Raw genomic sequence first — 144,179 nt, 5'->3', positions numbered from 1 at the left:
CTACAATGGGCTTCCTAAATTACCTCATTAGACAAATTTTAGGGAGTTATTTGAAAAATACAACTCCAACCATTCTCCCTATCCACCTCCTAAAATAGGGTGACTTATAGGAGAACCATTCATTATATCTTGTATTTTATTTAGTCAAGTTTCTGATGTGGGACTTATATTCTTCAACACTTTTGGCACTTCAAGATCAACCTGAGCTTTATATTCATCATGTGCGTTCAAGTAGTGATTTCTGTCACTTGCAAGGGATTAGTGATTTTGCAAAAAAAAAAAAAAAAAAAAAAAGAAGAAAAAAGATGGAGACAAGGATGCATCTAGCATTCAATTATGTGTACTTGCATATTACATTGGCTTTAGTTTTACCGGTTGCAATAGCTTTAGTGGAGATGACATTTTCCGTCATGTTTATTATTAAGGGTCCATTTCGAAACAAAATGGAAGATCAATCGTTGAATGATAGCTTGTTGGTTTACATTGAGAGAGATGTTCTCTCTTGTATTGAAAATGAAGCAATAATGCTACGTTTTTAAAATATAAAACCTCGTTGTGGACAATTGTAGCTTGTAATATTATTTTTAACATGAATGACAGTGCTATCATTTCATTTTCAATGTTTTTTTCATCCTCAAGTTTTTTGGAAGTTTTACACTATGACTCTTTGATGTAAGATTCCTGAATCCACCACTAAGAACTAGTTGAAGAACTCTAATATTAGTCATGCATTAGCAGTAGTGGTTTCCTGAGGATGAATATGTGCCGATTCAATATTGTTTTTGTTGGAATTTCTGAATTAAAATGAATCATAGATTCATAGCATACACAAAAAAATAAAAAAAAAATAATAATTAGTACATGTTTTTTTTATCATTGCTCATCAATGTTGGTAATTTAAGAATACTAGCACTTAATTTGAACACTTAAAAATGTATTGGCTTATACACAATAATAACAACATACAATGTTCAGCATAACATGACAGAGCCTAGAGAATACGTTGCAAAGGCCTCTTAAAACCTTTAAAAAGAAAAAAAATAATTTTGCCACAAATAAAATTGCAAAATTGCAAAATAAATAATTACGGAGTCTCGCGCATTATATAAAGTTTAGAGGAGACCTTGTTAAGAGCTCTTTAGAACTAAAATATTTTCATCATTCGCTACAATGTTTCTGAATTTCATTATGCTATTGAAAATGAATTGCCTTAGCTTCTACTCGAATTTTAATAGACCAGCCTTTCTACGCATGCAGGAGGCCTTTTTTAATCACTCAACTTACAAAGGTTTTTATTTTATTTTTGCAATTGTATTTTACTACATAACCATCTCAACAATTTCTTTTTCTTCTTTTATATTTAATACGCACAATTAAAATCAAGAAATTGTTGAAATGGGCATCTAGCAAAATAAAATTGCAATATATATATATATATATATCTTTGTAAGTCTCGCGTACCGCGCGTGATAAAAAAATGGTCGCTGGCACGATCGGAAGTGCATGAGGAGAGACTAGTCAAAATAAAAATAAAAGGAGCGAAACTTCTCATTCAATTTTGCCATGTCAAATTAGGTGAACATTGGCAAACCAATCATTAATTTTGCCTTGTTTTTAGGACTCAAAATTAGAGTTCAAAAAGTAGAAGAAAAAAAAAAGAGAAAAATATTTTATTTGGCAGAAAATAATTACAATTTGATAATTTTCGAAACTTATTGAAAAGATAAAGAAACTTGAAATTGTCAAGACTACCATGGTAGAAATAGAAAAGAAAAAGGAAGGAGAATAGATATGGGCAGTGGAAACATAGAAACTATGGATGGAAATAACGATACCCACCAATGTTAAAAAGAAAAAGTAACCCAGAAGAAGTGAGAGATCGTGTGAGAATAATTTTGAAATGGAGTGGAAAGTGTGAGGAAGTTGGAGTGTAACTTATGAACATAAAAGTCACTAAAAACTATATGAAAAAGGTTTATGAAAGTCTGTCATTTACTCTACAAGAGTGAATAAAAATTTGTGAAGCCTAAGTCTCATTGCATAGACCCCCCTAAGTCTCCCTATTGAGGCACATTGTCAGACAAATAATATGTGTTTTAGTAACCGTCTCAACAATTTCTTTTTCTTCTTTTACATTTAATACGCGCAATTAAAATAAAGAAATTGTTGAAACGGGCATCTAGCAAAATACAATTGCAATCTTTATAAGTTTCGTATACCGTGCATTATAAAAAAAGGTCGCTTGCACGATTGGAAGTGTATGCGGAGAGACTAGTCAAAATAAAAATAAAGAAACTTCTCATTCAATTTTGCCATGTCAAAATAGGTGAACATTGGCAAACCAATCATTAATTTTCCTTTTTTATAGGACTCAAAATTAGAGAGAAAAAAGAGAGAAAAAAAAAGGGAAAAAAAATTTTATTTGGCAGAAAATAATTACAATTAGATATTTTTCAAAACGTACTAAAAAGATAAAGAAACTTGAAATTGTCAAGACTACCATGGTAGAAATAGAAAAGAAACTGGAAGGAGAATAGATATGGGCAGTGGAAACATAGAAACTATGGATGAAAATAACACTACCCACTGATGTTAAAAGGAAAAAGTAATCCAGAAAAAGTGAGAGATTGTGTGAGAAGAATTGAGAAAAGGAGTGGAAAAGGTGAGGAAGTTGGGGTGCAACTTATGAACGTAAAAGTCACTAAAAACTATATGAAAAATGTTAATGAAAGTTTGTCATTAACTCTACAAGAGCCAATAAATATTTGTAAAGTCTAAGAGTCATTGCATACACCCCCCTAAGTCTCCCTATTAAGGCACTCCGAATTACGGCTACAGTGCGCCATGGTATGATTGTATCTGTAGAAGATGAATCAAATGACTAAAAACAATTAAACATCTGACTTTGAAAATTAAAACATAACTATATAGAAAACATGAATATCATTGCTTCTTACCTAACTGACTACTCAGTTCTTCAACAGCCTGTTACTTCTCCTTTGTCTTCTGTAACTCAGTTTGTCATGCCTCTATAGTTTGTTTTGCTTCATCATTTGTAAAAGTTCACTAATTGCAGTAAGGAAACGACCCACGTGTTGTGCGAGTCTCTTACATGATCGGCATGCATCATGTTGGTCGGTAGGGAGACAACACGTATATCCTTGAAAGAGTCTCCTACAAGAACAACATGCGTCCTGCCTATCAGTAAGGAGATGACGTGTACGTCGCGAGAAAGAGTATCCTACTCGATCGACGTGCATCCTGTAGACCAACACGGGTAAGAGTCTCCTACACGATCGACTTGCATCTAGTGGATTAGTAGGGATATGCGCGTGTCGCGCCAGAGATTTTCCTACACAATCAACATGCGTCCTTCAAGTCAGTAGGGATGAAGCGCATATCATGCGAAATAGTCTCCTACACGATCGGCATATGTCCTTCCGATTGGTAGGGACACACATATCGCATGAAAAGGTCTTCTACATGGTTGATATGCGTCCTACCAATCGATAAGCAAACTACGCGCGTGTCGACAAAAAAATAAAAATAAAAATTATGCACGTGTAGCGCGAGAATCCTACACGATCGGCATGCATTATGCTGATCAGTAGGGAGACAATGTGCATGCGTTCGGCCAATCGGTAGGGAGAGGATGCGTGTATCGCGTGAGAGAAAAAGTGAGAGATCGTGTGAGAAAAATTGAGAAAAGGAGTGGAAAGGGTGATGAAGTTGGGGTGCAACTTATCAACGTAAAAGTCACTAAAAACTCCTGGCATGTTGAATTTCGGCCACCTTGACACGCTAACAGTAGCCTTATTAAAACCTGAAAGCAAATTTTTGCCTCATTGGCACGCTGATCAGCCTCCTTGGCTAATACGTCTTCTTTTACATCTAGCAACACGAGGGAGTATCCAGAAAAGCATAACAATGGTGAAGGAGAAGGTGAGAAGGAGACAGGCGGTGAGTAGAGGGATGAAACTTGCATCCATGAGTTGGGGTCTGGATCACTTGAGAAAGGAAAAATGCTTAAGGTTTAGGGAAATCTTGTTATTATGCTGAAACTAAAACACCAGACTTCCATGTTTTTCTTTGGTACTCATATCTATTAAAATACATAAAAAATATTTTTCTCAGAAAAAGATTTCATTCATAAACCAAAAAGGCATATAAAGACCGACACACTAACAATAGCCTAGGGCGCGTTAATGGGCCGGGCCGGGCTAGCCCGGCCCAAATTTAATGGGCTTGGACCGGGTCTGGCCGGATTATTTTAAAAAATTCAAAGCCCAAGCGACCTATGAGCCGGGCTTGAGAAAGCCCATTAGGCCGGGCCTAAACAAGCCCTACTTCATTAAAAGAAAATCATAAACTTAATCATAAGGGCATTTTAGTCCAAATTTGAGATTAAACTCACTTAATTTCAATATTTTCACTTCAAACCAAATTCATAAAACACCCAATAAAGTCACACAACTTATAAGATTTTCCACAAAAATAATAAAATCAAGTATTATTTTTGAGGTTATTACATAATTAGATCGTAATACGTTTGAAGAAATAATTTTTAAAAATAATAAGTATCAAAAAAATATTTTTTATAAAGGATGATATGAATAAATATACAAATATTTGGTGATGTGTTCAAGAAAAGCATGATTATATTTGGTGGTACGATTATGTTTCGTGATATGATTATATTTGGTGATGTGATATGTTGTTCATCTTATATATATAATTGTTGAATTAATAATTGACACAAATTAATGTGCTAATCATCCAATTATAAACTAGGAATGAGTAAAGAAAAGTAAATGAAATGAAACACATTATATATGTGATTTAAGTGATATAATCCTAAACTTAAACTCTTATTTATACATAATTATATATGTATGCGGGCCTAACGGGCCGGGCTTTTGTGGGTGGGTCGGGCGGGCCCCCATCGGCCATGAGCCCGCGGGCCAAATGATGAGGCCTACAATAGCCTAATTAAAAGCTTCCTAAGAAAACCACAAGGGACAAACCTTAGGGTAGGAAAGAGTGACATACATGCCATAATTTTTGAGGTAGGGAGATGACATGTATGTCGTAGAAAGAGTATCCTACACGATCGGCATGCATCATGCTGACCAACATGCATGTCAGTCTTCTACACGATCGACATGGGTCTCGTGGATTAGTAGGATAATGATGTGCGTGTTGCATGAGAGATTTTCCTACACAATCGGCACGCGTGTGCGCAATAGAATGCGCTACATGATCGACATGCGTCTTGCAGATCAGTACAGAGACGACGCATCTGTCGCGCGAGAGATTTTCCTACACGATCGACATGTGTCCTGCTAATTGGTATGGAGACGACGTACATAATCTGCTAAATAGTCTCTTACATGATCGGCATGCGTTCTTCCAATTTGTAGGGAGACAATGCGTATATCGAGTGAAACGGTATCCTACATGGTCAACATGCGTCTTGCCAATCAATAAGAAAACTATGCGGTTTTAACAAAAAAAAATAATAAAAAATCCTACATGAATGTCGTGCGAGAGTCTCCTACACGATCGGTAAGTGTCCTGCTGATCAGTAGGGAGATGATGCACGTGTAGCGCAAAAGAGTCTCCTACACGATCAGCATACGCCTTGCCAGTCTGCAAGGGCACTCACGTGTTGTGCAAGATTCTCCTACACAATCGTCGTGTGTTCTGCCAATCGGTAGGAAGACGACACTCGTGTCCTATAATGGTATACATTACAAGATAATAATATTTTACTTCCAAACTTGCTTTTGGGACTGATTATACCAAAAGTTTTAGTATCGATTCTTTCAGAATTGATGGTTATGCTTAAAAAAGTTTAGTATCAAAAGGCTTAAGTTTGACCTTGCAAGTGGTTAAATGCCTTGAATTATGCCTTCATTATGGGAAACACTGATCTTATACTGAATTTTCAACTTATATTCATCAACCATCTGAAACTTCTCTTGCAATCTCTCTTGTCAATTATGTGAGTGAGATGTTAAAAAGAAAAAGTAACCTAGAAAAAGGAGAGATTGTGTGAGTAGAATTGAGAAAATGAGTGGAAACGGTAAGGAAGTTGAAAAGGCACTAAAAACTCATGGCACGTTGAATTTCGGCTACATTGGTACGCTAACAGTAGCCTCATTAAAACCTGAACATGAATTTTGCCTCCTTAACATGCTGATCAGCTTCCTTGGGGAGAAGGCGAGAAGGAAACAGGTGGTCAGTAGAGGGATGAAACTTGCACCCATGAGTTGGGGCTACTTTAACATGAGTGTTTTAGTTTGGGGTTTAGGGAAATCTTGTTACTATGCTGAAACTAAAACACTAGACTTCCAAAGTGAAAGTTCCTTCCTGAATTTTTTTTTTGTTCTCCTATCTACTAAAGTACATAAAAGGTGTTTTTTTTAAGAAGAATATTTCATTCATATGCCAAAAAGGCATATAGAGACCGACACGCTAATAGTAGCCTAATTAAAACCTTCCTAGGAAAACCACATGGACAAACCATAAGGTAGGAAATAGTGTTACGCATGCCGTGGACTAACAAGAGAGTGCAATGCAAAACAACAAAAGACCATTACAAATCAGGAAAAGAGAACCTCAACTAGAGACCAACACAGTAGACCTACATGAGAGGACCGCAGAACATCCAATTGTTAAAAGAAGCCTTCTATGAGCAAACTCATAGTCCTCTAACACCGACACAAAGTACTAGTAATACCAAGAGCTTAAACTAGGAGAGAGCACAAAGGGGGTGTTAGATATATGCCCTAGAAGCTAATATAAAATAGAAATTTTAAGGAAATAATATATAATAATCACAGGGGCAAGAACGTTGCTTTAGATACATAACATACACAAAGTAACAAGTCCATGAATTAAGGTATAAATAGAAAGTGGTCTAAAGAAGTTAGATGCATGAGACCTTTCCATACATATAAATATCGTAACCTAATATGCTCCTGGTCATAGGATCACCAATTGGACAATGGTGACCAGCAAAGATTGGTACATATTATGTCTGCTCAATTAGGAGGATGACTAGTCTCAAGTCATTCATGTAGAGACACTGAGACAGATGTGTAGGTGCTCTATAGAAGATGAAGTCCACTGAACGCAATCAACTCTAGAATTCTTGTATGGAAGCCTTACTCACAAGTGTCAAACAAAGAATTCTAAGTTGTGATAATGCAAATTAATCCTTAGACCTGAGATATCATAGTTTTCTTGTGTATATGTTGTTTATCTTTGAGAGCACTATACACTCGTATCAAAATTATGTGACTTAAAGGTGTTCCTCAGGATTCTCAGTGTGTACGCAGAGACAGGTGAATGTACAACAACGAATCTCTGCTCTTAGTAAGAAGAGAGAATACTCTAAAAATATGATTCATGAATCTTTGGCCAAAGTATTGGATGAAAATTGAAACTAGAACGTTTGCAATTTCATCAAACTGAATCATATAATCTAGATATGTCATATGAGGAATTTTGACACAAGTTTACCATATCCTGAGAGTATACCACAAACTATTGAATTAGAGAAGGATCGAATTGCATTGTAATCACAAACTAACTAGGTTCTCTAAATGAATTCTTTTTAGCTTGGGTAGCCATGACATACTGCTAGGTATCACTCATGGCTTGTGGAAGCCTTGTAAGGACGAATTATAATTAGCCTTCGCCAATAGGGAGAATTGTATGGAGGGATACAATTCACACTTGATTCATAGTGAATCATTCATACCCACTGCCTCGCTAATTAGAACCTATAAGATTGCACACCGAAAAGGAATCAATTAGAAAATTATGAAGAGAATGAATGATTTTGTGACTTGGTCAAAGGCAATGTGAAAGTCATAGGTCAAAGGTCAACCGGCTGACCGAACAGTTGACACGGTCAACTAAGGATGACCGGGACCAACACTCGTTAGACAATTGAGTGATTGAATTAGTCAAGTCACTAGAGTAATTAAATTGATTAGATTAATTTAATTATTCAATTAAAGTTATGAAACTTTAATTAAAGGTCCCATATGACTTGGAAATTCAAAATGGATTTGACCATATGGTCTTAGGCATATATGTGACACATTATAGGATTACTGTGTTGGACCAAGATAGAAAAAGATGACACACAAACGGGGGAAGGAGTGTGGCTACACTAGGGTTTGGGGTCATTTTTGTCACTCTTGTGACATTTTTGATCCTATAAGTGTGTAGCTATGAAATCCTATCATCCTAGGGTTTTCAAGTTGGTGAAATTGGAAGAGAGAAAACATCAAGCTCTCTCTCCCTAACCCCTTCAATCTATCACATCAAGTGAGGGTGCTAGCACCACTCTTCACTTGTTGGCTACTCATTCTCTCATCCCATTCAATCCTTGGTGAAGAGCTTTAGGGAGGTGTATATCTTTGTACCTATTTGGAGAGCTACAAGTGGAGAATCAACATCAAAGGGAGAGTCAACAACAAAGGGACCACTCCCTATACTTAAACACCATTCTTGGTTTCAAGATTCACTCAAAGGGTATAAACATCTTATTTTCCTCTCAAATATGATTTAGAGAGTCTTTGGTGCACACTTTCATAGACTTATAAAGATTTGGACCAAATGAGACTTGCATAAATCTCTAGTTTATTTCATGCTACCGCTCTTACTTTGATTTCATATTAGGTATGGCTTGCTAGGTGATTTGTACTCTCAAAGTTTGGTTCTAGAGTTTTTAGAAATCTCTACACAACATCATTCCCACAATATTCCCTTCATGGGGAACACAAAAACAATAGTAAAAAGGACACCTGAAAAAAACCTCACTTCAACTCAGAACTTGGCAAAGAAAACCTCCTATAACCAAACATAGTTCTTCCGTCCACGCAGAGTAGAGAAGAATTGCAAGAGATCAAAACAACAAGGGAAAAAACAAAAGGATAGCAAAATATAAACTAAAAAGAACAAAACTCCGCTAAGAACCGACACACAAACAAGACCCCACACTAGCAACTTAACCTAAAATAAGGATTTCAATGCAAAGAGCACTTGCCGGATGCCAAGCCCAGGAACACTCCAATTGCACACTAAGGTGAATCCCTAGGAGACCTCACAAGAGCAGTCTCCTTGGCCTTATCAGAACGAGGGTCATGACAGAAATGTTTAGGACCAACATAACCTGCAACAGGCACCTATAAATTACCATATACTACCTTCTTCTTTGGTTGCTTACGCTTAGCACTTGTTTTATAGGATGCACTCTGAGAACCCTACCCCTTTTTATGGGTCGACCCCGACCCTTCCTCTTCAATAAACCCGCAGAGACCTGGATGATAGGCATGAGAGCAAAAGGTTGAGAAAGGTCTAGGCTCACACAATCCCGAGTGGTGGCCCCCGAGCCAGGTGACACAACAGAGTTAGACAATGCTCCTACAACCTGTAAAAGAGGCACATCCCCCAGCAGTGCAAGAGGGATGTGAGATGGTACTATCCCAGAAAGGATATCCATGGGAAGATGTCTCAACTTCAACACAGGTAGAATCGGTAGATGTGGTACCGGGGGACTAGTGTCATCCTCGGTGAGACCAGCCTGTTGACGGAGAGAGTCAATAGCCTCCAAACCCCAATGACAACAAGATAAAGTAGGAGGCAAGATAGAGTCTGTAAACTCATCCCTATCACGAGAGCGAGAGCACCATGAATGATCATGATTACCCAAAGCACATGAACCATCCTGTGAAAATTGTCATGTCCCTTGAAGGAGTGGGAAACAACCGCGGATTAGTAGTACCTTCCAAATCAGCAAATACGTAGCTCAATTGTTCATGCAAACTCGGAGTGAGAGGCCCATGCGTAGTTTCATATTTCTTTATGCACACATGGGTGGAATGGCCTAGTCGCCCGCAAGCAAAGCAATAATCAGGAAGATACTCATATTTGAACTCTACCATCTTCTCCCCAACAATAAAAAAAGTGACCAGTGTTCGACCAATAAAAGGTAAAGTGGCATCAAAGCGTACACGGAGACGGATAAAGCAACCCACACAATCGGACCCATCTCGATTATCCACCCGAATGACATCCCCAAACATAGCATCAATGGCCTGAGCAACTGCAAATGTCATATAGAAACCAGGAACACCATGTAACTGGACCCAAAATGAGCTATGCGTCAAAGGCATAGAATGCATAAGACCTTATTAGTACATTTCCAAAGATTTGAAAAAGTCTTGATAAAGCCATCACTGTTGACAGGATGATACACAAGAACCGTGGCCACAAGGCTATAGATAATGCCAATAAAACCAGCAGTGACATCCGAGGAACCAATAACCACACCGCCCTATGCCTACGGGGTGAGAACCAAACAACTCCCAAAGGATCACTCAAGCTCATCAACAACATCCCGATCATGATCCAGGAGGGACATGATGTATATTTTTACTACCTGAAAATTAGATAGTTAGATTCAAGAAATAAACTTGCAAGCGCACAAGGTTAATGCAATATAACCAGGGCAAATACAAGTCGTTCCCACAGAGACTGAATTAATTCTCAAGTTGTTGTGAATTATAAACCAATTTAAATCCTAAATTACTCTAGACACCCTAACTAATAAACTTAAAACTAATGACTCAACTAAAACTTAATAAAGGAGTTTTGAAAGTTGGTTTTGAAAGATTTTCTTTAAAAGAATGTTGAAAACAAGAAAATTAGAAGACAAGATAACGAAGAAAAACGTGAACTATATAAGTTTGTGAAAGACTGTAAAGAAGCTTTCCAAGACAACAATTTCACAACAATTCCTCTTATCCAAACCTTAGCATGCATACTATCAAAATTCCCAAGTTATGTTAATGATCAGTTCTCCAAAATTATGATCAACTCTTTTCACAGCAATTAACCACTTCTTCTTACACGAAATTTATCCTTGACGTGAGGCATAAACATAAACATATAAAAATACCTTAGGTTCAATGAGAACTTCACACAATCACACAAACCCCTATGAGTATGGTGTTTACCTTAGGTGCATTCATGAATTTAATCACAAGAAGCAAAACTCATATTAGGCATGGCGTATACCCTAACATGCATCAAATTACTTAACCAAAAACCTAGATGGTAGCTAAGCATCAAGATCATTAGTTAAGAAAATAAGCATAGTGATTAAATTTTAACAACATGGAAATTCTAATAGCATGACATAACTAAGCTTTGAATAATTAGAAAAGGGTTACATTGTGTCTTACTAAAAGAAAATTAGTTACTCATAATCATGGTGACAAACCAAAAATAAAACATGGAGAAAGAGAAAAGAAAAACCCTTAGAGTTTAGAGGCACGGTCGCTCTTCCTTGCTCCATAGTTGAATTCCCCAGATTTCTGGTATCTCCTCCCCTCCTTTGAGCAACACGACCTCCCCTCTAAAAAAGAACCTAAAACCTAGTTAGATTGGGCCTAAACAAGTGGCCTTACATGAAGACTTGATTTCCAAGTCAGTTCCTGTTGTGAAATTATTGCAAGCGCACAATTCGTACAAGTAATATAGAAATAAGTAGGGTGTCATTCCTACGAAAACTGTAATTTCCTATTAATTACCAATTATGATTAATTTAGAAGTTTATTTGAACAGTTGATTAAGAAGATTGATTGATTTAAGAAAACTAAAATAATTATAAAAAACAACAATTTAATTAACGATAGAAAATCAAGATGATGAGACACTAGAGCATCCGATTTCACCATAACCAATTCTACTTAATTCTTATAGCCAATTAACCCTAAATACTATTCATGTTGATAGTTGGTTTCTCCTAATTCATTCAATATCCCCTCGGGCTCAACTAAAAGTATTCTCGATTAACAACCCATTCTCTCTCGAGCAACGGATTTAGAAAACCAAGAACCCATTAAGTTCCATGAGAACCTACAAGAAAACTGCATGAGTCATGTTAGTCCCCTTGGGCACTCATTCAAGTCATGGTATTTGTTACAAGAAGCAAACACCAAACATCTCCTCTCGGTCTCTACTTGGATCATCAATTAAATATTAGCTAGATATTTAAATCATTAAGAACAGTAACAAATACTCAACATGGGATAATAATAAGAAATTAATATAACTATAAAAATTAAGTATTCATGGTTAGGCTACATCATAGCCCTAGTGATGGGTATATTTCATATTATATATTTAACCTCATTCTTGGTATATTTTGGTTAATATTTTGGAAGAATTTTGATACTTTGAATTATATTTCCAGTATAGGACTTTAGAATTCCTCTGGAGCAAAACATAATCATATGGATGAATTTTGGAGTAATTCCAGTTGGAGGACGTATGTGAGTCACTTATCTTGATCGTATCAAAATTTCAGATTTTTTTACCAGGCAGTTATTTTCTGGCAATAAAATAAAAGAGCAGTACTCGGTGCTAGAGTAGTGAGGTTCGTGGCCTTCTGGAGAAGTGTTCAGAATATTTTTATCTTTAAAACAAGCTATCTTGGGCCACATTTGGAGGAGATTTGAGGCCAAAACATGGTTGGGCAGATTTTGGGTAGATTCTCCTAATCCAATTCGGACTTTATTTCATTATATTATTTTATTTAATTAGTGTCCTTGTAGGGATAGAAAAGCTGTACATTGGCAGCTAGGTTTTAAGGGGTATTTAAGCTCTTTCTCACAGCAATTTTGGGGGACTTCTTTTTGGCTTTTGGAGCAATTGCTAGGGTTTTGGTTTTTTGCGACTTTCAGGTGTTTTCATTCTTATTCATTCGAATGATATTTTCCATGATTTCAGTTATGAATATGCGTAACTAATTTCCTTTCGCTAGGGTGAAGCCTTGAACCTTAGCATGAATATGTAATTTTTATTTAATGCCTGATCACCATTATGATCTTTAGAAAAGTAATTGGATGCAATTTTGGTCGGAAGGTTCCCTGAAATTGATGCTAGCTTCTTGTACTTAATAATTGTAATTTCACTTAAGATGAACACCACGTCTTAAGGGTTGCATGGTTTTTCAAAGGATTTTCACAACACTTAATGAGTCTTTCAAGTTCAGATTTGATCCGAACGTTTGGACGGGTTGCATGTTGGATATATGTTTTATGTTGGAGGTTCCAAGTAGAATATAAATTAGGAAAACCTAACCTTCAAAGTGGCATGTGCAAATCATAAGTAATTGGTAAAAATTCGTAGGATTGCTAGGTAATGGTGGAACCCTAGTGCTTTTATAAATTGGTATTTAAAACTTTTTCCTTCAGTCCTAATTGTTTTTGTTTAAAATTAGTTTTTAGCTAAGAAGTACGGATATGCACGAAGACCAGCGTATCCCATGTCTGATATGCACAGAGACACGATACCCAGAGGATACGCCGAGATACGCACGGGATACATATCCGAGTCAACGGATATGGTCAATCACAAAAGGATACTGTATCTGACAAAACAGATAAAGGTATCCTAATTTGAAGATACGATTTAGGAAATTTTTTTGGAAAACAATTAGAATTTGACACAACTAGGAAGTCTTGAACAACACGGGATACCTGTGTTGTTTTGGAACTTTGAAGACCTTTTCCTAATTCCTACATATCTTCATCTTCTTTATATAAATAAAGAAGGAAAACCATACTGCCACCCATCAATTCATCTTCTTCTTATTCTTCTTCTTCATCAAATCTTCTTCATCTTCTTCACCCAAATAAAAGAAGCCTGGTTCTTCAATTCATCTGGTTTTCGTGGTGGTTAGATTATTTGCAAATTTTCGTTCTGTCAATTTCTCAACTCGCTCTTTCTAATTTGTGTTTTTGGAGGCCGTCGGTATGTTCACCTCTCTCTCTCTCTCTCTCTCTCTAATAGTGTTCTCTGGTCCAGCTTTTTATTTTGCCCTTATACACATATATTATTATATTATATGTACCAAGTTGGTATACCTGCAAGTTCACGTGCCGAGATTTCATATTATTAGTATTATTAATGGCACAACTGATCTGTCAGTTGGGTTCTCTTATTGTTATTATTACATTTCATATATATAGCCATCACATGGTATACCTGCAAGTTCACATGTATGTCTTAGCTATTATATTACATAATCAAACCACCTCCCTCCCTTCCACGTGACAACCAATTTGATTGTTATAAAAAAAAAAAAATTGTGGTTAGGTAATTTAATAATATTATATTTAATATGTTGAATTTTTTTTATATTCAGGAACATGAGTCATCTAGATAATAATGCAAGTGCTAATATTAATCCTACTGAGAATAATGAAATCGAGATAGATGATCATGCGCCATTATGGAAGTATGTTAAAAGGCTTGACAAGTTAGGAAAAGGAGGAGGAAATACTATGTTTGAATGCAATTATTGTCATAATACTTACAAAGGCTCCTACTCTAAAGTCAAGTTTCATTTGTTGAAAATGTCGGGCAACGGTATTGCACCTTGCAAAAAGGTTACTGATTAATTTTTGCATAAATGAAAAAAATTATGAGAGAATGTGAACATCGGTTGAAAAATGCAGCTCCAAGACAAGTGTCTTTGCCTAATACTGGTTCTTTACTTTGTTCTTCTGTGTCTAATATTGAGCAAAAGAAGAGAAAGGGAATGAATGGGCCCCTTGATAGAGCTTTTCAAAATGAGGCTAGAGAACAATGTGATGCTGAAGTTGCAAGGATGTTTTATACAGGTGGATTGTCCTCCCACTTGGCAAGGAATCCACATTATCGAAACTCCTATTTTCGTGCTTCTACGCTACCAGGATATGTTCCACCAGGTTACAATGCACTAAGAACTACTCTTTTGCAATAAGAGAAGAAGCACATTGAGCGATGTTTACAACCAATCAAGAGTACATGGAGCACTAAAGGTGTAAGTGTGTGTAGTGATGGGTGGACATATTCACAAAGAAGACCACTTATTAACATTATGGCAACTTGTGAGAGCGAGCCTATGTTCTTGAAGGGAATTAATTGTGACGGAGAGTACAAGGACAAACATTGTAATGCCAACTTTCTTATCGACGCCATTAAGGAAATTGGTTATCAAAATGTGGTTCAAGTAATCACTGACAATGCGCCAGTTCGTAGAGCTGCTGGATTACTTGTTGAGGCTAGATATCCCAATATCTTTTGGACACCATGTGTGGTTCACACTCTTAATCTTGCTTTGAAGAGCATATGTTCACCAAAACAAAATGACGATTGGTATGATAAATGTAGTTGGATTTCAGAGATTACTGTTGATGTTGGGTTCATAATTTTTTTTATTGTGAAGCATAATATGAGATTGACTATGTATAAGGACCACTGCAAATTGAAGCTGCTCTCCATTGCTGAAACAAGGTTTGCGTCTACACTTGTGATGATTAGAAGATTTAAGAAAGTAAATGAAGGTCTAGAACAAATGGTGATTAGTCCAAACTGGTCTTTATATAAAGAGGATGATGTTGGCAAAGCAAGAGCAGTGAAGGAAAAGATATTGGATGAATACTTTTGGGATGAGATTGATTATATACTTTCCTTTACAGCTTCTATATATGAGATGATTAGGATGGCTGACATAGATAAACCTTCTCTTCATTTGGTTTATGAGTGGTGGGATACCATGATAGAGAAGGTGAAGGCAGCTATCTATAGGAAAGTGCACAAGCAACTGCATGAACAAAGCGACTTTTTTGATGTGGTGTATCAAATTATACTGGAGTGATGGACTAAGAGTAGCACACCACTCTATTGTTTGGCACATTCTTTAAATCCTAAGTAAGTATTATGTGCTTATTTCCTTTTAAAGTATTTAATCTACTTTTCATACTGTGATAATTTTATAAAATAATATCACACTTTACTTTTAGGTTTTATAGTCCAGAATGGCTGCAAGAGGATCCTAGTAGTGTTGCTCCACACCAAGATGCCGAGATTACAAGGGAAAGAAAAAAATTGTCTTGAGAAATACTTTTTAGATGACCGGGCTAGAAGAGATATCAATGTGGAGTATGCCTCTTTTTCGATGTGCTTAGATGACTTTAGAGCTATTGATGCTATGAATGATAGGTTTCACATAGAACCAATGGTGTGGTGGATTGTTCATGGATCTTCAACACCAAATCTCCATTCCATAGCTTTGAAGCTACTTGGACAACCTTGTTCCTCCTCGTGTTGTCAAAGAAATTGGAGTACATATAGTTTCATTCACTCTTTAAGAAGAAATAAGTAACACCCCAAAGAGCTGAAGACTTGGTATTTGTGCATAATAATTTTCGTCTTTTATCAAGGAAGAGCCCAAGCTACAAAGAAGGTGTTACTCAAATGTGGGATATTGGAGGAGATGGATTTGATAACTTGGGTGAAGAAGGTGTTGGGATGCTTGAAATTGCTAACCTTTCTCTAGATGAACCATCATTGGAGGTTGCTTTATTTACCGGAGAAGACATTACAAATATTGTAGTTGATTGAAACTTTTGTTTTGTTTTTTTTTTTATTTTTCTAGAGTTTAAATTTGAATTTGGTTGATGAATTTGAATTTTTATGTTAATTAAAATATGTTTTAAATTATATATATTGTTATTATTATATTTTAATATAAATTTTTAATTACCATATTCATGACGTATCGTATCCTAGTTTTTGGAGATTTGCCGTATTCCCGTGTCGTGTCGTATCGTATCGCCGTATCCGTCTCCGTGCTTCTTAGGTTTTTAGTATCAAACAATCTCATAATCATCTTTCTCAACTTTTAATATTAGGTAGTTAATTAGAAGTTATTTTTACATAAATTGCTAAATAGTCCTTGAAGAGAACGACCTTGCATGAGCATCTATACTACAATAGCTTTGTATTCTTGCAAGTATTTTATGTGATTTTAACCCTATTTGCATAGATATTAATTAAAAATCCTATCACTGAGCATTAGTTCATGATAGAAGAAAATGCAAACAAGAGAATTATTGTCATAAAACTAATTTGGCCGATGGACTTGATCTTCAGAATCTCCACAAGAACACATTCGAAAGCTCCTCAAATAGTGCAGCAGCAAATTCTTGGCTCTCTCTTATATTTCTCTGGTTGTATTGAAGTTGGTGGAAAAATATGGTAGAGAAGATGATAAAAAAGATGATCACGGTATGTGGTCAAAGCTGAATATTTATAGGCCAAGGAAAATCCTCCAAAAATAAGGAAAGGCAATAATTCAATAGAAAGTATAGGAATAATAGGAATATTGGGTAAGCCAAAACCCAATCGATAAAGGATAAAATGCAAGTGCGGCTGGTCTCTTCTAATTATATTACTCGTCCTTGGCTGCACTTGTTCTATTGGCTATGAGAAAAAGTAAAGTGTGTTATAAAAATAACCTGGGATATGTGCGATAATTCTGAGCTGCACGTAAAGTAGATGAGACACAGCATTTAACGAGGTTCGGCTATGCCTACGTCCTCGGAGAGCAGCAGCAGTAACTTTTCCACTATGTAAAAGGATAGAGCTACAAGTTTAGTGTTTACAATATATGTGGCTCACTGAATTTTCTCTCTAGGAGAATTTCTCTCTGCTCTCTCTTTCCTCTTTCTTCCTTCTCTTCCTTTCTCCTTTTTTTCTTCCCCTTCTTCTTTCCGTTTCTCTTCTTATTTATAGGCTGAAATAATCACTATTCATCACTATTCATCACTGTTCACCCGTGACAGACAAACTCTATCAAAGCCGCCAAATGAACAGTAATGAACAGTAATGTACAGTAATGAACAGTATGTGTGGGCTCCATTTCAAGACTTTTATAACACTCCCCCTTGGAGACCACATGACCCTAGATTGGTTGCCTCATTAAAACCTTGCTTGGAAAAACCCAGTGGGAAAATCTAAGCAAAGGAAAAAGAGTACAACGTGCATATGTCCTATGTTAGAGGACTCTTGAATGCTCCCCCTGATTTTGCATGCTCCAACTTGATTGCTTGCAGAGTTGTCGTAATCCGATGCCATGTACTAACTTTTGGAATGTATATTTCGGCAATGATTTAGTGAAGAGATCTGCCAGGTTATCACTTGAGCGGATTTGTCTGACTTTGATTTCTTGACTCTTCTGGAGCTCATGTGTATAGAAAAACTTTGGTGATATGTGTTTGGTCCTGTCACCCTTGATATATCCTCCTGTAATCTGAGCAATACAAGCGGCATTGTCCTCATTCAGAATTGTTGGAGTGTCTGTTATTGAGGGTAGGGCACATGTGCTTCGGATGTGATGGATTACCGATCTTAACCAAACGCATTCACGACTGGCTTCATGGAGGGCAAGTATTTCCGAGTGATTGGAAGATGTGGCCACTAATGTTTGTTTTGTTGAACGCCATGAGATCGCAGTTCCTCCACATGTAAATACATACCCAGTCTGTGATCGTCCTTGATGTGGATCAGAGAGATATCCTGCATCAGCATAACCAATAATACTCTGGGCGTTGGTCGATTCACTGGAATAGAATAACCCCATGTCTGTTGTCCCACGAAGGTATCGTAGAACATGTTTGATGCCGGTCCAGTGTCGCCTTGTTGGAGCAGAACTGTACCTTGCTAACAGATTTACTGAGAATGATATGTCTGGTCTGGTACATTGTGCGAGGTACAATAAAGCACCTATTGCACTAAGATATGGTACTTCTGGACCAAGGACCATTTCATCATTCCCTTTTGGACGATATGGGTCTTTCTTAGTGTCAAGCGATCGAACGACCATTGGAGTGCTAAGTGGATGGGCTTTATCCATGCCAAACCGTTTCAATACTTTCTCAGTATAAGTTGATTGATGCACCAAAATTCCATTAGCACTGTGCTCAATCTGCAAGCCAAGACAATATTTTGTCTTTCCAAGATCCTTCATCTCAAACTCACGTTTGAGATAATCAACAGTCTTTTGAAGCTCTGCAGAAGTTCCAATTAGATTCATGTCGTCGACATATACTGCCACTATCGCAAATCCAGACTTTGATTTCTTAATAAACACACATGGGCAAACAGGATCATTTGTGTATCCTTCCTTCAGTAAATACTTACTGAGACGATTGTACCACATTCGTCCAGATTGTTTTAGCCCATATAATGATCTTCTCAATTTAACTGAGAACATGCCCCGTGGTGTGTTTCTGGCTGCTTCAGGCAACCTGAATCCTTCTGGAACTTTCATGTATATATCTGTATCCAATTCTCCATACAAATATGCGGTAATAACATCCATGAGTCTCATTTCAAGTTTTTCTGAAACCGCCAAACTTATTAGGTAGCGGAATGTAATTGTGTCCATTACTGGAGAGTACGTTTCCACATAATCAATTCCAGGCCTTTGTGAAAAACCTTGCGCAACGAGTCGCGCTTTATACCTTGAGATCTCATTTTTCTCATTGCGCTTTCTTGTAAATACCCACTTGTAACCTACAGGGTTCACATTGGGTGGAGTTGGACTAATATGTCCAAAAACACTCCTTTTTTCCAAAGAATTTAATTCTGCCTGGATTGCATCCTTCCACTTGGGCCAATCTTGCCTCTGTGTACATTCATTAATAGAGCGTGGTTCAATATCATCATCTTTTATTATTTCAGCAGCCACTGAGAATGCAAATATATCATCGATGATCATCTCATTTCTACTCCACAATTCATCAGTGGACGTATAATTTATGGAGATTTCTTGACTTTCAGGTACGGTTGCCACTTTAGGGGCACTTGTCTCACCAATGACGTTTTCCTTGTCAAGAAGTACATGTCCCTCTTTAGGGGCATTTGAATTATGAATTGTGGGCTCTCTATTTATTTCATTTGGATTCATTTTGTCCATCAACTTCCTCTTTCGAGGAACTGAATCCTTTGAGCCTAGTGGTCTGCCACGTTTTAGGCGTGCAGCAGATGAACCATTTGCTGGCACATTGCTTTGTCCATTATGGACATCAATCCGTGCGGGTGCATTTGCAGCTGGGATATGAGATTTTGTCACCTTTGCTGCATCATTAAATGCATCTGGCATCTGATTTGCAATACTTTGGAGGTGAACAATCCTTCTTACTTCGTTTTCGCATTGAGCAGTATGAGGATCGAGATGAGACAATGTGGATACATTCCATGATAATTCACATCGTTTTTCAGGAATGAGTTTGCCTTGTTCTTTAGACACAGATTTTTCTCCCCCTAATGGTGGGAAGATTGTCTCATCAAAATCACAATCCGCAAATCGTGCGGTAAAAATATCACCCGTCAGGGGTTCTAAGTATTTGATGATAGATGGTGAATCAAAACCAACATAAATTCCCAATCTGCGTTGAGGGCCCATCTTAGTACGTTGTGGTGGTGCAATGGGCACATATACTGTACACCCAAAAATTCTTAAATGTGAAATGTTTGGTTGATTTCCTAATACGAGTTGTATGGGAGAACATTGATTGTTGGCAACGGGCCTTAATCGCACAAGTGATGCTGCATGTAAAATGGCATATCCCCAAGCAGAAACTGGCAACTTTGTTTTCATTAGCAAAGTGCGTGCTATCAATTGAAGGCGTTTAATTAAAGCTTCTGCCAAGCCATTTTGAGTATGCACATGGGGAACAGGATGTTCAATATCTATGCCTAGTGACATGCAGTAGTCATCAAAAGTCTGAGATGTAAATTCACCAGCATTATCGAGTCTGATTGACTTAATGGGATAATCTGGGAATTGAGCTCGTAATTTAATTATCTGAGCCAAAAGCCTAGCAAATGCCATGTTCCGAGTAGATAAAAGACAAACATGTGACCATCGGGTAGATGCGTCCACCAAGACCATAAAGTACCGAAATGGTCCACAAGGGGGGTGAATAGGTCCACAAATGTCCCCTTGAATTCTTTGCAAAAATGATGGAGACTCAACATCAACCTTTGGTTGTGATGGTCTGATCACCAACTTCCCTTGTGAACAAGCTTGGCAAAAGATGTCACTTGATAACATAATGTGTTTAGTTAATAAGGGATGTCCTTTAGAGTTGGTGATGATCCTGCGCATCATGGTGGATCCAGGATGACCCAACCTGTCATGCCAAAGCTTAAAAGCATTTGAGCCAGTGGACTCTTGGTCCATGACACTATGTGCCTCAATTGTCCGTATGGTTGTGTAATACAACCCTGATGAGAGCTCACAAAGCTTCTCCAGTATACGCTTTTGGGTATCACTGGAGGTAATACAAAGATATTCCATGTTTTCCTCTATCTTTGTTTCAACATGGTAGCCATTCAAACGTATATCTTTGAAACTCAACAGATTCCTTCTGGAGTTAGATGAATACAAAGCATCTGGAATGGACAGTATTGTTCCATTTGGTAACATAATTTGGGCTCTTCCTGAACCTTCAATCAGATTTGCAGGACCTGATATGGTTGTTACCTTTGCTTTTGTAAGCATTAAGTTTGAGAAATACTTCCGATCTTGAAGGATCGTATGAGTAGTTGCGCTGTCTGCGAGACAAATATCTCTGCTATAGCCTTTGTTTTGAGGGCATCCATAATTTACATCCATGCCACCAAATAAGTAAAATAAGCTGGGATCAAAAAGAAGACAACATTACAACTTTTATTGGATTGAAATTTAAACAACACTTCAGCTAATACAAATAGTACAGCTAATACAAATAGTACATTAAGGGATTTAATCTAATTCGGACTCATAACCTTCATTCCCTCTTTTAGTAACAAAATCAGAAACATCTAGATGCGTCTTGTTTTGCTGACGTGATATTTCTGATGAGCCATCTGTGGCTGGCGGAGCATGATCAATGTAATTTATCTCCACTTTCCTGTTCTTAAGTGAAGCTTGATAGAGATCCGCCAAATGCCTGGGCGTACGACAAGTGCGCACCCAATGTCCCTTTGCTCCACATCTGTGGCAAGGGCTTTCAACATTTCTAGGCACATGACTCATCTGTGCCTTTCCCTTATTACGGGATGCATATTTGCCATTCGTGGATGGACCACTCCTTGGTCCTAAACCCTCTAAACGAGCACCATGATTTTTTCTACTTCCTTGCCAGTGGCCACGCTTGCCCCATCGCCCACGTTTATGGATATTACCACGAGATGAAGTGGCATTCACTTCCTGAGATGCAGCATTTATTTCAGGAAGTGGTGCTGAGCCCGTTGGGCGAGATTGGTGATTCTTTAATAAGAGCTCATTATTCTGCTCAGCTAGCAAGAGGCAAGATACAAGTTCCGAGTATCTCTTGAAACCGCTATGTCTGTATTGCTGTTGAAGGAGGACATTTGAAGCATGAAAAGTGCTCAGAGTTTTTTCGAGCATATCCTCCTCAGATATATTTTCCCCACATAGCCTCATTAATGAGGTAATTCTATGCATAGCAGAGTTATACTCGGACACTGACTTGTAATCTTGAAATCTCAAGTGGGTCCATTCGTATCTAGCTCTTGGGAGAGTCATCGTCTTCTGGTGATCGTATCTTTCACCTAGAGCTTTCCACAGAACCAACGGTTCATCAACCACCACATATTCGCTTTTCAGCGCTTCATGGATGTGGCGGCGAAGAAAGATCATGGCCTTCGCATTCTCTTCAGGCGAAGCATCATTCTCATCTACAATTGTTTGTCCGAGGCCATTGGCTCGTAGATGAATTTTGGCATCCAGGACCCATGATAAAAAGTTGTCCCCGGAAAGGTCCAAGGCAGCAAACTCCAGTTTTGCCAAATTTGCCATCTGAAACTTTAGGCTCGAGATCTGGAACATTAAGCCACTTATTAATAGGAATTTCATTATTCAGGTATATTAATTGATGATAAAGTGTCATGAATTTGCTGTCCAAAATTTTAGGTTCGAGATCTGAGATATTAAGCCACTTATTAATAGGAATTTCATTATTCAGGTATATTAATTGATGATAAAAATAAAATCATGAATTAAATTGCTTGCTGTATGGACGTTAATTCCGCACCATACCTTAAATGTGCGGTAAAGTAAGTGTGCTTGTATGGGCACTAATTCTGCTCCATACATTTAAATAAAAGCAAAGGCGTGGACGATAAACCCGCACCACCCTTTAAAATAAATGTAAATGTGCGGTAAAATAAATTCATAAAGTAAAGTGTTAGTATTAGTAACGGTCTCCCACTGATAATATGTTTAGTATTACCAAGGGTCCATTTTTGTTAATGGTTAGTAATTACATAAAGTAAAGTGTTAGTATTAGTAACGGTCTCCCACTGATAATATGTTTAGTATTACCAAGGGTCCATTTTTGTTAATGGTTAGTAATTACATAAAGTAAAGTGTTAGTTGAAAATTTTCAGAAATAAAAGGAGAGACTATCGTGCTGATAACGTGTTATAAAAATAACCTGGGATATGTGCGATAATTCTGAGCTGCACGTAAAGTAGATGAGACACAGCATTTAACGAGGTTCGGCTATGCCTACGTCCTCGGAGAGCAGCAGCAGTAACTTTTCCACTATGTAAAAGGATAGAGCTACAAGTTTAGTGTTTACAATATATGTGGCTCACTGAATTTTCTCTCTAGGAGAATTTCTCTCTGCTCTCTCTTTCCTCTTTCTTCCTTCTCTTCCTTTCTCCTTTTTTTCTTCCCCTTCTTCTTTCCGTTTCTCTTCTTATTTATAGGCTGAAATAATCACTATTCATCACTATTCATCACTGTTCACCCGTGACAGACAAACTCTATCAAAGCCGCCAAATGAACAGTAATGAACAGTAATGTACAGTAATGAACAGTATGTGTGGGCTCCATTTCAAGACTTTTATAACAAAGTGGCAATTGCAGAAAGTAATTGAAAAATTAGGTAGAATATTAAAGAAATTGGGCCATGGTAGTATTGGATCTCAACATGATTAATAGAGCCCAGCCACCTTTAAACGTTGTGCCACTTTCCTCTTTAGATGCATCCCATCAATTAGACTTCTATTTCCATTACTATTCCCCATCTGCAAATGTTGCGACCTCTGTAAAGCAACACTAAATTCCTTCTTCAATATCAATTTCATTTTGCTCAGCCATCAGCATATGTGAATGGGTCTTGACACCAAAGCTTGACAGATGCACAAAGCAAAAGCTAGCATCTCCATCAACTTCATACATTTCAGCTCCACAAAATGATGGTAAGTTTCTTTAACTCTATCTTTTTGGCGCTGTTCATTGGGACCTGTTGTGGGTATAAATTGATACTTGTCCAGATGCACTCCAGATGTTTGATGAAATGACAGAGTGAGTTCTTGATATTTTGTTGAGATGATAATTCCACTCATTTTGATCCCTTAAGCTTCCAAAATTATAGTTTTTGCTCCAAAGCGTTGCTAAGTATGATTTCCTACAAAATCTTCACCAAATACATTAAACTAATAACCAATTTCACATGAAAATACTGCAAATAGAGATAGATTATATATGCAAAATATGAATCTATCAGCTTCTAACTAGAAAAGGTAATTAAAACTAAGTTTCCAAAAACTTCTAGGAAACTGCAGGTAATCTTCTTTGTGAATGCAATTTTAACACCTTCCAGACCTCCAAAAATTGAGTACGACCACTCTTTTGAAAGCTCTGGATGTCTTATTTTCAGCCATATATTGCGTGCCTCAATTTGATGTCGTATGAGTGCGTTATGACCAAAAATTAGTTTAGACTGAGATTTCTAATTAAAAAGGGGGACCTTAGCAGCTTCAAAAATTATGAAACTATTCATGGACAAACTTCAAGATGCTATCTTCCATGTCTAATTGGAATAATGTCAAACTCTATTATGAGGAATATTTTGCAAATTTTTACATTTCGTGACTCATAAGCTGAAAAACTAGAAAATAACTAAAATCAGCATCTTTAGTCCAAATTAATTCACAAAACTAAGTAAAAAGGACATAAAATCATGTGAAATTATGAACATATCAGGACATGACAGCAAAATATGAACACGTAGGAGGACACCCAAAAAAGAACGACACAAGTAAGAGAGGCCAACCCCAAAGCGTGGTTGCAAAGCTAGGGTAGAAATACTGGTAACCCTAGCCGTCACTCCCCATTGCTGCCAATAAGAGACAAACAACCCTACTGACAGGACCCAACCCAAATTCCACTTTGGAATTCGTGTCGAATCCTATGCATGTCCAACACCTGCCAGGTGTCGGGCATAAATTTCTAAAATACACACTTAAGGGTTTAACTTCTGCCAGAAAACCAGCAGAGTCTCTCTTGAAAAACGGACATTTCCCAATAAATTTCCACTGTTAAAATATACAATTAAAATTGAAAAATCCCAATCGTTCAGCATGCATCAGACATATAAATTTGAATGGCCTTAGGCCTCTTTATACCACATAAATATACCACATAAATCGTTCAACCATCTGAATCTAGTCTTAACTCTTAGAACAACATGGATACGTTATCAATTTCCAATATGACCTAACTGTACAAATTTTCAGCACTTCATCTTGTGGCTACACCTAGTAACTCTAGGTTGTCTAAGTACCCTTACCAAGAGATCAAGCCACACATAATTCTTTATACAAGAAAACAAAGTTCAACCCATATGTAAGCATATGACTTAAATGTTCCTTCACACTTCCCTAACCACAAGCTTCAACTCTAATCAATCCTCTAAAACTTAAGCAAAAGATATTGATTTCAGAACAATCTTCCACCAATCACATATGTGCATATACAAATACAGATATATAATAGCTCGTTGCAAATAAGTATGAAAACGAGAAAGTTATTAAAATAACATTGGTCACGCGAAACCTTAATATCGATATCAACGGTTTGAATAGAATATGCTTCCATCTTTCACATGTAAAAACAAACTCATCATTTAAGAAAATAGTTGTGAATTGTATAAAATTCTTAAAATTTACAAAACCCTCAATCATTGTCGTATAAATCGGAAAACATGTATTAAAACTTTTACCAATAAGTACTAAGATAAAATCCTAAATTTTAGTTTTAAAAAAACATATCAAAACTCAAATACTCTCCACCTAGGCGTACCCCCATTCATAATCCGTCAATTCTACTAATATTCCATCAATTCCAAGTACCCTATATGTTACATCCTTGCACAACTCGGGGAACATATGGTCAACCCGAGAATGCATATCCTCGCAGAACTCTGGGGACACGTAGTCAGCCCAAGAACGGATATCTGTCAAATCCCCTTGCAGGACCTAGGAAGATATAATCAACCTGAGTACGCAATTCCTCAAACCACACAATTCAGGCATCCCCGAGACTCGTGGGGCATTATCATAAATAACAAGATTGTTCCAAAGGCAACTGTGGTGGGGGAGGGGAGGGGAGGGGAGGGGGGGTTGGGGGGGGAGAGGGGGTACTACTCTGGTGGGTTTCAAAACCATATTCCGAAACTTATCATAAAATTCCTCTTATTCCACAAATTCACTTACACAAATCCCTTTTTAAAACGAGATCAATCCCTTTTGAAAACCATATTCCGAAACTTATCATAAATAATCTTTCAAAGTATAATATCATTATAAAACAACCCTCCAATTACATTTACATTTACTAATGGCCTCAACTGAGCCGACAAAGCCCACAATCTAAATCGACTGTACTCGTAGGGCTCATGACCTAAATTTGTTATATGCCAATTCCTATTGGTCCATAACCATAAGTTCAGCCCATTAAAAAAGTCTTGTCATGATCCAACGATCGGTTTGACCTCGATCGCGAGATTGACCAATTAGGCCCGCGGGGCCCACAACCTCCGATTTCTGATAAGAACGTTCCTATAAGCCAACAAGGTCTCCTTACACAAATTTCAAGAGTTTGATCTCGATCGAGTGGTTGGATCGCTCTCGATTGCACAATCGGACGGTCACTATTTTACGTAAACTTTGAATCATTGATACGGAGTAGTCGGGACTCCGATTCTCAATCCGTGAGTTCCAACGCGATCCTAGAGGTACCTAGATCAACATACTTGGAAATGGAGCCGATTCAATGATTCGAACATATCAAACCCTAATACCGCCTAATATGCGTAAATCCGTTCGACCGCCAAACGATAATCAAATTCGAATCCGAGCATACCGTCATGCTCGGGACGACATGAGGAACATTTTAGGCCAAAATGGGCCACCACACAATGACCCACGCACCGCCACACGTGCTGGTAGCGCATGGGTGTCTTGAGAAAATTCCAGCGATCAAAAAATTCTCAAAACCTATACCTACGTGATGAAGACAACTAGGGAAGCAACTTTTGTTCTTACACAACAGCCAAAAGCTAACCAAAAGTAGTGGGAACGAAGCTGAAACCGTCGGCCAAAAATAGGTTTAAGAATCGATCCGTAAAACCTTAAAATTAACCCAAACCAAGCACATAAACAGGTAGAGCACGAAGGGTAGATGAAGTTTCATACCTAGTTCGACAATTTTGGTAGCCAGAATCACCGAAAATTGCACAAATAATTCCAGCCATGAATGAGGTTTTCGGCTCGATTTCAGTCAAAAATCGTGGCCAATCTTGAAGTTTCGAAAGTGGAAATGTCTGTGGATGCGTAGAGGAGGAAGAGACGAAGATTTTGCAACTTGTCCAGTCTGATTTGGTGGCTAGACGACGACAAAATCACCATATGAAATGGTGGTGTCGCGACAGCGCGCCAGGAGGAGAGAGAGAGAGAGAGAGAGAGAGAGAGAGAGAGAGAGAGAGAGAGAGAGAGAGAGAGAGAGACTCCGCTAGGTTTTGAAAATTCTACCTTTGAAATATTTATGATTGTGCCACTGCACTTCCGTTGACCTTAACTTCTGCTTTAAAACTCCGATTTGAGCCCACTATTTGTCTACAAACTCGTATCGATGAGCTCTATGCAGCAGTATCATTCAATTTCCCAAAATCCTACTGGATTAAAAAGTGACCAAAATGACCCTACCGAAAGGGCAAAATTGTAATTTCACAATTAAATAATTTAAATGAATAGTTAAAATTGGGTCGAAGTGTCACACATACAACCACAAACCAGAGATAAAAACCAGATCTAACAGGAAACAAAACAATTACAGAAGGTAACGTGAGGCGAAGTCGGAGAAGAAGGAGAACCCAAAACCCGAGTGGCACCAAAGCTCGCATGAAGAGAGAGACACCACCACACAGACCAATTGCCAAAGCAAGGTCCAAAGACACCATAAGCCGAAGCCGACTAGGAACCAAAGATGAATGGAGAACAGAAGCAGACATTGAGGGCGACGGGAAGAGAGAGCCAAACACCCTAGTGGCGAAGAGTCACTGCCATCGTCAAGTTCTTGAGCATCGTCACAATCCATAAGTTTATTTTATGTTTTCTAGTTTTTCAATTATGTTTTCTTTGAACATGAGTAACTTTCTGTTTTCTTTATGTAGTTATTTTTATTTTCTTTCTACTCCTAACACATTTGATTCAATGCAGGACAACAATCAGTAGCAACAAGTATCAAAAGCAGAAAAATCCTACACTGGAATCATGCACCCAGCAGCAATCCTATACTGGAATCCTACACCCGGTAGCAACTGGAATCATGCACCCAGTAGCAAGTCTACATTAACATCACCACATCTACACTATGCTGGAAGTTACGACACTTAACAAGAGCTCACGCAAAGATTCAAGTTTTGGGGTTGTTGTGTAGATCGAGCTCAGACATAATTTTGAGCAATTAAAACACAGAGCCCTACACCACAACATTGAATACAGCTTTTACTACCGGATCCACAACCACAAAATTTGCAGGAATTCGAAATTATACACAGTGCGCACTAATATGAGTACATACAGGGACATAGAACCAACATCTCTACAGATCAAGACCCAAAACAAATTTTGGAATTAATCTTACCTACATATGGATATCGGATCTTGAAATCATCCTTACAAGATTATTGGTCAAGTGGTTCTTGGGTGGCTCGGTGTTCTTTTTGGACGAAAAACCATTAAACAACGTCTTCTCAATATTGCTGAGAGTAAAGGTCTCTCCTCTAAGACCAGTTTTGGAAGCCTTGGGAATTGTGTAGTTATGGTTTTGATCCTGTGACACACACGAGTGACCAGCAGCTTTTTAAAGTCACCAATCTCAACTTCAAGCTTGGCCACATGGGATTCCAATTCATTGACAATTCAAGTGGAGCATCCAATAACTGGTGTCCTTTCAAATTTGGGTTAGGAATCAAGCAGATGGCATAATTCCAATTTATAAAAATAAAAAATAGAGGGGAAAGTAGAAGTCAGAAGACGCAACAGCCAAGCAAAAAAAAAGCAACCCACAACCAACCAAATCTCCACAAATTGGAAAGCAATTCCAATTAGAGTTGGGTTTGGTCTTTCAGAAACTCTACGCCAGCTACTTCCAGCAATTGATTGGCGAATTGCACTTCAAGCATTCACGCCACCGCTCCAGGCACTCCAATTGGAAACTCCTTTTTCCAATTGGAGAACTCCAACCCATCCAAATCAGGCTTTTGTGTTGCCTTTTTTTTTTTTTTTTTTCTCCTTTCAATTTTATTCCCCTAATCCTGTTTGTGTTGCCATTTAAAATCCTTTTTTTTTTCTTCAGGTGCAGCTAATAACATCAAAAGAGGAAACCAACAAAAATTGGGGCTACCCAACAAAAAGATACAGGATAACCCATCATGCTCAGCTCTCATCTCCAATTCAATTTGGGGTTTGTTGATTTCCTACTCTAATTGTATTATCATTCTCTTATTTAAACAACTCTTTGCCATTGTTACAGGTACAAAAATCCAATTTCTGAAAATTGTATGCAAGGGAGGCGTTCTCTCAAGTTGGAGTTAATTCCCATTGATCAAGAACTTGAGCGTACGATATGAAAACATCGAAGGGAGAATTTTTCACCAAGACCAGCCATGGCTAATCTAGTCAACAATGATGGAGATAACCCACCACCACAACAAAGGCTTTTAAGGGATTACACTGCACTAGCGGAGTACAATGCACCGTCGTGCATCGTCTTGGCTCTAATCACACAACATTTCGAAATTCGCCCAACAACTATTCAACTTCTACCTAGTTTTCATGGAAAGAGGAGGAAAATCCCTACCATCATCTCAAGACATTCTTCACCATCTGCTCAACATTCAATTATGGCAATGTTAGTGAAGAGCAAATTCGACTCCGATTGTTTCCATTTTCTCTAAGGGATAAAGGGACAAATTGGTTAGACTCTCTTCCAGAAGCATCTATAAATTCTTGGACTGATTTATCTAAGAAATTTCTTTCAAATTTTTCCTTGCTTGTAAAACCAATACTTTGATAGCAAATATTATGAGTTTTCATCAACAAGAGCGTGAACAATTTCATGAATGTTGGGAGAGATATAAGGATTTGTTTCTTCAATGCCCTCATCATGGTTTCGACATATGGCAAGAAGTTCACTACTTTTATAGAGGATTGAACCCGCAAAGCAGGAGCATGGTAGATTCAACAGTTGGTGGAAGCTTAATGGACAAGACTGCAGATGAAGCTATCAGCGCATTTGAAACAATTTGTGACAACTTTGAGCATTGGGACTTTCCTACAAAAGATTCAAGAGTTGCACCTACATCATCGACATAGAAAGGAGGCATCTATGAAGTTAGTGCCAGCATGGGTTTAGAAGCACAAGTTGCAGCTCTCACCAAACTTCTCACGCCACTGGTACAGAAGGTAACTGCACAACCATGTAATCTATGTGCCAGCATCGCTGACGACACTGCAAATTGCCCATTGAATCCTATCCTAAAAGATGTGCAAGAGGTTAATGCGTTCAATGGAAGGCCCCGAAATGATCCTTATTCCAATACCTATAATCCAAGATGGAGATAACACCCGAACTTCTCTTAGAGCAATTCACAGAATACAATGGGACCTTCCAATTCCTCAAAGCCGTACCAACAGCCCTATCAAGCTCCTCCCACACAACACGAAGATCCTTCTATTAAGGAGATGCTATCTCAACTTTGAAGAAATTAGACAGATATGAACAAGAGGTTGCATCACTTAAACAAAGTCAATCGGTGTTGGAAAAGAGTCAATCCAAATTCAAAGTTCAGCTGGGACAAATAGCCACTACTCTAAACAGATTAGAGAGAACACAAGGTCAATTTCCAAGCCAAATAGAAGCCAATCCTAGAAATCATGATCAAGTCCAAGTCATTACGACTTCGAGAAGTGGAAAAGTGATTGATAATAAGATTGGAAATTCAGAGATCACTGATAAAGAAGAAGATGAGGTCATGACAGAACCAGGGCAGCAACTTCATAAGCAGTCTGAAGACTCCTTGAAGTTGAACAGTCATGCTGAATCTGTGAACCACACTCTTCCTACTCAAAACGCAGACACTCATGGTCTTCTACCGTTCCCTCAACGTAGTAAACAAGTTTGAAACGATAAGTATAAGGGAGATATTATGGAGCAATTTAAGAAGGTACAAATTAATATTCCTTTGCTTGAGGCTATTAAACAAATCCCTTCATATGCAAAATTTTTGAAGGAAATTTGCACCAACAAAAGGAGGTTTGAAGCGCATGAAAAAGTGATGTTATCTGACAATATGAGTGCTGTACTTCAAAGAAAGTTGCCACCTAAACTTCAGGATCCTGGGAGCTTTACAATCCCATATATCATTGGAGAGAGAAAGTTCGACAAAGCTTTACTTGATTTAGGGGCCAGTGTGAACTTAATGCCTTATTCAGTATATGAACACCTTGGGCTAGGGGAATTGAAGCATATCTTTATATCTTTGCTATTTGCGGATCGCTCTGTGAAGTACCCAAGAGGAATTGTTGAAGATGTACTCATTCACTTTGATCAATTTATCCTCCCTGCTGACTTCATCATCTTGGATATGGAAGAAACTGAAATTTCAGGTTGGGAACTCCCTCTCATCCTTGGCAGACCTTTTATGGCCACTGCAGGTACGAAAATTGATGTTAAATCAGGTTTACTAACCATGACTGTGCAAGACATTATTGCCAACTTTCAGGTCTTTGAAGCTTTGAAGAGACCCATAGATCCTTACGATTGTTTTCACGTTGAAGTTATGGATCATATTATAGAGAAGACATTCATTGAATCAAGCCTAAAAGATCCATTGGAAATATGCATCTCACAACATGGAATGAGTTTTGAGAAGGCCACCATTCTTGCAGCAGAGGAAGATCTCAATGCTGTGACATCATATCTCCCTTGGAGCCAACCTAAGTTTGAAATTTTGCCCTCCTCACATGCCAAACTCATTCCTTCCATTGTCCAACCTCCAAAGCTCGAACTTAAGCCCTTTCCAACAACTTTGAAATACGTATACTTGGGTGATTCAAAGACTCTTCTTGTTATTATAGCTGCTGACCTTAGTCAAACCGAAGAAGAAAAATTGACTAAGGTATTAAGGGAGTATAAGCAAGCCTTGGGATGGAGTATTGCAGACATCAAAGGAATTAATCCTTCACTTTGCATGCATCGGATACACCTTGAAGATGATTCAAAGCCTTCTAGGGAGGCTCAAAGATGCCTAAATCCAAACATGAATGAGGTGGTACGTGCAGAAGTTCTTAAGTTGTTAGATGTTGATATCATGTACCCTATCTCTGACAGTAAATGGGTGAGTCCAGTGCAAGTGGTACCCAATAAATTCGGAATTACAGTAGTAAAGAATGAACACAATGAGCTCATACCTCAAAGGACAGTCACAGATTGGCGGGTTTGTATTGACTATCGAAAGCTCAACTGTGCAACCCGAAAGGATCATTTTCCATTGCCCTTCATTGATCAGATGCTTGAGCGACTTGCAAGCCATAGTCATTATTGTTTTCTTGATGGGTATTCAGGGTATAACCAAATTCCGATAGCTCCAAAAGATCAAGACAAAACAACATTCACTTGTCCCTTTGGCAATTTTGCATATCGAAGAATGCCTTTTGGTTTATGCAACGCTCCAACAACCTTCCAAAGATGCATGATGAGCATATTTTCAGATATCGTGGAGAGGTTTATTGAACTATTTATGGATGACTTCTCAGTTTTCAGTTCCTCTTTTGATCAGTGCCTCCACCATCTTTCATTGGTGCTCCAGTGGTGTCAAGAAACCAATTTGATCTTAAATTGGGAAAAGTGCCACTTTATGGTAAAAAGGGGAATAGTTCTCGGTCATATCATCTCCTCTCAAGGCATTGAAGTAGATAGAGCCAAGGTGGAGCTTATTTCGAAGCTTCCCCCTCCAACCTCAGTCAAAGAAGTTCACTCATTTCTTGGATATGCAGGTTTTTACCGACGATTCATCAAGGATTTCTCAAAAGTCACAAAACTTTTGTGTGACTTGCTTGCTAAGGATTCCATTTTTAACTTTAATAAGAGTGTTTGACAGCTTTCGAAACTCTGAAGAAGGAATTGACACAAGCCCTTATCATAAGAGCCCCAGATTGGACTCTTCCTTTTGAAATCATGTGTGATGCTTCTGATTATGCAATAGGGGCTGTGTTGGGACAGCGGGTTGACAAGCTTCCTCATGTCATATATTATGCAAGTAGAACTCTAAATGATGCTCAAATGAACTACTCAACCACCGAGAAAGAATTGCTTGCAGTAGTGTTTGCATTGGAGAAGTTTCGGAGCTATTTGATCGGCTCTAAGGTGATTATATTCTCTGATCATGCAGCACTTTGGCACTTATTAACCAAGAAAGACACAAAGCCGCGACTTCTCAGGTAGATTCTCCTCTTGCAAGAATTTGATCTTGAGATCAAAGATAAAAAGGGGACTAAAAATGTTGTTGCTAACCACCTTTCGAGATTGGTTCAAGAAGGCGGAGATCTCCCTATCAACGAATCATTTCCAGATGAGCAACTCTTCTCTGTTGAACAACTTCCTTAGTATGCAGAGTAAATTACCTTGCCCAAAAGTATATTCCAAAAAATTGGGACAAGCAACAAAGGAAGCGCTTCCTCTCCCAAATGCGACACTACTATTGGGATGATCCATATCTCTTCAAGCATTGCCCTAATCAAATCATTCGAAGATGTGTTCCCTAAAGTGAAGTTCAGAGTATCTTGACGTTTTGCCATTCATATGCTTGCGGTGGGCATTTTGGTGCCAAGAAGATAGCTTTAAAAATATTGCATAGTGGATTTTATTGGCCTACTTTATTTAAAGATGCACATCATTTTGTTATAACATGCGATAGGTGCCAAAGAATGGGAAACTTATCCTCAAGATCACAGATGCCCTTAACCAATATTTTGGAAGTCGAGTTGTTTGATGTTTGGGGCATCGATTTTATGGGCCCTTTTCCTTTATCTCATGGTTATCTCTACATTATTGTTGCAGTGGATTATATTTCTAAATGGGTAGAGCGCTGCCAACATGGACCAATGATCACAAGGTGGTGTTAAACTTCTTGAAAGAACACATCTTTACCCGTTTTGGAACCCCGCGTGCTATCATTAGTGATGGAGGCTCTCACTTCATCAATAAGCCTTTCGACACTCTAATGCGGAAGTATAATGTCACACATAAAGTTGCCACTCCTGACCACCCGCAAACAAGTGGCCAAGTTGAAGTTTCCAATAGGGAGATTAAACACATCCTTGAGAAAACCATGAATCAAAACCGTAAAGATTGGGCTTTGAAGGTGAGCGATGCATGTTGGGCATATAGGACAGCTTTCAAGACTCCTTTAGGCATGTCTCCTTATCGGCTTGTGTTTGGGAAAGCATGCCATCTTCCGGTGGAGTTAGAACATCGGGCATTTTGGACTTTAAAAACATTGACTTTTGACATAAATGAAGCTGGGATTGCAAGGGAACTCCAACTTAATGAATTGGATAAATTGCGAAATTAAGCTTACGAGAATGCGAAGATTTATAAAGACAAGACAAAAATTGCCCATGACAAAGCACCAGTACCCAAGCATTTTGAGCCCAATCAAAAGGTGTTGTTGTTCAACTCAAGACTTTGATTATTTCTGGGCAAACTTCGTTCAAGATGGCCTGGACCATTTCTAGTTGTTCGCGTATTTCCACATGGGGCTGTTGAGATTCAAGACATGAAAACTAGTGCTGATCAAGGGTCGGGTCGGTTATGGGCCCAAACCGGACGCCGAATCGGGCCTTATCGGCCCAAATGCTAAACCGTGGTCCTCTTTTTTAGGCCAATTTTCGAGTTAAGTCGAAACCCGAGTTAGGCGGGCCGGATTGATTTGGTTCGAGTATTTGCCGAGGCCCAACAAAAGCAACAATTGAAGGTTTTTTTTTTTAATTTTTCCATGCCCATATGTTTTTTTGGTCAGATTTCAACAATTCAAGTTTTGACAATTCCTATACAGTTTTTCCAGTTTCTGTAACTCTGCATATCTAAAGTTTTCATCATTCAAATACTTTTAAAAACCTTAAAACCATAGCAAATCATCATCCACCACATATCTCCAAATACAAAAATTAGTAATTACAGTCCATAGCAAATTGTGAGAGTAATCTCAATCACAATTTGCATATTTGCAAAGTTCAAAGGAAAATCCAAACAAAAACAAATAAATTTCCATTACATATACACATACAATTCCATGAGTTGTTTCATATTCAAATCAGATTTGCACCTCTGCACAAAGAAAGAAAAAACAGTTAGTAAACATATGAATTAATAACACAAAGAAACTACAAATTATGATTAATGTAGAAAAGAAAGGAAACCTTTTTCCACTTTTTCCAAAGCTTGGTAGAAATCTAACTCCTCCAATATGGGTTCTTTGTAGTAGCTAAACTCCTCTGCCCTTAACCAATCACTACAACAAATCAATGCCTCCAAGGTTTTTGGAGTTAATAAACTCCTAAAGGGATCTACAACTCTCTTTCCTATGTTAAAAGAACATTCCGAAGCCACAATTGATGCTTGGACAGCAAATACATCTTTTGCAACATTGGAAAGTATTGGAAATTTTGTAGCATTCTCCTTCCACCAATCAAGCAATTTGAACTCATCATTGGTAAGATTCACGGAAGGTTCCAATAGGTATTTATCAATCTCATTTCTTATCTCAACAACATCCTTATCTCTCCTTGACTTCAAGAACTTTTGTAACCTTGATGATTTAGTAACATCATTGTTCACATGCAATGATCCTTCACTCTCTACACTACCATGAAATACTTGCGCAACAGCTGGATTTTGCTTTCTATAGTAATCATACAAATTGTGTAAAAGTGTCTTGATCTCCAATGACATGTCATTAACCACATTTTCATCGGACACCAAGTCACCCAAGCAAAATTCCACATATTCCATCTTGTATCAAGGATCTAGAATAACCGCCACAAAGAATAACTTGTTCACGTTATTCACATTTTCCCAATATTTATCAAACTTTCTCTTCATCATTGTTGCTATTTTGCACATAACAACATCATCAACATTCATCATGGTGTCTATCTCCTCCAAAAAAGAACACATCTCATGGAGTGGGGCATTAGAAGACGGTTTTTGATGCACTAAACCTCAAAGTAGCATCATAAAACTTCTTCAAAAATTTGACAAATACCTTTGTATTATCCCAATCCAATGAAGTTGGAGGCCCAATTCTTTTCTTCTTTTCCTTACCATGAGCTTCATACTCCTCAAAGTACCCCAAAAAGTTTGGGTCATCCTCCTCCATCCTCTCAAAACTTTTTTGGAGCTTCAAAGCACTCTCCAACATCATGTAAGTTGAATTCCATCTTGCGCACACATCTAAAGGAACCATGGTTCTAGTATCAACCTTATTCATCTCCAAACAAGCCCTAAACTTCTCTAACCGTTGGGATGACCCCTTAATGTACTTAGCACAATTGCGAATACTCTCAATAGATTGATGAATTTCTTTCATTCCATCGGTTACAATCAAGTTTGTAATATGTGCACAACACCTCACATGCAACAAACTACCATCACCTATGAGTGAATTTCACTTTTCTAACCTCTTCTTCATGTAGCTAATACATCCATCATTGGAGGAAGCATTATCAACCTATATGGTGAAAACTTTGTCTATCCCCCACCCATTCACACATGCCTCCATAAGCCTACCAATTGTATCCCCCTTATGATTAGGAATGACACAAAAATTAAGGATTCTCTTATGCAAGACCCAATCATCATCAATGAAGTGGGCCGTGAGAACCATGTAATTGATATTTTGAATGGACGTCTAAGTGTCGGTGGTAAGAGAGACTCTCTGTGCATTATGTGTTAAGACACTATTGATTTTAGCTTTCTCCTCTTGATAGAGATCCCACACATCTCTAGCAATTGTTGTACGAGATGGAAAATCAAATCTAGGTTGTGCCTCCTTCAAAAATTCACGAAACCCAATACCCTCCACATGACTAAACGGAAGCTCATCCCGAATAATCATCTTGACACATGCAATTCTACATCTCTCTTTACTAGATGCATGTGCTACTAGGTTACCCCCTTACCTCTTGGCCCTCAAATGAAAGGACTTTTTGTCTTTTCTCATGTCTTAATGGAGAATTCTTACATTGACTTCTCAAATGGTGCCACAAAGTGGATGTACCATTCCTTTTACCATCACATGCATAGTCCTTTTTACAGTACTTGCATATGCATCTAGACTCACTAGTTTCATCCTCACACTTTATCTTTGTCAAATGATCCCAAACCCCCGAAGCATTCTTCGAAGGCCTTCTTTTTCCTAAAGTACTAGGGGTTGATTTTGGAGAGGCTGATTGTGGAGGGTCTGATTGTGGATGGGCTGATTGTAAGGGGCTAATGGTGGTGGTGGGTTAGTTGAAACAGGGGTTTCAGATTCTGCTTCCATTAAATTAATAATACCCTACAAAAATACAAATATTTGGTGCTTCAATAACCAAAGACAATAAGCATGTAATCAATATTGGATATCTGCCAAAGCAGCAACCAAAATACAAATATTGCATATTTGTCAAAGCAGCAACCAAAATACAAATATCACATTATTTAATAATTCCACTTTTCTAACCTCTTATTTATGCCTTTAGCCTATGTGAATTGCTGCCAAATTTAGTGTGACAATACAATAATCATAGAACTTAAATTATTACTCAATATCTACCAAATCACATTATTGAATGATGCAATTTTCCAAAATCCGAAATGAAATCATAAATAACAACTAAAACAACAACTAAAAAATACAAAAAAATCAAACAGCAACAAAAAATCACTTCTGTCCCAAAATCAATTCTATGATCCTAGATATTATTACAAATTACAACACCAGAAATAAATCAAACAACAACAGAGTCAGATCAGAGAAATGACCTAGAGCAAGCCAATCATTTCCTATGATCCCAAAATCAATTATATCCACCAAAAATCACAACAGAGTCAGATTAGATAAATAGAATTAACAAAAATTGTCAAATCCCTAATATTTTTAATTAGGGTTTACACATATTAATACCTCAAACTGGGAGAGAGTGAGAGAGACTGAGAGAGAGCAGCTGACAGAGACCGAGAGTGGCTGAGAGAGAGAGAGAGAGAGAGAGAGAGAGAGAGAGCGAGCGAAACTGGCTTAGGGAGACGAGAGTCAGAGCGGGTGAGAGAGAGAGTGACTGAGAGACTGAGTGACTGGGTGAGAAAAATTGTCTGAGAGAGAGAGAGAGCTGACAGAGACCGAGAGTGGCTGATAGAGAGAGAGAGAGAGAGAGAGAGAGAGAGAGAGAGAGAGCGAGCGAAACTGGCTTAGGGAGACGAGAGTCAGAGCAGGTGAGAGAGAGAGTGACTGAGAGACTGAGTGATTGGGTGAGAAAAATCGTCTGAGAGAGAGAGAGAGAGAGAGGGTGGGAAGGAAGAGAAGACAGAGCCGAGAGTGATTCAGAGAGCAGCGGCGAGAGAGAGTCTGAGAGGAGAAGCTTGGAGCAAATTGATACTTTGCAAGAACAAACTAAGACTCTCGAGGTGTTGTACCTCGATACTCCCCCGTCTATGTGAAGATCGCTGAGTTCGGCTGAAGACTTTAAATTTAGCGCTTCTTGGGAGGCAATCCATGTTTTGGATGCATGATGATGAAGATGGGATCTTGGCATTTGCAGCACTTCCTACTCAAGATTATATGCCAGGGACCTCTAAACCTTACTCTTTACTCTTTATTATCTTGTTTTAATTCTTTTCTCCCTTTGCTTGATTCATTGCATGCTTTTTAATTCTTTGTACATTGAGGACAATGTTTCATTTAAGTTTGGGGGGAATGATTTGCTTTATTGCTTGCTCTTGTGTTTTGCAAATTTCTAATGTCTGAAAATGTAAGGTTTATTGTTGCTTAAAACTGTTTTAATTGGTAACTGTTCTGACAATTTGGTTCACGTTATGTCTTTTTTTCATGCTGAATCTAACCATATAAAGAACGTAGAAATCGGACCAGCGGTTTGAAAGTTATGAGCTAAAATCTGAACAGAGGTCGAAACTGCCAAAAACTGCATTTTGAAACTCTTTGTTTTCTTGGTTTGTTTGAGTCTTATTTTATTTCTTTTGTGTTTTTTTGCTAATCATGACAGGAATAGGCCGGGGGCAAACTAGAGGAATCACCCAGACATCGAAGAGCAGGAAGAGCGCAGGGAGGAAGCTCCACTCAGACCATACAGAGCATAGCCTAGGGTCGATTACGTCCAGCCAGAACAGGGACAAAATCTTCCCCCCGTCAATGCTTTGAATGACATAGGAGCATTGCAAAGAATGATCAGAGAAATCATGGAGCCCGAGGCTAGGAGAGGGGAAAGGCCTACTTACAGAAAGCCATACCCAGCCTATATTGATCAAGTACCGCTGTCTCCAGGTTTCAAAGTACCAAACTTCACCTTGTTCAACGGGGAGGACCCCCATGCTTCCTCAGTTGAACATATAGGCAGGTTCTCCGTCCAATGCATAGCTATTGAGAACAACCCTCTGTTGAAATTAAGGCTTTTCGGCAATTCTCTCTCTGGACAGGCTTTCACCTGGTACACCAGCCTGCCAGCTAATTCTGTTCAAACTTGGGAGCAGATGGAAAATATGTTTCATGACTACTATTACAGGATTCAGCCAGAAGTCACCATCAGTGATCTAGCTGCCCTCAAGCAAAGTGAAGATGAACCGGCTCAGGATTTCATAACCAGGTTCAAAAAGCTCAAAATGAAGTGTCGAATCCCTATGGAAGAAAGACACTTCATCCAGATGGCCCAAGCTGCCCTTAAAATCTCTTTCAGGAAGAGGTTCGACGGAATGTTGTTCGGAGACCTGGCAGAACTGGCTGATAAGGCATCCAAATATGAGGAGTTACTCAGGGAAGAACAGCAAAGGAGGAACTCCTCCAAAGGTACATACTACAAAACCCCTTCTTCTTCAGTCCACCTGATTGAGGTGGAATCACAGGAAGATGCAGAAGAATCAGAAGAGAGAGAGAGGTTTCAGTGGCAGAAATGGCAAAATTAAAACATCTCATTAGTTGCAAAGCCCTTACAAAGCCACCTAAAGACCAAAAGCCCCCACCATTCACAGGAGGATTCGTTCCCAACAAGCCAACGCAAAACAAGGTCTACTCTTTTGATTTAACCAAGGTTGATGCTTTGTTCGATGAAATGCTGCTGCAAAAGGCGATAGAAACGTCCCACAAAATACCCAAGCCGGAAGAACTCAAGGGCAGACAGTACTGCAGGTGGCACAACTCTTAGAACAATTCTACCAATAGTTGTGTTGTTTTCAGGGACGTAATAGAAGAAGGGATAATGGCAGGAAGGTTGAAACTGGCAGAAAAACCTCCATCGGTCACGACAGATCCTTTCCCTCACCACAAGTCAATATGGTCAACTTGAATTGGCCAGAATAAAGGGAAACTGAGCCAATGACAGATGCTGGTTGCAGCAGAGGCAGAAGAATCATAAGGGAAACCAGTCAAATACCAAAAGCGACCATCTCGGCTGGGGTGGTGCTCTGTAACAGGTGCAAATGTGAAACAGAGTTAGAGGTGGTTCTAGACAGACAAAATCAGCCCACACCTAGTGTCTTCGACAGGATTGGAACCTCATCCCGAGACAAAACAAGGCAGAAAAGCTGTCTTAGGCCTACACAATACAGCGAAAGGAGGACGGAGCAACCCAGAAAGGAAATACCAGTCAAGACACCCGAAAATGAAAAGCCCTTGGCAACGATCATAGAGGGTAGATGGTACTCCGTAAGAAAAAGCGGTAGACCAACTCTGGAGCTAACCAGAACTCAGAAAAGAAGAATCCAAGGGCAATACTGCACGTATCTTAAGAGCCAGGATAATACGCAAGTACGTCCAAAAACCAATTCTGCCAGGAAAGGAAAAAATCCTGAAACACTTCCCCAGACAGAATAGAAAGCTTGCCAGTCAAGGGAACTGCTAAAAACAGAACCGCCAGCCAGATCTCCTATCCATCTAACCTCGTCATCCGGCAGTCATCCCGACACCATACAGGCACCAGAGAAATCCGGGTCTACCCCGCTACAAGGAGAAGACGATTATTCTGAGAAATATGAAGAAGAGCAATTAGACTACGAACCATCTGCAGATGATCGGAATGAGCCCCTCGGAGTTGTAGAGCAGGATGACTGGACGGAAGAATACGGGGAAGAATTAATGGAATTTGGTGAAGAATTGGACGCAGAAACAGAAGCTTTTGGCGCAGAGTTGGAAGACCTGCTACAAGGTGATCTGGAAATTAACATGGTATTCATCCTACCAGGAAAATTCAGGGCCACCGAGGGACAAGAAAGCACTTTGGAAGGAGATGTTTTCTCTCAGGAAAGCTTTGAATGTAGATTGACGGAAGCAAAGGAGCCACCAGAACGACAAGCAGACAACCCCAGGACAGGCGGAACAGCCAATAACCCAGCTACAGAGCAACTTTGTTTCTCCAAACCAACCAGAGAAATGGCAAATCACCTCAGGCCTTTGTTTATAACGGCAAATCTTGTAGGTATTCCTATTTCCAAGATCATGGTAGATGGAGGTGCAGCCATTAATCTATTACCCCACAGAATGCTGACCAAGATGGGCAGAACAGAGAAGGATTTGATTCCAACACGTTTGACCGTCACCAACTTCGCTGGGGGCATCACAAAAATTCATGGCATCTTAGACGTGGATGTCATAGTCGGAAGCAAAGAGTTGAAAATAGTATTCTTTGTGATAGACACTACTTCCACCACCTACAAGGCATTACTTGGCAGGGATTGGATTCACCAGAGCCTTTGTATTCCTTCCACCCTCCACCAGCAGTTAGCACTATGGAATGAAGAAGGCTGCATGGAGATTATAGAGGCCGATCCACGGCCATTCCTGCCCTCTGCCATGTGCTTTGAAGCAAGGTATTATCATGATGACCTCGGTCCTTTCACTTTCCTTGGAGTCAACCAGAATGGCCGCCCCCATGGTGTCACGGCCCAAAGGCTCATTGAAGAAGGTTTAGCCAGTTCTCTAGAAGACTGGAATAGACCTTTTTGTGCTGAACTACCAGAACTCTGATGTTTAGTCTTAATCAACTGGACAAGGATCGAGCTGCAACAATCCGATCCATCACAAAAAGATTGTTGATATATTAGGAAGAAAGGAGGCTTTTCATACAGAATCCAGCCATCAATATGGCAGAATTCACCCATGAAAGCACAAAGGAACAAGAGGAGGAAATTTTACAGAAGGAAGTATTAGATTTTGCACCAGCAGCACTGGATGACTCCCTGCCAGAAGTGGAGGATCCTCTACAGGAAATAAACTTAGGGACAGAAGAAAATCCAAGGCCTACTTTCATCAGCACACTTTTGAAGGAACCACTAAAGACTGAACTCATGGCACTTTTGCAGGAATTCAGAGATTGTTTTGCCTGGCATTACCACGAGATGCCAGGATTGGACAGGCAGTTAGTGGAGCACAAGCTGCCAATTAAAGATGGCTACCTTCCGATTAAACAAGCCAGAAGAAGAATGTCTATGGACACAGAACTAAAGGTCAAAGAAGAGATAGAAAGGCTGCTCAAGGCAGGATTCATCAGGCCAGCTGTCTATGCCGATTGGTTAGCAAATATTGTGCCTGTTCTCAAAAGAAAAACAGGGGCAGTTAGAATATGCGTGGATTATAGAAATCTGAATGAGGCATCTCCCAAGGACGAATATCCTATGCCAATGGCGGACATGCTAGTGGATGGAGCTGCTCATAACCAGATGCTATCTTTCATGGACGGCAATGCAGGTTATAACCAGATTATGATGGCAGAACAAGACATCCACAAGACAGCCTTTATGTGCCCAGGACATATAGGTGCTTTCGAATATACTGTAATGCCTTTCAGTTTGAGAAATACGGGGGCCACCTATCAAAGGGCAATGAATTCCATTTTTCGTGATATGATAGGACATTCCTTGGAAGTATACATAGATGACGTGGTGATTAAATCCCCCGAGGAAGGAAACCACGTAGCAAGCCTGAGAAAGGCATTCCTAAGAATGAGGCAGCACAAACTAAAAATGAACCCCAAAAAATGTGTTTTTGGAGTCCAAGCAGGAAATTTCTTAGGATTCTTGATCCACCAGAGAGGTATAGAGGTTGACAGAAATAAAGCAAAATCCATCATAGAAGCCCTACCATCTCGGAACAAGAAGGAACTTCAGAGTCTCCTAGGGAAAATCAATTTTCTAAGGAGATTCATATCCAATTCTGCGGGAAAAATCCAACCTTTTTCTTCCCTGTTAAGGCTGAAGCAGGAACAAACATTCAAATGGGAAGAACAGCACCAACAGGCTTTCCAGGAAATAAAGCATTACCTCTCAAATCTACCAGTTCTGTCCCCACCAAAAAGCGGCAGACCACTCAAGCTCTATGTATCTGCATCAGAAGTATCCATTGGAAGTTTGCTAGTTCAAGATAACAAAGAAGGGAATGAACAAGCAGTCTACTATCTAAGCAGAACATTAACAGAAGTGGAAAGAAGGTATTCCGCAATAGAAAGACTTTGCCTGGCCTTGTATTTCACTGCTGTAAAACTCAGGCACTACATGCTGCCACATACTATCTATATCATTGCCAAGACAGACTTAATCAAATACATGCTAACAAGACCAATGCTGAGGGGCAGAATTGGGAAATGGACTTTGGCATTGACAGAATTCACCTTCAGGTATGTCCCCCAGAAAGCTGTCAAAGGGCAAGCTATGGCAGACTTCCTAGCAGATCCCCCATGGTAGGCCTGTTGATGCTGTTGGAGATTATCACAGGCGAAAAAACCAAGAGAAAGTGGCTACTCCTTTCACTATCTCTTCAGCCACGATCACCCAGAACTGCTCTTTCTCCAATTATCTGAAGAAATTTAGTGCTGAGAAGGACAAGGATCAGCAACACATGTTGTTTCTTTTGTATTGGCTGAACCGGTTCGTTTTCCCCAATCGGTCTTCGGCAGTTCTGCTTGAGTACAGACATCTAGCAGAAGCGCTTCACAATCACACTGATGTGGGGCTCGGGCCTACAGTTCTGGCTCATCTTTTCAAGAATCTGCACACTGCCACCCTGGAGAATCCACTGAACCTGTCGGCCCCTGGCCCATTCTGGATGATCCAGATCTGGCTGCAGGTCTATTTTCCAAAGCTAAGGTTCCCAGACATAGTTCTGTCTGAAGACCAAGTCCTGGCCCTTCCTCTGATATCGGCAGAAGTGCCTAAGCGTTCTATTAAGGAGTACCTGAAGCTCTTCAGGCATTGTACAAAAAGGTCGGCAGCTCAGTGGCAAGTGGTGATCAGAAGGACCTATCCCTGGTTCCAGACCGGATTTCGGTTGTTCGAGAAGGAGCCAGAAGACGAGGCTGCCAGAACAGACTTCAGGAGGAAATTTCTGAGCATCACTCTGCCCAGAGATCTACCCCATGGTGGGGGCAAACCCCCAAATTATCATCTGGGGGCAGAAGTCTATCATCCCAACTTCTGTGCAAGGCAGCTTGGCTGTCCTCAGCTCATTCCGCTGAAATCATATCGGAGTTGTAACCGAGCCTCCTCTTGGAGGGATGCAAATGATCTGGAGGTGCACAAGGATACCCGGTGTGCAGTGAACAAAATCAACAACAGCACGGATGCCTTCTATCCCTCGTGGGAGCTGAATTCCTGCAGTTCTGCTGACTTTGACGCCTGGTGGAAAGCCAAATTCCAAGGTCTGCCTGCTTCTGTTACTGCCCTCAAGGTGCTTTTTGATGGTTGGGAAAACTTGCTCATTTTTGCGAATGGGGGCGCCAAAACGCACATGGTCTAGACCATCAAAGACAACAATGCACAAATCATAGAAGGTAGATTTCTGATTCTGTCTAGGATTTGTTCTGTCTTGATGATCGATTTCCAATGTCTGTTCTGCCTATATCAGATCCTTCTCTGTCAACCAACGTAGGTGGGCAGTCTGTTCAGGCTGGAGAAGTGATCGGTAAGTTTCTTTTTTCATTTGTTTCTTCTGTTTCTTCCTGCTGAATTGGTTTCTAATTTCTAACTTCTTGGTGCAGTCTCTTCTGTTATTGCCGCCGGGGACTTGGAGCTTCCTTCTGCAGATGAAGAAGATGAGGTCCAGGTGTAACAAACCCCTGCCGAGGCCGCTCTTTCTGGCAGAAGAAAAAGAAAAGGACCTGTCTCTCCTCCGGACAATACCGCGCGGCCTGGCATTTCAGGTAAGCTCGTGATGTTCCAGCTATTCCTTTCACACTTATTCTGGCTTGCCTTCTTTTTCCTAATCTTTGCCTTTTGTTCTGTCCAGCTGAAAGTCCTTCCCCTCCTCCTACTAAGTTGAAAAAATTTAAAAAGAGGAGTGAAGTGGAGTATATTGCCACAGAAGAAACCGCAGCAGTCCCTACCACTACTTCTGGGATGGATGAAGAGCTGCGAGAGGCTTTTGAAGAGGTGGAGCAGGAAAAAGAGCTGGAAGAGTTGGAAGGAGTGTCCCAGGAAAAAGCGGCAGTGGTGGAAGGAGAGGTGAGTTTTATTTCTGTGATTTGTATCAATTCCCCTCTTGCCCCATTCCTTCTGTTCTGACCCCTGTTTTGTAGGAGGAGATCCCTGCTGAGGTGATTGCAGAGAGCATTGCCTTGGCGCAGAAGCAACAAGGAGGTCCAAGGGCTGAGCTGACTAGCTCAGAACTGGCCTTATTTGAGGTTGCCGAGGCAGAGCACTCTACTGCCTCTCCAGCAGCTGAGGATCAGGCGGAGCGGTCTGCATCAGAGCCTGCGGATCAGGCAGAACTGTCTGTTGTAGTTCCGGAGGCTGAGGTGGAAACAACTGCCGCTGTTCCTGTGGTTGTGGTAATTTTCCTCCTTACCTGTCCATATTTTCCTGCGATTCTGCCTTGTTCTTCCTTTTTAACTATTTTAGTCTTTCCAGGTAGAAGTGCCTAAAGCTGTTGGCGTCCTGGCTGCGGTGACCAGCCCCCTGAAGCCTCCCATTGTTGCTGTAAGCTTTCATAACTTTTAGGCCCCTTATTTTCCACTTTCTGCCTGGTCTTAACTTATGCTTTCTTCTGCAGATGCCTATTCATTCCTTTCCAGGATCATCTACCACGGCTTCTTTTGCTGATCCAGAACTGGAAGAGTTTGAAGCCATGGATCTGGATGCTCAATTGGATAGATTGGAGAAACTCAGCTCTCCTCCAGGCAAGGCAAAATCTAGGGCAGTGGAGGAGGCCATGGAGAGGTTGAAAATCTGGCAGTCCACTGAGCTGGAGTTTGACTAAGACAAGGAAGCCTTTGATCAGCTGATGAAGGACTTGGACCTGCTACACAGACAGAACATGGCTCCGAAGCCTATTCTTGAGATGGGCCTAAGCTTGGCCAGAGATGTGCTCAACTTGCATGATCGTTATGAGGATCTTAGGCCCACCTTCAAGACTTCTGAGTTCTGCAAGGCCACTCATGAAGCCAACCTGGTTGATTTTGCAAAGCAGAAAGCAGAACTGGACCAGATGGTGGCAGGATACAAGGAAGCCAGGGCTACCGCAGACAAGCTAGAGAAGCAAATTGAAGAGCTCCAAAAACAGCTGCCAGAGTGCAGGGAGGTGCAGAGCAGGCTTGGGGCTGGACTGAGTTCTAAGACCAAGGCTACCTTCCTTGTGCAAAGCATGGTTGCAGCTTCCAGGCCAGCCTTAGAAATTGCAGAGGATTCAATTCACCAGGGGGTGCTGCTCCAGAAAGAACTCTCTGTCAAGAAGGTGAACCTGCAGGAAACCCTTAGGAAACTAGGGTTTTAGTCTTTTCTAATTTTAGTTTCTTTATTGTTTGAACAATTTTGCCGCGAGGGTGGCTATTTTTATATAAGCTCATTTATTTGTTGCCCTTAAATAGCATTTTACTACTTTTCATTTACTCTTGATGCAATGACCGGACACAGTATTGAAAGTAAAAAACAAAATAACTTTAAAGCAAAAATAGATCCAAACAAAACTTTTTAAAAAAAAACAAAAGGGGTCAGTCTTGTTCCTTTTCTATCCCAGGGTCTGTCTGTACAGCCTGCGAATCCCACATGGTTGGATATAATTTCTTTAACCATTTGCCATTGATTGGGGCAGTATGAATAACTCCATCTCGGTCCTACAACCTGTATGCCCCCATTCCGAGGATCTGGTTAATTACAAAAGGGCCTTCCCATGTAGGTGACCATTTCCCATATCCAGCTATGTGTGCTTCAAGGGGCAGAATTGCCTTCCAGACTATTTCTCCCTCTTCAAAACTCTTGTTTCTGACTCTTTTGTTGTAGGCCCTCGACACAGCCTGTTTTCCTGCTAAGAGTTTGTTGAGGGTGTCAATCCTGCTTACATCCAATTCTTCCAATTCCAGCAACATGGCTTGAGAGTAGTCTTCTGCAGTGAGACCGTGCTGGTGAGCAATTCTAAGAGACTGGACTGCTATCTCCATGGGAAGAATTGCATCATGGCCGTAGGTTAGAGCATAGGGGGTCATGCCAGTCTTTTTGAAGTTCTGTATGCCCACAAAGTCTCTGATAACTTCTCATGCCACTGCTTTGGATTCCTCTCCAGCATTTTTCTGATGATATTGATAATCACCTTGTTACTTGATTCTGCCTGTCCATTAGCTTGAGCATAGTAAGGAGTAGATTGAAGCAGTTTGAATTTGAATGTTTCTGCCATATCTAGCATATCCCTAGATATGAAAGAAGAACCCCTATCAGTTGTGATTGATTCTGGAATGCCAAACCTTTGTATGATCTGTTCTTCTATAAAGGTGATGATCTCTTGAGATGTTGTGGTTTTTACTGGCCTGGCCTCTACCCACTTGGTGAAAGAGTCTGTGGCAACAATAATAAAACAGTTCTGCTGGCTGGATAGATTTTGCCAATGAGATCCATTGCCCATCCCCTAAAAGGCCATGGTTTTACCACTGGATTCATGGGAACCGAAGGAGATTGCTGGATTGGGCCGTGCCTTTGACAGGCCTCACATCCCTTGGAATAGTTGATGCAATCTTTCATCATGGTTAGCCAGAAGTAGCCATACCTTCTGATTAACCAGAACATCTTTCTTCCCCCTTGGTGAGCTCCACAGATCCCCTCATGGGTTTCTCCCATGACCTTCATATATTCTGTCTTCCCGAGGCACCTTAATAGCACCTCATCCAATTCACAATCGTTTGTTTTAGAAGTCAGTAACTTGGGGCGCAAGTTATCCACTCTAAAAGAAGTCTGCTAGAATTTACATTGCTAGCAGTGGCACGCTCACACACCAAAGAAAGCTGACTTGTCGAATAACAAATGGTCTCCAAGCCAGTGGGGAACTTCGCCCTTCCACCTCAGGAGTAAACACGAAAACGGGTGAACATTTTGGCACGCCCAGTGGGACTTCTCAGTATACATACTCTGACAGAATCATTCACAGATTTACAAATACCGGAAGCTCTAGCCAGAACCCGTACTAGATATGGAGAGAAACAAGATGGCTCTCAAGGAAGGCCTCGAGTCAGAAGAAAGCGATGCTAGGCAATCAGCCCACGGCAGTACAGGAAGTAGACGTTCCAGGACTGGCTCCAAAAGGATGAATCAAATACAGGAGTCAGTACTCCGACAAGAAATCACAGTACAAAGGAGCCAGGACACTCTCAATAACATGACAGCCATGATACAATGGCAGGTTAACAGACAGTTCCGGAAGGACCGAGAATCTGCCATGGCCAGAATCCCAAACCCGGATCCTGTAATCCAGCAGTTAGATCTCCCTTATGGCCCTCCGCCGGGACTAGCATGGCCATACCAGGAAAACCCCCTAGTTGCACAAATGGCTGGAGTACCAGACCACAGAGAAATTCAGGCTGGTTCGAGGGAAGGAGCCCTTCCTCGTCAAGAACACGAAGCCCCAGCCCGACCAGATGACCTTGCACTAGCTCAGCAGAACCAGCCAGAACCTCAGCCCATTCCACCTCATGTGGCCCCGCATGATCAACCTTTGGCACTTCTGCCTGAACCACCAGCAGTATTGCCATATAGACCCAGAAGGATGGACCCTAATCCATTCCCTCCACCCGCAAGAGGGAGAAGAGGCAGAGGGGGGAATAACCTTTTTGCTAATCATGACAGGAATAGGCTGGGGGCAAACTGGAGGAATCACCCAGACATCGAAGAGCAAAAAGAGTACAGGGAGGAAGCTCTACTCAGACCATACAGAGCAGAGCCTAGGATCGATTACGTCCAGCCAGAACAGGGACAAAATCTTCCCCCCGTCAATGCTTTGAATGACATAGGAGCATTGCAAAGAATGATCAGAGAAATCATGGAGCCCGAGGCTAGGAGAGGGGAAAGGCCTACTTACAGAAAGCCATACCCAGCCTATATTGATCAAGTACCGCTGTCTCCAGGTTTTAAAGTACCAAACTTCACCTTATTCAACGGGGAGGACCCCCATGCTTCCTCAGTTGAACATATAGGCAGGTTCTCCGTCCAATGCATAGCTATTGAGAACAACCCTCTGTTGAAATTAAGGCTTTTCGGCAATTCTCTCTCTGGACAGGCTTTCACCTGGTACACCAGCCTGCCAGCTAATTCTGTTAAAACTTGGGAGCAGATGGAAAATGTCTTTCATGACTACTATTACAGGATTCAGCCAGAAGTCACCATCAGTGATCTAGCTGCCCTCAATTAAAGTGAAGATGAACCGGCTCAGGATTTCATAACCAGGTTCAGAAAGCTCAAAATGAAGTGCTGAATCCCTATGGAAGAAAGACACTTCATCCAGATGGCCCAAGCTGCCCTTAAAATCTCTCTCAGGAAGAGGTTCGACGGAATGTTGTTCGGAGACCTGGCAGAACTGGCTGATAAGGCATCCAAATATGAGGAGTTACTCAGGGAAGAACAGCAAAGGAGGAACTCCTCCAAAGGTACATACTACAAAACCCATTCTTCTTCAGTCCACCTGATTGAGGTGGAATCACAGGAAGATGCAGAAGAATCAGAAGAGAGAGAGGTTTCAGTGGCAGAAATGGCAAAATTAAAACATCCCATTAGTTGCAAAGCCCTTACAAAGCCACCTAAAGACCAAAAGCCCCCACCATTCACAGGAGGATTCGTTCCCAACAAGCCAACGCAAAACAAGGTCTACTCTTTTGATTTAACCAAGGTTGATGCTTTGTTCGATGAAATGCTGCTGCAAAAGGCGATAGAAACGCCCCACAAAATACCCAAGCCGGAAGAACTCAAGGGCAGACAGTACTGCAGGTGGCACAACTCTTGGAACCATTCTACCAATAGTTGTGTTGTTTTCAGGGACGTAATACAAGAAGGGATAACGGCAGGAAGGTTGAAACTGGCAGAAAAACCTCCATCGATCACAACAGATCCTTTCCCTCAGCCACAAGTCAATATGGTCAACTTGAATTGGCCAGAACAGAGGGAAACGGAGCCAATGACAGATGCTGGTTGCAGCAGAGGCAGAAGAATCACAAGGGAAACCAGTCAAATACCAAGACCATCTCGGCTGGGGTAGTGCTCTGTAGCAGGTGCAAATGTGAAACAGAGTTAGAGGTGGTTCTAGACAGACAAAATCAGCCCACACCTAGTGTCTTCGACAGAATTGGAACCTCATCCCGAGACAAAACAAGGCAGAAGAGCTGTCTTAGGCCTACACAATACAGCGAAAGGAGGACGGAGCAACCCAGAAAGGAAATACCAGTCAAGACACCCGGAAATGAAAAGCCCTTGGCAACGATCATAGAGGGTAGATGGTACTCCGTAGGAAAAAGCGGTAGACCAACTCTGGAGCTAACCAGAACTCAGAAAAGAAGAATCCAAAGGCAATACTGCATGTATCTTAAGAGCCAGGATAATACGCAAGTACGTCCAAAAACCAATTCTGCCAGGAAAGGAAAAAATCCTGAAACACTTCCCCAGACAGAACAGAAAACTTGCCAGTCAAGGGAACTGCTAAAAACAGAACCGCCAGCCAGATCTCCTATCCATCTAACCTTGTCATCCGGCAGTCATCCCGACACCATACAGGCACCAGAGAAATCCGGGTCTACCCCGCTACAAGGAGAAGACGACTATACTGAGGAATATGAAGAAGAGCTATTGGACTAAGAACCATCTACAGATGATCGGAATGAGCCCCTCGGAGTTGTAGAGCAGGATGACTGGACGGAAGAATACGGGGAAGAATTAATGGAATTTGGTGAAGAATTGTACGCAGAAACAGAAGCTTTTGGCGCAGAGTTGGAAGACCTGCTACAAGGTGATCTAGAAATTAACATGGTATTCATCCTACCAGGAAAATTCAGGGCCACCGAGGGACAAGAAAGCACTTTGGAAGGAGATGTTTTCTCTCAGGAAAGCTTTGAATGTAGATTGACAGAAGCAAAGGAGCCACCAGAACGACAAGCAGACAACCCCAGGACAGGCGGAACAGCCAATAACCCAGCTACAGAGCAACTTTGTTTCTCCAAACCAACCAGAGAAATGGCAAATCACCTCAGGCCTTTGTTTATAACGGCAAATCTTGGAGGTATTCCTATTTCCAAAATCATGGTAGATGGAGGTGCAGCCATTAATCTATTACCCCACAGAATGCTGACCAAGATGGGCAGAACAGAGAAGGATTTGATTCCAACACGTTTGACCGTCACCAACTTCGCTGGGGGCATCACAAAAATTCATGGCATCTTAGACGTGGATGTCATAGTCGGAAGCAAAGAGTTGAAAATAGCATTCTTTGTGATAGACACTACTTCCACCACCTACAATTCACTACTTGGCAGGGATTGGATTCACCAGAGCCTTTGTATTCCTTCCACCCTCCACCAGCAGTTAGCACTATGGAATGAAGAAGGCTGCATGGAGATTATAGAGGCCGATCCACGGCCGTTCCTGCCCTCTGCCATGTGCTTTGAAGCAAGGTATTATCATGATGACCTCGGTCCTTTCACTTTCCTTGGAGTCAACCAGAACGGCCGCCCCCATGGTGTCACGGCCCAAAGGCTCATTGAAGAAGGTTTAGCCAGTTCTCTAGAAGACTGGAATAGACCTTTTTGTGCTGAACTACCAGAACTCTGATGTTTAGTCTCAATCAACTGGACAAGGATCGAGCTGCAACAATCTGATCCATCACAAAAAGATTGTTGATATACTGGGAAGAAATGAGGCTTTTCATACAGAATCCAACCATCAATATGGCAGAATTCACCCATGAAAGCACAAAGGAACAAGAGGAGGAAATTTTACAAAAGGAAGTATTAGATTTTGCACCAGCAGCACTGGATGACTCCCTGCCAGAAGTGGAGGATCCTCTACAGGAAATAAACTTAGGGACAGAAGAAGATCCAAGGCCTACTTTCATCAGCACACTTTTGAAGGAACCACTCAAGACTGAACTCATGGCACTTTTGCAGGAATTCAAAGATTGTTTTGCCTGGCATTACCATGAGATGCCAGGATTGGACAGGCAGTTAGTGGAGCACAAGCTGCCAATTAAAGATGGCTACCTTCCGGTTAAACAGGCCAGAAGAAGAATGTCTATGGACACGAAACTAAAGGTCAAAGAAGAGATAGAAAGGCTGCTCAAGGCAGGATTCATCAGGACAGCCGTCTATGCCGATTGGTTAGCAAATATTGTGCCTGTTCTCAAAAGAAAAATAGGGGCAGTTAGAATCTGCGTCAATTACAGAAATCTGAATGAGGCATCTCCCAAGGACGAATATCCTATGCCAATGGCAGACATGCTAGTGGATGGAGCTGCTCATAACCAGATGCTATCTTTCATGGACGGCAATGCAGGTTATAACCAGATTATGATGGCAGAACAAGACATCCACAAGACAGCCAATCCCGGCTCTCCTCCAGTGACCCCCATATCTCGGGAGAAGTCTGTCAATCCAGTCTGCCCATTTGACCGGACTGTTCCTCACCTCGCTAGACGGGAAAGACCGGCTCAAATTCTTACTAACCCAAGAATAAGAAGCCAGGGCAGAACTACTCTCAAAACACAAAGGAGCCTCGGCATCCTTTTTTAGCAATTCTGCCATCTCAGCTGGAACAGGACCAAACCAGTGAGGCCCTAACACCAGGGTGTTCTCGAATAAATGAAGGACATTCTCATCCAAGTTCTCTTGGGCAAAGGGATGAAGCTTGCTCCTAACTTCTATCGCATGAGCATCAATCCCGGTCCCAGTGATGTAATCAGGAGGAATTGGAGCTGAAGAAGACTGAGCACGAGACCTTGGGGAAGACATTTCTGATTCGAGGGAAGAAGCAGGGAGAGAGTGAAAGAAAAGGGAGGTCCGAAGGAAACAATGGAAATCCCGAAGAAAAGCTCAGAAGAACGGAGTCGGAAGGGCTAGGTTTTCAGAAGCGGTGGATTTGAATTTCTTTTAAAAGAGAAGCTCGAAAACGTGAGAAGAAGAAGATGGGACGGCACCTGATAATTATTAGCTAGTAACTAGCTAATAAACTAGCCGTTTTCCCACGAACTCTAGTTCGCGGTAGGCGGACGTGGCAGGCGTGGGCTAAAAAATGAAAAAGACTGGCGCGCAAATTAATGGCAAAAAACATTAAGTCTGAAACCATTCCAAAATGATTCAGACTTAGGGGGCATTGTTTGGGCCTAAATCTAGCACGCCAAAGTTCAAAAGACAAGCCCATGGTAAAATTACCTGCCCAGCCCAAAAAGCTTGAGGATAACAAAATTAGGATCCAGACAAATTGGGCTTCACGCCAGGAAGTCGAAAACAAAGCCCCTAGCCCAAGAAAGACCAAACTGTCATTTGGGCTTCAAGGATCAGCCCGTAATTTTTGTTGGGTTCAAACCCAAGGGATTAAAAACATACCCACGTGACTACCTCAGCTTTGAAAAGTCAGCAATTCCAACTAAAATAAAATATGAGAGGGACATCTCTGAAGCACTGCCAACAGAAGATCAAAACCCATCTGTGTTCGGAGATTTTGCTCCAGAGCAATACACCATCTTCCGAGGAATTCACGGATCACACTTTCTAAAGTTAGAACGGGAAACAGAGAGTTGTTCAGAAAATACAAAAAGAAAACCAACCGCCATAAAATTTAGCCCACACAGACGGTGGCATTGGTTGAAATAAAAATCTGCCACCCAGGAAACCAGGGAAGGGACTGCTTTAGGAGGTGACTACTGAGAGCCTATCTGTCATGATTGATAAAAATCCCTTTTACTTTACATTATAGGAGATCTTTTTACCGCCCATTATTAAAATTAAAAAGAAACCACCTCCCCAAGAGGGTCTCTTATAAAAGCAGAAGTAGGCAAGGAAGGAAAGGACACTCAATTCATCAATCAATCAAAAAAACAAACAACAAGAAAACAACCAAAAGCTCACTTGGATTCCAAGAGAAACCAGCTTTAGATCAGAATTCCAAAGTTCAGACTTAGAAAATAAGTCTTCTAAAAACGAGATCTCTCTCGTTACAAATTTGGTTCAGCAAAAGCCAAGGCAAGCAGAATTTGAATCTTCACAAACGTGGAGACCTCAGCGAACTTATGAAAAGTCCTGTTCAAGCAGAACAACACTCGTAGTGCAATCCCTAGCCCACCAAGCCCTCGAGAACAGCCACTTCTGCCTCTTCAAACTGAAGAAACTGCAGTTCTGCCCACTAAAAGGCCTCACGAAGCGTGAAGTAAACATAAAGCTCTGCCAAAATCGAACTTTGGTATCGATTTATAGCTCAGCCTAGCATCTGAAGTCACGAAGCAGTACGGACCGGCCCAGGCGCGTCCAGTCCAGCCCAAACCAGAGCCTTCCATCCAAGCAGAAGCGGAGTTCCGGCCATCTTTTAACCTTCCTAGCGTCGATATGCATATTTATTGTTTTGTAAAAGGCAGTTCTGCCTAAAACAGCCCAACTTCTATCGAATATTTCTGGCCATAACAGTCGTTTGATACTGAGATAAATTATGAAAGTCCTCACCAGTCTGAGGCAAGAAAAGAACTTACTTGGGAGATATTCCTCACCCAAATTCACAATCGTTTGTTTTAGAAGTCAGTAACTTGGGGCGCAAGTTATCCACTCTAAAAGAAGTCTGCTAGAATTTACATTGCTAGCAGTGGCACGCTCACACACCAAAGAAAGCTGACTTGTCGACCAACAAATGGTCTCCAAGCCAGTGGAGAACTTCGCCCTTCCACCTCAGGAGTAAACACGAAAACGGGTGAACATGTAGTTCAGTAGTTAAGTTGTTGTTTTTAAAGTCAAAAAACCCATAAAAATTTAAAAACTACAAAAAAAAAATTAAAAAGATTTTCCTTTTCCTTTTATTGAGTCATTTTAGTTAAGCTTCCACAAGTCAATGATAACACTTGAATTCAACTTGTTATATAGCTTTTGAGGATTGGTGATCATTATGTGGATTTTAAGTGTGATTATTTAGTTAACTTTTTCTTACATGATTATTCTTATATTTTCAATGCACATCCAATTTAATGCAATTTGCTTTTGATTTAGAGAATTATATGTGGATTTTAGTGTAGACTTGTATAACCCTTGTGAGTTTTTGAGCCTCATGCATATTCTTTTCTTGAGAGTTATATATTCTTTTCATGAGTGCATTATCATCTTCTAGAACTTGCTTTAATATCTTTCAAGGCTTTGTATTGATTCACATGATTCTATCTAGGAAGTGATTAAGGCACCTAGGATCACCACCATGGCCAAACAAGCTTTTATCCCTACTACATTATCCCTTAAGATAGCCCCCTTGAGCCTAAATTAGCCTTTTCTTTCATGAACCACACTATCCTTAACCATAAACTTAAACACTTTATCCTACCTTGTTCTATGAAAATTGGTGGAGCTTTAAGTTTGGGGGAATTGCACCTTACCTTGTGAGTATCAAAGTTGCTGTAAGATGAAAAAAAAGAAAAAAAAGAAACAAAGATGAGTTTGAGGTTGATGATTGTTAAAAAAAAAAAATAGAAAAAAGAGAAAAAAGAATGAAAAGAAAGAAAGAAGAAGAAAAAATTTTGCCTTGCTATCTCAATGTTGTCAAGATTGAAGAAGTTTGAGAAATATGTTAATCAAAATGAAGTTGAAGCCCAACAATGAAATTTGGCTTCCAATGAAGTGCATAATTGGTGATACCACAAAAGATACAAGAATTTGCAATCCTTCATGGACATCACGTGCTCTACTAATTCTCATAGAATATTTTTGTTTTCCATATCCTTTCCTATTCTTTTAAACCTTAACCCATAACCCCATTACAACCGTATTTTAAGACCTTTTGATCCTAGAAATTGTGTGAATTTAATTTGTGGAGATGTGATATGAAGAGCAAGCTTATAGGATTTGATTTTGATTTCATGCATTCATTTTTCTTGAGTGAAACACTTAACCCAAACTTTGAGCGTTTTCTTTGTGAATGACATTCTTGGTGAGATTTGGAGTTGAAGCTTTGATTTGCATATACCTATCTGGGTTGAGTGAGTTGTATTGATATTGGCTATTTCACACACTACACTTGAGAATGTTATGTACGGTTTTGTTAACTTTTGAATCATGCTTGTGCTTTATATGATGGTTATTTGATTCTTTAGAGTTATATACCTTATGTGATTTATTGAGACTCATATGTGGAAGCCTAACATTCTTTTGAGTCTTTGTTTTGTTTTTGTTTTGCTTGAGGGCAAGCAAAGTCTAAGTTTGGGGGTATTTGAATATAACCATTATTTCGTACATTTTTATTATCTTTCTCTTAGATTCTTGCTATGTTCTTGAGTGAGTTTAGTCCATTTTTACTTAGTTTTGTGTTTTACTAGGTTTGAAGAGTAACGATGGAAAAGCAAACAAAAGGAGCAATTTGGGATTGAAATATGATATGCAATCCTGAGAGCAGAATGTGCTGTGCAGAATAGTCAACTTGACAGAATATACTGTACTTCCTCAGAGCGAACCAAATGCTGAGCCTTATATCGTTGGAAAGATACGGATGTTAGCTTTCTGTAGAATTTTACGGTTCATGATTCGGACGTGTGTGGAGAGAGTTGTGGCTGTTTTGGTACAGATAGTTCGGGCAGAATGTGTTCTGCGAGTTTTGCAAAATAATCCTTTTGAAGTTCAATCCTTGGAGTTTAATTTGTATCAATTACATTTGGCAAGTGTCTACAAGGATGCAAGGTTATTTTCTAATGTCTGATCCTATATTTAGTAGGATTTTGCATCAAAGATAATTGAAGCCAAACTAGGAAAGCACAGTTACCAAGTCAAAAGAGGATTTGTTCCTTATTTAAAGAAGACCAGAAAATAGGGTTCTCTTATGCTGGAATTTGAAGGAGAGTCAAAGCTCGCTGCCATCATCAAGTTCTCGAGCATCGTCACAATCCATAAGTTTTATTTTATGTTTTTTTTGAACATGAGTAACTAAATTATTCTCTAGGGCAAGGATGACGCCCGAGCATGGATAGTTATGATTTTTAATTCTATTTAATGAATTCTAAGTTTCTTTTAGATGAATGTTTAATCACTATTTTAATTGTTGCTATTTGTTTAAGTTCTTTGATTGATCACCTTAGGGCTTTGCATCTAGTAAATTGGAAGATGAATTTGAAGCAGAACTCGCAATATAATTCAATTAGCTTCTTGTGATTAAGTGTGGTGAATTACATTATTGTTTGACGAAGAATAATGGTTTGCTTGGTTCTCTCGTTTTCTAGAACGTAATGAATCCAACTTGTTAAATTTATGCCTTAACCAGGATAGATTGTAGGATTGGGTATATGATCTTTGTCTGAACTAGAAAAGAATCTTACATACTTAAGGAAAACTATGGTCTGAGTGCCTGAAAAGGACTTAGATACGGGAATTATCATCTAAAGAATCGACAGAATCTATTGAATGCATTGAAATCTAACTTGGATTGCTTGTGGTTGATTCTGAAACCCTAGACCTTCATCATTGTTTTTCAACCTTAAAATTTAACCTTTTTATTCTCAATTGCTTTTATTAATTTCATTGTTTGTTTCATAAACTTTCACAGCAACAATCTCTACAAATTTACTTGCGTATCAGTTAGGTTTAATTTAGGTATTTGAATATTAGATTAATTTGGAATCCTCATGGGAACGATACTTGGACTTGTCAAACGCTATACTACATCAATCTTGTGCACTTGCAAGGACAAACCAAAAATCCTAGGCACAGAAAGGTTTTTGTTTAACGGCTCTCCTTGCATGCCAGAGAGCATCTCCAAAAACACCGCGTGCATACATAAAAGTTGTTAGGTGCCTTTATTTTTAGATTTCTTTATTTTTTTCCTCCATAATACATGTGTTTAAATTGTACCCTTTAGATCACATTTTAATGAAATGGTAGTCTTATATTGATAATTTTATTTTATTTATAATTCGCTGAATTACTGTTTGACCTCTAGAACGGACGCTCGTTCTCACTTTACCCCTTGAAACTGAAATTTTCTCACTTAACCCCTAAAATCTCTGAAAAAATTTGTAGTTTTCTCACTTTACCACTTCCATCCATTTCCGTCACAAAACTGTTAAGTGTGCTGACGTGGCATGACCATTTTAGTAATTTTAGCTATTAAAAACTTTAAAATCCAAATTTAATAAATAAGAAAGCATATTTTAAATATTTGAAAAGTTTTTTAGGGTTAATAAACCCCTTGCTTCCCCTCCCCTCTCGCCTCCCCCACTCCTCTCACAATTGGATTTTTCCCATAACCTCACTTCCTTCTTCTACTCACCGTTAACCGCAGGCCTCACCCTCTTCAACAAAGTAGATTTTTTTTTCTTTTACTAATATGAGATTTCAGCCAAACAATATGTTTGGGTTTCGGTCTAATAGCATGGATCAGAGAGAGAGAGAGAGAGAGAGAGAGAGAGAGAGAGATAAGATACAGAAAAAGGATAATGAGAGAAAATTGGGTTTTCACTTTTGTTGAAGCTCCAATGCAATAATTGAAATCCCTAATTAAAGTTTGCACTTGCAGCAAGTGATGATGATGATCAACGACAACCTAGATAAGCACTCATAATACCTTTTGGTTTAGTTGGGGAGCATGGACACAATTTGCTTCAAAATTGAAACCATGGCTGTAGGATATGTCCAAGATTCTAGTTGTGGGTTTTTTCTTGAGAAAGCAAAAGACTGAGATGTGGCATTGGGACTTGCAGTGGCTTAGGGGATGTGAGAGAAAGAAGTAGAGGTTGGGTCGGGTGGGGGGGAGAGAGAGAGTGAAAAAGTGAGAGAGAGAGAGAGGGAGACTAAAATTACAAAAATACATATACCATATCAGCACACTTAATGGTTTTGTGAGCGTAAATGTACGGAAGTGGTAAAGTGAGAAAATTTTAACAATTTTTAGAGATTCTGGGGGTTAAGTGAGAAAATTTCAGTTTTAAGGGGTAAAGTGAGACCAAGCGTCCATCCCAGGGGCTCAAACAGTTATTAAGCCTCTTAATTTTAGGGCTTTACCATGTATTACAATTGCCATTATGCCATTAATGTAACATCCCTCCCAAAAATGACTTTATTTTAGAAATTTAGTTATGAAATTATAATTTTGCCCTTGGACATAGGGGCATTTTGGTCACTTTTTACTCGAGACTAGTTTTGGGAGACTGAGTCACACCATTGTGTAGAGCTCAACGATACGAGTTCGTAGACAGGCAGCAGACTCAATTCCGAGTTTTAACCAATGAGTTTTGGTCTAGAAATGAAAAGGATATGTTAGGAATTTTTAAATTTGTTACTGTGCGCGAAAATACTGCTACAGTAACCAAGACTTCCTTTATCTTTTTCTTTTTTCGCTCTCCCCGAATCCTCTAACTCTCTCTATGAAATGGCACAAGTAGCACTTGGGGGAGATCGGTCTTGTCCCATTGCCATCTTTGACGAGTCTAGTCGGAAAATGACCAAAGGAGGCTAACGAACCACGTATGGACCCAGCCTCAGTGAGCTTAGCCTCCCTGCACCACTGTGAGTGACGGAAATCTTTGAGGGTTTCGAAGCTTTTTGTCACTGTTAATGGAGTTTCCGGAGGCCAATATCATCATATGAGGTATAAAACATCATCCTCTTTTCGTGCTCTAGCTATTAGTATAGGTATTTGGGATTGATTTTATTGTTTGAGACATTGATTTGGACACCCATTTTTAGTCGACCGGTTTGGGTGAGTTTTTAGGCCATTCCGGCCACTTTTTGGTTGTTGTATGAGAAGCAAAATTGCTTCCCTTGTTGTGCTCGTTCTATTAGTATAGGTTTGTGGAATCGTAATTGACCATTCTAGAAGCGGAAGCAAATTTTTAAAACTTATTGAGCTAATGTCTATCTAATTTTAGCCAAACATCTTAGAGGCCTAATCTCTTATATGCACAAAACAAAAAGGGAGGAAATGATGAAGCTTTCTTACTGTTGAAGCTTTCTTAGATGGTCTCCAATTTTTTACCTTTGGAAAGGCCTTCTTCCATATCTTGTAGAGATTCTTCATAAGGTACCAAAGTAGCTACCCTCTAGTTCACCACACCAAATGTTTAGAGGATGAAAAAGGAAACAATCAAGAGGACTTAGGTGCTAGACTTCCTCTTGTTGACCGATTTTAGCAAAGGTGGAAGAGATGATTTCTCCTTCTTCTCAACACCACAACCCAATTTCATAGAAGGCTCAAACCCTTAAGAGAAATGGTCCAAAATGTGGCTTATAAAGCCAACACATGGGAATTTCGGCCATGGTGTCTCTTGGGGTCCTTTTGGGGTCATTTAACTTGTGTTGTCGTACAACACATGTTCCTAGGCCCAATGGGTCTTTGGGCTATTTTGTCATTTGGCCCAAAATGCCTTTAAGGCACAAATTGAGTCCAACCATCAAACTAACTTCAAAATTAACATTTTAATTATGATTTGTGACTTAACCATTAAGTCATATCCTTGGTTTGAATAGTTTGACTTGGTCAACTATTTTGGTCAAATGTATTGACTTTGACGTTAACCATTGACTTTCAACGTCTTATCTTCTTCATTTGTTTCTCAAGTTTCTTTTTCTTCTTCACTAATTCCTCTAACTACATTTTTCAATGTGCAAATCCGTAGGTTCCTTTTAGCGAGGCAGTGGGTTGCCTTAACTTCTCTGAGTTGATTGTGAATTAAATCCCACCATTTAATTCTTCCGATTAATGAATGCCAATTATAATTGAACCTTACAGGACTTCCACAAGTTATGGTTGACGCCTAGAAGCATATCATGACTACCCAAACTATATAGAAAAGGTGAAGAACCTATTCACGTTGGAATTACTGTGCAATGAAGTCCTTCTCTATTACAGTGCTCCTAATTCATATTAATAGGGTATGGATACTTTTGTCAAAACCATAATATGAATTTTTCACTTATATGATTACATTGGTTATGTTTAGAAACTTCTTTTCTAAGCATATCTTTGGAGCATTCTCTCTCCTAACTCAGAGCAGAGATCCCTTATTGTACATTAACTTGCCTCCATGAACTTGTCGAGAATCCTAATAATCACCTTGGAGTCATTTTTCTTTCAATGACTATATGGTGATATCAAAGACAAACGACTCGTCCACAAGACAACTATGATGTCTCAGGTATGAGGACTAGTTTGCACTATTGCAACTTATGAGTTCTAGTTTGATATGTGAGTAAGACTTCCATGCTAGAACTCATGGTTGTTTGATTGCGTTCAGTGTACTTGTCCCTATAAGCACATTCACACTTATCTTAGTATCTCTACACGCAATGACTTGAGACTAGTCATTCTCCCAATAGAGCGGATATAGTGTGTTCCAATCTTTGAGGATGATCAACGCCCAATTGATAATCCTACGACCGTGAACATTTAGGAAATGATGTGGAAGTATGAGATGTCTCCTTATATCCAATCTCATTGTATAGCTCTCATAATATTTCATATTCCAAGGACTTATTGTTTTACTGTTATGATAATAGACCAAATATCATGGTTGAAAACAACAATCTTGCCCATTAGTGACGGTGAAATATTCACAAAGCCACATCACATGTTTGGCTTTAGGGCATAATTCTAACAAAGAATTCCCTTGGACTCAGGGAGTAGGATTCATGACTATCCATTCCATCGAGTTCCCAAGGTTGCTTTCGTGTTCATGACAATGGGACCTGTGAATTGATATTCATATTAAAGCACGCCAATTGTCAATTATTTATTTGGGTAGTTGTTAATTGATTTAGAAAAGTGGAAAGTTTGCGGTTAATAAAGGTGAATCAGAAAAAATCTTATTGAAGTATTGTTTCTCTCTCATAATAATGTTATCAAATAAATAAAAAATAAAGAATTAACCATAGTTAAACCCATGGACATGTGTCAACTTTTAGGAGGGGTGGTGAGGGTATACCTAGGGTTAAGGTGGTGAGCAAAAATGCACCCAATAGAAGTCAAAGGCCATCAAGGCTTCTAGTGGTGCTAGGATTCCTTATTCCTTGCATGCCTTGGAGATGTCAGTTTAGGAAAGATTGTGTAACTTCCAATCGGAGATTTTAAATCGAATATTTATTGGTTCTCCTGGATATTCAAGGCAAAACTAAGTTACTTGCTTATACGAGGCCACACAAGATCTTGCCAATCCGATTGGAGAATCTACATACCCAAAATATAGCTACAGAATACGGCTAATATATATGCTAGGGTGTCATATTCCTTGTGGCTAAAAGGGAATTCGAGCAATATATATATATATGCTAATATGTATACTTTTATATATATATATATATATATTGATAGGACTCGACCCAAATTTCGCTTTGGAATCCGACCGGACCTTGTGCATGTCCGACACCTGGCAGATGTCAGGCACGAATGACCTAATTGCCCTTCCCTACAAAGTACGATAAAATAATAAGGTTGACTCCTACCGAAAAATCGGCAGAGTCTCCCTTGTAAACTGGATCAATACCAAAACATTTATACCTGCCAAACAAGTATATATACAACCAACTGCCAGCACACGTATATTTACATTCCAACAGTTACATTCTAATTCTAGGGCAAATTATCATAGCGACTACTAAGAATTTACAAAGGAGTCACTCCTTTTACAAAACAAGTCTACATCAAAAGGAAAGCTCGGAAGGTGGAAAACGGCCCGGTGGTGGATCTCTGTGCACGTCTACTACCTGGGGGCGCAAAACATTAAAAAGGGTGAGTGGACCCAAAAACAAAGTTTAGAAAATAGCATATGAACATACTAACCCCACTGTAAAAACAGTTATACAAACTAAATTATTCTCTTTATTTCTGAAATCAATGCACTTATATAATTATACATGTATATAAGCCAATCATACTCATGGTCAACATTAATTTCTTAAGGCATTGAAAACTGTTTAAAACTACCACCTAGGTGTACCCTTTATTTTCGTTAATTCCTTATATCCGTCAATTCCTTGCATCACCATGGGTGACACGTACTCGCAGGTCTCAGTGACACAAGGTCAGTCCGAGCCGCAACTAGCAGGATTCAGGGGACTGTAGTCAGCCTGATCCACATTACTCGCTCCACACAAGTTCGGGTACCATAGAACTCGTGGGGCAACTGTCAAGCATGCTGACTAAACCGAAGGCTACCAATAAAATTCGAAGGCAACATTTGATCTGAAGGCAACTTATTTACTGAAGGCAACATTTGTATATCTGGGTACAAGGTGGTTTAGGAACATATAAAGTTTCTGAAGAAAATCTGCTGAACAACTGAATTTCTGTAAACTCTAAAACTCTGCTGCCATTTATCTGATAATCTGATAATTAACTAGAATTTCTTTTCTTATATCCTTTAAAGGAGATTTCACTCGGCAGCATGCAAAACAAAATATTTAAAAGCATATAACAGCTTGTAAAACACTAATCTTTGAATAAAACTTATTCAAGATCAAATACTGTAACTAAACTGCTTAAATTCATTTATAAAAAAAAAAGAGTCCACTCACAGATGATTCGTGCTCACTGGACCTCTTGAAGGTCCCTCTTGCGGGTCAACTGGTGTCCGGGTGCCTGGATCGTCGGAAATGGTGGCCGAACGACAACGAACGCAGCCGGTGAAGTTTCTGTCAAAATCGGTGCGATTCCGAGCTTTTTCCGACGGAATCCAGCGGTTCTAGGGGATGAGATCGATTGGAAAGGGAAGAGGGGGTGGTGGCCATTCGTTTGGGTCTGATCTTGTGGCCGATGGCGGCCTATGGTGGTGACGGTGGCTTAAGAGCCAATCGGCTATAGAAAAACAGTCGGGGGAGGGGCTGCGCAACAGGAGAGAGAGAGAGAGAGAGAGAGAGAGAGAGAGAGAGAGAGAGAGGTTTTTAAATCTGATTTTTTTTCAAATTACCTTTTTGCCCCTCAGAGTATTTTAACCATATTTTCTTCGTCAAAGCTCCGATTCGAGCCCACTTCGTGTCTATAAACTCGTTTCGTCGTGCTCTATGCAACGGTGTGTGTGAAATTATCAAATTCTTTCTCGATCAAAAAATTAACTTTTCTTTAATAAATTATTTCAAGGGCAAAATTGTCTTTTCCTCTTAATAAATTACTAATTAAATATTAATTTAAGTTTGGGTTATTACATATATATATATATAGAAGAGGAATTCGCTGGTCAAAGCCAACGTTGGAAATAGCATGAGGGAAGAGTGATTCTGCCAAATTATTGGAAAAAACAAAAAAACAAAAAAACAAAACAAAAAAACAAAAAACAAAAAAGAAGGGAACAATCGAAGAAATAAGAAATAGCATGATTTAAATCAAATATTAATCAAGTCAATCAATCGAAGATAATTGGGTTAAATTGCCAAATTATCGGAACTGATTTTAAATGAAATCAAAATCCCACAAAGTAAGATCCTAAAGAAGGAAAGCTATTTTGGTCAAGCATCCTACAAGAGCCTATAAATAGGAAGCATCAAGACGAAGGAAAGGAGCTTAGACAGACCAAGCACTCAGAAGAAACAGAAAACTCTATGCATTCTTCACCTCATTTTGGAAGAGCCACCAAGCACAACAAATACGTGTCAGTTCCTCTACCCTAGAAAAATCCAATCACCAAACAAGCCTTGTGCTACCCGTTTGATCAAGATCAAGCCTCTACAAACCTTGTATCAAACACAATTTTTCTTTAAACACTTTGAAGATCGAATAAGAGGATTTAATATAGAGATTGTAACCCTAAATTTCATTAATACAAATATTATTTTGTACACGTGTTCTTGTCTCATTTGTCGCAGGAAATTCGTGTTTACAACATTCATTAATATTAATAAACTTATCCTCTCAGTTAGGAGTATGTAGACATGTTTTTCCCTAAGATTGAACAATCATCACCAAGTACGCATTATAGGTTCACGAGTCGAGCTTGAATGAGTTGTACATTATTTTGTAGGCTTTTTATCATAAAACGTTCTTGAGGTTTATGCAACTATCAAGTTGCGTCCTTATTTATTTTTTGCATCATTCGTGGTCCTCAAAGTTAACATACGTGCTCACAAATAGTACATGCCATCAGGTTCCATCCAAAAATTGCTTAAATTGATGATATGGCACACATGTGAGCCTCACATATCCAATGATATATATGACGACACATCATACATGTATTAAATAAAAATTACATTTTAAAAAGTATTTTGAAAAGTATTAACCATTAAAAAAAAACTTAAAAGAAAAGAAAAAAATTAAAAATTTATAGAAATTTATAACCATAACCATTTAGGCCACTACTACTATAAAAGAATCTCAAAACCATTTCATTTCTATAAACAAGCTCAAAAAAACACATACAAAATTGGACATCTGTAAATTTTTAGTTTAATTAATCAAATAAAATACCTTTATTACCCTTTTTAACATCAAATTGGAATTCTAATTCATGTATTCGTGTTGAAACCTGAAATTCATAGGAAAAAACCCAAGAGCGATTGTTTGAACTTGCCTTGGCTGAGAGAATTATGATAAGGGGAAAAGCTTGCAAGGAGAAGTAATCACCTGCGATGCACTCAGCTATCAAATCTACCCGTAACAGGACGAAATCAACTCACCCTACTATCAATCATTTGTTGAATTAACTACTCAGAATTAACTATTAGGACTGATATTATGGTGTTGTGTGATATAGGGGTCGTTTGGTATGGCGGACTGTCATGAACTGGACTAAATCCTGGGACTGTCTTAGATTAGCTCGGATTGGCTTAAGCTGGATTAAGTATTGGCCTGCGTTTGGTGTGGCGTCGGACTAAAAAGCTGGATTGTAAAAATAGTGAAAACCTATGTTTGGTGCTGTGTTGGACTAAAAAAATTATTTAAATATTTAAAATTAATTTGGGATTTTGACCTAAAACTAAATAAATACTGCAAATAAACTAACAAGAAATGTATAATTTATTAAATAATTTTTATGAAAAAATATTTTTTAAAGACAAACTATCTTTTTTCTTTTTTCTCATTTTTCTTTCTTTCTTTCTTTCTTTTCTCTCCTTCTCTTTTCTTCTTCCTACCCAGCCTTGTTTCTTTTTTCTTTTTTCTTTTTTCTCTCCCCCTCCCGATCTCACTCTCTGGTTCTCTTTCGTTTTCTCTCTATTCTTCCTCTTTTTTGTTGGGTACAGAGGGGGGTAAACCCTCCAAAACAGAAACAATCAAATAGGAACAAGGGAGGTCTGGCAGTAGCTTAAGCATCAACATCTAAAATGGCTCTAAGGAAGGCAGGAGTTTCTTCAAACATGGAGGCCATGATTAAACTCATGACTTTTGGCAGCCAAGTCTCTTATCCCCTTTTGAAGTCACAGATCTTCATCCTCTTCGAAGTCACAAATCTCCATTTGGTTTCACTGAGCCACGGTTGATGGTTGATAATTTTTTGGAAGGTTCAATTAGGTTGTGGTTCCACTAGATTTGATTTGGTGGTAGTTGATTCAAGTGGCTGGGTTTGAATTGGTGGTGTCGTGTGACTGGGTTTATGGTGGTGATAGTTCTAGGTGAAGAGGAAGAAGAAACTGATTCTTGAAGCTTGGATATGGATTTGGTATTGCGATTGGATTGGTCGGACTCGAGCGTCAAAATAGCACGCACGCTATTTTACGAACTGTATTTCAGCCTCTCTGTATAAGGAGAGTGAGTGAGGAGATTTTTTTACTGTTGGACTCCACAATCCCTTTTAACTTAGTCCCCCATTTTACCAAACATGAGCTTCAAGGCTTATTTAGCATAGTCCAGTCTAGTGGGGCATACCAAACATAGTGTATTATGGTGTACAAATGGTATTTTTGGTAATTAAATATGGTGTACTTAGTTAATTTTACGTTTTGATTAAAATATTACGGTATAGTTAGATCATGTGGTGTACTCAGTTAATTTTAGTGTTCGTTTAGCAACACTCTTCACAAAAATGGGGATCCCTAAAAGACCGTTCAAATAATTGAAATACAATGTGTTGTGGGTTCTACAAAGGTGTTCTTCAAATAAACTTATTTAAGAGATCTCTTAAAATATATTAATATTATAATATTCTCTTATTAGACATATAACTTTGTGAGACACATATTTATGTTGCCCATTGTGAATCTAGATCTTACATTAGTAAAAATTAACATGATTAGTGGTTCAAATTCATAGTTTGAAAACAAAAATATTTTATGTTGCCAGACATTCTAAACAAAAATAGTATTTCCCAGTATTTGTATTGTAATGTCCTCTTGCTAAATTGTGTATATAAACCACACATGCAGCAGTTGACCTAATTAATAGTCCACATTCACAATCATGACAAAAATATATCTTCCTATATTATATCATATGTACACACAATATTGTTTATTTGTTTTCCAGGTGATAGCTTATTTTTCTTTTTTTGCCCAAGAATGTAATGATATATATAGCTAACAACGTTTAATTATCACTTCAGGAGAAATATGTCTGATACAGGTGAGGTGAATGATTAAAAGAAGAAAATGACATAAGAGATTTTGTTCTATCCTCAACCAGTCCAGCTCTGATGAAGGAAGGTGGTAACTTGAAAAACAGAAGACAAACGATTTCACCATATATGCAAAGAGTATTATGTTCCTCCTTCCCATATTGTGTCTTCTATGGGCTTGCTAATGATTTGATTAAGTTGACCTACAAAAACAAAAACAAAACAAAACCAAAAAAAAACTTATTATGTAGGTCACCAAATAAATTATAACATTAATTTTGAATAATAAAACAAGACCCAGAAAAAATAATAATAAAACAAAAAGGATAGAAAATTAATTATGAAGAAATATTGCCATATAATTTATATTTTTAGCCCCCAATTTCTTATATATGATGCATTAGTAAACCCTAATTTGCCATGGATGTCAATGGTAAACAAAAATAACTTTTGAGTGTCACGATTAAAATTCAAGTCCTGTTCAGAGATGTGAATAGTTATCTGGAATATAACAAACAAAGCCAAGCAAAGCAAAAATGTTTTGATCTGCATATATCATCAGCTTCCTCATTCCTAATCTAAAGTATTATTAATTGTACTATATATATTATAAATAAGAATTGAAAATTACCTGAAAGATAATACTGCTGATTAATGTTGTTGATTGAACGCTGCTGGTGCTGGTTTAGTGGAAGAACAACAGAATCAACCAGTTTTGCTTGCTTTATGATATTCTCTGGACTTTGTAACTCACAATTTGAAGGATAACCATATGAGGCTGAATCTATTATCACATTCTCGTTCTCATGAAGATAACCACCCAAATTAATGTTGTGATTACTGATTCCATTAGCTCCTCCACAATTCCAACCAACAAAATCCGACAAAGATTTACTAAAACACATTCCCTTTTGCACTTGTGAAGGATGAACCATTTGAATTTCATGGTTTTTATATCGCTTTAGCTCATCAAAAACCATCCTGTACTCCCCGTAAGGACCCAGCACGGGATCTTTTTGCCTACAAAGAGCTTCCCAGACCAACGAATCAACCACCTTTCTCCGATTCGCTTCATTGGCATTCTTCACCATCTTCGTTACGTTGCTTACCCCGAAAACTTTATGCACAGCGAGGAATTCCCGGGTTCTATCAGCAGGAAAGTAAGGCGCCAATACGCACCCATCGTGACACTTTTTCCTTTGATGCTTGCATGCTGCACATGCTGGTTGTGTTCCTGGTGTGCCATTATTCTTCCTCTGCATCCTAATATATATATATAAAGTACTTATATTAATTAAAACAAATCAAGATAATACGTACCACACCAAGAACAATTTGTTTAATTATACGAATGTGAATGAAAAAACAAAACAAAACACAACGAAAAGTCATTCAAGTAACATAAACAAAGATTGGAACAAGAAGCTTTATAAACCTTGTGCTATATATATATATATATATATAATTGATGTTGAAATGAAAAGACAATGTTGGTATAAGTAAGAAGAAGAAATACAAGTGGGTAGAATGGAAGAAAGTTTAATTCTATCTAAAAAGCAGCATGTAAAGATGGCACGCCTATGGTATAAAAAGAATGAGTTGTGTATGAATAGGGTTTTAGGTTGTTCATGGGAAGAAAAAGAGTTCTATGGAAAGAATAAAATAATTGGGCAACAGTCTTCTATGGGAGGTAGACGTGTAAGGGTTGAGGAAATAATTTACAAAAGAATTTTCATGATACACAAACAGTAATCTAGTCACAATTGGCGCAATTCCGATATTTCAGTTATATTATAACACTTATATATATATATATATATATAGCCATTGCCATATTTATCACTAAAATAAATAAATTTCCAATATATGTAGTACGGTCCTCAGGTGAGCCGTTCTGCTATGCAATAAGGGGGTTTCAAAAATGCGAAAAATATTCTCCAAATATCGATGTTGTGATAAAATATAGAAATTTTGAATAGAAAAGTAGTTACAAACTCAAAAGAGTTCTTTGTCTCAATCGCATAAAGATGGGCTCACACAAAAAACTAACATAAGTCAACGGGGTCTAGTACAATGAAAAATAACCTTGATTTGCAAATTATGGAGGTCTTAGATTTCAACTTTCATAGCGTCTTAGTTATGTGTGTGAGAAGCCCCCACCCCCTCCCCTATAGTTTAGACTATCGCTTGTACTAAAAAAAAAACAAATAGAAAAAACCCCATGAACAAAAGATTTAAAACCCACCACACCACATAAAAGCTTTTTTTTTTCTCCCATATTTCGGAAGCATATATTCTAGTCCAAATTCCAGGTTCATGATATTACATCTACATCTGCTGATGGAGGCTGATCGAGGAATTAAACATCAAACATATATGCAAGTCAGCAATATGAAAATAATGTGATAAAATAAAAGTACATGTTATTTTAACATTAATAAAAAAAACAACTGTCTAAATAATGAAAAAATTTCCAATATTAATGCATCAACAATATAATTTTACTCTCACAAATATGCGAACAACTAGTCTTTGGCTTACTCGTAGTTGTATTTGGCTTACATGCCCAATAGACTATTATTCTACTAATTATTTGGACTTTTTTTTTTTTATCTAATTTATTTTAGTCCAACTGTGATACAAAACAAAACCCACATCTTATTTATTCGCATTAGAACTAGACTTTCATAACATTAATAACTATAGTGCATATGGTTAATTAGTTTGCAAATCTAGCTTTGTAGTCGGTCCACAGTTGATCAACTGTCTTCCCAAGCAGCTCCTGAAAGAAGTTGTCACTGTAGCCATCTCTCATCTTCTTGTTCAGTTCAGCCACAAACCCTTGTTGAAGATCATTGCAATAGTCCAGGAACCTTGCAGTCACTAAATAACCTTCATCCCACCTTTGACCTTCACCCGACTTTACCCATCCATTGGGCACATAATCCGCCTTCAACCTCACAAAGTGTGCAATCCCTTCTATCAATCCAACAGGAGCTTGACCCTGTCCATTCCACTGCCATGTATGTGTCATCTCATGGCAAAATACCCCAATGAAATCTGTTTTGATATCACCCTATATGCCGTGGACACAAGGTATCAAATATTATACGACAATAACAATATGAGGTTAAAAAATACAGAAATATTAATAGAGTTTTTTAGTTAAATACCCAATTCTACACATAGTCCTATTACAAAACCCTATACTATTTAATCTTTATAAACATACCCAAAATAAACCCAAAAATCAACAATTGTATATTTTTTTAATTTAATTAATAAGATGAAATACCTTTATTATCTTTTTTAGCATTAAATTAGTTTTGGATCTCGTTTGAATTAGAATGCAGAGAACATAAAAATTCCCTCTCCTCCTTCAAACCCTTATCTCTCCTCAGTTCTCTCCCTTCTTCCCTCTCTCTGCCTTCAAAGTAAACCAAACAGTCTCAGAGCCATGGACAAACACAAGACCAACGAAACTTTAAAACTATTTTATAACTATGGTAGAAAAATCCTCCCTCGTCACACCAAAGACAATCTCCGTTACGTTGATGACCTCACTCGTGTTCTCGCCGCCAATGCCTCCATTTCCTTTGCAAGTTTGTTCCATCTGCTTCAATTTGTTATTTTCCTTTTGATTTTTGCTTAATTTACTTGAATTTCGAATTGATTTCAATTTCATGTGGCTACTCTGTAGATTTGAGGTGTCAATTAACGGACGAAGGTGTTCAAAACGCCGATGTCAGTGGTGATTGCAAGAAGAACGAAGATGAAGACGATTTCTCTTTCGCCTGCACCAACCCCGACGGATCGCCGATATATTCCAAAATGGCCAGATCTGTCTAGTGTTCGCGATTTTCAACCGAGATCTCTTGTTCGCTGATGCCGAAGACGACGATTATTCCAGAGACAAAAGGGCTACCGCTTTGTCTTCCTTTCTGCGGCCGCCATTGAAGAAGCTCTTCTTTGAAGAGCGGGATACACCAACCTCAGGAAGATCGTTTTACAACTTAGGAGGTGGACTTGGGTCTTAATCCATGAGATCAACCAGCTTCTGATGTACATATTTTCACCATTTATTCTTATGATGATTTCTCATTTCAGTATTTTCTAGTGTTTATTGTATGAAAAATTGTGCTTTCTGTTTGTCTTTGGCTTGTGAAGGTTTTAAATTCAACGACTTAGTTTGTATGGCTTAGGTTAGAGATCTGAACATGTTAACTTTTATGTTGTATGGAAGGAAACTAATTTATTTGTTCTTTAGTCGTGATAGGCATATTTGCTTTGGTTGATGTTTAGTCCTTTCTTTCTTTAGGGACACCAAAAATACAAATTGGCCAATTTATTACAGAGAGGATGTATGCCTTTCCTCCATTCCTAGGACTGTTCCCAGTAATATTAACCAAATTCAGTTTCCCTACTATTGGCTCTATGATTGACCAAAGCCTATCTGTTAGGTATAGTATATGTTTTAATTCATTTAGTTTTGGTATTGTCAAATGATCCAAAGAACATAGATAGATATAATATTTTTTTAATTTCATAATAGTCCAACAATCTAAGTCTTCGAATACTCATAACCTTGCACTTACAACAAGAGTTAGACTTTCATCTCTGTATTTACAAATTTTACCTTGATTTCAGGTTGCTCAGACTTGTTGGCCAAGATTAGGTTTTACACAGAGAGGTAACAAAACGAAGCAAGCAGCATTTAAAATGTAAATGATTAATCATGTTTTGTATTCATTGCCTTGAAGCATGTGTTGCTTAGGACACATTGGTTAAGTCAGGAATAGACCACTATCTGACCCCTAAATCTTGCAATGCTTAGCCAACAAACTACGGCCCAACCAAGAGACCAAACTTTATACATCATTTCAAGCTGCTAGCTAAGAGTCTTTTAAAAGTTTAACCAAAAAATTGGGTGAGTTCATATGTTTTGCTAAACATTTATTTTGGGAAATTAGGTTGCTGATAAAATGTGTCAATATTCACAAATTCTTCATTTTTAGAGTTATAAAATGAGAAAGTTGGTTTATTTATTGTACTAGTTTTGTGCAATTGCTCTTGCTTCTGAGTTGTAACTGAAAGAGAGCTTGCTCTTTTTGCCTTGCAAGTTTGTAATGGAATTGCAGCTGAATTTAATGGTCAGGCTTTGATTTCATTTTGGTCTTCTGTTATTTTGGTGAAGAGAGAAATTATTATTTTGAACTCATTCTAAGTGTGTTGTGTGATTGAATTTATTCGTTTCTCTGTGCTTTGATGTGGCATTCGCAACAAGTCAATTTTGGCTTTTTGGGTGGTTGTGGGTCTAATATATGACTCTTGTAAATTGCAACAAGCTGGTAAGTTAATTTGTAGTATACAATTTGTTATCTGTAAGTGGTATGAACAGTCGTTAACTTCCAGTAAGTAGTATTAACAGTGTACTTCTAGGACATAGTATTAACAGATTTTTAGTAACAAAGCATGCTCTATATTTTGCTTTATATATAGCTATGCACTTGAAGTTTATGATATGCAAAATATGATTTTTACTAGGAAGATAGTTCTATGACATAGTACTAACAGTATACTTCTGTGACATAGTATTAACAGTGTACTTTTTTTTTTTTCTTGTAGAGGTATTTCTTTTTGCCTTTGCGATCGTATTTGGTGAAGCTGTGGACAATTGGAGGTGGCTGCAAAGTATATCGGATGTCTTGCTAGGCTTTTTTTAAGTTTTTTGTATGAACTGGTATTAACAATATTTTTCTATGAAATTGTATTAATAATGTTTTTTCTATGAAATTGTATTAACAATGTATTTCTACGATATGTTATTAACAATGTACTTTTATGACATAGTATTAATATTGTATTTTATGACATGGTATTAACAATGTACTTTTATGACATGGTATTAATAATGTACTTCTATGACATGGTTTGCGGAGGTTTGATGGAGAATGAAGGGTCATGGGGACAGGCCCTTGGTTTTGGTGAATTTTTTATTATTTTTTTTTTAAGTTTGGTTTCAAAAAATTCTAGGATGGGCTTGCTTTAAGTTAATCAATGGTAGAAATGTAATTTATAGGAACTTCAATACTAATTTCATATGTAGTAAATGGTTTTTGGGTATATTTCTAAAGTGGCTTGCTGGGTTTGTTTTGGGTTTTTTTGGAAATTTTGTGTTGGGCTTGTTTTAAGTTAATTAATGGTAGAAATGTAATTTATAGAAACTTCAATACTAACTTCATATGTAGCATGTTACTTGCACCATCGTATCCTTGTCCTCTAATATTTTGAATATTTAGTGAATTATGAGACAATATAGAGTAGATACCTTTTTTCAGAGTTAATGCCTCAGTGTCTGACACATGAACAAGCCCAAAAAAAGGCTCCTGAATAAGATCTTCTTTGTCAACAAATTGCAATACTATAGCCATTTGCTCTCTCTTGGATTCATCACGTGCTTCATCAACAATTATACAAAACTTTGATTCCCCAATTTCTTCACAGATTGCTTTTTTCACTTTAGTTGAAAAAACATGTAAAATTTCTTTTTGGATCTGTGGTGATGTGTAAGAGGCATTTTTGGTAACTTTATCTAAGATAACTCCAGCAACTTTTTCATTATATGCAACCAATATTTCTAACATTTGAAGAAAATTTCCACGATTGATTGAATTCTTTTTTTCATCATGGCCTCTAAAAGCACATCCTTGGAATGCAAGCCACCTGACTGCTTCATTTGTTGCTTAAGTCGTAGTCAATTGTCTGCAATTTGTTGGGAAGAATAATTCTCAAAGATTTTCTGTATATGCTGGGATTGATTTATCAAATCCAAACATGATCTTTTAGCAATCTTATAAGGAAGTTAGGATCTTTCCCCTCGTGATTTAGAAAAGGACAATTTTTTTCATCTCTAACTTTCTTCCAACTTTGAAATCCCTCAAGAGTGAAAGCATTTTTCCCAGAATGTCCAGATGGTTTGTTAAAAAGATAGCACGGTAGACAAAAAGCTGCATCTTTCACATGTGAATATTCTAACCACGAAGGAAATAGTTTGAACCATGAACTTTGAAAGCTACGCTGATGAGTTACTGATCCAGATTTTGGATAATTGGAAAGTATAGGTTGGTATGGACCGATGTTAATGTAAGCTCGATCGTCGAATTTCGTCACGTTGATTAACAAGATAATTTCATATTTGCAGACGTAACCCTGGGTCACGCTTTAAAGTACTAATACCAACTTCATTGTTAGTAGTCTCAATTCTTAGAGATCCAGAAAGATTTTCATATGCTACTGCCTCAATATTAGAATCAGGTACAGATGAGGTAACTTCAATATGTTTTCTTTTGAAAAATCCATCAATTTTAGGTTGTTTCTTCATCTACAAACCAATTACAAATTTTATTAAGGACATGCACTACTACATTTTACACTTTGCGCGACGAAGAGAATTTCGTCGCGCAAAATACATGTAGTCGCACAAATTTTAACGCGACAGAAACTTCGTCGCGCAAAGATCGTGAAGAAAGACTTTGCGCGACCAAGTTTTTTCATTGGTCGCGCAAAGTCACTTTGCGCGATGAAAAAATATTGGTCGCGCAAAGTAACTTTGCGCGACGAAAAAATATTGGTTGCGCAAAACTTTGCGCGACGAAACACATTGGTCGCGCAAAGGTTTGCGCGACGAAAAATATTTGTCGCGCAAAGTCTCAAAAAAATTTATAAAAAACAAAAAATTCCCGCGTCCCATTTTTGGTACCCGCCTACATTTTTAGAGTTTTGCGCGACAAATACTAACGTCGCGCAAATATTTGCGCGACGAAATATTTTTTGTGTTTTAAATTTTTTTAATTAAAATAAACTAATTTAATAGTTTGCGCTACAAAATATTTTGTCGCGCAAGGTTTTTGACTTTTTGTTTTATTATTTCTTTAATATTAATTTATTCAAATTTTTACTTTTTAAATTTAATTTAATTGTATATCACTTTAATTTAAATTGATATTAATTTTTTCAAATTTTTACTTTTTAAATTTAATTTAATTGTAAGATTTTTCTTAATTACTTTAATTTAAATTGATATATTCAAAATAAAATTACATATGAAAAATAGTGATCAAATTATCCAATAAATATATATATATATATAATATTCAAAATGTACACATAAATTAACAAAATACAATAATAAAATTCTAATACAAGCGTATTGTGGTGGTAGTGACGGATGATATGTTTTGATAACTTCCTAATCCTAAACTTTAGCCATCAAAGTCTCGATGATTACCTACAAAAAAATAAATATGGTCATATAACAACAACAACAACAAAAAAGAATGCATAATCTTCCCTAAAATTGTTATACCACAAATCCAACCCAAACTCCAATATCTCCCCTTTACTCAACCCCAAACCCCACACAAACTCAAAACTAACTCCAAAAACACATATTAATGAAAAAAATTTCAAATTTGGAGAGAATATACCTTTTGGCAAGATTGAGAGTGAGTGAGAATGAGAGGGAGAAGTGAGTGTGAGAGAATTAGATAAGATAGTGATAGAGAGATGAGAGAGTGAGAGATAGTGAAAAGATAGATGAGAGAGTGAGTGAGAGTGAGAGATAGTGAATAGAGATATGAGAGATTAAGTGAGAGGAGTGAGTGTGAGAGAAAGGGTGGAATTTGGAGAGAGGGAAAGAGAGAGGAGAGGTAAGAGTAGAATATAGGAAAATTGGTCGCGCAAAGTCTAAAAAAAATTCCCGCATCCCATTTTTGGTACCCGCCAAAATTTTTAAATTTTTGCGCGACGAAAAGTACATATTGGTCGCGCAAAGTCTAAAACAATTATATAAAAAAAGTCCCGCGTCCCATTTTTGGTACCCGCCCAAATTTTGGCGCGACGAAAAATATATATTGGTCGCGCAAAGTTTTGAGCGACAAAAAATATTGGTCACGCAAAGTCTAAAGTTTTTTTTTTATTTTAAAAACCCGCGTCCCATTTTTAGTACTCACCCAAATTTTTTGAGTTTTGCACGACGAATTGTTGGTTGCATAAACTTTTGAGAGACGAAAACGTAGCACAATATTTATAAAAATAATTGTTTTGAATAATAAAAAATAATAATAAATTATTTTATGATTTAAAATATAATAAAGGTGAAAGCTACTTAATAAATGTATATACTATTCAATTTCTTAAGTGTTATACATACAAAATAAATAAATTTAAAGCTACTTAATAAATATATATATATATATATATATATACACACACCATTCAACGATCCAACCGTAAGACTTGTTTGTATATACTTCAAGATCGTATACTCCAAAAATCGCAAAAAATAAATATTCAGAGATCTAGTAATGGGATAAAACTTTTCGATAGTTATAAATGAAAAATCACGATTTAACGGTTATTTTAACTCCGATTTTGATGATTTTTTACAGCTATAGTCCTTGACCCTATATGAATACAATGACTAAATTTGATCTTCAATTTAAAACATTTGCACTAGTGGATACCACAAAATCTTATGTTATATTTAACGAAAGTATAAATAAACTCTTAATTGTTAGTGAATATATTGTTTTGATGGCATATGCATTCTACGAAACTAGTTTCAACGATCCAATCGTCAAACTTGTTTTTTTATACTTCGAGATCATATACGCCAAAAATCGAAAAAAATAAACATTCATAGATCAAGTAACGGGACAAAACTTTTCGACGGTTATAAATAAAATATCATGATTTAACGGTTATTTTAACTCCGACTTTGATGATTTTTTACAGCTACACTCCTTGACCCTATATGAATACAATGACTGAATTTGATCTTCAATTTAAAATATTTACACTAGTGGATACCACAAAATCTTATATTATATTTAACGAAAATATAAATAAACTCTTAATTGTTAGTGAATATATTGTTTTGATGGCATACACTTTCTACGAAACTAGTTTCAACGATCCAACCGTCAAACTTGTTTGTTTATACTTCGAGATCATATACGCCAAAAATCGGAAAAAATAAACATTCATAGATCAAGTAACGGGACAAAACTTTTCGACGGTTATAAATGAAAAATCATGATTTAACGGTTATTTTAACTCCGATTTTGATGATTTTTTACAGCTACACTCCTTGACCCTATATGAATACAATGACTAAATTTGATCTTCAATTTAAAATATTTACACTAGTGGATACCACAAAATCTTATGTTATATTTAACGAAAGTATAAATAAACTCTTAATTGTTAGTGAATATATTGTTTTGATGGCATATGCATTCAAAAAAACTAGTTTCAACGATCCAACCGTCAAACTTGTTTGTTTATACTTCGAGATCATATACGCCAAAAATCGGAAAAAATAAACATTCAGAGATCAAGTAATGGGACAAAACTTTTCGACGGTTATAATAAAAAATTACGATTTAACGGTTATTTTAACTCCGATTTTGATGATTTTTTACAGCTACACTCCTTGACCCTATATGAATACAATGAACTAATTCGATCGTCAATTTAAAATATATATTTTCTAACAAAAACCCAATCCGAACAACAATAATATATTTTTCTAATAAAAATTCGATCTGATCTAAAATAATAAATTTAAAGCTACTTAAATAAATATATATACCGTTTAATTTCTTAAGTGTTATGCATACAAAATAAAAAATAAAAATAAATTGGTTTAAGTGACAAAATGTTTGGATTACGTCATGCAAAGATTTTAAAAAATAATTTTTTTATTTTATTTATTTTTATAAGGACTTTGCGCGACGAAGTTTACTTTTCGTCGCGCAAAGTCACTTTGAGCAACGAATTATTTTTCGTCGCGCAAAGTTGGTCGCGCAAGACTTTGAGCGACGATGTATTGTCGTCGCGCAAAAGTTTGTCGCGCGAAGTGACTTTGCGCGACGAATTATTTTTCGTCGCGCAAAATTTAGTCGCGCAAGACTTTGAGTGACGAAGTTTCAAGTTTCGTCGCGCAAAGTAACTTTGAGCGACGAATAGTTTTTCGTCGCGCAAAATTTGGTCGCGCAAGGGGTTTTTTTTACTAGTGATGATAAATTATACCAAACAAAAATATATATATATATATATATCATATTCTATGCATAGAACATATAAGATACGAAACATATAACTATAACAATGAAAACTTCAATTTTCACTCATATAAACATATACAAATATATTCTCATAAAAAGTAAATAAACAAAGGAAAAAATCTATGACTGTAAAGTTATCTAATCTTGAATTAAAAATTCTGAAGCAGGTGGTTGGAGAGCAAACAGCCAAATTCAATTATTTTCTTTTGTTGTGTGCGGCTGCTTCGAACTAAGTTCATGTTGCTTTATATAGGAACAAAAATTAAAATCCCAATCCTTTTTTATTTGGGTAAAAGTCTACTTCCTATTTAATAAAGGAAATTTTTTAAAACTTTTATTTGATTGGCTGCTTTAATTTTTTTATTAATATAGTAATGGACATTAGATTCAACTTTTTAAAAACCAAAGCTGGTATGTGAACAGAAACATTCACAACCTTCTGTAAAGTGGTTATTATTATATATACTTAATTTGGAAAGAGAAACACATCTTGAGGGGGCCACAAGCAAAATTGTTGTTATGTATACTTTCTAAAATCTGTAGGAATAGAGGACCAAAAATCAAATATTATCAAACTTTTTGGGGAGGGGGGGGGGGGGGGGGGGGGGGGTGTGGGGGGGTGTGTGTGGGTGGTGCAGAGCCAATCGCCGGTCCAGTTCAGGATTTAGATTTTGGGACCAACAGTTTGACCAGCTTCATTTATTATATATTTTGTTAAAACCTCATTAGTTGCATGTGGCATATGTCTATTGGCAATACTTAAAACTTATCATACTCCTTCCCCGCACCAGATGTTGGGTTTTTATCCGCCGCCACTCGCTCTCTCCCTCTCCCTCTCCCTCCTTATCTATCTGCTACACAATTGAGATGCTCTTGTTCAAGGCATTATGGTCACTTTGCGAACTAGAAAAAGAATTGAAAAGAGAGATATAATTTGGGAATTGCTCACTGAAAATTTATATAACAGATGAAGCGCTTGAAGAAAACTTGGCAAACAAATGAGAATGGACCGGTTAAATGAAGCTAAATGAAGCTGGTTAAACGTATGATGCAATAGAATTACCCCATTTTCGTGAGTTTCGGTAATTCGTATGATGCAAAAGAATTACCACTTCAAATGCCATGGATATTCTTTCTTTCTTTATGTTGCGGCCTTTCTGTATAATGTTTCGTAAATTTAAAATTGTTCATCTCTGAAACATATGAACAAGAGATCATTTTCATCTACCTGTGACCTAAAAAAACCAACCAAAGCAAAAACAACATGGTTTATTAATGCAAACGTCTGAAGCTACATTGCACTGGTAAAGGAGCACAATCACTCGTACCAGGATTTGTTCATACTATAATTGCACTTTCACAGAAGAGAATGTTCTGCTGTGCACTTGGTTTTTACAGCAAAGAATCCTCAAGGGAAAATGTCTAAAAATTTATCACTGGCCCGCCCTCGTTGCAGCTGCGAGAGGTTGAACAGCAGCTAAAGGATTCACCTGGTATGAAAATGCAAGCTGCCATAAGTCTACCCAGAGCATTCTTCATTGACAAAGCTCGTCTCTGAACAATTCTGGGACAAAGAAATACATTTTACAAAATTTCTGTGTTAATGTAAAATGCTCAGGGGAAAGAAAAAACACAAATTATCGCGCCTATTATTAAATGAAACATAATTTAACCAAAAAAGCTGTAAAGTCTATGAGTGCATTCTCCATTTAGGTAAACTGAAAAACAAAGATGAAGATGCAACATATATATCTAGTAAACAAGTGTCCTTAGGAGAAATCAAATTCAAAGAGGTCCTACGAATCAGATGTATTAACACATTTTCAGTATTATCCTATTGGTTTCAATAAGGCTGTTGATTAAGTTCATGCAACAGATCCATTTTACCAGAAGAGGCTATTGATTAATTTCATACAACAGGTCCATTTTACCAAAATAAGGCTATTGATTAATTTAATGCAAGCAAGTGTTTCACATCTCCAGGTGACAACTATTTTAAATGATGAATATGAGTTAATGGAGTAGAGATCACGTCCATGGACATTGAATGCATGCACGTTGACTATGAAGAGAGAATATCTCACCTCTTCAAGGTAGCTTGTTTTCTCTGGAAAACATAATATATGAGCAGAATCAAGAAGCCCAGGACAATCTTTCCTTTAGATATTACCACCCGAGCACTACCAAATTTCAGAGTGATGGTATGGAACCACCAGACACATGGTTCCAATCTTTTAGATAAATTAAAAACTGCTGGGTTCTTAGCAGTCTCTTCATTTGGAGGGTATTTGGTTTTTGGATATCTGTCCAGCACAGCTATCTCCTTCAAACATGTTGAATGAGCTTCATCCGCCAGCAAAGATGAGAAGGATCCTTGTGATGAGGTAGTGGCTTTAACAGAATGCAGTGAGTGTAATCTTCTCAGAAGTACCTAGGAAAAGACATGGAAGAAACTGAAGTGAAATGATTTCTTTTAACTTACGAATTCAATTAAATGAATATACCATTTTAAACTAAGTTAAAGTCAAACAACTCAGCATTATGTCAATAATTAGAAAAAGAAAGAAGTTAAAGGACAGTCTCATATCACATGGGAAGAAAATTTCTTCAATAAGTGAGTGAGCCATAATTATTGTAGTCAATAAGGAGTACTACTCACCATGCAAAAGGCACAAACATAGTAACTCCCATAAATAGGCTAATATAAAAAGTGAAAGGTCCAGCATTATTTGGACAGTTTCCAGTTCTCAAAAAAATTTCAAACCATATGATCTTTTTGCTTTGTAAAAAAATGTCACTCAATTACTGCATACGATTACCACCAGGAAATTTGTTAAGAGATTCAAATCGATGACAGCTTAGGTTTGGACCACTGAATGTATTGTGACATACAGCGGCGTCGCTACTTAACAATCAAACAAGAATAGGATATGTAACATGATTTCAACTTGTTATAAAAACACGCTCAATTTCAGGCATTAAGTTCAACCAGAAAATGTCTTGTGTACTTTCGTCTAAAGACCCTTTCAGCAGGCAGAAAAGGAGTTGCCCTTCTAACATTGTAGAGTTGTTATCTTCTGAATCACAGTCACATCAGATGTAGACAACAGAGTTTTGCTAGCATGAGACTGCTATTTGTAGCACCATACCATATAGTAAACCTCACTTACACGTCAGAAAGATAATCTAAACCCCATAGCATGTTTTTTCCATCCAATTTCACAAAGAAAGGTCTTTAGAAAAAACAAAACAAAAAACAAAAAAAGTTGAAATTTGTATGGACATAGAGTGAACTTAACCAATATTACCACTTCAATCTGTTCTCATGGGACAGAATCAAACATACAGCATAGATTACTTACCTGTCTTCTGTCCTCGGGTAATTTAGCATTCTCGACCCAAGAGGATGCAAGGTCAACATCATTCAAATTGGTTCCCAGAAGTTTCAAAACTTAGACCTCAACAACTTCTAGATACTTATCAACTCCCAAAAGAAAAGGCCCATCACATTTTTCTGCATCATCTGCATTTTCTCCTGTACCAACAAGAACATATTGTTCATTGACAAAACTCCACCTGCTAAGGAACTCTTCCAGAAATTCTTGAATACCATGAGAATGCCCTTCTGATATATAAAAGCATGCCCTGAAAACCAAATTCAGACAGAAATTTTGAAAACCACAATTTCCACCGATGCTTTTACCATATTCTTTTGTGCATGAAAGCAATACAACAATAATGTGAATAAGGGATTTTTTTTTTTGTGTGTGCCCCTCAAACTTAAAGCTGATTTTAGCAGATATCTACAAATTTGGTGATCTTTTAGGCTGCATGAAAACAAGAAGACTTTTCAACCAATTAACTTTCGCACTTTTATGTGTTCTTTTATAGGATGAGTGCATAAGCCAACCAACGGAACTCTTCAATCTACTAGATTTTTTTAACTTCGATATTCAATAGAAAACAATGGAAACCTCATTCAGTAAAAGAATGGAGAACTTTTCAGATTAGTTTCTTAAAGTTTTGTTGGCCTCCTTTTCAATTAAAAATATGTCATGTTAGGACTTCAAGGACTTTAAGAACCAATAAACACTTTTGGACAGTCTAAACATTTCCCTAAACATGGGCAGTCTAAGTCCAGCGAAGATTATTTTAACTCAGGTAGAATTTGACAATTGACATGAATAGTTGAGAGTTTTGAATCAAACAATATGAAATGGACAAACCTTCCAAATAGGCATATTAAATACTTATCAAGCAAAGAATCCGAACAAGGATAACTTGAGCCGGAGATAAGAGTACCCAGTGAGAAGAAGTTGAACAGGGATAGTAGGAACAGATGCAAATAATAGTTTGAGCTCGTTCAGAATTTCTGATGTCCTGCATTAACGCAAATAAAGTCACATCCATGATAAATAAAATGACAGAATCTAGAGTTGGGTAAAACAGCTGGATGAATGTATGTATTCCAAAGAACACATTACATTTGAACCACACATGAAGCCTACTAAATCATTAACTTTCATGGAAATTTATAAAAATCTCAGGCACAGTAATTTACATAAATCCCACAAAAATTGAAGCTGCAATTTCAAGAATATATAAACATACCTTCCAAGTTGTTTTAAGGATTGGACAAGCACCATACCAGCAGATTCCAACATGTCATACAATTCAAAAGGGTCTCCGGCTTCAAGGTCTTCACTATGCTTAGAAAGCCACTTCAATATGGAGGAGGCTGATGAGGCTGCCTCCTCATACAATGAGCAAACAAGGTAGCTGGATATAATCACAAGATACTAAACAAATTGGAGACAGAAAGGTAGATGATACAGTTGCATGAAATGGGTAATGAAATTAAAGCATAATTGACCTCTCAGAACGCTCAATTTCTTCTTCCCAGATTGCAGCAGGGCCGGAGCCTTTGGAACTCATCATTTTCATTTCACATTCTTGCTAAAGCCAACGGTCTACAAATCGGAATCGGTGTTGTAACTACAAAGCCCTTTCATGCCAAGGGTATTTTCGGCATTTTGATCAATGTTGTTTAAATAAACTCTAAATAAAACCCGTTCATTTTCTCTCTCTCCTTTCCTCTCGTAGGCCCCGACCCTCTCTCTCTCTCTCTCTCTCTCTCTACAGCCACGACGTTTCCACTTCCCGGCTAGAAATTGCCGCCGTCCGGCCACATTTCAGACAGTTTTTGCCGGGAATTCTTCTCCTCCTCCTCCTCCTCCTAACCACCCCATCTCCAGCCCATACAACCGCCGGAAAATTTTCATAAAGGCTAGAATAAGCGGATCGAATGGCTCTGTGGAGAGCTCGAGCGGTTTCTTCGACCTTGTTCAATAGGCTCCTCGGCGGCCACTTCAGCGCCATCATTAGCACCACCACTGCCTGTCGCACTCTCTCCACAGGTATTTCGTCATATTTCCTCATTACATCTTCCTTAACCAGAAAAACAACTCCTTGTGCTCTTTTTGTTTGTCGTACAGTTGGAAAAATCATATGCAGCTCAATTTAAATTAGCTGATTGGAGCTGTTAAAATTCGTCAGTATATAATGTTGCTTTTGCTTTGAACACGAGGACAAGATTTAAGCCAAAATGCCGTTTGATTGCTCTGAAATGTAAAAATGAGGATTTTAATTTTCACTATTTCTTTTTTGGGGAAATACGAAGGGGCAAAAACTCTAATCCTTTTATCCATTACTGATGTATTAAGCTTACCCAAAAAATGGTTTTTATGCCTGAATGAATATGCGAGCACCCAATTTGAAAGTGTTGCTGTTGCTTGCTTTTCTACAAAGTGGATATGTCTGCTGACTTGAGTTAATTTGACCAAGAGGAGATTATAAATGAATTCTTGAACTAAGCTGTATTTTCATGACCTTGTTGCTGCCAAAATGAATCTTACTGATATTGTTACACTTTCCACAGATGTAGGTGGGGCAAGTAATCAGTTGTTTCACTATGATGTCAATTCACAATTTGGAAGGTGCATGCCGCTTGCCGATATGCACATTCAAGCCAAAATACACAGCATTGAGATGCACCCAGGTCAAGGTGGCAAGTTAGTTCGAGCACCAGGCACTTATGCAAAGATTTTGAAAGAACCCACTTCAAGGTGTCTAGTGAGACTGCCTTCGGGTGTTGAAAAGTGGATTGATTCTAAGTGCCGAGCCACGATTGGTACGGTCCCCAGTGAAGGAAATAAGCCGAAGAAGCTCTACAAGGCTGGGCAAAACCGGTGGTTAGGCCGCAGACCGACAGTTCGAGGAGTGGCAATGAATCCAGTAGATCATCCTCATGGTGGAGGCGAGGGTAAGAGCAAGAGTAGTGGTTCTCATGGAAAGGGTTCTCGAACACCTTGGGGCAAGCCTACAAAGGGTGGATATAAGACTGGTCCCAACAAGCGTAGAAAATAGTGTTCTATCATTCTCTTTGCTTTGACACTGCTGTGGAGTTTAGCTTTTTGATGATTTCTGATAGCAATAAAAGTCGCACTTAGATGTTACTCGTCATAAAATATTCGAGGTTCGTATAAATTTTTCCCATGTCAAGTTTCCGAAAGTGTTTTTTGTTGGATGAAGCTGTGTAAGTTGCTTATTAGTTGTTTCAACTGTGACCATCTTTTCATACGTGCATTTATTACCTTAAGTATTTAGTATCAAGTATGTTTAGTGTTGATTAACTGAATCAATTTGAGCTTGCATTTGCTACAATTTACCAAGGTACTGAGTTGATCATGGACATGACATTCGTAGTTCTTTCCCTTGTGTCTGTCTTTGCAAAATCTTATTCTGTATAATATAGGAAATTGATGATAAACTTGGATGTTGATGTTCAACCTGCTATTTTGTTTTATTTTTATGTTTTGAACTTCCTAAGATGCATAAATCTTGTCGTCAGAGATATCACAGATGTTTAGTTTTTAATGTAGGCTAATGACGACTTGCTTTGTGTAGTATTAGGCACGAACGCATCAAGATATGTGATGTGTTTGGAAATCATTGGCCTTTTTTGAATATTTTGAGGGGTTGTAGTGAGGGACTCTTGTAATGAGAAACACTTTAACTTGAGCAATTAGCATGAAAATACACCTTATTTGATCACTCATGGTGAAAATTCACCTCATTTAATCACGCATGGTGAAAGTTTACTTGTGTCCCTATAGTAATGTTTCCTAAGTCGTCAAAATGCAGTGTGTGCGCGCGCACATGTCCCTGCCTACCCACACTGAGTAGATTATATACAGAGTTGTTAGAGGAGGAGCTCTCCTGCAGCAAGAGTTTACTCCCCCTTTTTGCTAATGCTCACCCATGAAGAGACTTGAAATTATGCTTCATAACAGCAAATTTGATATCATCTTTGTCTAATCAAATAAGGTTTAATTCACTTGATCTTCCTTATTTTTATAGATAAATTGACGTTTGAATGGTGGTTGTTTGAAATATAAAAATGGGATTTGAGAACAGAGCAGCTAATCAACAATCAAATTCATCTTAATAATAACTAATCAGAATTAGGCACTAAAAGTTCATTTAAAAAGAATAAGGCACTAAAATATTGCTGAATCTTAGCCTTGTATATTCGCTGGTTGATCTTGTTGTAAAAAGGAAATCCCTTGCCCTCCGTTTGAATGAGGGAAAATAACTCGGAGTGAGCATTCAACAATATCCTTGTGTTGGACCAACGTTCAAAAGATAAACCTTGTGCATGTGCATCTCTCATCACATGATACTCGAACATGGAGAGAGAGAGAACTGTGGGCCAGAAGTATTGAACCAAAAACATCCCCTTTTATTATTGAAGGTTCTTATTTTAGGGACACTCTTTGAGCCCGTTACGAATTGTATTTCAACAATTTGAATGGTTTGTTTTTTTAGTTTCATTCATAGATTATTTTTACATAAAATTAGACAAATTGAACGTCATTAAGGCATCTAATTGTGACCAAAAAAATATACAAACATAGTGCTTCAAGAAAACACTAAAATAACAACTATTAATTTAGTTGTCAAATGGATTCAGATTCAAGTGAATTTTCTTTTCTTGGAGAGATTTTCTTTAAAGGAATGCCTAAAAGATGGATGGTTTGGATTATTGAAATACAATGTGAGTAGGCCCTACAAATGTGTTCTGTTTATTTGAGGGATCCCTCAACTGAATATATATATATGTATAAGCTTATTTACAGCAGTACTCTTGACAATATGGTCAAATCTAACATTGCCCCTCGGAAGTTAAAGTGACCCACCTTGCCACCTTGACATATATTTTACGTTTCACTTTGCCCTTATCATTAACTCCATTCAAAAGTCTGTTAAAATTGCTGAAATGGCAAAGATATTTGTGTAATTTCATACACGTGGGCCGTTTACCCACTAATATAAGTAGGTGATGTGGCAAAGTGGAGCCTACCTCCAGCATGTAAACAATTAATAAATAAAAAAGATATCTAAAAAAAGATATTTTAAAAAAGAGAAAACCTAACAAAGGTGAAGGGGCACCAGTGTGGTGTCTTTCAAAGACCTTTTTGTGTAAGGGCTCGTCAAATTGATATGTGTTTAGTTCTAGTAGCAAAGGTGCTTACCCTATTAGAAGGCCTTCATCAGTGTCTTGTTACTAAATGCTTTAAGAATGAGCTAATGGAAGGTAATGTTTGAGTAAAATTTCGCAGGGGGAATATTCACACGTTGATTCGTTCTCTCTCCCCCTCAGTTCCTGCAAAAAAGACGAGAGTAAATAAACCACACCAGGGGGTGTTGGCCAAAGGCCCTCCGATGCCTAAGTCAATTAATTAGATCTTGAGAAAGATGCGACAAAGTAACGGAAAGGATGGAGGTTTCCTCCCACTGGGAGAGCCGAGTGGCTAGAACCGTGTGTGTTTTGGGGCGTAACCGTGAAGGAGAAAGAGAGAAAGTGGCGTGAGGGAGAGAGAGGTTTTGCCAGGGTTTGAGAATCTTACCTCAAGTGTGTTGTGTAGCCATGTATTTATAGAGCTCTTTGTAGGTTAGTCTTTGAAGAATAATCACTATTTTAATTAGGATTATTCTTCCCCAAAAAGATGATAGGAATTAATTAAAGAGATTTGCTGGAAATTGACTCCTTGGTTAAGGGAGATATTCCTATCTTAAATTAAATAGGATTTAATTAGGATAATTATTTGACTTAAGGAATATTCCCTTTTCCACATGTCATCTTCTTAATGGTCGTCAAAATTTGTGTTTCCACAAATGCTTCCCAACTTCTGCATGGCCCTAATGAGGCATGGAGAAGATGAGAAATATTTATCAAGCTCTCCAACTGTATCTGGGCTTCTTTCTGTGAGTTGAGCACCTTTTATGAGTTGGGCTCCTAATTGGAGTAGGCTGTTGACTTCTTCTTGGAGTTCAGCTCTTAATTGGAATAAACTTGTGATTCCTTCTTGACCTAGGATGCCCAACATTTATAAATACAAGGCTTCTCTTCACTCCTCTTCAAACTGCAAACTTGTTTTCCTCTACTTTCTAGCTTGCGGGAGAGATCTTGAAGGAGTGTACTTCTTTGTCGAGGAGAGGAGTTGTCGTGCACACCAAAGTAGGTCACACTTGGGTTTTTATTTTTCTTCAATTTTTTCTTGCGATGAGGATAAGCTGATGTGGGCCCTGATGGTTGTCATCGTGACCGCGTGGAACTGCTGCCATGATCGGTTGCGACGCCAATAGTGCGACAGGCGGCGGTTGTTGTCGTGATTATTTTTTTGCTTTTCTCGGCTAGGACCGGCTAACCTCGGTTGGCCGGTTGTTATCATGACACTGCTCCTGGAGCTGCTGAAGTGACGAACCGCAAGCGACGGTTGCTAGTGATTGTTGTCGTGTCCCTTTTTCGATTTTTTTCGTTAACTATGGTTGCATCGCAGGCCAAGCCTAGTGGCTTGCTATAATTGGGTGGGCCTAGCTGCGTCCCGGCTAGTGTGTGTGCGACCAACCGCAAGACCAACTGAGGCTGGTTGGGCCGAGGCGACAAGGTGGCTGTCGTCTCGGCGACTGCTAGCTGCTGGCGGCAGTGACTATTTTTTGTTGTTGTAATCTTCAAACTTTTTGTTGTCATTTACTTTTGCTCTTTATTTCGAGTTGTCTGAATAGAGAAATCTTCAAACTTTATTTAATGTTCATGTATTGCTTTTGGTTTAATGGTATATGAAATCTTCATATAAATATCTATCATTTTCATTTATGTTTTTTTATTTTCTGCTAATTCCTATCTTTCGCACTAGAAAAATATTGAAGTCCTCTTTATTGAGGCATAGAGAAGTATTGAACGAACTAGCCGTTTTGTTTAAGTTGTTCTATTTTCTAGGATAAGATAAGCAGGTTGTTGCTACCTTGCTTAATAATCCAAATTGTTGAGGGATTCTTTTGTTATTTGACTTAGTCTTTTACCACGTTTAGGTTTGTTACAACGTGGGTTGCTTTTTGGTTTATCTTGCTTTGCAAGGTTATATAATAATCATTGTTTCTATTCAATAATACACAACAATTCTCCCACATCAGTCAAGAGTTCTTAATACATTAACAAGTGGTATCAGAGCCCACTTGGGGCATGATCATAATGATTGAAGTAGCAGCTTGATTTCTTGCAATAGCAAGTAGCCATGATGACATAAAGCAACTTTGTTCAACCAGCAATCCCTCAGCTCGATGGTCATTACGACCATTGGAGCATGCTAATGGAAAACTTTCTGAGATCTGCCAAGTGCGTAGCGCTTTGCCATCTCGAAGACTTCTGCCAAGGTTTGGCTTGGAGTTATGGCCAGCTCACGGTATAGCTCATGTTCAGTTGGTAAGCCCTTCTTGAAAGCTGAGGATGCAACTTAGTCACTGCATCCTATGATGCTCACTTTCTCAGCCTTAAACCGTCTGAGGTAGTCTCGAAAAGAATCATTTGGCTTGTTGCGCAGGTTGAACAGGTATACTCCTTTGCGAAAATGAAAGCGAACTCCTTGAAGTTGCCTATTGACGCGGACGGTAGAGTGTGGAACCAATCTTCAGCTACTCCTCACAGAGTCATTGCGAACACTTTGCACATCAGGGCGTCGTCTGCCTTGTACAGGATCATGGTCCTCTTGAAGTGCCTCAAATGGCTCTCAGGGTCAGAGTCCCCCTTGAACAGAGTGATGGATGACGTTATGAACCGCTTCGGCGTTGTAGCTCGTTCCACCTTGTCGGTAAAGGGCGAGTAGTCGACTCGATCAATTTCCTTGTGCAGGGCCTCCTCCGTGCTTCTTTTAAGTTGGAGTCGGTCATTTACTAGCTTCTCCACATCTTCTGCCTGTAGAGCTGGTGGCTCGGGTCGACACCCTAAGTGCCTTGAGCGCAGCTGGCTAACTTCTTCCTCAACTTCCAAAGGTCGATCCCCTTGGTCGCCTTGCCTGTGGGGCAAATTAGGGGATTGAGCTTACGAGGATTCATCTACAGCTTGCCGCCGCTCGTTGGTCCTCGAGCAGGCTGGTGGGTGTTGATCAACATCTTCTACCCGTAAGGCTAGTCGCTCAGGTCGATGTCTTCGGTGTCTCGAGCGTGACTGGCTAACTTCCTCCTCAGCTTACAAGGGTCAATCCCCTTGGTTGCCCTGCCTATGGGGCAAATTAGGAGGTTAAGCTTGTGAGGATTCCTTTACAATTTGCCGCCGTGTGTTGGTCCTCAAGCGGGCTGGTAGGCATCGATCGTTACCCTTGTCAAGCGATTGCTCATGAACTCGAGCTCCTTGTGGTTCCAGCCTAGATTAGATACTTCTTTGTAGGCCCAAGCGAGTGTGGATATTGGACTGTGAGCCTAGCCTCTCGTGCACATTGGTCCTTGGACCTAACCTCGAACGGCTCAGAGTACAGACCGTAGCCTGGGACCTCTCGAATTGCTCGCCGACATGCTGGTGCATCCTATTCTCCTCGTCACGGGGTCCAAGGTTAGGGCCTTGATTCAAGTTGATATGCTTAAGTAGCAGGCCAATCAGGTTATTTTGATCGTCGACCTTCTGTGTGAGTTGATCGACCCATGAGTTATGGTCCACCTGACTGTGCGGGTTAGGTAGAGTGGTGTGCATCAAGCCCAACGGCATGTGGGTTAGGGCTCCATTAGACGCGTACACATGTGCATACGTCAAGTGTGGTTGCAAAGGAGATAGAGAATGGATCTGCTCCAAGACTAGGGCGACGTTGAAGTAGCCGTGGGGCTGTGCAGCAAATCTGGTAGATGAGTGGGGCTGTTGCTACTGTGCTCCGACGACAGGATGGTGCAGCACACCAGCTCCGGCAATCAGCGCTTGCGACTGTAAGGCCATGCCGGTCACCGGACCATGTGCCAGCTGTTCTGTAATTCCAGCAGTTGTCTGCAATGGCTATTCTGCAATTCCGGCAACTGTTTGCAGCGGCTGTTCTGCATTTCCTGCAACTGGAGGTGGCTGCACAGCATTAGGAGGTAGCTGCAAGGTGTTGGCAGCCACGGTTCCGTGCGGTTACAGCGAGGTTTCAGCCATTCCGGAGTACACAGTCACGGTGGTTTTGCTCCTAGGGCGTTTGCTCCAATCATGGTTGTTTGGAAGGCTTCAGTGGATTAGACAGAAAAAGTATGCATCTGAAGATCTTGAGAGGTTTCAAATGAAGGATTGCAATCTGGTTCATAATCCAATTGTTCTTGGCGTGAAGTTAGTGAAGAATTCAGGTGAAAATAAGGTAGATGCTACTATTTACAAACAGATTGTAGGTAACTGTGGGAGCGATTTTCGTCCCACAAGAATATTCGCCGAAGATTCCTTCATCTTCTTCACTTCTCTTTCTCCCTGCATAACAAATCGGAGTAAAATGACCACACCCTGGGGGTGTTGGCCAAACGCCCTCTGATGCCTAAGTTAGGTCTAGTGTTTGTAGGAAAAACAATAGCTAACAATAGGATGGAGATCTCTCTAGGGTGAGAACCGAGTGGCCGGAGCCGTGTGTGGTGGTCGGAGCCTTGTGTAAGAGAAGGAAAGAGTATGGCGGCTAGGGTTTGTGAGAGATAATTTATGCAGAGTTTCATATAGGAATTTAGACGTACCTCAACCTTTATGCGTAGCCATTTATTTATAGGGGCCTTTAAGGCTAGGGTTCCAGAAGAATAATTTTGTAGATGGAAAAGAATTATTTTTCCTGATTTGGCTAGATTGGCTTAATTAGGGATTTGATTTAAATCAAATCCCTAATTAAGATAGGAATCAAATCAATCCCAATTAAATCAGGTAACTCCCAATTAAATTGAATAACTCCCAATTAGGTCAAATAATCCCCAAATGGAAGGAAATATTTGACCTAGGGTTTGGCTAGAATTTGGTTCCCACAGTAGTCTCATGTATCTAACAGCCACTCGACCTGACTTGATGTATGTAGTTAGCCTCATTAGTAGGTACATGGAGTCACCAACAGTTTCACACCTTCAAGCTGCAAAGAGAGTGCTTCGCTATGTTAAAGGAACAACTAGTTTTGGTTTGTTTTAAAAGAAGGGAAAAGTTGGGGAGTTGATTGCATTTAGTGACAATGATTATGCAGGAGATTTAGATGATCGAAAAAGTACTATTGGTTATGTTTTTATGCTTAGCTTAGGAGTTGTGTCTTGGTCTTCAAAGAAGCAACCGGTGGTGACACTTTCAACGACTGAAGCAAAATTTATTGCAGCTACAGCATGTGCTTGCCAAGGTTTATGTTAAGAAGGTTGTTTGAATATTTGTGTTGTGCTCAGAAAGATCCAACTAAAATTTATTGTGACAACAGTTCTGCAATCAAACTTTCGAACAATCTTGTGCTGCATGGAAGAAGCAAGCACATAGATGTTCGATTTCATTTTCTCCATGACTTAGCAAGGGATAAGGTTCTAGAGCTTAGTTATCGCCAAAGTCAAGAACAAGCAGCTAATATCTTGACTAAGCCATTGAAGGGCGACGGCTCCATAAAGATGCGTGGTTTGCTTGGAGTCTGCAGTGATTTTGTAGTAAACTGATCTTAAAGATTCAGTTTAAGGGAGGATGTTGAACGAACTAGCCGTTTTGTTTAAGCTGTTCTATTTTCTAGGATAAGATAAGCAGGTTGTTGGTACCTTGCTTAATAATCCCGATTGTTGAGGGATTCTTTTATTATCTGACTTAGTCTTTTACCACGTTTAGGGTTGTTACAACATGGGTTGCTTTTTGGTTTATCTTTCTTTGTAAGGTTATATAATAACCATTGTTTCTATTCAATAATATAGAACAATTCTCCCACTTTCAAAGGTGAAGAGTTCTTAATGCATTAACAAGAACATATATTTGGCTAGTTCCTGAGCTAATTTAAATCAACTCAATATTAGTGCGCATTTTACATTACATGGCACGCCTAAGCAAACAACAACACACAAACAATCCTGCGGCCAATTTCGGGCCGTGTGGATGAAAATTTTGGGGTAAACAAATAGTGTGTATAAAATTGGAAATATTTTTGCTCACTATTTTGGCCTATCATCGCCATCATTCTTAATATTTAACACATGTCTATATATATAATAATTTTTTATTTTTTATTTTTTATTTATGGAACCATGATTATATATATGAACATATGTAAAGTGTTAAAAAAAAATATGATGAGAATAACTCCTAAAAATGCTTTCGTATAAAATGCTCTCGAATAAAATTATGGACACTTTAACCCAAAAAATGCTCTTGTATAAAATTAGGGACTGCTTTTCGTTGACCTTGACTTTCACAGTGGAAGGAACTTTCATTTTGGAAGTCAGTGTTTCAGTTTCAGCACAATAACAAGTTTTCCTTCCTCAAGTGAAGGAGACCCAACTCATGGATGCGAGTTTTATACTCATCACCTGTTTTCTTCTGGCCTCGTCCTTCACCATTGTTCACTCTCTCTCCAAACCACCTCTTCTTGGAGTTCACCCACTCGGTAATTCTCTCCCTCTCTCTCTCTGTTACTCTCTGCACAAAACAAGCAGAAAATTTGAGATGGGTCTCTTAATCCCAATAGTAAGTGGGTCTGGAGAGCCATTTGAGACATACCCAGATGCTCGTTTATCATTTTCTTCTTAAATTATTGAATTGAAATGGTTTCTGTGGATGCAGATGAGCAGTACTTTGCTTCAGAAGTGATCAAGTGCAAGGACAACTCCAAGTCCTTCACCAGAGATCGCCTCAATGACAATTTCTGTGATTGTGTTGACGGAACCGACGAGCCTGGTATGGTTACTCTTTTCGTGTTTTAATCTGTGCAGCCATTAATATATTACTTTCGGTTCTTCTGATGTACAAGTTTTTGAGTTTATTTATTTTCTTTCTTTTCATAATATCTCTTGCACATGTTTCAATTTTTTTTTAGGTTTTTAATGTCATATTACTTACTGCCTATTGGGTCGCTTTGAATGTCCTGAACTCACGTCACTTGGATTAGTTGTTAGCCATTGCATTTCATTTCATGTTTTCTTGGAACCATTTGCACATAAGTCCCTGAATTGTCTTTCTTTATTTTGTTTTTTAAAATGTGAATCATCAAATCATCAAATTCGTATGATTTATTTGTGTAGAAGCAGATGCATCCAGCTTCCATTTTGACAGTAAGTGAGTCGAGTCCAACCTTGAGTGATTAGTGATAATGCTAAACTTCTACTTTACTTGGGTTTTCATACATTCTGTGTTTGCATTTGCTGAGGTTTACCCTGGATGTTTAGTTTTTCAGATCCCCCTGTTTGTGTCTTGGTGATTCAATTGGGCTTCTTTGTATTTTCAGGAACTTCCGCTTGTCCTGCAGGCAAATTTTATTGTAGAAATATAGGAAGTACACCACAATTCCTATTTTCATCTCGAGTTAACGATCATTTTTGTGGTAAGTATCATCTGTATGATTACCTCTTTCCTTCAATGCTCGTTCACATAACTAGTTAGGCTTTTCTTAATTAATTGTATGCTATACATGGCTCATGGAGTCAACAGCTTAATTTATACTGGGAATGTTCCCTTAAATAGGATTGAGTTGATGCCTTGCTTGGTGGGTCTGTGAATGGTATTATTAGAATTTTTTACAATTGTTTTTGGATGACTAAGATGGTGTGTTTACTTGAATAACATCCATTGTGCAAGCCAGTTCAATTGAGGACCAAATCAGAAATGGATGGTGGAATTTCTTATGAAATGGCTCCTTGGTATGGCATGGCCGCATTCTTCAGTCCTATTGCTTCCTTATTAATATCAGGTCCTTGGTCTCCATTCAAGAAGTCTTGCTGGCCTAGTAGACAAATTTTTGCACTAATACGACCAGAAAATCCATGGCAATAATCCAATTTTTCTCTAATTTTTCTGGTCTCATCATGTGTACGCTTTCTGTATATAGTCCTACTTTGTATTTTAATATATGATGCTTAAGTGTTTTCTTGTGTTGTCCACTTCCAATATCTGTTGTTATTCACCATCTTTGTAGATTGCTGTGATGGAAGCGACGAGTATGATGGTAGTGTCAATTGTCCAAACACATGCATAATGGGCGGGAATATTGAGTACAAAACTGACCATCGCTTCTCAAGAGTTGGGGGTCTAGTTGGGGATCTAGGGCATGTCGGTGCAAAACAAGCCAAAAATGGAGTTAGTTTGGATGACTTGATTCAGAAGCTAAAAGGTATTCTCTTGTTTCTGACTATGTTTTTGTATAGCTGAAATTACATGTAAACATTAGTTGATGCTTCTGTGTTTCCAGGTTTGAAGATATTAATAATCATACAAGTAGTTATTACTATTGTTGTCGTGGTTTTCCGGATACTCCGTCGTCGTGCCAGATCTAAAAGAAGGCGTCACCACAAAGTAATTCAACATTTGTTATTCTGCTTTTGGTAATACTATCCACGACTTCTCCAGTTATAATTTCATCAATACCTTACAAAAATGGGATTTTGTAATATTTTCTCAGGTTTTATACCAGCATGATGGCTGATTTTCTAATGGGTTCCTCCAAGTATGTCTAAGGATTTCAATACATGAAGTTGACTTGCCTAGGAGGGTTTATTGTTCCTTAAAAGAGCCTCAGATTTACAAAGTTTTGGGAAGCTTCACACTGATCCAAAAGTTCTATAGCAAGAGTTTACAACTGTGCACGTATTTTTTCGTCCGGCAAATGCATGCTAATGGACATGAAGCTTAACACACACTTTACAAGATGCCGTAGGGGTTCCTGTCATCGATGATCCACTTGGCATAAATAAAAGTATGCTCGAAGTTGTATCTGAGCCTGTAAAATAGAAATTTTCCTAATTCAAAATCTATTCTTAGGGGCAACTCTTCTTGTTTGCCTTGAACCTTGAAAGATGTTCTATTTAGGCAACGAATGATTTACACATAATGCTCTGTGTATACAACGAAAGATATGGAAAGTTTTATAATGATCTATACATAAGTTGCAACAAGTCCTTCGTTTTCGTTTTTGTCTTAAAGAAGGAATGAGTCCTGGTGTTACTAAGAAAGAAGAAGAATTCATAGTTTCCCACCTTTCAGGAAGCTTGGCTGTAGAGAAAATTAGCATCAACTTTTCTAAGTATGTGTCAAAGTTTTTGCAGTGAGGAAGGATCAAAAGTGGTTCTAAGAATACAGAGCAAATGTTGACTGCATGTTGAGGGGATTTAATAGAGAAATTGGTTTTGAAAAACATCAACCTATACATTATTTGAGCAAATTACATATATACTAATAACTTTCTGAATATAATTTGTAGCAACTCATACCTCACTTTGTTTGAATCATATATAAAGGAAAGTGTTGTTTTACCAACTAGCACTTGGTACAGTGGTATGTACTTCTTTTTCCAATGTTGGAAAATGCTCCAAGTTTGAAACTCCCAACCCCGACTGATCAATTAAAAAGAAAAAAAAAAGTGTCCTTTCACTCTCTTTTTGTTAATTATTTGGAGTTCATTTTCTTACTCTTAAAATCAACCAGTATCTTTTGGTCAAATAGTAATTGTTTCCACTTAGTTATGAATTCTCGATTCAGTTTATATAAATTTGAGAATAATATATATTTTTGATGAGTTCGATCACTGACTCATTACGGTGGCTTAGTTTTCTAAACATCTTGTAGTTTGTAAATATATATAAAATAAATTTTTTTATTTAAAAAAAACACGAAACAAAGTTGTTGGACTGCACCCAAAGTCCACTAGCTACGGATTTCGAACCCATTTAGAATGGGCCAGCCCTAATTCGACCCGATTTGGGGTTAAACTTCAACCTGTCTCCATACCGAAATCTTTGCCAGCATTACTAAAAGCATGAAGATCTTAATCAGAAATGAACATTGTGCGCACTCTAGCAGCATTAGAAATCATGAAGTAAGAAAACCAGCAAGTTCTTTGTAACCCATTTCCAGGCTTGGTGATGCTGGTATGCTCTGCTATTTGTCGCTGAATGTTATTGTTCATTGAATGCACGTTTCCTGTTTGACAATATTCCTATGAGAGAAATGGGCTTCTTTTTCTTTTTTTTTTGTTCTCTTCTTTTTGTTAATCTTTGTGTAATCAATTTTCTTAGGCTCCGTTTGGATTGAGGTATTTGAAAGGACAAGGAGTGTGAAGGGCAGCTTATGTTAATGCCATATATATTATCTTGAAATAAGTTAATGTGAGTGTGTAGGTCATTTTGAAAGTAGCAATGGCATTTACATTGGTTTTAGCTTATATTGTAGTTAGCCATGGCCCATGATTGAGATAAGAGGTAAAACGTGCTTGTAGATTAGGGGAATTGCCTATGCCAGTATTATTTTGATTATTAGTGAGCAAAGCTTTCTGAGATTCATGTACTTAACAGAGTAAGATGTTGATTTACAAGTAACTTTTATATCTTAAATTGGACCCAAAATCTTCAAATTCGTTCATCAATTTAATATACCAATGCTCTCTTTTCGATATATATTGGTAATCTTCAAATCTGTGAAAAGTTATCCAAGTTATTTGGTTCCCAGCTTTAGGTTTCATTTTGTAATCCAGATGTTAACACTTCTATATATTTAGGTTTCATCTTCAGTACGTGAAAAGCTGACCATGTCATCAATTCTCCAGCTACCTTATGTTAACATTGTTGCAATGATCAAATTCTTCAGGTTTCCTTTTGTAATCCAGATGCTTCCAATGTCTTGCAAATGTTGATGTCTTACACTCTAGAAGTACAACATGGCTATCAGAGCAGCAAAGTTTTGCAGATCCTTTCTTCCTCTACATTGTCGTCTCCTCCAATATTGTTCCATCTACTCAATCTCTTCATCACAGATGCTCCAAGAAACTATAAAAAATGCGGTTGAAGCCAAAACTTACCAGAAAATTCCCGATCTTCTCAAATCCTCTGCTCAAGCTTGCCAAAACCCAAATCCTTTCTCATTCCTTTCATCCTTTCCCCACAACCTTAGAACGCAAGTGGTTGATGAAATTTTGCAGTCTTTCATCCCTCTAAGACCTCGCTCTCGGGGTCAGATTGCCTATTCCTACCTCCTGTCCTTTACATTGCAATGCTCCAATCCCTTCCCTCTTGCTCTTGCCATCCTCCAACGAACTCTTCGCTCTGGTTGCATTCCTGTCCCCCAAACCCTTCTTCTCCTCTCTTCTGCTTGGCTGAACTGCCGGAATGAATCTCACTCTGTCTCTAAGATCCTATTAGAAATGCAGTCAATTGGATATCATCCGGACTGTGGTACATGCAACTACCTTATATCGTCTTTGTGTTCTGTTGATCAGTTGAATGAGGCAGTGAAAGTCTTAAAGGAAATGAGTAGGGCAGGATGTGTTCCTGATTTGGAGAGTTTTGACACGGTAATTGGTGCAATGTGCACTGTCAGAAGAACAGCTGAGGCAATAGATATGATTAAGCAAATGGTAGAGAAAGTTGGGTTGACACCAAGGCAGGGGACGATTGCAAAAGTGGCAGCAGCATTGCGAGCAAACAGAAATATATGGAGAGCAGTTGAGATGATTGAGTTCTTAGAGAGGGATGGCTACCCTGTCGGCTTTGAGAGCTATGAGTTGGTGGTTAATGGGTGCTTGGATTGTGGTGAGTATATTTTGGCGGGGAAAGTGGTGATGGGGATGACGGAGAGAGGTTTTATACCTTATATTAGGACCAGGCAGAAGGTTGTTGAGAGGTTGGCTGGTGCTGGTGAATGGAAGCTGGCTTGTTCTGTGAGGCAAAGATTTGGAGAGTTGAGGTCTTAGCTCCTTGTATTTATTCTTTGGGTCCATGGATTGGAGTTCTTTGCATAGAAGGGAGCTGGTACTCAGACCATTGCCTATGTCGCACAGAAGAGCTGGCTTGTTCAATGTTGCTTTGTTCTGCAGTTCAGCTTCTTAAAAGTCTGTTGTAATTTGATGGTAAATTCATGGTGGTTAATTCTCCATACAAAGGCCAAATAGTGTTTGAGATGAAAAATTACTTCTTCTTACAACTGAACAAATTTGCATGTTTAAACTTTTCTGGACCCAAATGTAACAGAATTTTAAATTAGCACTATAAATGTAAACAATTATCAACAAAATTTAAATAATTTATTTTTAGTTGAGAGAATGAAGGTGGGATTGAGAGAATAAGAAATGCTCTTCTTTTTCCATTGAAACGAAGTTTCTTATACAACGATTTTGCTAACATCTTCAATAGTAGTTCTCTTCTCCTTTTGAAATGACCTGTGTTTTGGGTGGCCTTTGTTGTTCCTTTTTTTTTTTTCCCTCTTTTCTTTGTATAATATAAACCTTACTTGTTATTTATTGGAATTCCACACTTGCATATTTTACCTTGATTTTACATGAAATTACTATATGAAAGGAACTTGTTTAGCTACCTTTCTATTGTACTTCTAGAAAAGGTTAATTTCCCATCAACACTGCTCAACCCTTAACAGGGTAGCTAGCCTGCATGGCAATGCCGCAGGTACCTTTCTTATCAACCGAATCACGTGTCATTCTTATATAACCAGATTCACCCCAGTCAGGACCCCAAGAATTCTTTACAATCCAGTACTTTTTACCACTATCTTCCCCATAGCCGACTGCTGTGACCCCGTGGTTGAGATTCTTTCCACATTGGCCAGTGAAGGTACCTGAAGAATAGAATTGAAAAGCATAACCGGCAGCGTCAACTGCAACAGAGACAGGTTGGTGTGCAACTGCTGCTTGGAGGCTTTTCTCACTATTGGCAGGTATGCTTTCATAGCCACTTATGTTCACAGCACTGTTTTTCAAACTATCTTCATCACATATGCCATCTGATCCTTTGTAAGGATAATCCTTTTCAGTGGAGAGTCCGTTATCTTTTATGAAACTAAACGCTTTTTCCATGTATCCACCATTGCAGCCTTCATTCCCAGTTTTGACATCGCAGTCCACAAGCTCTTGTTCTGATAGTGACACCAATTTTCCAGTTTTGATTTGGTTAATGCCTTCCACAGCTGCTACTGCAGAAAATGCCCAACAACTTCCTGTGTATTGAAAGTGTAATACTATGAGAGGTTGCTACTTAATCTGCAATATTTCCTATTCAGCAAGCGGAACAACAAGGACATGTAAGTAATACCTACAAACCCAATTTTTAATAATTGTGTGTATATCATAAAGCCAAAATTGAATTTAAGGCTTGGGCGTCTTGGTGTTTACTTGGAATGTGATAGAATATACATTTTCATGGTTGAGTAATTCTAAATAAGTTTGAACCTAAATCTAGAAAAGTACATATTTACCCTGTCTTTTTGGTTGTGTGAAGAAAGCTCAGGGATGTGTCTAAAATCAAGAAATCATATTTCCACATGTAGCATATAATAACTAATCCATCTTCTAGTGGAAAATTATTATAAGTCAAAACTGAATTAAAAAAACCATAGCAAACATCTAGTTCAGGAGCGCAATAAAGGAGAGAAAAATAATGAGCATCCATTTTTTGAATGCCTATTTCAATTTATACCACATTGGCCTTGATTCTTGATTGGAGTTACTGCACCATGCTTTCTCCAATCCACTGCAGTCGGAAGTTCCTCATCCTTGTCATAACTGAACTTCGTTTTTGGATGACTCCTAGTTTGGAAACCCATGAAGGTTTTTGTAAACTCTAAGTTTGTGATATCTGCAAATTTGTTGTCAGTGAGTTTGTATGATAGATTTTGAGAATTTACGAAATCAACAAACTCGATGTTGGATTTGTAAACCCCAAAACGGTATGCCGCTTCCTCTCTATTTTTATATATCCGGCCATATTTTTGCAGCCACCTTTCGTACCTCTCCTTCATAGCTTTCGGGTCTGTCCTTAGAGGCTTGTACGTTTCGGAACATGCTGTAGATGATATACAGAAAATCCAAACCATTAAAAATGTTAAGCTAGCACGCGTCAACACCATAGATGTCTCCATGGCTCCCTTTGGAATGCTGGTGAAGAATGGGACTATCTTATACCTAAGATGTTTGCTTGTAGATATTCTCAAGTGCAATCTGGATTTCAAGTTTGCATTTTCTAGGTATTTTAGTTCCGGCCTTGTTTATACTACTACTACTCAAGTTAGTTTAGAAGCATTGTTTTGTTCACGTCTTTGGTGCTTATGAATTTGTTAAGGAAAGTTTGTTATATTGTAGTGATGTGTTAAATATGCAAACCTACGGACTGAATGTTGCTATTTTGTACTATTTCTGCTGACCATCTAATGTATCATTTCTTTAATCGAGATCATTCTCTGTTAGACAAATGGCACATTAGATAGCGATCGAGTTGAGATGATACAAATACTTTTATCGTTACGGGTGTTAATACTCATATTGTGCACCAAACCAATATTCGGTCCAAAACAACAAAATTTGTCCCAAGGAGATTCATGTACGAGTGGAGTTAACAAGTGATTAAGCTAAGGTTCATGCAAAAGCTGTGATCATGCTAAATCTCCCAACACATAAGGAATTGAGTGACGACATGATATTTGAATGAGAACTTGTAGTGGTGTTTTTTCTATCTGAAGTGTAGGTAATATAAATTATTTTCCAAGTAATGTACAACAAAGTAATTACACCCTAGTCGTGACTCTGTTCTTTGAGATTGTGTGCCAGTCTGTCGGAGGTAGATGGATGGGCATGAAGTGTTATGCAAAGATGGGGGGTTTTTCTTTAATCAATATGGGATGGATTTCAACTTGAAACTTAACGTAGATTCAAAGAAGAAATACGAGTGGATTAAGAACTAGTTGGTCGCAGGATGGTGATTTTTTTGTTATCGTGTTTTGTAACTTCAGCTTTAGCTTGTCGATTGGTTCTAGATTTGTACATTTGTAAAATGAAAACTGAATTGGAGATCCACAGATAGTTTTAAAATTTGTATATTGTTGAACAAGCCAGCCAAACTAGCATATCTGCCCTCTCAAGCGCCAAAAAACTCCAACCAGTGTACAGCGCTCATGAGGCGAGCCTTTCTGGGAGGGTGGCTTACACATGCCACCAGAGAATTTCACCGAAAAATGTACGCCTTTCTGCGACGAGGCGGCTTCCACATGCCACACGGAACATTTCACCGAAAAGGCGTAGCGAGGCGCAGTCAAGGTCATCAAGACAGAACAGAATTCTTACACCTCAACGTGGTGAGGCTTACGCCGTACTTGACAGTGTATAAAACGCTTCACTTTATGCCTTGTGATCTGTTTTCATAAGAGCAACTCCACCCATGAGGGCAAAGTCTAAGGCAAGGGCAAACAAGGGCTGCCACTATTTACGTGAATAGTGTCAGCCTTTCCATTTGTGGTTCCACCCATGAGGGTAAAGTCTAGGGCAATTACTATTCATTGTACTTTATTTTTTATTTTTTTATACTTTAAATCATTAATTTTGATAATCTTTTGTAATTAAATTTTCGGATAAGATTTTCGGATGAGAATCTCGGTTGCCACGTGTTTTATTCCAGATAAAATTTTCGGATATTCATTAATAAAAATTATAATCTCAGATTTCCGATAAAATTTTCACCCTCTAAAATTGTGCCATGTGTCCCATGTCAAATAAGATTTTCAGATATTTTTAAAAAATTATAATCTCATATTTCAGATAAGATTTTCACCCTCTAAAATTGTGCCACGTGTCCCATGTCTGATAAGATTTTCAGATATTTTTTTACAAATAGTGATCTCAGATTTCAGATAAGATTTTCACCCTCTAAAATTGTGTCACGTGTCATCTCTATCTTCTGAATCCCTCTATAAAACTACACCATCAACACCACTCATCTCACACCATCTCTTATATATTCCTTCATTTCTCAGATTTTACAAAACACATTATACTCTCAATGTCAAACTTCAGGAGGGTGTTGGAGAGGCAACAGAAAGAATGTGAAGAAATCCAGCGTAGACGTGAGGAAGAAGATCGGGACGCCGATGAAGAAGAGGAGGAAATGCTTGTAGCAGCGGCGGTGTGTATGATGAATCAATCAAGCCAACACCATCGTCGTCGTGCCCCGAATGTGGACAGACGCAGAGAGTCTCGGGGTAAGAATCTCTTGGAGGATTACTTTATCCCAAATTCGTTATATCCAGTTTCTAAGTTTCGAGAGAGATATAGAATGCAGCCACATTTGTTCCAAAAAATCATGCATGATATTTGTAATTACGACACATACTTCATTCAAAAGCATGATGCTGTTGGAGTTTTGGGTCTTATCCTGGAGCAAAAACTTACAGCTACTTTGCGGATGCTTGCTTATGGGGCATCTGCAGAGCAGGTAGATGAGATTGCAAGGATGGAAAAATCTACTATCCTAGAGTGCTTGGTGAGATTCTGTGATGCAGTGGAAAATTTGTACACGAGGGAGTACCTTCGCAAACCCACTCCGAGGGACCTGCAAAGGCTTCTACAAAAAGGCGAGGCTCGAGGTTTCCCAAGGATGATCGGAAGCATCGATTGCATGCATTGGCAGTGGAAGAATTGTCCTACTGCGTGGCAAGGAGAGTATGAGAATCGGAAGGGCCAAAAAAGTATCATTTTGGAGGCCGTAGCTTCATTCGACACTTGGGTTTGGCATGCCTTTTTCGGGGTTGCCGGATCTCAGAATGACCTCAATGTCCTTGGTCAATCCCCGGTGTTCGACGAGGTATTGCGAGGTCATTTCCCTCAGGTCACATACCAAATCAACAATACCGTATACTCTGGTGCGTACTACCTTGCCGACGGAATTTATCCTAGGTGGACGACATTCGTGAAAACAATTCCGAATCCCCGATCTGAGAAGGAAAGAAGCTTTGCTGCCTTTCAAGAAGGCTACAGGAAAGACGTGAAAAGGTGTTTCGGTATCTTGCAAGCTCGTTGGGCAATTATTAGGGGTGCTGCTCGGATGCTAGATGAGGAGGTGCTGCGGAGTATTATGATGACTTGCATCATCCTCCACAACATGATTGTGGAGGATGAGTATGACTACGATGCTCCAGAGGTGTTTGAACCCGATCCTATGAACACGGCGTTGACAAGAATATATGAAAGGCCGATGGGACCAAATGGACTACCAATGGAGCCCGAACCGTTACTTCGGGATGGTCGATTCAACAACCCCATGATTGATCGTTATCAAGAAATGCAATCTTCATATGTTCACGAAAGACGTCAAGTTGACTTGATCGAGCACTTGTGGCAGATGAAAGGCAATCACAATGAATGAAGGCTAGATTCGTGCTTTGTTTGGAATATGCTTTGTTTTTTAATTATGCTTTGTTTTTGTGTGTGGTGTTTTGTGGAATTATTGCGAGGTCTTTTTTATTATTATGCTTTTATGTATGGTTTGTTTTGTGTGTTATTTGCAATAAATGAAGGTTTGTTTTTAATTAATCTTTGTGATGAATGCTCAAATGTTTTTAATAAATAGTCCAATTATAGAATGCTTTTTTGATTGAATAAAAAAGAAACAATACAACAAATTAAAGGATAATACAACAATTTAAAAAAAATACAACAATTATAAAAAAATACAACAATACAATCTAATGGTTTTCATCATTTAGCCAATCCGTATTGCTAGGTCCGTCGTCATGGAAAAGTTTTCTTCTCATCACATCCCTTCGTTTATGCTTCCAATAGGCCTTTGTTTCAGGAGACATATGGCTCGTATCCATGGCCATGATTTTCATCTCTCTCTCATCGTCGTCTTTTTCTTTTGCATGTTGCTTTTCAATTGCAAAGGCTTCCAATAGTGTCTTGTCCGCTTCATCTCTCTTCAAGTCTCTCTCATATCTTAGAGAGTTGTTCTTAGCTATTTGCTCGAATATTTGAACACAATCAATGTTCGAAGTGGCCCCTCTCTTGGCCTTTGCCGCCTTTCTCCCAATAGGTCTCGGCGGACGTGGGAGTGGTGACTCCGTTTCCATTGGGGAGTCCAATGGCGAATCGGTTGATGGCGATTCGTGGAGCGGCGTCTCATGCAACACAACCGGGGGTGCGGTAGGAATAATTTTGAATCTGGAACAATCCTTGACAATTTCCCAACATTCGAAATGCACAAAACTTTTTTTCCCTTGCCCCGTGGCACCGAACCACATTTGTGCTTGTATGATCTATTCAAAATAAATAATTGGACGTGCATTAAAAAAATATACAATGCAAGAAATTATAAACTATTTTGAAATGCAAGAATAAAATTGATTATGTAAATAAATATAGACAAATTGAAAATGCAAAAACAAAAATAAAGATTATGCATGAAATTATAAACTATTTTGAAATGCAAGAATAAAATTGATTATGTAAATAAATAAAGCCAATTAGGAAATGCAAAAATAAAATAAACATTGTGCAACAAAAAGAAATAGAATATGCAATAAAAAAAAAGTTACATTAAATTGATTAAAATGGCAATTAAAAATATTTTACCTCATCGGAAAGATTTTGACCGCTCCGAATGTTCTCCCTTGCTTTTGTCAAGGCATTTCTCCATTTTCCTAACTCTTTGTTTAGAAGTTTCCATCTATTAGACAAAGCCATTTCGGTCCGAATGGAACCCGATCTTTGACAAAATTCTCCATGAATTTTGCTCCACATATGATGGAACTTCATCTCATTGCCCGTGATAGGGTCATGACTAACGTTCACCCAAGACTCGCACAACGCAATATCTTCCTGGGTTGACCACGAGCCTCCGATTTCGATAGAAGATGCCATTTGTTTATTTTCTACAAATGGAAAGTAGTACAAAAATGTGAGTGGATAGTAAAAAATATTGGAAGGAGAAGAGTTTGTATGGAATTGGTGTGGAAAGTGGAAAATATGAGTACAGAGTAAAAATATTGGAAGGAGATGAGTTTGTATGGAGAATTGGTGTGGAAAATGAATAATGTGAGTGGAGAGTAGAAAATATTGTATGGAGAAGAAATTGTATGAAGATTTGGTGTTGAAAGTAGATAAAATGGTTAGGTATTTATAGGGAAAAAATACATACTTTTTTGGTTTTTTTTTAAAAAAAAATTCTAGAATTTTTTAGGATTTTTTAGGAAATTTTTTTGGCCAAAAAAATGAGAACCGTAGGATTTCTGGAAAAAAACCAATCGGAGCCACCCGGTGTTGACACGTGGCAGGTTACCATTGGAGCCTGCGTGTGGTGACGTCAGCGCTGGCGTCACCTAACTCGGGCTCGAGCCCAGTCGATTTTTGCCCTTGGGCCTGCCCGGGCTCGTGGGACCCACAACTTGCCCAGGCTGCTTTGGCTGCGGCCTTCGGGCTCGCCTAGGGGCCCTTTCCCCCGGATTGGGTCCTGCGCTGGGCTTGCTCTAAGGAGGGTAGCAAATTTCTTCTATACCTCAAGCACTTATGATCTGTTTTTAACAACCAATACTCCAACAATCATGTATAAAATGATAATTGTATATCCCAAATCAAAGAAGGTTTCATCAAGGAGGGTAGCAAATTTCTTCTATACACATGAGCTTTAGAAAGTCAAAAGTCCGAAGCCAAACAAACCTTATTGCAAGATAATCTATAATTTTTAGATTTCTTCTATATACACATGAGCTTTAGGGAGGAAGAGATATCAATCAACCCAAAGTACGTATCAAACATATATGTGCACTGTATATATTTTTATTTTTTTTCCTCTGACCAGGCTTTTATCCCATGTAGTTTTCCTGTGAACGAGACAACAATAAGCGCACCCAATATGATGTCAATGATCCAGTCCAAGGTTGTAGTATTTTCCCTTCACTATGGCTTTCTCCCATTGAGTTTCCCTAGCAAATGTTTTAATCATGCAACTTATCATCAGGGCCAATCCTGAATTTTTCAGGGCCCAGGGCAAATGTAAACAAATTAGGCCCCTATATATAATTTTTTTTTTTCACTAAGTGCTAGACTCACTCTTATTTTTTAATCAACATTTAACTTATTCAAATTAACTAAAAATTTAACATTCATGAAAAATAAATTATATAAATTCAAATTTCAATATATAAAAATTTATAATAAGAGGCTACTCTTGATATATTTAAATCTAATGCGTAAACAAGATAAATACTTGTAACAATTCAATCATTTCCTTTTTCTTTTTTGACTTCCAGATTGTTGTTTTTTCAGGAATCATTACTACTTGAAATCAGAAATAGTACAAGGAAATCCGATGAAATTTTAATACTTCAAATAATAAACAAAGAACAACATAACTTAGAATTTGAGAAATCCCCCTCCACAACAACAAACTTAAAACTTCCAAATTTGCAATCAGTTAGAGCTTAAAAGAGTTGAAACAACCCATGTTACTTTAATATATATATATATATATATTAAAACAATATATAATGAATATAATATACGTCTTTATAAATAAAATAAAAATAAAAATAAATTTGGGCCCCCTGGACAATGAGCCCAGGGTAGTCGCATTGACTGCCCCTATCAAGGGCGACACTACTTATCATTGATGTGTGAACATTCAAAGAGAGTGTAAATGTTATTATATTGATGCCATTCAATTACATCTAATATTTATTATATTGAAAACGTATTTATTTAAGATAAATCATCTTAGTAATATGCTTAGGGTTCTATTTGATATATATAACTAGAGACTTGATGACCTATTTAGTCACTTGGTTACCTATAAAATAAGAGTTTAATAAATAAAAAAAAACCCTCAAACATTTCTCTCTTGCTTATTTTGTTTCTATAACAATAGTAAATAATTTGAAGTATATATGAAAAGTTATTGGGAGTTTGTCACTGATTAGAAAGAAATATAATTGGGTGAGTAAATATTGGAAAGTATGAACAGAACTCTCCCCCAATCATGTCATGTGCAATATGATCCATCTCACCTGCCATTGCAAGGATCACTCACTTTTGCACTTAAATACTCTGGCAAAGTCATTGTCCATGAAACGTGTATAGTGAACAGAAGCTAGCAAGATTATATGGGAAACCCATTGCCACATGCAACAAGCCCCCACAGATATGCTGATGATTTGGCTAGTCTATGCGCTACACCATTAGCCTCTCTATGAACATCTTGGATAAGAAAGATCAGGCTTGAATGTAATGTAATTAAGCTAACTGAGAGAGATCAGGCTTTGTGAATAGACCTTGCGTACAAAGTAAAGCTTTTTTGTGTCATGCATGACAAAGACAAGTGCCGTGCTTCCCACGCTCATGCACTAGCCTGCTGACTGCTTGCGTCCTTTTCGTGACAAAGCGTTTTGTTCTACTTGGTGTATATGTCCAGTACGTACATATATATGTAGCTAGATTATTACTAAGGGGGGCCAGCCAAAGAGTATGTAACTACACCACATGATACATGTACAATTGTTTTTCTACTAGGTAACTAACATTGATCATTTACTTGGTATCGTTTGGGCGCGAAAATTCTTACCTTTTTTTTTTTTTTTATATACGGAAAAAGAAAATTACAAAACAAAGCCCTTAGGATAAAAATGCCCGAAGAGGTCGAAATAAAAGGGGAAGCAAATTGATAAGGGAAGACCAAGCTCCCAACAAACTTGCGATGAAAGCCCATGGTCCAGCTTAGCAACCGCATCTGCCGTGAAGTTTGCCTCTCTAAACACATACTGGAAGCGGACATAAACAGCAGAAGAGTTAAGTAGCCAAATATTCTGAATAATTTGTTGGATGCTCCAAAGGGGATGAACTTTTTTAAGACACTGTCAGTAACAAGTTAGAGTCACCTTCAACCACAATTTGACACCAACTTCTATCAATGGCAGCAACAAGACCATCTCGAAAAACAACACTTTCACCCACATTTATGGAGTTCGCGAAAATTCTTACTTACATATGCACAATGCGCCTTAGTCTCGTAAGTATGCATACGCATGCAACTTATTATTTATAATGAATCTTCCAATTATGTGTACTAACCTGACATATTATGCTGACCGTACATAATAGCTAATTTGCATGGGGTTGGCATGTCCCTGTTCTGATGGCAATTTTTTTCTTTTTTTCTTTTTTTCCTTCTTAGTAATAAGGCTCTATCCAAAAAAGGAAAGGGAGTACTTCAATTACACCAAAAGTCCCAACAAGTCAAAATTGATAAAAGATTTGATTCACGTTGGGAAAGTTATACACTATGACAGGCATCAGATACTCATTCACACACTACAAAAAAAAAGGTCATTACCGACAAACATTTTCCGAGGGCCCTGAAATTTCCTCGGTAATAGTGTTTTTTCCGACCAAAAAATGTTGTCCGTTGGAAATATGTCACGAGCCTGAAATTTATTTCCGACAAAGGAAATACCCTCGACAAAAGTCTCCATTGTCGTCGGAAATGTAATTTATTTGGCGGGAAGACTTGGCGCCAATTTTATTAACAACCAAAAGTACTCTTGACGGAAATAGGATGATTATTTCCGAGGGCTTTCTCATTCCGTCGGAACTGATTGACTATTTCCGAGGGGCTTCTTATTTCGTCGGAATTGCTTGAATATTTCCGAGGGCTTCTTATTCTGTCGGAATTGCTTGAATATTTTCGAGGGCTTCTTGTTTCGTCTGAATTGTTTGACTATTTTTGAAGAGAAATATGTCTTCTAGGTAAAATGTTGGAATGTCAATTTCCCATTAGAATAAGTATAAAAAAAAATTGATTGATAATTACCAATCACACTCCAAAATAAATAACTAAAAATAGTCAATCCAAAAAAAAAAAAGATGATTACAAAAAAAAAATAGACAATCACAATTACTTGACAACTCATCCCATAGTTGTAAGTTGAATCACATCCCTTCTTCAATCAATTTCATTGTCTTCAACATCATTTTGGATGGCATGCATGCTTTGACTTTGAGTCTCTGCTTCTTGGTATGGCTCAATCTCATCATTAGTCATCTCATAAGCATTTCTTGGATTTGTTTCCACTACAAAACTCCAAATTTTATTTTTAACCCCCTTCACATAAAAAACTTGGGTTGCTTGACTTGCTAATACGAATGGCTCTTGAGTATTTAGCTTGCGTGTTGTATTAACAGTGATTATTCCATAACGATCTATCTTGTAACCTGTTCCTTTTCGTGCTGTGTCATACTAATCACAATTGAACAATACAACTCTATTTCCTTCTGTGTAACGAAGCTCCACAATATCTACTAAGGTTCCATACCAAGGCACATCGTCAACCTGATTCTCCCCCTTAACCAGAATTCCACTATTTTGTGTTTTTTTATTCTCATCACGCTGCAATGTATGAAATCTAAAACCACTAATATAATAACCAGGATAATAAGTTACTCGCCTTTCAGGACCTCGAGCCAAAGAAAGCATTTGTTTACTAACTTTACCATCGTTGTATAGTTCTGTGACCTGCATAGAAAGGAAAAAATGCTTTTAAAGAAACATCTATGACAGTCAATTATTTTTCCAATACAATATTATCCATACCCTTTTAGAAATCCAGTTTGAAAATTGAAGCCTATGTGACTCCTCCACATTATCAACACTAGACTGGATTAGAATGTTCTTATGTTCTCTGCATACATAACAAATGATTATATTATATCTAAATAAATAGTAACATATATTAAATACACAAAGAATTTATAGTGTTGAAGAATTCTTACTGGACAAATGGCAAAGCTTCATCACAATTTTGCAGGACATAATGAGTGGCAGCCTTATGAAGTTCAATGCTCATCTCTCTAAGTACACCTTTCCCAAAAGCTCGACCAGGTGTTGAGAAAATAGATAACGGAGATGTATCATATGACGGTTGACCTCCATCATCGTTTCTATCTCTTTTATTAAACTTAGTTTCAACTCGATGCAAATAGCGAGAGCAAAATATTAAACACTCGTCTCCCAAGACACCTTCGGCAATAGACCCTTCTGGATGAGCCTTATTACGAACATAAGTCTTTAGTTTATGCAAATACCTAATTGTGTCATAAATACCGAAATTAGAGAATCATACATCAGCAGTTAAACAAATCGTGAATAAAATTAATATATAAACATTGAGATTACCTTTCCACCGGATACATCCACCTGAATTGTACTGGACCGGCCACCTTTGCCTCCCATGCCAAGTGGCAAGTTAGGTGAATCATGATGTCAAAAAAGGCAGGAGGGAATATTTTTTCCAACTTGCATAGAGTTAGCACAATTTGATTGTCAAGAAGATTCAAGTCATCTTCTCTTAAAACTTTAGCACACAATTCCTTGAAAAAGTACGATAATTCAATTAAAGGCTCACTTACATCTTTGGGCAATAAATCTCGCGCCACAAACGGAAGTAATCTCTCTAAGAACACATGACAATCGTGAGTTTTCATACCAGAAATATTACGTTCTGAAGCATTCACATCGAGATAAATTTCCAGAGTACCCATCTGGAACTTTCAACTCCATTAACCATTGACATAAAGCTTTGTTATCATCATTTGACAATGTATAATCGCCTGGGATAAAATAGAGCTTACCATTATCTCCTTCTTCTGGATGATACCTCTGTCTTATACCCATTTCTTGAAGATCAAGACGAGCATTTAAAGAATCTTTTGTTTTACCATCAATGCTCATCATTGTGCCAATCACATTCTCAAATACATTTTTCTCAATGTGCATGACATCTAAATTGTGACGCACCAAAAGTGTTTTCCAGTAAGGCAATTGGAAAAATATCGAATGTTTTTTCCAATTATGATCTTTTCCAAACCCAAATATTGTATGCTTTTTCCCATCCTTGCCATGTGTTATTTCTCTTAATTCACTAAGTTCATTTATCACATCATCACCAGATGGTCTCTTAGGTGCAAGTCTTCTTTCCCTTGTATTATCGAATTGGCTTCCTTGATTACGCCATACGTGGTCAGACGGTAAAAATCTTCTATGACCCAAATAACATGTCTTAGACCCATGAGATAACCGACGATGCGAAGTATTAGATGCACAATATGGGCATGCCAATTTGCCAGACGTACTCCAACCTGACATGTATGCATATGCTGGATAATCATTTATAGTCCAAAGAAGTGCAGCTCTCATCTGAAAATTCTGTTTTACATATATATCATAAGTTTCAACACCAATTTCCCACAATGTTCGCAATTCATCTATCAATGGTCTCATGTATACATCGATGTCATGGCATGGACCCTTGGGCCCAGGAATAAGTAAAGTCATGAAAACATAAGGCTCCTTCATGCACATCCACGGAGGAAGATTATATGGATATATGACTTCATCAAGATATTACAGGATTACATTGGCCTAAAATGCGATACCATATTGAATTTGTATTCGAATTATCATACTTAACACGTCAATAGTTTTTTTAGTTTTTCAAATACTCTTGATCACATGTTCTTCCGATTGATAAAGATATCAAATTATCAAATAATATAAAAAAGTTGGATTTCCCTCATCATATATCAAAAGAATTAAGTGAAATTACTAATATAAATGAATTTAATTTGGATTAAATTGGCCTAATTTGGATTAAATTGGCCTAATTTGGATTACACATCCTCAGTCATCTAGACCTTCCTTAGACCAACATGATGACCTCATTGAGCCATCACATGATAACGAAATGGAAGACATGCCTCTTGAAACTGAACCATCAAATGGAGAAGGTAATTTTTTTTATACATATATCATTGATTCGCACTGAAAAATTGGTTGTAGTAGAAGTTCCCCAGTACTTCAAATATTTGTATTTTTTTTTTATTAGGTTCAACTATTGAAATAAAAAAAGGTAGAGGGAAGGCTAAGGGTAAAGATGGAAACGGCACTCCAATTCTAATACGTAGAGGAAGGTAATGTATAAGGCTTGCAAAGTTAGTCATTTCTTATGTAGATTCATTTTTATTTATTTATTTAAATTTGGTTTAAATTTTCAGGATTATAACCACTGGAGCTGTGCGAACTATAGGAGTACTTTTTTATCAGGCTATCGATGGAGCATGGCCAACATTTAGAACATTTCCATCAACTCAAATGGATTTACTGTATGATCGCTTTAACGCAACAGGATACACACACACATGCTCAGAGGAAGAGATGAGGGAGGCATTCGAACAACATATTAAATTGCGATATTCCGATTGGATGTCCGCATTGAGAAATAACGTTTTTAAGAAATACAAGACTACTGGTGATAGATACACTCATTGCCCATTAGGGATATCTCAAGATGTTTGGTCTAAACTGGTTGATCATTGGTTAACACTACAAGGAAAAACCTCTTTAGCGACGAAATTTTCAGAGACCAACCCAATTTTGGTCGCTCAAAAAGGAAATTAGCGACAAACCTTTTGCAGTTGGTCGCCAAAGGTTTCGTGATATTAAGGCATTGTTCAAGACATGAACAAAATGAATTGCTACCAAATTCTTCAGAAGGGCGACGAAATGTTTTCGTGGCTATGGTTGCAAGTGGCGACGAAAAATAATTTTGGTCGCCATTCATTGAATAGAGTGCGCACAAAATTAAAAAAATTCTAGGTGACAAAATTTTTTTGTCGCTATGTTTGCCAGTGTCGTCGCAAAGCAAAAATTCGCGCTTAAAATTTTTAGGTTATTTGGCCACCACTGGTTTTGGTGGCAGATTAGTGTGAGCTAAGAATTAAATTAAACCCATTCCAACACGCTTGTTATTTCCCTTATTCAGTTCACATACCCACTCCCTTCATCTCGCACGCCCTAACCTGCTCCGACGCCGACAAAGCAATCAGTCACCGACGTCGGCCAAGCACTCGTATGGACATACCCACTCTCTTCCCCCAAGATTTCTGATGGCCTAAGTTATTTTCCACTGCCTCTGCCCCAGACCATCTACCCTTCAGTTCTCCAGAATTTTCAGAATCTCTACAGCCCCAACCACGCAGTGATTCAAAGGTATTTTCTTCTTTTGTTTATTCAACAATTGTTCTATAGTTAATTGATTTTGATTCTTTCAAAATAAAATCTGTTTTGTTTTGTTTTATTTTTTTGTCTTAACAACAGGGTCGTTGCAACCCCTCAACCATTGAATTGACAAAGTCCTCCTCTCACGACTTCTTTCATATGGTGCCTTTATGTTAGGTATGAAGACCATTTGCTCTGTATGATGTGCTTTTTGAGTTTTGGAACATGGAAATATTTATTTGGTCATCTATGATTTACTGAAAACTACTTCATACCATGTGGATTGGTCCTTAATGATAATGTTGAATGAAAGAAGGTTAAACAATTAAGGACTGACAGGTAACAAACTGGTACATGAGTGATTCTCCCAAGTATAGTAGACTTTTGAATTATTTAGAATCAATTACGAGCCCTTGTGTAAGTGTCTTTAATTTATTAGACGAGTTTGTAGTCAAACCTAATTGGATTTGCACATAATTGAAGTAAAAGAATTGGAAGTTGGAAGTGGGTTATGTGGGTGTGTATTCGTTTCAAGGTTTCTTTGCTTTTGTCTGTAAGATTATGCTTTATTTTAGTTATTATTATTGTGTGTTTTTTTTTTTGTCAAAGGAGCTTATGCTTTTATTGTTTGGGAGAATTTAACTAGGAAAAATAATGTTGTTGTTTTTTGATGATTAGAGAAACTTAAAGGGAGAAGTCATAGACTATTTTGAGTTTGCAGACTAATTTGGTCTCAAGCTCTCCCAAAATATCGTGTCTAACAAATTTTGTTATTTTTGCAGTAGCCTATTTGAAACATTTTCTGTGATGAATAATTCATCTATCTCAAGCACCTTTGTGATGAGAGTCAATGTCATAAAAGTTGAATGCTTTAATTTTTTTCCTGTCTTTTTTGTTTTGTTTTAGGGAATGATATATTAGTATGTTGCTCTGTTTGAGGCTTTGAGCCTTCTCTCTCTATTTTTGTGCTTTGTAAATGTGCAGGATGATACTTAAGATGGCTTTTAGCTTAAGCAATAATAATAGGCCACATCTCAGCATGTGTCTCATTCTCTAAGGTGGTTATTTCTTTCACCCATGTAATCAAATCTCCAGAGCCTGTTTTCTCAGTTGTCTTTTTGTCATTCCTAGGCAACTTGTACACTTTATGGGTCTAGCTTTCAATCCTCCCTATTGTCTTGAGGAACATTTACTCAAAATGCAGTTTACAGAACTTCAAGGAAGTAGATGGGTTGAATTTGTATGGTTGGATCACTATACTTTCAATCCTCTATCTATTTCCTGTGGCTATTTTTGTAGGGTCTCAATGGGTTCAAGGGTATCACAGAGCTATTGCAACTATAGGAAAACCATCCATATTTTGTTGAAGTGTCTTTTTGCTTAGCAATGGTAGAAGACTAAGTGCCTAGTATGTACTTAAGCAAATTCTAAGTCTTGGGCCTGAAAATATTATAAAGAAATATCTTATAGACTTCTAGTTTTTCACTAGGATCATCCTTTCTTAGCTCGTGTTTTAACCTTTAAAGAATTTTTCATGTCATTTTATTTCAATTCAATCCTCTTTTTGTACATTTAGATATCTTTTTATTTCATTTCCTCACTGTATTCTAGTGGAAACTGAAAAAGTTGTCCTTAAATGTTTCTATTTGCACTGAAAACATTAAAACTAATACTTGTTTATGGTTAATTGATATTAGTTCATGTTTGATTGGAAACTTATTCTAAGTATTACATAGGAAGAATATAACAATTCTTGTATGTAATCAAAACAGAAACACTGTAAGGCCAATGCTTTGAACATAAAATAGAAAGAGTTTGATCATATAGGGGGTCACATCCTTTCCTGAAACACATGGAAGCTGCCAAACATGTTTATAATTTTATGTCACTTTTATTCTTTTTTTTAGTTATTATATTGTAATAATTTGAAGTATTTCTAAATCTCTTTTGGTTGGAAAAATGTAAAAGGGTGAAAATCCTACATACATGCAAGTTTTTGACAACCCATGATTTTAGTGCTAACTATGTACCTGGTTTTAGCATCAAATGAAGGCCTTATTCATTTAAGAAACTGAAATGCTTGTATATCTTGACAATGGTTTTTTTATACTGAAAACTCATTTTTTTTTTAAAAAATAATTTTAAATACTGAAAGGCCTTAATTTTCCACTGAATTGGTTGGGTACATCGATGTGGAATGGAATCACATTTTGACAACCTCTCTCTCACTCTCTCTCTGATTTTGTAGTAGCGTTTTCCTCTATTTTCCCTTTATTTAATTGGTTGTGCTTTGTAACTCAATATTGCACTGTAGTCTTGTACGTTTCTTCAATGATATATCAAATTGTCCATTTTTTTATAAACACTTTGTATTTCTTTTAGAGTTTTGTTGTTTAGTGCAGGAGATGTTGTGTAATTGTTGAAGCTACCATTGTGGTTTTTGTTGTAAAAATTTCATAGTTGGTTATTCAATTTAAGCTCTGCCTTTATGTATTTTTAATTGTAGTTGGTCAATTCACATTAATACTCTTTCAATAGTAAATAGAAACATTTGTATGATTTAGTGTTTTGATGTTTAAAGCAGATAAGTGGTGTATTTTTAAAGATTTGGGTTGGTTGATGAAATCTGAGGTTATGCAGAAATCTGTGATCTTGTGTTATGTTATGGACCAAAAGAGCTAGTTTGGATTTATATTTTGATCTGGATTTTTTATAATTAGACATTTCAATGAGCATGTCAAACTTGGTTTCATACAAATTGGAGTTAAATTGGATTTTTGGCAAATTTTTAAAGTAGTTGTTATGTTGCAGGAAGCAGAAAACTCTGTAGCTCAGTCTGTTTTGGATTTTGTTTTTGACATGCTTTCTTAACCTCGAATGCCATGAAATTTTTATGTGATGAAGTTTTATGTGTCTAGTTCTAATCTGGAAAGTTTCGCACTATTTCGACTCAAACTGGTTTTTTAGTGAATTTTTTTCCCAAGTTGAAGTGTTCCTGCCCAAATTGTTTAACAAAGTATTTATTTGGTCATATATGATTTACTGAAAACTACTTCATACCCTTTTTGTTGAATTATCTTTTTGCTTATCAATGTTTGAAGACCAAATTGAAGTGCCTAGAAAATTAGGAATGTCGGGCTATGTGCTTAAGCAAACTCTGTGTCTTGGGCTTGAAAATGTGATAAAGAAATATCTTCAAGACTTCTAGTTTTTCACTAGGATCATCCTCTGTTAGCTTGTGTTTTCACTTTTAAAGAATTTTTCATGTTTGTTTTATTTCAATTAAATCCTCTTTTTCTACATTTAGATCTCGTTTTAGATGGATCCTATCAAATATTTATTTTTTTCCTTTGAATTACTCGTATATATATCCTATGAATTTCATTTCGCACCGGAAACTATTCTAGGAGAACTTGAAAGGTGACTAAAACATCAGAAACGGGGACTACCTGAGCTAATGATAGAGGCAAGAACACTTTCCGGCCAAGTCCCATTAATAGATCAAGGGATTGGTTTTTTCTTTCACTTCTTCATTGTATTCTAGTGGAAACTGAAAAAAAAAGTTGTTCAATGTTTCTATTTGCATTGAAAACATTAAAAACCAGTGAGTGATTGCCTTATTTGGGTTTGTGGTTCTCTTTATCTTATAATGTGTTTAGAACAATGTCATTTAGGAGTCTAACTTTACTGAGGTAATATCTTGTTTTTGCATGTCAAATTATTTGAGGAGGTGGAAGGATTTGGTTTGTGGTTTTGGACAGAGGACCATTTGAGGTAAGAACCTCTTCTTCTCATTACACTCAGTTCCATTTGTTTTCTTATTAACAGCTATAGTGGTTGTCAATGTCATTGTGGTGTTGTTTGTTTAAAGATATTAAAATGACATACGTGTTTTGTATTGTGTTGAGAAGTTTTGCAACCCATGTTGGTTAAGGTGTGGATTATACTTTGGATTTTATGATTTATGTTTTCTAATGGGTTTGTGCTCTGCATGATATTAGTCTTTACATTGGTTTTTTAGAATTGTTTTCCTTCTTCATTTGTGGTATTTGTTATTATCACAAAGGTATCCTCCTTCATTTGTGGTATTTGTTATTATCACAAAGGTATGCTTTAGATAGTTGATATTGAGAGGTATGAAAAATGAATTCAAATTTTATTAAGTTTGTTCAAATACCATTCTCAAACATTCTTAAATATTGATGAATAATGATCATTTTTTTTATGTAGATCCAAACTCTTTTTAATGGCTTATTTAGTTAAGATTGTGAATTTCAGCTTTTGGGCAAGATTTCTTGTAATTCTGTTGTCGAAAATTGTTTGTTTTTGGTCTATATATAGTTTTATATTTAAATTTTCTTGGTTTTGGCATCTTCTTGACCGTTGGCATTTCATTATTTCCGTTCTTTTGTAAAGGAAGATGATTGATGAGTTTGAGAAGATCAAGCGACAATTGGTAGAGTGTTTGGGAATTCCACGATATTAAATCACAGACTCACAGTCCCTATCCACAGGTGTTAAAGATCATGACTACAAAACTTGGAATTACAAAAGGCAAATACATGCATCTTTTTTAGTCGAAACCCGGTCTTAGAGTGAGGAAATTATTACTACAGAACTTAGGTTTACCAAGGGCAAGAATATATGGAGCTTGGCCTCCAGTCCTTGAGTGAAGACTATTTTTGGTAGGTTTACCAAGGGCAAGAATATATGGAGCTTGGCCTCCAGTCCTTGAGTGAAGACTATTTTTGGATATGTTATGTGTACTTGAATAACTAGTATGCTCTTGTGTACTTTTGAATGAGAGAAACTTTTATTCATGTCATTTTCTATTGATCTATTTACCTAAATTTATTGTTTTCCAAAATTACAATATGCTAATGAAAAATAAGTTAATATTATCACAAAACAGAATATAAATTAAATAATTAAAAACACTTAAAATATACAAATTTTAGCGACCAACTCAGTAAGCTTTAGCAACGAAATCAGGTAGTCACTGAAACCTATCGGCGACGAACAACCTATTTGGTTGCCCAATCATTCCTCAGTTCGCGGCAAATTTTGGTATTTTCGTGGGAACCCATCTTTTTAGGCGACCAACTCTTACTGTAAAGGCGACGAAACAAATTTGTCGCTTAAAGGTTTTGGCGACGAAAATTTGTTTTCGTCGCCTTTTGTCTCCAGGTACTTTCAGCCACGAGCCTTAGGCGACCAAATTGGCGACGAAATAATTTCGTCGCTAAAGGGTTTTGGCGACAAAATAACAGCTTTTAGCTACCAAATGTGGTGGTCGCCAAAAGGGTTTTTCCTTGTAGTGTTGCAGCCTACATGGCAGGTAAAAACTCAATTTAAAATAATATTGTTATGACTCGCTAGTGTATGCTTTGGTTTATTTATAAATGCCTTATATGGGTTCACTAAATTGATATTCGATTATGATTTACTTTTTTCGTGCAGGATAAAAGTAAAAGAAACAAGTCTAATAGGTCAAAATCCACAATTGTGCATACCACAGGTTCTGTTCCAATGGAAAAGTACAGAAAAGATGAGGTAAAAATATCCATTTGGTTGTTGCTTTTTGTTGACTGTTCCTTTTGTGGTTATTTTCAAATTTGTTCCTAACAAATTTCATTGTTTAAATCTTAATAGCTTGATCGAACTGGAATTGAACCGAGTCCAATTGATTGTTTCAAAAAGTTCCATGTAAGTAAGCCTAAGAATGGAGGAGAAGAAAGTTGGCCAAGTGAAAAGGCTAAAGAACTTTTTGTACGTTGCCCTTACTTTGTTTCTCTTTTTTTAAATTTTTTTTAATTATTCACGACATATTTTTATATCCGTGTTTATATTTCTACTATTTCATTGAAGGAAAAAATGGAGAATAAAAAGGTTGCTGCAACGGAAGACGAGAATGAAGTAGATGATTGGGATATATACAAGGAGGTTATTGGTGGGCCAAGTCACGGTCGTATCCTTGGCTTAGGTGGTGGCTATAGTACAAAAGATGTGTATCCCTCAGATGACCAAGATTGTAATAAACGTATATGCTTAGAACGTGAAGAAGAGCATGAGAAATTAAAGGAGGAAGTGAAGGACTTGAAAAGTGTGCTGTATGAATTGAAAGATCTAGTTCAAAGTATGAGGGAAAACAACTCAAATACTTATGCACGCTCAAGACAATCTGCTCCAATGGTGAACTCTTTTATTCTCATTTCAATATTTTGCTCACTGTTAAATATTGTATTTGTTATTTTTATTCTTAAACGATTTATGTCTTATTAATTATTACCTTTTATTTGACAGGACAATGTAGAAAGTTGTTCAGATGCTCACCTTGAAGACGAGTAGTGCAACATCAATTGTATTTTGCTACAATATGTATTTTGAATTTCAAGGTTCTGATATATTTGCGGATTGCTTATATGTTTTAAGGATGATGGGGATTGTTTATGTTTTAACTATTTAAAATAATTTTAATTGAACGCTTAAAATTTTAGTACAGTATGGTGTCGTAAGATTTTTTTTTATATTACCAATTAAATATAGATGATTAGAAAACTATTTATAGCAAATATTATTATTCAAATTTCTTTTTATTAATTTTTTAATAAAATAATTACATTTTTCGACCACATTTCCCTCTCGGTAATGCATATTTCCAACAAACACTTTATTATCGGAAATACTTTCCGACAATAATTGCCTATTTCCAACAACATTCCCCACGACATAATCGGGTCGAAACAATTATATTTCCAACCACTTTTTCGTCGAAAATATTTTCCGACAGGATTAATCTATTTGCGACAAACTTTGCGACGAATAAATGTGGTTGGAAATATATATTTCCGACGTAACTTGCTCATCGAAAATATTTTGTTATACTCTTTTCCGACGAGCTATTATATATTTTCCACGAACTCTTTTGGTCGGTAATGATAATTGCGACGAAATCTAGCCCTCACAAATAATATATCATTGTGGAAAATAGTATTTCTGACGACACTCATTGGTTGAAAATATGATTTCGCAAAAACAAGAAATCACGATAAAAGAACTATTTTCGACAATCAAATAAGTAATTACGACCACAGGTACGGTCGGAAATAAATATGTGGGGTCGTTTAAAAAATCCATTTTCGATAGAAATTTAAGCAATAGCTACGAAGCTTGGGCGTCGGAAATACATTATTTCTGACGGAATGGTCGGCAATGAAGTATTTGCAACCGGCCTTTTAGCGACGACTTCCGACGGACTTTTGCCGTCGAAAAAGGGTATTTGCGACGGCAAAAGGCTTTTTGCAACGACAAAATGCCCTCGGAAAAGGGCTTCTGTTTTGTAGTGACAAAGCAACTCAATTGTTTGTACCATAATCAACAGATCGCATTCGACATTAGGGAATTAGCGAGTAGAAAGGCTCACAACCTGCCGAAGGGAAAATATTTCTGGAAAATCACTAAACATTGATGATGTCATCATGATCTCAACTATCGAACATACGTCTTCCTCCGATATGGCAATAGCTTGTTGAGGTTGCTGAAGCTTCAGCTTATAGAACCTAAGCCTTGGACACGTGTCACTCTCACAGTGATTTACAAAGTTCTGCATTGAAACTTTATGCAAATACTCACTTCCATTCCTTTATAAAAAGGGAATAGTGCCTAGGTAAAAAAGTAACTACTTTTCACTTTTACTATTACTCTGCCAAAATTACTGTATCTCCCATACTTGTTGACTTAAGCATTGAAGAGCCTTCGGCAGGTACCACGCTGATGCCGAAACTTGACGACTGCTTCGTTTGTCCCTCTTATGTATGTCAATCTTTCTACCGAAAGTCTCCTTGCTGAAGATCTACACCTTTCCATCTTTGCTGAAGACCCCATACTTCATCATCTAAAGTTGAAACAAGATTTGGACATCAACAGATTGGCGCTGTCTGTGGGAATCGACTTCTAAATCTCACTTCTCTACTAGCCCTGCTGACTCATTCACCCATCAAACCGCCATGCCAAACGAAGCTAGCCTTGGTATTAAGCACACCCCCCCTAATGTAGAGTCCTTTAGAAGGAAACATCTACCGATGTTGATCTTCAAGCTGACGTGAAGCGACTCTGTAACATCCCACATCGACCAACGGAGATTGGGTGATGTGCCTTATATGTACATGTTTACCTCCATCTAGCACGAGGCCTTTTGGGAGCTCACTGGCTTCGAATTCTATGGGAACTCCGAAGTTAAGCGAGTTTGGGTTAGAGCAATCCCAAGATGGGTGACCCACTGAGAAGTTGCTCGTGAGTTCCCAGAAATAAAACCGTGAGAACAGATAGAGGGGCCCAAAGCGGACAATATCGTGCTACGGTAGAGCCGATCCCAGGATATGACAATTTGGTATCATAGTCACTTTGTTGTGTGGTGCGAGTGTGCCGATGAGGACGTTGGGTCCCTAATGGGGGTAGATTGTAACATCCCACATTGACCAATGGAGAGGGGGTGATGTGCCTTATATGTGCATGCCCACTTCCATCTAGCACGACGCCTTTTGGGAGCTCACTGGCTTCGGATTCCATAGGAACTCCGAAGTTTGTATTCGGCAGACGATCTCTACATGATTCAGCAGGGTGAAGACGAACCCCTTCGATCACAAGGCCCATGCTAATCTTGCAGGGGACTATTGAGCGACAAGTACAAAGTCACCCTGCCAATCGACAAGGCCCATGTCGATCATGTAAGGAACTCTCACACGACAAGCACGAAGTCACCCCCTACCAATTGGCAAGCACTGTGCCAATCATGAGGGAGACTCTCTTGTGACACACGCAAAATCACCCCCAGTCGATCGGCAATCACCGTTCCAATTGTGTTGAAGACTCTCGTGCAACATATGCAAAATCACCCTATGCCAATCTGCAAGCACCGTGTCAATCGTGCAAGAGACTCTCGCGTGACATGGGCGAAATCACCCCATGTCAATCGACAAGCACTGTGATGATCGTGTAGGGAAAGCTCCTCGTGCGACATGCTCACTCCTCCTACCAATCGATAAGCTCCGTGCCAATCATGTCGGGGAGAACTCCTTGCGCGACACGCATACTCTATTACTGATCGTGTAGGAGAACCTTTTGTGCGACATATGCGCTCTCCCCTATTTGGTAAGATTGATGCCAATAGTCTAGCTGCCTGCCCCACGTTCACTTCACAGTTTAGCCCAGTTACCTCATTGCCGAAGCGACTCCTAACTTGCAAACTTGAGGGACTGCCTACGGCGTCTGTCACACCGAATCGCTCGAGTTGATTGTTCGGCATTTTACAAGTTTCTAACCTAGAAGCAACTTCTTGATCGGCAACTTGGGGGATTACTGTTTGTACCATAATCAACCAAGCACATTCGACATTGAGGGACTGGTGCAGACAAACATACAGCCTACCGAAGGGAAAACAGTTCTAGAAAACATCTAACATGATCTCAGCTTCCGAAGATACGAAGATACGTCTTCCTCTGATGTGACAATAGCCTATTGAAGCTTCAGCTTACAGAATTTAAGCCTTGGACACTTATCGCCCCCACAGTGATTTGCACAAAGTCCCACATCGAAACTTTGTGCAAATACTCACTTCCATTTCTCTATAAAAGGGGAATAGTGTCAAAATTATTGTGTCCCCCACACTTGCTAACTTAAGCGTTAGAGAGCCTTCAACAAGTACCACACCGATGCTCAAAGCTTGATGATTGCTTTTTTTTTTTTCCCTCTTCTGTAGGTCAACCTTTCTACCGAAAATCTCCTTGCTGAAGATCCGCACCTTCCTATCTCTGTCGAAGACCCCATACTTCATCATCTAAAGTTGAAACCATATTTGGACATCAACATCAATTAATATAAGGATGATGCCTCAAAATATCTGGGATAATAGAAAACACTATTCCATGGGAAACAACGTTGGCCTCAACTTCTCATCAATTGTGTTTTAAGTCTTTAGCTTTAGGTTTTAGCTTGTAATAAGATCATTCCATTTTTAATATATAAGCGATAGTCTAAAATTACTCTAAATTAATCTTATTTATAGAAAGGGGAATTTGAACTTGGGTATAGGGAAACAAAATCATTACACTGACCAACTGGCATAACATAGATTTGCAATTCATTCCATTTCTTAAAGAATGGTTTTGAGAACTATACCCCTGTTGCTATATCCATGTTTAAAAAGAACAACAAAATAAACAATCACATATACCTTTGAATAAAACTGTATTATTACCATATTTACTGATATCACAGCTCTCACATAGATTGGACTAACTAAAATATGTTGATTTTATGTATACAAATCAATAACAGAATACATGTACATGAGAGAGAGAGAGAGAGAGAGAGAGAGAGAGAGAGAGAGAGAGAGAGAGAGAGAGAGAGAGAGAGCAAATGAAGTACCAGCTACCATGTTCATTTTCTATATGAATTAAGCACATCCGTGAATACGGCAGGCACTTCCTTGATAAAGGCGGCAAATTAATGTATATTCTAAACACCCCTCTAATCATAATTAGTGCCTCCCAAGTACTTCTATTTTATCCTCGTTCATTAAAAACTACATAAATTCCAGTTGAGGTACAGATGGAAGGTACCACGAAACCAAGAGAGGGAGAGAGAAAGAGAGAAGAAGAAGAAGAAGAAGAGGACATATAGCTACATGTGGGTATGGTTTGGGGACAAAGCAAAGGAAGCTTAATTACAGCATCCATCCGAACAATTCACATGGGAGCTGTGACGTGATTCCCTACAGTTTCTTTATCCACCCTTTCCTTCAAGCATCATGCCCAAATCCCCTAATCCCACTATTATATTAAGATTACCTTACAACTGCTAATTCAGCCTTTTAATAATACACACACACACATATATATATATATATATATATATATATAATACTAGGTCCACCTCCTGTGCATAACCCTCACACCAAGAAGCTTCAATGCGAATGGTTTTTCGTGTTTTCTTTATTTGGTTAATCGATTACGTACGTATGTTAGTAAGACTCATTAGAGTTCAATTTCACGTGAATATCCCAAACTCATGACAGGGATGTTACTGTCAAAGATATACAACTTAAATTAGACATAAATTTTATGTGGATCCCGAACTGAGAGAGATGTGATTATTAAACCCTACTTCTCTTTATTATGAAACCCTAAAAGTAGTTAACTCAATTTAATTAGTTCAACCTTTACAGTTTGGGATAGTCTTCAGTTAATTATTTACCACCCCTAGAGTCACTTTGATAACACAAAATGACAGAAACTAATAATTGGGTCATCGGTCAAAATTCCTAATAATCTTTTTTAACTATAAAAATTAGAGATATTTAGTCATATACTCATTTTTAGCACTAATAATATAAATAAATCCAACATCACTTAATTTCTATAAATAAACCCAAAAAAACTCAAAAAATGACAGCTGACCTTATTGAATTTAATTTTGATTATTAAATTACTTTGATGCCCTATTGAGTGTTTTGGGCTTTTTTATGATGTTTTGGGATTGAGTTTGTTTTAAGAAATGAATGACAGTTTTGTAATTTAAAAGAAGTTAAAAGTCTTTTTGTTATGTTGTAAATGAATTTTGGGTGTGTTTCTAAAGTCTATTTCATATATGGTATTTTTATAATTTGAGCTCCTATATTGGGTATAATAGTGAATCTCTCTAAAAAGTACTCTGATTTAAAGAAAGGGAGACTCGAACTTAGATACAAAGAAACGAACACACTGTTATGATCAACTGACCTAACTCATATTTACGAAAGAAAATAATTCTTAATACGATAAGTAATTCCTAAAAATGGCCATGATACTTTGGTTAGTACTTGGTGCTATATGAATCATTCCCCCACCACATGTGGTTGGATCAGACGGTCAGAACATCATTGGAAATGTTCTCTTGGATGCAAAATGCAAAAAAGAAAGAAAGAAAGAAAAAATAAAAATCATGAGGCTATTATTATAAGCTCCCCCACTAAAGAGACGGGCACGAGGGCACGTGGTGGCTGATTCCGCTAGTTATTAAAACTAGTACTGGCGACTTTCCAGTAAAACCGTTGAGCCCCAACCTCCTCCCAGCTGGCAATAGCTGTCCGATCCCTCCCTCCCCCATGTGACCCCACTGCACAATAGAGATCGAGATAAAATTTATTTCATTAAATAAATAATAAAAAATATTAAAAATAAAAGAAGAAGCTCAAAATATAATCATGTTGTCTCGTGGGTTTCTTTCTTAACCCCCCCTCCTCAAACAATATTCATGATTGAACCTTCAACATTCCCTGGTTTGTGTGTATTTTTTTTTTTGGGTATATATATAGGAGCCTTTGTTGGAGCTTGTAATTTTGTTTGGTTTCTTCCGAGACTCATATCCCTCATCTCCTCTCTTTCATTCTCTCTCTCTCTCTCTGTCTCTCTTAATCATTTTAACATTCCAAGTTTGATTGAGATTGTGGTTAATTTGTGTACATTATGGCACAATTACCTCCTAAAATCCCAAGCATGACACCCAGTTGGCCTGACTTTTCTCACCAAAAGATGCCTCCCATGGGCCATTTTGCACCCAATGGAAATGCCCCTGCGGTCAACGCCACCACCGCATCTCAAAACTCTTGTTGGGTTGATGAATTCATCGACTTCTCTTCGGCGAGACGTGGGTCCCACCGGAGATCGGTCAGCGACTCCATTACCTTCCTCGAGACACCAATGCAGGACGAATGCCGTGCACCGCATGGTTCACACCCCAACAACCACGAGTTTGATAGGTTTGACGACGAACAATTCATGTCCATGTTCACAACCGAAGAAATCTCTGCTGCCGCCGCCGCCGCCGGCCCCACCGGCTCGTCCTCGAACCCGTCCTCGCCTTCCGACCATAACAGCATTAATGAGGACGAGAAAGAAGCGGATGCGCCTCATCACAAGCAGCTGAAGAACGAATCTGAAGAGGTGGAAAGCCAATGCGAACAACCAAATCCAAATGATACAACGAAGAGCAAGTCCAATGACAGGAAAATTGATCCAAAAAGGGTCAAGAGGTAAATCATGCAACGCAGAGTCATTTTCCAATAACGTAATTACCCTTTTGTAATTTTGTAAAAATATGTTGAATTAAATTTTTAATTACGTGTTTTTGTGTTTGCATTAGAATCTTGGCAAACAGACAATCTGCACAAAGATCACGGGTGAGGAAGCTGCAGTACATATCAGAACTCGAACGCAGCGTTACCTCTCTACAAGTAGGTTAACTATGTAAATTCTGAATTTAATTAATTAATTTCGTTGTGAAATTATACCTTAATTACTAGCTGATTAATTAATTTAATTAGACTAAATTTTACTGACTCTTTTTTTTGGTTGCAAAACGAAGGCTGAAGTTTCAGTTTTGTCACCGCGGGTTGCGTTTCTTGACCATCAACGCTTGCTGCTAAATGTCGACAACAGTGCTCTCAAACAAAGAATTGCAGCATTGGCGCAGGATAAGATTTTCAAAGATGGTACGTATATATAATTACACTTTTATATCATCAATTATTTAACTTCACAAAATTACATAATTAGTAATATGAATCTTGTTCATTTTATTTTGAAACAAAACATCATGATTTTGGACATGGTTTTAAGTTCATGGCATATGTAGACCTGGGTTAGGGTAGTTGGCTAGGACAATGAGTCGACCCCTTACACCCAAGTTCGAGTCCCCGTTCTTGTAGATTAGATTAATTTAGAGTAATTTATTGATTATACATATAGAAAAAATATATAATTAAGATCAATTTCAATCTAGGTCACGTGTGTTCAAATATCAAATTTTATAATATATATATATTTTTTTTATCAATTTTAATTTATCATAATTGAATGAAGAACATTATTGTCCTTCAGTCAGTTGAGCTCCTAGCTACCAACTTTTATACTGGTGTACTGAGATCTAATTAATTCCCTCAGCCATGTTAGGAAAAAAATATATATATAAGAACTGCAAGCCATAAAAGGGTGGTTATGCTTGGTACTCAAAACTATGAAAATGGAAAAAGACCTCTAGATTAGATAAAGAGACTTATTTGATCCACCAACAATCAATGCGCAGCGCAAAGCAGCCTCAAAAAGGTCATCCATGCATGCTAAGAGTAGGAAGAAAATTAAGGAGATGATGCATCATATCATGTGGCACTTCCTACTCTGCAAGTAGAAGAGGGGATCATATTAGAGTGGTGGGACGGAGGTACGAGTAATGTTAGATAGATCACATTTATGAATCAAATTATAAATGCAGTCCACAACAACTGTGATACATAATGTATTACATAGTTTTAAGAGGAAAATAAAGTTTCATATTCTTTTAAGGAATGTTAGGTGAACTCCTTGAAGATGTATGAATTTTTTTATTTTTTTATTTTTATTTTATACAAGTTTAGGAGGGAAGATAAGTGATTAGGGATAAAGTAATATAATAATGGTCTCTAACGTATAGGCATGTGTTTACATGTGAACTTCTCATGTGCAAAATTTTAATAATGTGGGTTGGGTTGTCAAAAGTCACATGTAATTATGAAATGATTTTAACCTTATATTTGGGTTTTTTATTTATTTATTTATTTATAAAAAACAATGCAGCTCATCAAGAAGCATTGAAGAGGGAAATAGAGAGGCTAAGGCAAGTATATCACCAACAAAACCTCAAGAAGATGGAGAACGTTGCTCAATCACCAACACCACCCTCAGACACCATAACAACTCCTGAAAAAGAACAGCTCCTCAATGTTTCCTCCTAATCATCATTTAATTTCCTCTAGTGTGGTTAATTAAGGGCCTAATGAAATCTCATCATGTGGTCTCCAAACAAATTATACCCTAAATTCATGTCTATTGAAAATCATGTCAGCATTTTGGATAATTGATTTCAAAACTACATCGGTCTTTTGAAGAAATTGAAGACGAATCAATTATAAGAAAAATAGACGCACAGTTGTATACAACTGATTATACTCACCGTGTGAGCAAGTTTGCTGATTTTGAAGACATGATGAACATGGAAAGAAGTCACATTATTCTAGGTGACTTGGCTGCTGCTGCTGACCTGTGCAGTCACGTGTTGTGTTTAGCTTTAAAGAAGGGGACCACTCAGATAATGAATGATTGGGTTGCAGGAAGGAACATGTGCATCTGTGGTTTTTAGAAAGAAAAGGAGGACTAGGATTGTACCGCTTTAGCTGATTTTGGGTGTGTATGTGATGATTCGTTAATATTCTATTGGCATTATTTTTTTAATTTTATTTTTGGACTTTAAATTTTCAAATTAGTGCTAATTGGTATAAGGCAAAGTATAGTGGGGTTGTGTTGGGATGCACGAAAGTAAGGGTAGCAGCAGGGAGATGCTCGGCACTTTGATGTCAGATTTGTTGTACATTTTTAGTGTATTATTGGTTGTAATAACTTCATTGGCCGAAATAATTTATCAAAACGAGGTTTAAATTACAAAGAAAACGAAATTTCTCACACACATTATCAACATTGTGCGTAAATATGCAAATCAAAATCTTTTTTACAGTCAGATTAAGTTTTGTTAAATAAATGGGGCAGATTCATGCTCTACAACCACAATCATTCCATCATACTGTCCTGAATCTCTCCAATTACTTCTGAGAAGTGGATTGTAAATTTGATCAAGCATGATTTGTAGCCCCCTCAAGTGAGTCTGTGCAGCAAGCAGCGGCTGGTACCTTTGGTCTTATCGACTTCACCAATGCCTCACTGGAATATCTAAGATCATATATTAAGGTTTGCATATTTATGACTAGTGGTGGGGGACACGTAGATGTATGTTTAATTATATTACCCCCTATGAAGTTATGGTAAATTTTCATATTACTCCTCGCAAGGTCGTGACTATGTATTTCGCTTTTTTATTAATATTTTGTGTCTTACGTTGTCCTGATATCAAAACTGATAAGCTTCAAGATGCAAGCTTTCGAGAAGAATAAAAAAAACATTCAACATGAGACCAGCAAGATTATTTGCTAATATGAAGATGAGATGAATGAATATTTAAAAGTGTAGAAGTTGCTTCTCATCACTTTATGCGTCTGATATAAAGAATGGGAGAAGTTTGTTTGGTATGTTTAGCTTCACACCAATAATATGACAAAGTTATTAAAAATTCTCTAGTAAATTGGCAAGACTTTACCTTCAAAAGTCAATTATTTAACAAAGTTCTTAAAATTGATAAGATTTTTGGATACCACCAAACTATTAATGATTTTAAAAGTCATAAATGAATACCATCACTTTTAATAAGTCTTCAAAAATTTGAATTGCATATTAATTCCATGAAAGTGTTTAAAATTAATTCCACAAAAGTATGAACTAATAAATACACACCCCATAGTTTTTATTTCAATCGGGAAGATGTAAATTTTGTTGGCGAGATATCCTAGTCATATTAGGATATTTTTTTCTTATTCTATTAGGATTTTATTTATTTCCTTTTTGTATAGATATTATGTAATTAGGATTTTTCTTATTTCCTAGTATAATCCTTTTAGGGTTTGTAACCTTGTATTATAAATACCTCATTTCGAAAAATGAAATACATCTAAAAATATTCTACCCATATTGTTTGACTTGGCATCAGAGCCAACTTTCTGGTGACCTTTGTGTGTGTTGTGCCCACTCGTGTTCTATTGTGTGCCCTAATTTCTTTTAGGGTTCTCGTGTCTGTGTCTGTCGTATCTACTTCGTGTTGTGTTTTTTTTTTTTCCGCTGCTATCATCGGTGATGATTCCAAAATCGTGGTGAGTGCTAGTGCGTCTGCAACAAAGGAGGAACGTCCCTCGCGTGATTACTCTACCCCAATTACTTTTGACAAATTGGATGGCTCCAATTATGCCTCTTGGTCTCGTGGTGCGCGTATTACAATTACTCGTCGTCGTATGGCAAGTTGGATCAATGGGAAGAAGCCTGCTCCGTCTTCAGATTCTGCTGCCTATGCCGAATGGGAAGAAGATAATTGCCTAGTGTAGTCATGGCTTCTCAATTCCATGACGCCAGTTCATGCCTTGTTTGAACATGGTGCTACTGCTTATGATATATGGGAGGCCGCCCAGAAGACCTATACTGTGACTCAGAATAGTTCTCGTCAGTTTCAACTTCGGCGGCAGTCCATCCTTATGCGTCAGAATGGTGAATCTGTCAAAGTGTTCTATGAAAAACTCCATGCTATCTGGCAGGAGATTGGTTGTCTGCGTCCACATGAATATAGTTGTGCCGATGATGGGGCTCATTGTCTGAAAGAACTTGAAGCCGATCGAGTTTATGATTTTCTTGGAGGACTTGATCTACCATATGATGATGTCCGTAGCTATATCCTTGCTCTTAGTCCTGTCCCACCCCCTCTCGAAGCCTATGCCATGGTCATAGAGGAAGACACCCGTCAATCCGCTATGCTTGGAGGAGGTTCCATGGCCCTCAAAGTCGACCCAGCACGTCAAAGACCGGTTGCCCAGTACGACGCGAATGGTCGCCCTTCATCTAGAAAATTTTCTCCTTCTGCTGGGTCGCGTCCTGCTGGCTCTACCCCTAGCTCTCTTGACGGTCCTCCTAAATGCCGTCATTGTAATGCGAATCACTATTCTAAGAAGCGCTTTAAGGAGCATGGTTACCTCGATTGGTTTACTGACTACAAAGCTCGTATGTACAGTCCCAAGGCCGTCTGCACTATGACTCAAGATGAGACCCGTCCTCTGGCCCCGTCTGCAAATCTGTGTGCTTCCAATACCATGCTAGGTATGGGCTCTAATACTTGGATAATCAACATTGGTGCTTCTGATCATATGATTTATGATGATAATATGTATGATGAGTTGTCTCGTAACCCACGTGACCCCTATATTACTAGTGCTAATGGTTTACCTTCCCCAGTTACCGGTGAAGGTATCATCCATCTCACTCTTTCTTTACCTCTGTCCCATGCCCTTTTGGTTCCAAATATTTATTGCAATTTGTTGCCTGTTGGGCGTTTACTTGATACACTTAACGCTTCTGCCACTTTCTATTCTACCCATTGTTTTTTTCCAGGATCTCAAGACTCACGAAAAGATTGGGCATGGTAAACAGATAGGGGGTTGTATTACTTACAGTTACCGCTTGCAGCAGTTTGTAGATGTGTCGCTAATAAAGTCCAGGGTGGCAGTGTCAAAGACAAGCAACAACTTTGGTTGTGGCATCGTCGCTTAGGACATCCGTCATTTGGTTATCTTAAGCATTTGTTTCCTTCATTATTTAGTTCGTGTAATGAGTCTAGCTTCAAATGTGAGACTTGTATAATGGCCAAGAGCCACCGTATTGTTTTTCCCTTGAGTAATAATAAAGATGCATTGCCTTTTGAGTTGGGGCCTTACCCGTGTGACTTCTCATGGTTTCCTTTGGTTTGTCACGTTCATTGATGACTACACTCACTTAACATGGGTATATTTGATGAAGCATAAACATGATGTTGCCTCTATTCTTCCTGTTTTCTGTGCTATGGTGTCTACTCAGTTTCATGTCAGTGTTAAAGTCTTTCGAATTGATAACGGAGGTGAATATGTGAATCATACCTTAACCCAGTTCTTCCGTGATCAAGGTATCATTCATCAAACTATCACTCCATTCACTCCTCAACAGAATGATGTGTTTGAACGTAAGAATCGTCAGTTACTTGAAGTTGCCCGCTCCCTTATGTTGGATATGTCTGTTTCCCATCATCTTTGGGGACATGGTGTTTTGGCCACTGCCTATTTGATTAATCGTACTCCTAGTCGGGTTCTGGATTTCAAGACTCCGCTTGATGTATTATGTGCCTATACTCCTCCGATTTCAGTCTTTAAGCTACCTTCGAAGGTGTTTGGGTGTGTTGCTTATGTTCATATCTGTTGAGGCTCAAAAAATCCACGGTTGGGCCCGAATGTATTCTCGGCCCAAAACGATATATTATTGAGAAAAGACTAAATTTGGAGCACACAAAAGTCCACCATGCACGAGTCACACTCCACGTGCCATGCCAATCCGTCATGCTAGGAATCAAGATTAAGATTATAAAATGCATTAGCTATACAAATCTATGCTAATTATCCCACCAAGCATCATAATTAAAACATGCCAAGCGACATGCCATTCCAAGCACGAAATCATTATCTCACACCCAACCACGCTACAAACCTAAGTGGGCCCAAGCCACTCAAATGCCGGGGCTTGCTTGAGTGGGTTGTGGCATGGATGGTAATGAATCAACATGAGGCCCATTGATGGGCCGAGAAATGGAAGGTCTCAGGTTGCTTGGGAGCCTCGAAACTCAAGCCCATTTCTTAGGCCCAAACATGTGGGTGAGCACAAGAGAGAAAAATAGCCCAATAGCCCAAGCAAAATAGCCTATTGACACAACCAAAAAGCCCAATGTTTAACAAAAATAGCCCACTTGCTTAAGGAACCACCTTGGCCCATACAAAACCCCAAAATAAGCCACAAAAATCTCAGCCCTTCGATGGAAAAATAGAAGCCACGTAGAGAAGGTCTGTAGGATCATTAAACAGAGCTGCTGGGAAGTTCCAGCACATGGAGGAGCAAGTTTCAAAGCCAAAATATCCAAGAAACCAGGGGGTATTAGCGTGTAAGATACCAAAGAGAGAAACACCCTTCGAACCAACATATATATCCCAACTCCTTTTCTCATCAGACTTGGCCATGGAAAAAAGGGAAGAAAGCAATAAAAGAGATGGCTAGGAATGGAAGTCTGCCATTGAGACAGCTGCGGGAAAAGGGGGAATTAAGCTTCAAAAAAACTCTGATCTGGTGCAAATAGACAGAAGGGATTTCATCAAAATGGGAAGAGTCAAGGAGGGAGATGAGAAAGGACAGGAAAAGCTTGGCCAAAATGGGTAGTTTAGGGTTTCTTGAGAAGCGGTGGTTTCCAGCGGCTATAAAATGAGGCTTCTCCTACCTAACAAATCCAACCCAGATTCAGAGAGCAAGCTTTCTCTCTAACTTGCAAAAACCTAGCAATCTCGTGCACTGTTCACCCTCTTCTCCATTCTTCTCTTTTGGCAGACAAAGTGTTTGTCAAGTTGCCGGAAGAGCATTTTTCTTCATTTCTCTCTTCCTAGCCAAATTTGCTACAAATCTCTCATTTCTCACCTTAACACTTTCTTTTCCCTCAAAGCAAGCCTAAATTTTCTCTTAGTGCTAAACTCATGTTGATTTTGCTTCCACGCCACATGCCACTCATGCTGAGCTTAAGAGTTTATCTGTAAGCATGAAGAAATTACCTGTAAGTTGCCATTGTTTTGGCTAGTGAAGGTAACCAAAATACTTCTTAAGCCTTTGCTGCCCTTTCGAAGCATTTTTGGGGCTTGATTTTCGAACTCAGACAAAGGGGACAATTTCATCAGTCTGCCATTTACGGCAGCCCATCCCATTTACAGCTGTCGGAAGAAAAAGTCCCCTACAATGTCTACTCCCATCAAAGTAAACTTGACCCATGTGCTCTCCGCTGCATCTTCATTGGCTATTCTACCACTTAGAAGGGTTACAAGTGCTACCACCCTCCTTCACAAAAGGTACATGTTACTTTGGATGTCACATTTCATGAAGAAGTAACGTATTATGTCTCTTCCTCCTCTCCAATTCAGGGGAAGAGGGGGAGTGAATTGAAGAATTTTGGAATGGAAAATCTTGAATGTACAGAGGCATCTGAACGAATCTCTAACGGAGTGCCAATGACCAGTCGGTTAGAGGACGCGACAAGTCGACAAGCAATCTGTGCAAAATTGACCGGTCGGCCAGAAGGTGACGACCGGTTGCCTAGTACGATGCATGATGACTGCGTGGAAATAACAATTTGTGCAAAACCGACCGATCTCCCAGAAGGTGACGACCGGTCGCCCAGTACCGTGGAAACTACAATCTGTGCAAAACCGACCGGTCGCCCAGAAGGTGACGACCGGTCGCCAGTTGAATTCCTTGATGAGATTTGCCCTTTGCCAGTATAATGTAACAGTGATATTGGTGACTCCTGTGAAGATGAGATAGATATAAGACCCCTCCTCTGCCCTACCACTATCCCAATCAACTCGTGATAATGATGAGGTACTTTCTAATTATGTGTCTACTTATCCATTACCCCCACGCACTACTCGTGGTAAACCTAAAGTGCAATATTCCCCTTATATACATGCCAAATCTAAATACCCCATTAACCATTATGTGTCAACTCATCGTCTGTCTAAGTCATATGCATCATATTTGTGTCAATTATCTAGTGTATGTGTGCCAACTAAGTTGCAGGATGCTCTATCAAACCCTAAATGGGTGGATGCAATGCATGTTGAGATGGAAGCCTTAAACAAGAATGCCACTTGGGAACTAGTCCTTTTACCAAAAGAAAAAAAGGTAGTTAGGTGCAGATGGGTGTTTATTCTGAAGCACAAGACTGATGGTTTCATTGACCGTTACAAGTAGGGGTGGGCACGGTTCGGTTTGGACCGGTTCCGGGGGAAAAATAGAACCTGATCCGATAGTGCAGACCGGTTCGGTTTGGACCGGTTCTGCTCAACATCCATACAGAAATCCGAACCAACCCGGACCTGTCCGGTTCCGGTTCGGTTCCTGCGGTTCCGGTTTTTTTTTTTTTTTTTTTTTTAAATTTTAACAAATCTGCCCAAAATGTATTTTATATACTAACATACCCCAAATTTGAGGTTCCATCAAGCTTTCAACACATTAAAATGAATCCAACTTCAACAAAAATACAATCCAAATTCAAATGAATCCAACTTCAACAAAAATTCAATCCAAATTCAATCCAACTTCAACATCATCAAAATGAATCCAACTTCAACAAAAATACAATCCAAATTAAATCCAAAACTGAAAATATGCAAAACTGAAAATCTGCAAAACTGAAAAACTACAAAACTGAAAAACTGAAAAATATTGCAGCAAATCTGTTATACACTGTCAATTAATCAATTAATCCATTTGAATGCACAACCAATTAATAAATTTGAATGCACACTAGTAAATCAAACCGAAACAACAAACAAAAGTCAACTACAAGCTAACAACACTTAACTAGAAAGCAACTGAAAAACAGAAACCAATTAACTAGACTTGAGCCAAGCAAGAAAATAAAGGGTTTCAAATTGCAGTTTTGACAAATATAACATCTGTTCAGTTTTTAGCCTTTAACTTTCAAACCACTAGCCCAATTTTGACATTCTTTGCATCATTGGATTCAGCACGAAAAAACAAAGAACCCTACGCAAGCCAATTTCTCAAAATAGTTGCCTATGACAGCAGTAATAAAGCAAAATGAAAAACTGAAAATCTCAAAATCTGCAAAACTGCAAAATTGAAAAAATTGAATGCACAATATGAGCACAAACCGAAACACCATATCTAATTCCCTAAACAAATAATGAGCAGAAGAAATATACAGTCATGAAAGTTTGATAAAAATACAAATGCAAACAGAGATAACAATATTGAAGATTAACAACTTGGCTTAATTGTTTTGAAACTTTGAACTTCTCAAGTAGTGGAAAACATAAAATAAAATATGATTCGTGCTTTCACTCTTTCATTTTCTAAGCAAACAACCAGAGGATATAACTAAATATACAAAAGGACAACAAAATCCCAACGAATAAAAGAACAAAAATTTGCGAGAAATGAACCTGTTTCAAGTTGCAGAAACCTTCATAGATGGCAAGAACAACAGAGTCGAACGCTTTCACAGGGGAAAGAAGTGACGACTTCCCATCTTGATCCACAATTTCTACACATACCCAATTCATCAAAACCAGTTAGTTTTTTTAAAAAAAAACTAGCCACTTTGACCAGAGCCCAAGTAAGCAGCTCTCTGCTCTTGGAGTCCAGAGAGAGTCTTCAATGGAAAACTGACGAGGAGGAGTGCACGGACGGCTGCGTCAATGGGAGAAAAAAAAGGAGTGCGAAGCTACAACCTACTCCAGAAATATGGATGATGATCTGCACGAACTGCTGATGGAGGACATAGAGATGGTCAGACAGAGAATCGAAGGGGGAAAAGAAACAAAACGAAAAAACAAAGAAAAAAGAAAGCCAGAAGAATTGAACCTGCTTGCGTGACGAGGACGACGGCGCGACGGCTGAAGAAGAACAAGGATGGCTGCAACAATGGTTTCACGCAGAGGAAAGGAAAGGTTCTTCGGGTTCGGCGGCTCTGAAATCAGAGAGAGGGAGAGGAAAAAAATCGAAGAAGGAAGAAGAAACCCCTAAATCGTGTGTTTTAGTTGTGATGATCCTGTGTGTGTGTGCGTACGGTAGTATTTTAGATAGCCAATACAAAACAGCCACATGTTAACTATATATAAAATATAAAATATAAATATATAAAATATAAAAAATATATATTAATTAATTATATTGGACCGGTTCGGATTGGACCGGTTCCTTGTAGTAGAAAACCGGAACCGGAACCGGTCTGAACCGGTCCGGTTCGGATTTGACTCGGTTTTTGACTTTTTTAGTCAACACGATTTTTTCCGGATTTTTTCGGTTTGGTTTGGTTCGGTTTTGCGGTTTTGCGGTTCTAATGCCCACCCCTAGTTACAAGGCAAGATTGGTAGCAAAATGTTATATTCAGACCTATGAAGTGGATTACACAGAGACCTTTGCTCCAGTAGCAAAGCTCAATACTATACGCGTACTCTTGTCCTAGGCTGCTAATTATGATTGGCCTCTGTTACAATTTGATGTCAAAAATACATTCCTCCATAGTGACCTCAAGGAAGAAATATACATGGATCCTCCACCTAGTATCCTTGTAACCTCTAAGGAGGGTATGGTGTGCAAACTACGGAAATCCTTATATGGATTAAAGCAGTCTCTAAGAGCTTGGTTTGGGAGGTTTGTTGCATCTATGAGGAAGTCTAGGTATGTACAAAGTAATTCGGATCATATTTTGTTTCTGAAGCATCGCAAAGGTAAATTGACAGCTTTAGTAATTTATGTTGATGATATGATTGTAACTAGAGATGATCAGGCAGAAATATAGTCTCCAGAAATATCTAGCGTCCGAATTTGAGATGAAATCATTAGGTGATTTGAAGTATTTTCTCGGGATTGAAGTGGCCAGATCTAAGCATGGTATTTTCTTGTCTCAAAGGAAGTATGTTTTGGATTTAGCAGAAACTGAAATGTTGGATTGTAAACCAATTGATACTCCTAATGAACAGAATCACAAGTTGGGGTTATGTCATGATCAAGTTCCTACTGATAAGGAGCGCTATCAATGACTTGTGGGGAAACTAATTTATTTAGCTCATACACATCCTGACATTGCGTATGCAGTAAGTGTAGTGAGTCAGTTTATGCACTCACATAGTGAAGATCATATGGGAACTGTGACGCGTATTTTGAGATATCTCAAGATGTGGAAGGATACACAGATGCTGATTGGACAGATTCAGCTACTGATAGGCGTTCTATGTCTAGGTATTTTACATTTGTTGGTGGTAATCTTGTTACTTGAAGAAGCAAGAAATAAAATGTGGTGTCTCGATCTAGTGCTGAGGCCGAGTATCGTGGAATGGCCCATGGTATATGTGAGTTACTGTGGTTGAGGAGATTATTGAGAGATCTTGGCTTTGGGCCTAAGAAGCCTATGGATTTATATTGCGATAATAAGGCTGCGATTACAATTGCTCATAACCCTGTACAACATGATCGTAAAAAGTATGTGGAGGTTAATTGAAATTTCATTAAAGAAAAGTTGGATGCGAAGATTGTTTCCTTCCCATTCATCAGTTCTGAGTATCAGTTAGCAGATGTCCTTATCAAGGCTGTTTCTATTAGTATCTTCCACAACTCGCTTGACAAGTTGGGCATGCATGACGTCTTTGCTCCAACTTGAGGGGGAGTGTTGGCGAGATATCCTAGTCATATTAGGATATTTCTTTCTTATTCTATTAGGATTTTATTTATTTCCTTTTTGCATAGATATTATGTAACTAGGATTTTTCTTATTTCCTAGTATAACCCTACTAGGGTTTGTAACCTTGTATTATAAATACCTCTTTTCGGATAATGAAATACATTTGAAAATATTCTACCCATATTGTTTGACTAATTTAGATTTTCATGTATTAAGTTGTTTTTGTCTTAATTTTTATTTTGTGTTAGTTTTTATTTGTTAGTTTAATCTTTTGTCCAAACAAATTGACCTAATTTTTTTTAAATTATGATAAGATATTATTTATCCAATACAAACCGTTAGATCATAAAGTACAATTGATATGAATTGTTGGGTTTTCTTTATCACGTATTTGAACAAAATATAAGATTTTGACAACATAAGGTTACCGACCATTGGATCAAATAAAGTAGATTTAATATCATCCATCAGATTGTTATATCTAGTTTGCACAAAATTCAAAATCTGACATTATATAATTTCATCACATCTTAAATTGTTGGATTTCACTAATTGGATCCTCACGAATCGTAAGTCACTGCTACAAAAAAGCAAAAAGACGACGGTAAATCACCGTCGTGTATTCGATTTTTCAATGGTCGTGGAATCCACCGTCATCTTTTCCCTCATATACCACGACGCTAAATCACCGTCGTTGTTAAAATATACAACGTCATCAACAAATACAAAACGACGTCTTTGTACTGCAAAAAGATCTAAAAAAGCAGTCGAGGATGAGAATAGACGACCAACTCTCTAAAAAAACCGTCGTTAAAAAGGAAAAATATGACACATATTAAGAGAATAAGGCCGCAAGATAGACATACAACGACGGAAATAAAAAAACGACGCCGTTAAATATCATTTTCACGACAATAAAAAATTTGACGTCTTTAAATACATTAGAAGACGACGTTATTGATACCTACTACGTCGCATATATAAAAACAGCCGTCGTAAAATTAATTTTCCACTTCGATTTTTCGATAAAAGATGACGTGGAAATAGTTGTCAGTGTCATTATTTACGACGTATGTATTTATTGAGTAGACGTTGAAAAACGAAACAACGTCGGTTACAAATATATGAGAGTCGTATTACAAAATTTATACGTCATATTTTCAGAAACAAACAACGACGATAAATATTAGACGTTGTTAAATAAAACAACGTCGGAAAACAATAAAAACAGACGTGTTTAGTCTGCTAAAGTTCTAGAAAATAGTCGAGGATGAGAATAGACGACCAACTCAAACAAATCCCCGTCGTTAAAAAGGAAAAATATGACACATGTTAAAAGAAAAAGGCCGCAAGATATACATACAACGACGACAACTAAAATTTTACGCCGTTAAATATAATTTACACGACAAGAAAAAATATGACGTCTTTAAATACATGAGAAGACGACGTTATTGAAATATACTACGTCTCTTATTTACAAACAACCGTCGTGAAATAAATTTTCCACTTCGATTTTTCTAAAAAAGATGACGTGGAAATAGTTGTCAGTGTCATTATTTACGACGTATGTATTTATACAGTTGACGTTGAAATGCGAAACAACGTCGGTGGAATTTATATAGTCGACGTTGTATTTATATCTATCATCATTACTCACGACGCACTTAATAATATAGACGACGTTGAACTTCTAAACAACGTCGGTTCCAAATAAATGAGAGCCGTATTACAGAACATATAGACGGCGTTGATTATGATGAGAGCCGTATTACAAATAACGTCGTTTAATTGTTATTAGACGGCGGTTATAATGAATTTCCGTCGGAATTCATTTCGTTCCTCTTCGTTTATAAAAGAACTTGCGACGTGGAAAATGTATGATGACGTCGTATTTTTTAACGTTCAGATTATATATCTCGTTTTTTAGACGTCGGTATTATGGGATTGGAGTCGTATTATTTTGAATTACATGGCGGTTCTTAATCCTTCCCCGACGTGATATCCTGAATAATTGCTTCACAATTGCGTCGTGGTTCTTCATTGTTACGTTGCTTTAAGACGTCGGTAAATATGCTGAATAACTGGTTCACAATAACGTCGTGTTTTATTTGAACGTAGAAAGTGAAGAAATCACATTACAATATATTACAAAATTAATGTCATACACTGCCAATTACATAAGCATCATTCAATCCATATATCTTCACACCCATCTCGAATATTTTGACCGCCTAACTCACCCACCAGTTCATCAAATGTGTCAACATTTGGCATCCCTCTAGTAAATGGCTCACACTCAATTATCACATCACCTAAGACTTCATCACCAATAACATCATTATATTCTCTATTAGGCATTGATAACACTACCGACCAACCACGATGCATCGGGTCGTCAACAAAAAATATTTGTTTGACTTGAGAAGCCAAAACAAATTGGTCATTCCTATGTCCAATTTTACTCAAATCTACAAGGGTAAATCCAAGTTCGTCGACTACAAGGACCAGAACTATCTATCCAATCACACCTAAAGACTGGGATTGTAAACTTTTGGTAGTCAAGGTCCCAAATTTCTTGAATGACACCATAGAAACCCATATTTGAGAGAATTGGGTTTTTATCCTTGGCACTAGCAACTTGCATGGTATGTGCAAGTAAATAAACTCCACTATTTGAGTTGTCCGCACATCATCTTGTGCCTTGATATTGAATTTAATACCTTTAATAAGATAGCTCCTATATAATGGCACTGACATGTTTGGACCAGCTGCTAGCCACCTTAAATTTTCTGATACGCCATGATTGTCTTCCTCAAGTTCACTTTGAACCTGCAAATTAATCATATCTTAATTCAATCTAACATATAAATAAGAAGAAAATTAAAAGAGAAATATGTTATTCAACAATATATACCTTGAAGCGTAGCCATTGAATGAAAGTGCTATTGTGCTTATCCTGCAGCCACTTTGTTCTCTTTCTAAATTTTGGATAAGCAGTCTTGATGTGAATCATATGTTGCCTACATGACACGAAAAATTCAAGCATTACGGTCCTAAATATAGAAGATAAACATAAGAAATAATTTAAAATGGAAACTTAAAGAATAAAGCTCATACGTACTCGATATAAGGTAGGACTTCCTCCGTATTCTCCAAGACATATAGATGTGCTTGATTCAACAGGTCCTGATCAACTACGCTCACTGTGCAACCTGATAATGGCTTTGAAAGTCCCATCTTTTGGCTTGAAGGCACTCCAACTGTACTAACATCAGATAAATGCTGAGTACAACACTCTACCGCTTCTTCAGCTATATACCGCTCAGCAATGCAACCTTCGGGACGAGTACGATTCTGAACATACCCCTTCAGCACTTTCATATATCTTTCAAACGGATACATCCACCTAAAATATACTGGCCCACATAGACGAACTTCTCTGACAAGATGTACTACTAGATGAACCATGATATCAAAGAATGAAGGGGGAAAGTACTTCTCAAGCAAACACAGAGTAACTACTACATCTTCTTCCAACTTATCTAGCTTGGAAACATCAACAGTCTTTGCACATATAGCATTGAAGAAGAAGCACAAACGAGTTATTGCATACCTTGCAGGCTTCTCCAAAACAGAACGAATTGCCACAGGGAGCAATTGTTGCATTAAGGTATGACAATCATGTGATTTAAGGCCAAGAAGTCTTGAATCTTGTAAAGATACAAGATTTTTAATATTTGAAGAATAACCTTCAGGGACCTTCATACCATAGAAAGAATTGCAAACCTCTCTCTTCTCTGCTCTTGACAAATTCCAAGGCCCAGGAGGCAAACGAGTACGTCTTTCTCCATACTCGGATTGCAAATCAGTTTTGACCCCCATGTTCAATAAATCTAATCGAGCAGCAATCCCATCTTTATTTTTTCCAGGGATCTCCAGCAATGTACCAATGATACTATCGCAAACATTCTTCTCAATGTGCATAACATCTAGGGCATGCCTCACAGGAAGGTATTTCCAATACTCGAGATCAAAGAATATTGATTTCTTCTTCCAACAAACTCTGTCACCATTTTCAACCATATGCAGCACTTCTTCTCCGGTTAATGGCTCGGGAGGTATGCCATATTCAGGTTTCCCATTAAAAGCTGCACGTTGCCTCCTATATGGATGATTGATTGGTAACCATTTTCTATGCCCAATGTAACAAATTTTGTGGCCATTTTTCAACCTGTGACTAGGTGTATCATCGCCGCATATTGGACAAGCTTTATATCCTTTAACAACACAACCAGAT

At 38.0% G+C, this 144,179-nt stretch overlaps 8 protein-coding genes and 1 pseudogene across 12 annotated transcripts; 4 read left to right on the top strand and 5 right to left on the bottom strand.

Annotated features, from left to right (window-relative positions):
• On the bottom strand, positions 68,349-69,676 carry LOC18780146 (LOB domain-containing protein 2). Its single transcript, XM_020559916.1, has 2 exons — positions 69,046-69,676; positions 68,349-68,617 (listed from the first exon to the last, which is right to left on the bottom strand). Exons 1-2 carry the CDS (start codon positions 69,674-69,676, stop codon positions 68,556-68,558), a joined length of 693 nt encoding a protein of 230 aa, XP_020415505.1. The 3' UTR covers positions 68,349-68,555.
• Positions 71,134-71,448, bottom strand: LOC18778999. Its single transcript, XM_007213988.2, has one exon. It carries the CDS (start codon positions 71,446-71,448, stop codon positions 71,134-71,136), a length of 315 nt encoding a protein of 104 aa, XP_007214050.2.
• Positions 80,798-84,553, bottom strand: LOC18781207 (annotated as a pseudogene).
• Positions 84,640-86,266, top strand: LOC18781499 (60S ribosomal protein L2, mitochondrial). Its single transcript, XM_007212095.2, has 2 exons — positions 84,640-84,960; positions 85,482-86,266. Exons 1-2 carry the CDS (start codon positions 84,849-84,851, stop codon positions 85,967-85,969), a joined length of 600 nt encoding a protein of 199 aa, XP_007212157.2. The 5' UTR covers positions 84,640-84,848; the 3' UTR covers positions 85,970-86,266.
• LOC18778919 (glucosidase 2 subunit beta) lies at positions 94,300-96,985 on the top strand. Of its 2 annotated transcripts, none has more exons than XM_020558943.1 (6): positions 94,300-94,485; positions 94,662-94,775; positions 95,323-95,418; positions 96,010-96,204; positions 96,283-96,386; positions 96,493-96,985. In XM_020558943.1, the coding sequence occupies exons 1-6, from the start codon at positions 94,383-94,385 to the stop codon at positions 96,514-96,516; spliced, it is 636 nt and encodes a 211-aa protein (XP_020414532.1). In that variant the 5' UTR covers positions 94,300-94,382; the 3' UTR covers positions 96,517-96,985. The 2 variants fall into 2 exon arrangements, with proteins under 2 accessions (XP_020414532.1, XP_020414531.1); XM_020558942.1 differs by having other exon boundaries at positions 96,283-96,415.
• On the top strand, positions 97,722-100,607 carry LOC18779797 (pentatricopeptide repeat-containing protein At1g06270). 4 transcript variants are annotated; one of them, XM_020558727.1, is made up of 3 exons: positions 97,760-97,957; positions 98,105-98,194; positions 98,673-100,341. In XM_020558727.1, exon 3 carries the CDS (start codon positions 98,743-98,745, stop codon positions 99,772-99,774), a length of 1,032 nt encoding a protein of 343 aa, XP_020414316.1. In that variant the 5' UTR covers positions 97,760-97,957; positions 98,105-98,194; positions 98,673-98,742; the 3' UTR covers positions 99,775-100,341. The 4 variants fall into 4 exon arrangements, 3 of the variants coding, with proteins under 3 accessions (XP_020414314.1, XP_020414316.1, XP_020414315.1); XR_002270543.1 differs by lacking the exon at positions 98,105-98,194 and adding an exon at positions 100,530-100,607 and having other exon boundaries at positions 97,761-97,957; positions 98,673-99,930; XM_020558725.1 differs by lacking the exon at positions 98,105-98,194 and having other exon boundaries at positions 97,722-97,957.
• On the bottom strand, positions 100,281-101,054 carry LOC18781400 (thiol protease SEN102). Its single transcript, XM_020558728.1, has one exon. The coding sequence runs from the start codon at positions 100,888-100,890 to the stop codon at positions 100,441-100,443; it is 450 nt and encodes a 149-aa protein (XP_020414317.1). The 5' UTR covers positions 100,891-101,054; the 3' UTR covers positions 100,281-100,440.
• Positions 111,083-113,197, bottom strand: LOC18780975. The gene is made up of 4 exons (XM_020559915.1): positions 112,341-113,197; positions 111,616-111,927; positions 111,437-111,524; positions 111,083-111,358 (listed from the first exon to the last, which is right to left on the bottom strand). The coding sequence occupies exons 1-4, from the start codon at positions 113,195-113,197 to the stop codon at positions 111,083-111,085; spliced, it is 1,533 nt and encodes a 510-aa protein (XP_020415504.1).
• On the top strand, positions 126,624-130,416 carry LOC18779316 (basic leucine zipper 61). The gene is made up of 4 exons (XM_007212327.2): positions 126,624-127,967; positions 128,078-128,168; positions 128,300-128,426; positions 129,547-130,416. Exons 1-4 carry the CDS (start codon positions 127,402-127,404, stop codon positions 129,702-129,704), a joined length of 942 nt encoding a protein of 313 aa, XP_007212389.1. The 5' UTR covers positions 126,624-127,401; the 3' UTR covers positions 129,705-130,416.

Source organism: Prunus persica, chromosome G3 (genome assembly GCF_000346465.2).
Source record: "Prunus persica cultivar Lovell chromosome G3, Prunus_persica_NCBIv2, whole genome shotgun sequence".
In the NCBI taxonomy this organism is placed as follows: Eukaryota; Viridiplantae; Streptophyta; class Magnoliopsida; order Rosales; family Rosaceae; genus Prunus; species Prunus persica.
Note: the sequence above shows the minus strand (reverse complement) of the source record. Positions and strands in the feature narration are given on the sequence as shown.

Excerpts from the sequence above, each read along its gene's own strand:
- LOC18780146 (XM_020559916.1), bottom strand. The coding sequence starts at position 69,676 with ATGCAGAGGAAGAATAATGGCACACCAGGAACACAACCAGCATGTGCA. Across the intron at positions 68,618-69,045 it reads TCAGCAGTATTATCTTTCAG|GTCAACTTAATCAAATCATT; the intron begins GTAATTTTCAAT and ends TTGTTTTTGTAG.
- LOC18778999 (XM_007213988.2), bottom strand. The coding sequence starts at position 71,448 with ATGACACATACATGGCAGTGGAATGGACAGGGTCAAGCTCCTGTTGGA.
- LOC18781499 (XM_007212095.2), top strand. The coding sequence starts at position 84,849 with ATGGCTCTGTGGAGAGCTCGAGCGGTTTCTTCGACCTTGTTCAATAGG. Across the intron at positions 84,961-85,481 it reads CTGTCGCACTCTCTCCACAG|ATGTAGGTGGGGCAAGTAAT; the intron begins GTATTTCGTCAT and ends CACTTTCCACAG.
- LOC18778919 (XM_020558942.1), top strand. The coding sequence starts at position 94,383 with ATGGATGCGAGTTTTATACTCATCACCTGTTTTCTTCTGGCCTCGTCC. Across the intron at positions 95,419-96,009 it reads AGTTAACGATCATTTTTGTG|ATTGCTGTGATGGAAGCGAC; the intron begins GTAAGTATCATC and ends CCATCTTTGTAG. Across the intron at positions 96,205-96,282 it reads CTTGATTCAGAAGCTAAAAG|GTTTGAAGATATTAATAATC; the intron begins GTATTCTCTTGT and ends CTGTGTTTCCAG.
- LOC18779797 (XM_020558725.1), top strand. The coding sequence starts at position 98,743 with ATGGCTATCAGAGCAGCAAAGTTTTGCAGATCCTTTCTTCCTCTACAT.
- LOC18781400 (XM_020558728.1), bottom strand. The coding sequence starts at position 100,890 with ATGGAAAAAGCGTTTAGTTTCATAAAAGATAACGGACTCTCCACTGAA.
- LOC18780975 (XM_020559915.1), bottom strand. The coding sequence starts at position 113,197 with ATGAAGGAGCCTTATGTTTTCATGACTTTACTTATTCCTGGGCCCAAG. Across the intron at positions 111,928-112,340 it reads CGATGTGAATGCTTCAGAAC|GTATTTGCATAAACTAAAGA; the intron begins GTAATATTTCTG and ends TGACACAATTAG. Across the intron at positions 111,525-111,615 it reads GAAGCTTTGCCATTTGTCCA|AGAACATAAGAACATTCTAA; the intron begins GTAAGAATTCTT and ends TTATGTATGCAG.
- LOC18779316 (XM_007212327.2), top strand. The coding sequence starts at position 127,402 with ATGGCACAATTACCTCCTAAAATCCCAAGCATGACACCCAGTTGGCCT. Across the intron at positions 128,169-128,299 it reads GCAGCGTTACCTCTCTACAA|GCTGAAGTTTCAGTTTTGTC; the intron begins GTAGGTTAACTA and ends TGCAAAACGAAG. Across the intron at positions 128,427-129,546 it reads GGATAAGATTTTCAAAGATG|CTCATCAAGAAGCATTGAAG; the intron begins GTACGTATATAT and ends AAAACAATGCAG.